General features: G+C 36.5%; 4 protein-coding genes across 11 annotated transcripts; 2 read left to right on the top strand and 2 right to left on the bottom strand.

The window, feature by feature from the left end:
- Positions 1-17,648: 17,648 nt before the first annotated feature.
- On the top strand, positions 17,649-19,794 carry LOC132786325 (odorant receptor 98a-like). 3 transcript variants are annotated; one of them, XM_060792827.1, is made up of 3 exons: positions 17,649-18,398; positions 19,279-19,636; positions 19,696-19,794. In XM_060792827.1, exons 1-3 carry the CDS (start codon positions 17,716-17,718, stop codon positions 19,759-19,761), a joined length of 1,107 nt encoding a protein of 368 aa, XP_060648810.1. In that variant the 5' UTR covers positions 17,649-17,715; the 3' UTR covers positions 19,762-19,794. The 3 variants fall into 3 exon arrangements, with proteins under 3 accessions (XP_060648810.1, XP_060648812.1, XP_060648811.1); XM_060792829.1 differs by lacking the exon at positions 17,649-18,398 and adding an exon at positions 18,865-18,945; XM_060792828.1 differs by lacking the exon at positions 17,649-18,398 and adding an exon at positions 18,922-19,077.
- A 7,248-nt stretch (positions 19,795-27,042) lies between these two features.
- LOC132787161 (headcase protein) lies at positions 27,043-134,688 on the top strand. Its single transcript, XM_060794077.1, is given in 7 exon segments — positions 27,043-28,635; positions 28,638-28,822; positions 66,984-67,080; positions 118,675-118,863; positions 119,902-119,990; positions 120,100-120,199; positions 120,788-134,688. Coding segments are annotated over 7 exon segments (1,881 nt in total). The 5' UTR covers positions 27,043-27,588; the 3' UTR covers positions 120,962-134,688.
- Positions 62,272-63,907, bottom strand: LOC132785506 (uncharacterized). Of its 6 annotated transcripts, none has more exons than XM_060791633.1 (5): positions 63,765-63,907; positions 63,617-63,708; positions 63,424-63,559; positions 63,276-63,360; positions 62,864-63,024 (listed from the first exon to the last, which is right to left on the bottom strand). In XM_060791633.1, exons 1-5 carry the CDS (start codon positions 63,883-63,885, stop codon positions 62,988-62,990), a joined length of 471 nt encoding a protein of 156 aa, XP_060647616.1. In that variant the 5' UTR covers positions 63,886-63,907; the 3' UTR covers positions 62,864-62,987. The 6 variants fall into 6 exon arrangements, with proteins under 6 accessions (XP_060647614.1, XP_060647616.1, XP_060647617.1 ...); XM_060791634.1 differs by having other exon boundaries at positions 62,864-63,009; XM_060791631.1 differs by lacking the exon at positions 63,276-63,360 and having other exon boundaries at positions 62,272-63,009.
- LOC132784942 (odorant receptor 85c-like) lies at positions 101,955-103,586 on the bottom strand. The gene is made up of 3 exons (XM_060790867.1): positions 102,444-103,586; positions 102,232-102,387; positions 101,955-102,182 (listed from the first exon to the last, which is right to left on the bottom strand). Exons 1-3 carry the CDS (start codon positions 103,419-103,421, stop codon positions 102,126-102,128), a joined length of 1,191 nt encoding a protein of 396 aa, XP_060646850.1. The 5' UTR covers positions 103,422-103,586; the 3' UTR covers positions 101,955-102,125.
- Positions 134,689-136,561: the final 1,873 nt, after the last annotated feature.

Raw genomic sequence — 136,561 nt, 5'->3', positions numbered from 1 at the left:
CTTACAGCATAAAATGCAAATCAAAATGACAAAAGCAATTAAATTTAACCCATTTCCAATACGACAAAAAAATTTATATATATTTTTTGCGTAAAAATTTTACTTTTTGTGGTTATTTCATGTGGAAAATGTACTGCATCATGTCGCAAAGGGTCAAACGGTTGCCAACAGTTGCAGCGCAACAACAACTTACAAGTAAGCAGGGGAGATATGAGTGTAGTCGACTGAGAAGATACTCATTACTCATACAATAAAAGATTTCCAACTTTCAGCATTATTTTAATATGTGAGTTAAGGAAATTCTTAAACTTAATTCTAGAAAAAAATTGTATTAAAAATAAAGCTTTAAGGATAAAGGAAGCAGGTGACAAATGAGTGTATTCGACTAGCAACATACGTATTAAAAACAAACCTAATTTCGAATAACTTTTAAGATTAATTTAATACCTAAATTATGCAAATTTTGATATTTATTTCTAATCAAAATGAATCTAAAATCGAGTTTGGATATGAAAGTTTACAATATGAACTTTATATTTGTATATAACTTTTTTTTTTCTCCAGCATATGTACAAAAACAAGATAAAGATTAAATGAATTTAGTCATACCTTTTGCATAATTGTTAAAAAAATTTAATTTTGTATGCATAAGACAGTAATAAAATGTTTAAAAAATTATGTAAATTGCAGAATACTTTAATTACAATCCTTTTCTCATTTCTGATACATTTTATATATGATGAAAAAAAAAATATAAAAAGGAAGAATATAAAAATATTGATAAAAAAAAATAATAATAACTAGTCTTTTTTGGTAAAATGATTTTAATAATCTTAAATACAGACAATTTTTTTAATATATTTTTTTATTTTTGTTAAATTTTTGTTTTTTTCTTAACAGACTTAAAAACCAAATATCGACAATAAAAATAAAAATGTTTTAATATTAAAAATGAATAAAGTAAACTATAAATACAGTATTTTAATTATCACTGTCAATCACATAAGCACATGCAACTCTGCTTATCCCACTTTACAGGGTATACGAAAAGGATAAGGGGCGCTTTTAATTATTGGCGCTTGCATGTGTCTCAATTTAAATTAGCTACCAGTGTCTGAGCCAACCAAACACGAAATTAAAATTCAATTTAAAAATGCCACGAAAAATAGCAAAAAAAAAAAAGAGGAAGACAACAAAAATAGAATACAAAGCGCCAGGCCAGCCTACAAACAAAAAATCGTACAACAAAAGTCGACTAATTTACTTTGGGCCCCGAGGGTGGCAAAAAAAACAAAACACTTCAAAGGGTTGCCCACTGCTTTGCCAGTTACGGAAATTAGTTTTAGAATTTATTATATGCGAGCAGAAAAAATATAAAAAAAAATAGGAATAAATAATAAAAATAAAGCCAGCGACGTCGCATTTAACGTGCTTTTCAATTGCCATAAATATGATTTATGATCATCGCATTTAATAAGCATAATTATTTCAGTTTTCTTTTCTTTCAGACTACAGTTCTTTTGACAATTTGCTACTAGACTCAGCATCTGCAACTGTTTTTGCTGCTGCTGCTGCTTGCATCTGTCGCGTCACAATTAACACATGATGCTGCCCATGGTTGTTGCATGCAACACCCCAGAAGAAGAAGTTTTTGGAGTCGGTCGCGATCCTCAGTGACATTGAAATGTGCAATTGGCATGCCGAGAACGAGAGCGAGAACGAAAGCTGACGTCTGCCCCCGCTTGTTGAAACCTTGAAACGTTTGCTGACTGACTGAATGACTGACTGCAAAACACAGAGAAGAGAGGCGAGGGGGGCAAGTTGACTGTCCCGGTCGCGGGATCAACATAAAAGCGGCAAAAGTAAACAGCAGAACGAGCTGAAGATGGAAGAGAATTGGAGATGTGAAGATGTGGAGTTGGGGCTGCAGTTGGGATGGATGTTGGATGGATGTTGCTAGCCAGAACAAACATTGTTAGTGCTAAATGCGCCTCAACAACGTTTTCGTTTCGTTTTCTGCCATGCCATGGCCATGGCCACAAAGCCTGAAACAATATTTACACGTCGTGCACGAAGTTGCAACTTGAATGTGGCAATGCCTTTTGGCTTTCGCTGTTGCCGTTTTGCTGTCTTGCCATTTGGTGTCGACAGATATGCGAAGGCATTAAAGTATAAAAATAAGAAGCATGCCCCAGCCGTGAGAGAGCTGCAACAACCGGCACAACCGCAAACACTCGTTGTGTTGCACTTGCCTGGCCTTGAAACTCCCTCATGCCACATCGCACAGCGCACGCTGTGGGAATGAGCCAACTTTGGGCATTAACTGCCCAACATTTTTGGCAACACACACACTCTCACAATTTTTCGACTGCATTTCATTAGATTTTGTGCTGGCCACAAAACGAGTCTCAGACTTTGGCCATTATTTATTAATGTTTATGCCACAGCGAGACAATGCAACAGCATTCGAACTTGCGTTGCCATGTCAAGTTCAAGGGTTCAGACAATGGGTTGCAAGAGAACCTGCCAAAGATCGTTGGCAACATTTGATTTACCACTCGCTGCGGCAAGCATAAAAAGCAGAGGAAAGAAGAAAAAGAGAGGAGGAGAGGAAGAGAGCTGTAGCTTAGTTTAGTTTTCGTAATCTCCATTGTCGGCTTTACATTGCTCGCTGATACGTGTGACCTTAATCTGTATTGACATGTCTCAGAAATTAGATAATAAAGTTGTTGTCCAACTACTAAACCGAAAATCACAAAAAAACTGAACCCAACCCAAGCCAGGCCCCCGCAATTGATGGGCTTGCCTTACATATTATTTTTTTTGTTTTTTTTTTTTATAAGCGGGACACTCTGAAGCTGCTGCTTTAGCTGCTCCTATGACAACAATAACAAGGCGGAGAGGGAGAGAAAGAGAGCCGAGCACATCTCATAGATAACTCGTTTACATTGAAACAAGCCAGCCAAGCATAATTTAATCCAATTAACCTATAGATTTATGAACCAGTACTCAACTTGTCTCAACTGATACTGATGCCTCTTAGCTCTCATCTCTCATCTCCCATAAACCCTTTTTATGGCCAGTGCGTGCAGCGTCTGTAATATGGGAAACAACTCGAAGAATTCTCTTCTTTTTTTTTGTTGTTTTTTTATTTTAATCATCAAATTTACGGCAAATAATCAACAGCTTAAAGCTGACAGTAACAGCAACTGCAAGTTGCAGAAAATGCATTTCAAGTGCACTTCACTTGATGACAAATGTCATGAAGGTAAGGCAGAAACAAAACGAAGCGAAATGCAATGAAAAGAAATGAAAGATAAACCACAAACGACACAAGTTATTACATAGTATAAAATGTGTGTACACACACATACCCGTATAATAATACCACACAGACACATCCAGGCAGATACTTATAATGTACATACAATATATTCATATCTATATACGAGTGCAAATAGGCGCAGCAAGAGCCTAACCAAGAGACCGAATGAGTTGACCAGGTTTATGCGTCAGCGCATAACAAGATATTGCAAATAAAAAGACTGATTAAATGTAGTGGTAACATATACATATATACATGTTTGTCCATTTTTAAAGATCGAAAGAAATACAAGAGTTTAATTACGTTTGATATATCATACAAATATACGACAAGAGTACTTTGAACTGCAATGGTATAAAAAAATGGAAGATTAGTATATGCAGATAACAAATTAGGAAATATTTAAGTAAATGACATAAATTTTGAAATTTTCATTCAAAATTGTTCTCAAAGAATGTGGAAAATATTTAAGAATATGACAAATAAATTGAAATTTTCATTCAAATGAATGTGGAATACAAATACATAATACACTTTTATGATATCGAAATAACTAATTTGTGATTACAATGCATATTTTAATAATTAAGAAAAATAAAAAATACAAAGTATGTAATATGCGTGAGTTAAGATCCGTAATGTGGAAATGTTAAAATACCCAGCCTTATTGCACCATAAAATAACGTAAACTATTTAAGCTTGCAAACTTTTATCGTTCCGATTAGACGTTGAAACTTCAAGCAATAATTCTAAATCAGACAATTAAAACCATCAATTGTACTTATAGATTTTTTAAATATATTTAAAATGTAATTAAATTATATATTTATTTAAACTATTTACTAAATTATATGTATTGAAAAAGCCAATTGCATATTTTGAAGAATAATATTTGAACAAATAAAACAAAGTACGTAAAAGTAAAAATTAGAGATAAGTAATTGTAGTATTTTCTTGAGTCTTTATTTAAATTATATTTATCAATTGAAATCGTTGCCTAAATTATAGATACCAAATGTTGTCCAATCAAATTTTTGGGAAGTAAGCTAAGAGTATGTAAGCTCCATTCAATTATTTACAGAACTAATCGAAATCGAATATTTTATATGCAATAATATGGTATTGAAACGTAATCGTAACTAAATTTGAGGTAATGCATCCTTGTGTCTTATCGCAATTCGTGCACGCATAAACGTTGCACACACACGCACACACAGAGAAAGAGTGTTGCACATGTATGCATAATTAGCAAGAACGGCACAGAATTGATAGCTTTGCGGGTTGCGGGCTGAACGCAGACTGTGGGGCGGCTGCACAATTTAACGAGCTGCGACTGCAACAGCAATAGCAACAACGACAGCGGCGACGCTCATGTCAAAGGCTTTCAACGCAACATGCCCCCATGCAGCCCCGAGGAAGAGGAGGCACAAAGAAGAGTCGAGCAGCAGGGCAAAGCAGGCAAACAGCCAACAGCCCAGAAACCCCACACACGCATTTGAAGAATTATGAGGCGTCGGCAACGCACATTTCACTGAAGGAGCTGCCGCTGACGACTTCGACTGCGACTGCAACTTCGACGATGACTGCGGCACCTCAACGGCCTCTTCGGCCTCCTCGGACCGAGTGAAGGCCCCCGCTTGGACTCTTAAGCAGACGCAGCGCATGCAACGTAGCGTTTCAATTTATGCGAAGTGATTCGTCATGCGGTTAACTTTAGAATCTGCACACAAGCACACACACATCTACTTATATGTATGGATGTGTTGGTGCCACGTTTCAGTCTGTTGCAGCTGTGTGGCAGCATTTGCATTTGCATATAACGCCTGGCGGGCGCAGAGCAAAAACTGGCGGGGTGGGGAGGGGGGCAAAAGCATTGAAACCTAGACAACGTCGTCGTCGACAACTTCACAGTCAGAGTCAAGTCCAAGGCGATGTGCTTGGGCCTTTGGGGCCTGCCATTGAATGAGGCAGACGAGCAGCGAACAGAGAACCGAGAACTGAGAACCGAGTAAAGAGTAAAGAGTTTCCTCAATTGACAAGCAACGTTGAGAGTTGACACAGCCATTTCTTTGAACACGATGTTGGGCTTGGCTCTCGCTTTTTTGTTGCAACAATTGCAGCAATTACAAAAGCCAACCAGCGCTTGGCCATGAAAAAGTTTAAACACCTAATGCCAACCGGGCTGGGCAATGTGTGTGACTGATTGATTAGGCCAGGCCTAAACAGACAAAGGGACACTCCGACAGACAGACAGACAGACGAGGGATGGATAGACAGGTTTCAGGCGTTGACATACGCACAATTTGTCAAACTGCCTTTGGCTAGATAAATTGTTGTTGCCACTTGCGCATTGCAGTCCGGCTTTTAGCCTCGGCTAATGAAGTACTCATTGTTTTGGCTGTTTTCAATTAGCGATTATGGCCAATTCCATCGGGAGCTGCTTGTTATCAAATTCATAGCAGCATTTTAGGAGGATGTTGATTATGAGTGTTTCACAATTATTCTGGGAATTATGAGTTCATGTTTTTGCTTGCTAAGTCTATAAATAAATAGCAACAAAAATAATGCAGAATTATTGCAAATTGATTAATTTACCAAAAGTATAGCACAATAATAAACTTGGTTTTGGAACATTTAAGTTATGACTCTAAAAATAATCTGCAAATGAATTAAATGCAAAAAGTTTTAGAGCAAAAATAATCTGGCTTCTAGAACAATTGAGTGTTGAGCTTAAAATAAATTGTTTGCAGAAAAGAATTCTTAAAAAAATAGAATTTTAAATAAAACAATAATAAAAAAAAAGCCAAACACTTTCAGAGCAAAAATAATATGATTCTAGAACAATGAAGTTTTGAGTTTAAAGTAACATTACTTGAAAAAAAAAGTTTAAATAATTAAATGACTTTAGAAGAAAATATAATGATACCCCAAAAAACAAACTTCACCATTAATTGCAAACCCATATCGCAGCAAAAACAATTTAGAACAATGGTGTTTTGTGTGCTGAGTCTAAAAATAACCAAGAAAAACTGAGAATGGATCAATTTGAAACAATTTTTAAAGCAAAAATAATATTGGTTCTAGAAAATTTCTAAAGCAACAAAAATAAAATTAAAAACTTCAGCACTTTGGTTCTAGAACATTTGAATTTTTAATTGAAAATAATAATAATTATTATTAGATAAACCTTTTTTTCAAAATGTTAAAAACGAAAAATAACTCAACACGTTTACTATCGAAATTAATAATTAAATTTCAATACCAAATTCAATTTCATTCATTAAATTTACACACGTGGCTGAGCAACTGTTTTCGTTACAAATTTTCTCATAAAAAATATTAATTCCTTTTAATGCTTACAAAACGTCGATCGTTAAAAACGTGAAATTGTCATAATCTGAGGATTAGTCATACACAAAAACCAGTAAAGTTTTGTGGTCCAGATTTATTACTTAATAATTCGTTATATTTTTACTTTCACAATAATAACTACAGCTGACTTAAGCAGAGCTGATGGCGAGCTGTTGCTCAAAATAATAGTTCAAAATAGAAAAAAAGGTCGAGCACGCAAAAAAAGATCAAGCTACGCACAAATTGATATTTGTTGGCGGCACTTTGATTCTTCTCTTTTATTTTTTGTAAGCTTCACAAAATCTACGACTATAAAAAATTAATAAATTCACATAAAATGCCCACAAAATAGGCTCAGCACATAAGATTTCCGATATAGATGATGGTGGGAGAGAGACGAAGATGCAGACGAAGAAGAAGAAGTGATCTCAGTCGGAGGCTTGACTCCCAAAGCGGTCCATTTTAATTTGTTAATTTACCACAATGTATGCCCCGTTGATTCGCCTAGTTTTTAATAGGCAGGCAGCTGGGCAGCTGAACAGCAAAAGCAGCAGCAGCAGCAAAAGTCTCAGCGCCTTCTGCTCTCCATCTCTTCAGCTTCAATAAAAAAACAGAATTTTCTCATGCTTAATGCCCCCAGCAAAATGTGTATACGACGCTTGTGACGCTTTCTTCGGCGGATTTTGATTTCGATTGTGTTTTATTGTTGTTTCCAAGTACACTTCAAGCAGCGGGCATATGCGTTCAAATATATGTAATGTAACGAAAATATTTGTATAAAATTAAATGTCTATACATAATTTAAATTTATATTCAATTAGATGTAAATTATTTTAATATCACTTAAATGTAAATAGTTTTAATATATATTTAAATGTAGAATATTATATTATATTACAATGTTATATTTAATTATAATGATCGCTGCTACAATGATTAAAGATACAATTGAATTTTTACACAAGTTCATGAAAAACAAAAGAAATATATATGCACATTTTTTTATTCTACATACATTTTTTTTATATACATAGTATAATTAGTGATATATATTTAATGTAATGATGTAGTGTTTTATAAACATATTATATACAGCTATAAAGGAAAAAAATCTACAGTAGATTCTGTCAAGGTAAAGGTTAAGGTTGATCTAATTTAAAAAAAATAAGATTTTTAGAATTATTTATTTTATAAAAGATAAACACACTTAACTATGAATCTGCAGCATTAAAATTTTGTATTATTTTATTTTAAATTTATATCTTTTTATTTATCTTTCAACATAATTTTCACTTCAACTACTTAAATTTTTATATCTTTTTGTTTATGTTTCAATATAATTTTCACAACAACATAGAGATTAATTTCTTCCAGTTAAAAACTTGATTTCTAACTTGTAGAAGATACAAATTTTTAAACATATACTAAAAATTCATTTTTAATAATAATTATGCTAAAATATTGAAGTATTAATATAATGCAGAGTATAACTGATTCATGATTGTGCTATAAAATGTTAGCTATTGCAGCTTCATGTGCCGTTTAGCATGTGGAATGATTTATGCCCAAATATTCGTTTCGTTTGTTTTGTGTTGCTCGTACTTCAAAATGAATGCCAAATGCGTAGTTACGCATATATTGAGCGATGATCCACACACGCACACACACTTCACATACACACACACACACATGTGAATACCCTGTAGCGCCTGTCAATACAAAGATTCAATCGTAGACTGCCATTGGTTGTTGTTTTGTTTTGGTGGGAGACACAGTCAGCTAGATGCCCCGAAAGACGAGCGACAACAGCTTTTTATTTATTTTTAATGAATAACAATGTTGTTTCGACTCCACTCTAATGAAATAGACAGAGAGCTGGCTCTTGTTGTTGTTGTTGCTACTGGGCGGTTCCTGGAATTTGAGCGGATGTGTTGATTTATGTTTATTTGTGGGTCACACGGGGAGGCGGAGAAGGCAGAGATGATCGACGTAGGATGGGCAAGATGTGCCCATTGCGTAAGTATCTGCCGTCACATTGTGCGCTTATTGTTATGAAATCCAGAATTAAAGCAAATTAATCTAATTGGTTCGCCAAAAAAAACGCAAGAGGAAAAGGGGTAAAAATTGCACAATCCTGTGGGAAACTTACAGTCCCATGACAGGTTTCACTTATTGTACTTGTCTAGAAGAGTGTGCTAGCTTAGTGGCGAAGTAATGCAAAATCTGTCTGTCCGCTAGTTTAAACATCAATATCTCAGCAACTATTATAGTTTGAGCTACCAAACTTGATAACAAAACTTATCACTAATCTATGCAACCTATGTTTGCAGTTTAAATTGATCACATAATTAGCATAGATATTAAAGTCAATTCTGACTATCTGTCTGACCGCAGGTTTGGGCATTATTATCTCAGCTATTATAATAATAAGAGCTAATAAATTTGATGACAACACTCTAAGCAAGCATTCGAAGGAAATGTTTAATGTATGGAATTATCATAGTTAATAAAACTAAATCTGTCTGCCTGTCCGTCCGCTAGTTTAGCCATCAATATCTCAGCAACTATTCTAGTTTGGGCTACCAAACTCGACAACAACATTCTTCATTAGTTTATGCAACCTATGTTTGCAGTTTAAATTGATCACATAATTAGTATAGATAGTAAAGTCAAGTATTACTATCTGTCTGATCGCAGGTTTAGGCATTATTATCTCAGCTATTATATTAATAAGAGCTACCAAATTTGATGACAACACTCTAAGCAAGTATTCAATGGAAATGTTTAAGGTATGCAATTATCATAGTTAATAAAACTAAATCTGTCTGTCCGTCCGCCTGTTTAGCCATCAATATCTTAGTTAATAGAAAAGTGAGATCTAAGAAAATTTTAGACAACATTCTTAACAAGTATACGAGTCTTGTGTTTAGAGTTCAGGATTGTCACATGCAATAAAGCTATTTTATGTTTAGAGCTTAGAACGATCACTTGCCATAAAGCCTTATCTGTCTGTCCGTCTGACCGACAGTTGAAAGAAGAATACCTCAGCTACTATAATAATTGGAGCTACGAAATTTGCGCAGGACACGCTTAAGAGGTAAACGCAGCTAATGCTTGAAATTTAGAACTTTCAAGAACTGAACACAGGCGATAAAAGCAAATCCTTCTGTCTGTCTGACCGACACCAATATCTTAGCTTCTATAATATTTAGTGCCTCCACTAAGCACCTTTGTTTCGCTTATAGAAATTTTACCACTCCTCTACAGTATTTAAATGTCGAGTTCGCTTAGCTGTCGCTTTCCAATTTGCCTCCACCTTTTTTATTTTCTTGCACAGTGGCACCTAGCAGTCATGGTCTAATTGCATTTGGCCCTGCGCATGCAACAAGGGTTAAATGGACATGGAAAATTTGATGAGCAGCCGCTGCCCCAGGGCAATATCGCGACGTCTTCTGCAAAACTCGGCCAATGGGCAATGGGAAATGTCCAGAGTTGGGGAGTTGGAGTTGGGGAGTTGAAGCTAAAGCCAACGAGGCGCATTAATCCAATTCCAGCGGATGTAACGGTCCATGGTTGACAAACAATTGCAATGTTGCATGTAGTTGTAGTCGATTTTTGTTGTTCTTTTCTTTTTTTTTTTGTGGCAAGCAGTCGCACAAAAATTGCATGACAATGTGAACAGTTTTTTGTTTCGTTTTTTTTGCATGCCAATTGGAAGATCGGGAATTGGGAACAACGCAGTGTATAAATTCAGGGAGAAAGAGAGAAAAAGTTATATCAAGTTGGAAATTGTGGTCGAGAGCCAGGCAATTAATCTGTTAAGCCGCTGTGACGCCGCATAGTCCGATATATTGTATATTGTATATAGTGAATACGAATTCCCATTAATATCTACATAATAATGGCGTACAGCATTTTCAATTGAAATGAAAATTGGCAAAGAATAAACGACCGCAGATACGATGTGGACATGTGGCTGCCTCACACGATGGGTGGAGCTCCCAAAAATTGTATATATGTACCCGTTATTATATAGTATATATCATCCGGTGTCTATGTGGGGGTTGCCACAATATCGTACATAAAAGGCGCTTGTGTGCGAAGCACTTTCCTTTTCATTTGCCGCAAAAACAAAGGAATTGCGAACGAAAAGCGACTGACGTGGCACAAAGTAGATTAGATAAAACACAGACATAGATAGAGAGAGACAAGGAAACATGAAGAACAAAGTGAGTTACTTATTTACAGCTATTCGATATGTGGCATTATATTATTTTACAAAGCATTAGAAACTTGCTTTAATGTGCGGGCAATAAATTGAATAAATAAATACTTGAAGTTATCAATAATATAAAAAAGATACAGATTATAATTGAAATCAGTAAAAATTCTGTTAAAAATTTAATAATTTTAGATACATGAATTATAATAATTAATTTTTAAAAATATGAATGAATTAATATTATATCCTGAACTTATGGCAGTAATTCATGCAAGTGTTAATGATAAATAAATAATAAATATACTACGATTAAAGGAAACTTAATAAAAAAGAACTAAGAACTAACATATAAGAAACATTCACAAAATAATATTAATAAAAAATTAATCAATTCTATTTATGTGTTTATCATCTTACGAAGCTAATTCATTTCAGATACTATTGATTATTGGTTTCATTTCAAGTTAGAAAGCTACAGTCGAGTGTCCTCGACTTTGAGATATCCCCTACCCATTTTCAATGAAATCATAATCCACAAACATATCAAAAATATACCTCAAATATTATATATCGATATTGCACTACATTCAAAATATACCATAGAGTACAAAATATACCAGATTGTCAGCCAACGCAACTAAGAAACGATTTCAGTTGGTATAATTAAGTAAATATGCATTTAAAGCATTCAAAGTAAAACTTAAATAATTGTTACACAGAACATGAAGTATTAACAAATTTATATAAAAATAATAAGGAAGATATAAGTATAAAGAAGAACTATTTAAAATAATATTTGTGTATCCAAACTTTACTTCGAAAGCAGTGTATTTAGTTCATTCGTCATATTCGTAAAGTCGTGCCCAAAAAGTATTACTCGTTATAGGAAACCACATACGTATTTCCAAACTGAATTCGTTCCACATATAATTGAAATAATTGCAGTCCATTGTTGCACATTATTGAGCCCTTTAAACGTCCGATTCTCCATTTCCATCTCACCCCCGCCACTCTTGTCTACCAAGCAATGAATCATCTGCATTATTCCGATTCAATGCGGTGGCCACCACAACTAGATTAAGACGACTCAGCGAGCGACCGCAAAATAACCAATTTTATTTCTATTGACCAAGCCAATAAAACTGGCAAAGAACTTTGCAAGAAAGAACTTTGATGACTCAACCGAAGGCGGCCGCAAAATAAATAGATGTAGATACAAAATGTATCTACGCATAGAAGATTCTATACTAAGCTATTTTCTTTTTGCGCAGTAAGAACAAATAGCAGGCAGAATCACAATTGCGAATGTAATTTCGTTTTTCCTTTTGGCACGGAAAAGCGAAAACCCGATACGGCGATAGGAAAAACCGCACAGGGCCATTAACAACATGAAACACCTTGTCCCACACATAAAACACACACACAACGAGATACGGCAACGCGACCTCGGCCAAAGTCTTGGCCAGAAGAAGTTGCGGGGGGGAAGAGAAGAGAAGAGAGGCGTAACTCCGCGACGAAGCCAAATAACTGGCAGGAAATCCAAAGCAGCGGAAAATAACAACGAACGAGAGAGGCAGCCTAAAAGAACTGCCAAAGAAAAACGACAGCAAAATGTTTTTCCATGCCAACACATACACACACTCACACACACACACACACAGTGGAGTATCTGCTGCTTTGTATCTGTATCTATAGCCTGGCAGTTTGCAGAGTGAAGTGACATTAAAACTCCGCCGCAGTGGAGACGAGTTTCCCTTTTACTTTGACTTTGTGGCACTGACGTAATGCGGCAACTCCAACTGCCAACGTGCCCCTTTCCCCCCTTCCCACCCACTTTCGCCCCTCTGTTACTCCCTTCATTATGCTGTGTTTCGTTTCGGTTTGTTTTTTCTCTTTTTGCTGTTCAAGGTTTCAAGGCCCAGTAGCATAGAAAATTCACGATCAAGAACGTTGGAAAGTTCTTGTTGTTGGTGTTGCAGCATGTGGCAAGCACAACTGCAGCCCCCAAGCAATATTTGGTCGAGAGAGCGACACGCGTATTGCGAATTTTGTGTGTGGCACACACAGCGAGGGGCATGCAACGTGTGCAGGCGGTGACCATGGTCGAGTCGAGTCGAGTCGAGGCGGAGTTGTCAGTCAGAGCAGCATTTTGGTGGTGGATTCCACCAAAAAAACAGCAAAACATAAAAAGAAATACAACAGCACACATTAAATAAAAGAGCCACTGCGTCGGCGCTGTGAGAGAAACGAGCAACGAGCACCTCCCGCTTGTTGCCACAAAAGGGGGCAGGCTGGCAGCCCTTTGTGTGGCAAGTAGTAGAGTAGAGTATGTTTTATGTTTTATGCGCACAACGTTCTCGATTGTCGGTTGGCTTTGGGTTTGGGCTTGGGTTTTTGGGCTTAACTCTGACTCTGACTTTAGGTTTGAGTTTGAGTTTGAGTTTGAAGTTGGGTTCTGGTTTGGGGTTTGAAGTTGGCTGAAGTTCCTGTTTAACTTTTTGTTGTGTTGCTGCTGCTGCCGCTTCTCTTCTCGGCTGCTGTGTGGGCTGAGTTTGTGTGAGGTGTAGACCGAGAGACCGGGTGTTTGTTGCCTGGCCACTGCGACCGTTTTGCCGATTGAGGTTTATTTATGGCCCACGGCTTTTTGGGTACAAATTTTCGATACCACGTGTTTACTGGCAACTGCCTGCGTATTTGGTATCTGGCATTTTTGGGAGCTGCGGAAAGCATTGGCATAGATAATGCCATAAAACAGGATCGAGGAGTTTGGGGTGATGCTACCATACAAAAGCATCAACAAAACAACAATTGAATTGTAAATAAAACCATTTGGTGGAGTCTACTTAAAAAAGAAGAAAACTTGCCGAGTTTTAACATTTTGGGGAACTTTGAGAAGCACAAAGCTTAATATGCATATTATTTTTACCGAATTTACATAGATTTTCAATTTTTGTATATCTAAATAAGCAATGCGTATATCCTTATGAGATGATATGAAGCTTGGTGCGTTAAATTACTAAATATTTCATATGTATTGTTAACAAACTAAACTAAAGTCAAAAGTTTAATCGTTTTAGGAATCATTAATCAACAAAACAAAAAAATAACTATAATTTCTACGTCTTAGTACAATCTTAAATGTTAAAAAAATATTCTATTGAAATATAATAATAATAATTCAATACAAATATTATAATTTTTCCTCTAAAAGTATCATACAATTTATACAAATCTATTATGGATTGCTAAAACTAGAAAATCACTTATTATATTTAAACAGATATTTTACAAAGATAATTCATTTTTATATTTTGAAATTTTAATTTCCATTTTAATAAATAATATTTTAATGGATCTAAGTAATACAATAAAAATAATGAGGTAAAATTAAATAAGGTAAATAACTGTATAATGTACTAAGAAAATATAAATTTTATTGCAGTCTATTCATTACGATAAAGTCAAAAGTTAATACGAAAACATTTAAAAGATATAAAATTTCAAATATACATGTATTACCCGAAAATGTACAAATGATAATTTCAGTCATTGAATGTTTGTGGATGTTGGTAGATAGCGAAAATAATAAAAAAAATGAAATTTGGTTTCATTCAATTTCTGTATCCGTTCGTACATAGAAATGTGTTGTCACAAAGCCCGAAGCTCAGAACACGTTTTTGGCATTACATAAGAAGCAGAAGCAGAAGCAGAAGAAGGCACGGGACAGGATTATGGGTCGAAAACAGGAAAGCAGACAAAACAAAAACCGGAAGAACAGGAAAAAGTGGGCGAAATGTCAAAAACGTGGACAGAAGAGCGAAGAGAGCGAGTCAAAAAGGTAAAAGAAGAGGCAGCATTAGCAGCACAGCCAGTTCTACGACGCCGCTGCCCACTCAATAACAACAGCAGCAAAAAAAAAGGAGAGAAAAAAAGAACAGCAGCATTATTCGTTTTCCTTCTCCATACATCACACACTGCCTCCCTCACTCACACACTCGCTGCAGAGCCATAGAAATGGCGATAAAACAGAAAATGTGCAAACTAATACAAATGCAGCACCATCGTAATAGAGAGTGCAAGTATGCAAGTGTATGCGAGTGAGTGTCTGTGTTTATACATATATACAATGGTGGTAGTGAGAGTATATACAACATGCGAAAACGAACAGCACACGAAGTGGCTTTCAAGGTCTGGAGAGCAGCAGCAGCCAGCAGGTTCTGGAAGGCAGCAGCAGCAGCGACGTCGCTGTCGATGTCGACGTCAAACGACCCAACGCCAACGCAGCAGCGTCGCTGCCGCTGCTGTCGTCGCATTCCATTCCTGTTGCAGTTGCCCTTGGACTTGCACTTGAAAAACGTCTGACGCCGACAGCAGCGGCAGCGCAGCTAACAGCGAAGTTGGTTGGAGTTGGAATTATGTTGCATGCCAAGTCCTAACATTTGCAATGCGCGCGCGCATGCCTCAAACCCAACTGCAGCACTCACACACACACACACACAACCACAACAGTGAAGCAGCGACGCAGCAGAAGCGCTGCGCTCAAACTTCGTTCAATTTTCAGCATGCTGCAAATTTCGTTTTCATGCAGCAATTTCAATTTCATGTTATAAAATCGCAAACACACACACACACGCCTACTGATTACATATGTATGTGTGTGTGAGGCAGACATACAACAATATGTTTGTGTGTGTGTATGTGTTCTTATATACTTTTAGCTGTTGCCACACTTCTTTTTTCGGCGTTTGCCTCTTTTCCGCTTTGCTTCGCTTTTGGCTCTAACCCTGACGGCAAAATTATGTTGAAGGTCAGCATGTTAGTGAAAATTGCATTATTATTACACACATATAAAGCATGTAAGTATGTACATATGTATATGTACATCGTTACATAATACCTACATATATGTAAGTATTACTCATCCACTCTCACTCTCTCTCTCACTCCTTTACTTTATCCACTTTTCGCTGCTGCGACACGATAAAAGCGTTTATGCTTATCCCTTTTCATTCAGTTGACAATAACATAATGCTGCCTTGATATTGAAAATCCCTTGTGAATATCATATTTTATTTCTATTCCCAACGTTGCCAACAGTCCAACAATGCTCAATTTAAGTGAATATATACATATATGTATTAAAGATGATATCTTAATTTTTAAAATATGGCTCTGCACAGTTTTGAAATTTTAATAATACAGAGTTCTATAAAAAAAAAATTATTGATAAATATTAAATCATATTGCATACAAACATCTATCTACATTAATCTAATTCACTTTGATTCATTCTAAAACTGAAAGAAATTCATTCTATATAAATTTTCCTTACTTCCAATAATCGTTTATCAAATATGAATGCTAAACAATTAAGCAAATTGAGTCGCCTACTTGGCAGAGAAATAAAAAAAAGTGGAAAGAAAAAAGTCTATAATTATAGATTAATTATTCAGTGAACGACTCTGACAATGTGTTTCTATAGACGAAAAGGTCTCTAATTGATTGAAATATGCATATTCATCCAAATCGATAAGCATATCTACGATATCAATATATAATAACACACAATCTACAAACATATTTAAACTGAAAAGGTTTTACCAATGATAAAAACTATTCTGTGCAATATAATTTCTAGGTTTTAACATATTATAGATAATAAAATATTATTGAAATGTTCATATTAAATAAAAATGTTCATAGATGATGTACATATGATATTGTAACGCCATTTTCTTTTGGATCAATGGGAAATCTTTACCTGATGATTTGCTGCATCTGATTTTCGTCTTGTTTGCTACCTGCGTCCACTGTCCACTTACAAGTCCAGCAAGACATGTGGGCGGAGTTATTTATAAAGATACCTTATATGGTATGATATATTCGATTCTATAATTTCTAATTTAGACTTATTTATTTGTCTTTTGGGACACCCTGTTTATGGTATGTATGTTTAACCTTGTGTATATAGATGTACATATTTTCGAGGCAATAAAAAAATACCCCGGAAAAAGTGCGTGCGCCTCGAAATCTTTGTGCTCGCCTTCGCCTGCATCTCATTCTACGTTTGTTTGGCTCTCGCTCTCTTTCCCTCAATTCGATGTCGATGGAGGCGCAAAGGACAAATGAAATTTCAGCTCAAAGTTTGCCATCTCTTTCACTTTCACTTTGTCCTATTCACATGCCCTGAGTACATACTCGTTTATTCATTTATGTACTTACAAAGCAAGGAATAGAAATTCATATAATACGTATAGATAGGAATGTTTATAGATACAGTTATCTTCAGTTCTAGTAAAGAAATATGACAGGTTGTAATATGAAGTCACTAAATTATAAAATTAATATTATTGAACTATTTCCAATTACTTCAACAAAAATAACACACAAAAAGTAATACAAGTATGATATATATATTAAGAAAAACGTTATAACTGACCTTCAATAAATTGACATGTTGGCAATCAGGAGACTGTAAAAACAAAAAGTTTCAAACTATTCGAAAAAATTGCAAATCATACAACAAAATCAATAGCATTTTTTCCACAATTAAATATACAATACTCTCTAATCACATATGGTTCAAAGTACAAGACCCACAATTATAAAGTTTATAAAGTTCTTTTTCTTAAACTGAGAAGCTATAAATAACAGCATTTCGGTTAGAAAAAAATCAGTTTATATATTTTTATCAAGCCAACAGTAAAGAAAAAGAATTTCTAAGATGGAGCTCGACAAAGAAAGAAAAGATGAAAAAGTTGTAGAATTTTTGGGATCTCAATTAGCTTACAAGTATGTGGAATTCGGATTAGCAATAATGGGACTTCGACCGCTGCCCGATCAAAATCCAAACTATCGAATGTTATTCGATCTTTGGAGCTTCACGGTGCTGACAGTTCTAGAAGTCTATCTACCGATTGCATTCGTCGTGGCCTTTGTGAAGAACATCGATAACATAACGCCCGATGAACTTCTCGCAACTCTCGCAATGTTTTTCAATCTTCCCGCATGTGGAATAAAAGTTATAATACTTTTAATGAATCGATGGCGTTTCGATAAAGCCAAGGATATGCTCGAGATAATGTATAAACGATGCACAAAATATGAAGAACGTGTGCAGATCAATCAATTGGTTCAACGCTGCGATACTTTTTCTATTTTGTATACTGTGGCATATCTAATGACACCGACATTGATGTTGATTAGTTCGGTATTATCAGGTCGAGCTCCATTTAATATCTACATTCCGAATCTCGATTGGCGAGAGAGTAAACGCAATTTATGGATCGCTTCCTTTATTGAGTTTGTTCTCCTCTCAATTGGTATATCCTGTTGCATTTTGGTCGATTGTTTGCCCTCGATATTTGGTTTAACTGTGCGAGGACATATGAAATTGTTAATTGAACGAGTCGAAACTCTAAGAACCGATCCGACAAGCAACGAGGACGATAACTATGAGGCGCTTGTGCTTTGCATTATTGACCACCGTTTAATTATCGAGTAAGTATAAAAAGTAAGAAAGCTACAGTCGAGTGTTCTCGAATGTGAGATACCCGCTACCCATTTTGAATAAAAGCAAAATATTGAGGTATTATTCTCAAAATATACCAAAATAATATACCACAAAAATACTAAAAACAAGTAAGAAAGCTACAGTGGAGTATGCTATGACTGTGAGACACCCGCAAAACATTTTAAAGAAAATTTAAATAATGCGGAATTATTCTCAAAATATACTGAAATAATATACCACAAAAAATACTAAAAATAAGTAAGAAAGCTACAGTCGGGCGTGCTGACTGCAACCCATTTTGAATAAATATAATTGTATATATAATATACAAATCTACCACATGTCATATCTGGTATATTGATATAGTACCACATTCAAAATATACCATAGACTGTAAATTATACCAGACTGTCAGCTAAAGCAACTAAAACCTTAACTAAGTAGGCGTTTTTGCCCATACAAAAATATTTTTTGAAGAACTTCCACAATTTTTATCTGATCGCAACCAAATCAGGAATCACAAAGACTATAATTGTTAGTGTATATATCAAAATTCGAATCTAGCTTTAAAATTACACTTGTTACTCGATTTTTGTCGATTTGCGGGGGAGGAAGTGGACGTGTCAAAAATTTGAAACAAACTTGATCTGCGTGCCAACATAACAAGTAATGTCGACAAATGTCGTATAGTCTCTGAGATCTAGGTGTTTATACGAACAGACAGACAGACGGCCATGGCTAAATTGCTTCTGCTGTTGACGTTGATGCCTCCTTATGTCTGTTTCATACATTTCCTGCTAGCACAAAGTTATAATACACTTCTATAAAAAAGTCTTCAATAATTTGGATAATATTAATTTCTTTTAGATACTGCGCTAACATGCGACCTATTATTTCCCGTTCGCTCTTTGTCCAATTCACTGCAATGGGATTTGTTTTGGCCTGCACTTTAATTCACATTCTATTCTTTGCCAACTTTTTGACGGCTCTTGCGGCCATATGGTACTTAGCCACTTGTGTCCTGCAATCCTTTCCCATTTGCTTCACCTGCGATCATATTCTGGCGGATTGCGAAAAGCTCTCGATGGCCATATTCCATTCAAATTGGATCGGTGCCGATCATCGATATACTTCGGCCCTCAGGCATTTCATGCACAATGCTCAGCAACCAATTCGATTTATGGGCGGCGGAGTTTTGCCCATTTGTCAAGCGACCTACAGCCAAGTGAGTTGAGTCTTTAATCCTGGAAGATTACATTTATTTATTAAATTATCTTTTTTTAGATGGTGAAAATGGCGTTCTCTCTTATCACTTTCATAAATCAAATGAATATATTTGATTTAGATTGAACATACAAATACTTTATTTCAAATCACACAATTTAAAATATATTTAGGCACCAAGCACTTATGTATAAAATGAAATATTTAATAAAAATATAAAGATTTTGAGAAATACAAATTTCAATAAAATTAAAATATTAATTTAATCAAGAAAAATAAAATTATTTAAAAATAAATTGTTATGTATTTGAATCATATTAAAATATTTTAAAATCACCTTATCTTAATCAAGAAAAAATTAATCTTTTATAATATTTTTGGATAAGCTTTTTCCCCCATTTATCTCAGAATAAAATATTTTAGAATTTCTTGTTTTAAAAATTTAAAAGGAATACATTTTATTTGTATACTAAAAGATCCCTATATTAAATGGAAATTCGACTGTAAAATAAATGTTTTAAGACCGAGATCTTGCACCAAATAATATTTTAATTATATAATAATTTTGGAGAACCTTTTTTCACGTTTATCTTAAACTGAAATATTTTAGAATTTCTTATATTTAAATTTAAAAAAAAGAATCATTTTTATTTTTGTACTAAAAAATCCCTATATTAAATGGAAATTCGACAGTAAAATAAATGTTTTAAGATCGAGATCTTGAGCCAAATAATATTTTATTTATATAATAATTTTGGAGAACATTTTTCACGTTTATCTTAAACTGAAAAATTTTAGAATTTCTTGTCTTAAAATTTAAAAAAAGAATAATTTTTATTTTTGTTTTAAAAGATCCCTATATTAAATGGAAATTCGACAGTAAAATAAATGTTTTAGGATTGATAACGTGCACCAAATAGATTGTATGTATAAAATAGTGATAGAATACGTAATGATTGACTGATACATTTTAAAGCCAAGTCTTTGACTAGTTCTCGTATGGAATGTGACGCATGCAAATAGGAATTCGATTATACACTGCGGATCTACTCCATATGTTAGTATATAGGCCATATACTCAATGCGAGTGCTGACTTCATTTCACTTATGTACATATATAAAATACTCGAATTCGTTAGACTGACATTGAGAGATAGCGAAAACTGACGCCATTGTTGCCATTGGTGGGATGAGAGGAGGACAGGACAAAAGGTCCCCAAACCAAAAACATCAAATAAAACCCTAGAACTCATCCATATTCCATTTGGTCAAAATGAAGTTTGAGTTGAAGTTATATATTTGGCAACGAAATTACGACACCCTTGGGTCTCTCAGCTGTGCCACAAAGACCCGCATACACACGCTTATGTAAGAGTATACAAGTATTATCCCTATATATAAAGAACATACGTATATATATATGCTATATAAATGACAGTATGGGAACCGTTATATGGCAGTGGTTGTCATGCCAGCATGAAAATTTCAAACCCTATTTTGGGTTTCAAAGTTGCTTCCGATTGGATAAACGTAGGAGTATGGGTAATTACAAATAATACCCCGACTCTCGCTCTCTGGGATGCGTGGTGAATTCCACATCGCATTTTTCGACGGGGGTAGGGAAGGGTATGGGCAAGAGGTGGCATCGCATCTGTTGTTAGTGAGTGTGTACCACTGACACACCCTCAGGAGCTGAGCAAAAGCTTTTGCTAGGCATATTTCGCTGCAGTGACTCAATTTTCTCTAAGCCCAAAAAAGTTATACAGTATAATGTCGATAATTGCACACACAGCTTTTGCAAGAAAAATGATGCCATTATCTGCAAACTACGATGTGTATGGATTTCAAAGAACTTACATATGAATATTTAAAACTAAACATGTTTCACATAAAAAACTGATGCTTTTAAAACTATGCACTTAACCAAAATATGATACTATGTGCAATGCACTTAAGTTAAAAGATTTAGAGCAAATATTTATTAAAATTTTTGAATATATAACTGAATATTTTTAATAAAAATAAATTAATCTGATGATTTAAAAATGATGTAATAATTCGAAATATACATTTATATCTTAAAAAATTATGCAATTATCTGCAATGTGCAATTAAAATGTTAATTTAAAATAAAAAAAAAATATATACTTCATAAATTATATTATTATGCGGAATATGCACTTACTTTAAAAGATGTAGTGTAAATAACTATTTCAAAATTACTTGTAAAAATGTTGAATGTTAAAAAAATGATGCAGTAATCTCAAATGTGCACTTAAATGCAATGTACATATTTCAGTTTAAAAAAATGAGCTAAAATGTATATTCACTAGTCATTTTCTTTTACAAATCAAATATTCTAATGTTTCAAAAATTCAAATAATTTTAAGTAAGCCAATTTATCGACATAATACTGTACTCAAATTTTAAAATGTTCCTTATGTTTGCCAAACTTAGAATATCTGTCTTTGGAGATCTTTGCGATTTCCTTAAGGTGCAGGACAAAAAGATAAACAAATTTAGTGGCCACGCTTTCGCACGCAAAACAGGAAGTCTTCGGGGTTTTTGGTTTTTGGGTGCCACATGCCCCATGACGTGTCAAACTGACTGTTTGTGGCACATGTTTTTCTTTTTTTTTTTTTGTCTTACTTTTAGTCCAGTCCACAAAATCTCGACGTTTATTTATGGCAAGCAACTCTCCCCGTTGCCACCGCGGGCCATCTACAGCCTTTGCTTGCCATTAATTATGAAAATTAAAGTTGATGCGTGTCGTCGTCGTCGCTAAAATATGGCAACATGCCCCAGGGCCGCAAAACGTTGCGTCTTCCCCTTTTGCGACTTCAGCAACCATTTTTTTCATACTTATTTCTTTCTTCTTGCACTGCTTCTTCTTCAATTTCTTTGGTCATTAAAATTAGGTCAGTGCAAGGCACACAATGCAAGCAGAAAAAAAACTAAGTTAAAGAAGAAGAGTTCCCTCTGAAAACTAGTCGCAATTCCTTTTCTTCTCATCCCGCTGACGCTTCTTTGTTCGCTCTTTCTTTCATTGCGATCCTTTCAACTAGCAAAACAACAAAACACAAACACATACACATGCACATGCAAAGACAGCAAGCACACGCTCACTGACACATTTACACCGATGTCGAGAGAACCTATTACGCAATGGCTGAACGATCTGCCTACCTGACTTAATTATTATATCAGAACACAGCGTCTTCCTTCACCTTCCCCTCGACTGCTTTCGATCGCAGGTAGAACAACAACAAAAGGTGGCCACAAACTACGCAGTTTGACTTTGCCAGTTGGACCTTGACTTTCTGCCGAGTCCTTCGCCATGGAGTCCTATAAGAAATACACACACACACACATTCATGCTTACCTGTGTTAAGAATGTGAACAACGAAATCACACAATGCGCCTTATATATTGCGCTTCTTTTTTTTCGCACTCTCATTTGTGCCACACGCATTTTATATACAAAATGTATACATATGTAATATATACGTACATAATAATTGAACTTAATATTTATCAGCCACTATTATTATATTCACATAATATATTTAAATAAAGCTTAGGCCAGAGCGAATTGAGAGAAAACAATGCAGAATGAACACAACGATATCTATTCGCATGCTTTTCGCCCACATTAGCACTATCGATATTTACAAAGTCGCATTGACAATAATCGATATGTTTTTAACTGCAAAAACGTCACTATGTGTAAATGCAAAAACGTATTTCATATGTATATACATCTATATTTCTACATACATATGTACATACATACAAATTTCAATAGACACATGCATAAGTACATATGTATATGTACATGTTAACGCCATCCAACACGTGCCCTTATTTTGGAATTTTCTGTTTGCATTTGCATGTTCATTGTTTTTTTTTTTGCAACACGATTTTAATACAGAACTCTCCCATAAGAGAAACAGCATCAAGAGACACACTTGCTGGTATATGAACATACATATGTATGTACATACATACGTACGTATTACATACATATGGTTGTATGTATGTGCATACGGGTGTCAAATACATACATACATAGAAGCATACATACATATATATTTGAAAATAAAAATATATGTATGTACATACATACATACGTACATAAACGCATAAGAACAGTCGATGATGCGAAGAGTAGAACAGAGAGAACAACGATAACAATAAAAACACCAAAAGCAGTAGCGCTAACTTGTCCTTTTTGAAAACAGAACTGTTTTGTAGATGCTATTAGAAAAATGAAAGTAATATTAGCAAATAAAATCTAATAATATTATTTTCATTGGTAATTATGTACATATGTATCATTATATGAATTTATTAAGGCAATCATCAGTACTTAAAAAAATACTGAAAGAAAACAATTTGTTCATTAATTTAATTTAAATAACTTCAACTCGTAATAAAATTCGATTATTTTTTTGTGCGCATATTTTTTCAATGTATCAATATCTCAATGTCTCAGTTGCTTGCGTCTTTTTTGCAGTTCGTGTGCCATTGTGTTTGACTGCCTGCATACATACACATACATACATACATAAATATGTACGTAAGATATGTATGCACACCTACACAAATATGAATGTACATATGTATGTATGTATGTAGATCTATCGATACACCATTTTCAAGTGCACAAGTATTTGTATTTTGTATATACATACATACATAATAAAAGCAGTAAACGAGATGTCGATTATCAAAAAAAAAATTGAATAACTTTATATAAATACTAGAAATTGCATTTGTATTTGCCTAACACAAAAATGTAGTGCATATTTAGTGGTACATGTACATATTATGTACTTATGTACAGTATGTCAAGAAACTCTTTACACACTGAAAAAAAAACATATTTTTTGACTTTGCATGCAAAAATAAAGCCTTTAGTTATTATTTTTCAATATTTTTTTAATGCAGATCTATTATTTAGTAAATTTCAAATTAGTATGTACAAAAATAAAAACAATACAACGAAAGGGAAAATTTTAAATCAACAAAATATGAGTTTACACATTTTTGACACTGTCAAGAAAGTGTTTACACACTTTAGTTTTCGATTCTGTTTTGTTCTATTTTTCGAAAAAACTGTACTTTATTGTTATCTATGCTTCTTCACTATTCGCTATTTTTGCATTCCTTTTCATTCAATTGCAAAATCTGGCTACGTACTTGTCAAAAAGCTGATTTTTTAATTATTTGACATGCCTGGAGCTAGTTTGACTTTTGACGTTACCCAATTGACTTATTATAGTCACCAAATTGGAAAATTTGTAGCTTTAGCTAGTGGAGCTTATTGGGGTATCGCAAAAAATAATTTATAATGCTCCAAATCGAGCCGAAAATGAAGAAAGACTCCAAGCAAAGTGTGGAAATGGTCGAAAAATGGATATTGACGAGCGGGCAGACCGCCTTATTATGGGCAAGGTCCGTCAAAACCCCCAAATTTTGATCAGAACCCATGCCAAGGAGTTGGGAGAAGAGTGTAGCACGGTCGATTCGCATGAAACCATCCGCCAACTAATTCTGTGGAGCAAATACTATTTTCCCAATTTTACTGTCAGAATGATGTTGCGCTGATGTAAGGCTGTTAACGACTTGTGCCATACTCTAGTTGGTCCATCATTGTAGTATAGCATTTTTTTTGGTTTGGACATAGAATACGACGTCATCCCAATAGTTGTCCGGCGTGATGGTCATGTTAAAAGCCAAAATTTAAGCGTTTTCAACATTTACTTTCGAAAGCAGCGGCTTCTTACGCGCAACCGTTTCAACGGTTGAAGAGTATTTGTTTCACAGAATTAGTTGGCGGATGGTTTCATGCGAATCGACCGTGCCACACTCTTCTCCCAACTCCTTGGCATGGGTTCTGATCAAAATTTGGGGGTTTTGACGGACCTTGCCCATAATAAGGCGGTCTGCCCGCTCGTCAATATCCATTTTTCGACCATTTCCACACTTTGCTTGGAGTCTTTCTTCATTTTCGGCTCGATTTGGAGCATTATAAATTATTTTTTGCGATACCCCAATAAGCTCCACTAGCTAAAGCTACAAATTTTCCAATTTGGTGACTATAATAAGTCAATTGGGTAACGTCAAAAGTCAAACTAGCTCCAGGCATGTCAAATAATTAAAAAATCAGCTTTTTGACAAGTACGTAGCCAGATTTTGCAATTGAATGAAAAGGAATGCAAAAATAGCGAATAGTGAAGAAGCATAGATAACAATAAAGTACAGTTTTTTCGAAAAATAGAACAAAACAGAATCGAAAACTAAAGTGTGTAAACACTTTCTTGACAGTGTCAAAAATGTGTAAACTCATATTTTGTTGATTTAAAATTTTCCCTTTCGTTGTATTGTTTTTATTTTTGTACATACTAATTTGAAATTTACTAAATAATAGATCTGCATTAAAAAAATATTGAAAAATAATAACTAAAGGCTTTATTTTTGCATGCAAAGTCAAAAAATATGTTTTTTTTTCAGTGTGTAAAGAGTTTCTTGACATACTGTATGTATTGTGTGTTATGTATTGGTTACTGTTGTTTTGTACGACTTGACAACCCTGCTTAGCGTGCTCTGTTGATTGTTTTGCCGGCTTTTTTGCCGCACACATGCACACCAGAGGCACACACAAACGACCCGCTCACACTCGTTGTCATGCAAGTTGTCTTCGAAGCGCTGTCGAACTTCTCAGTGCCCAAACGCAGCACAACATGTTGGAGGGGAAATGACAGCGACTGCGTTTTGTGTTTGAACCGCATCGAAAGTGAATTTGCTAGAATATTTGCTGTCGCTTGCTATTGCCGCTGCTTCTTTCTGTCTCCTTCTCACACATTTTCTTTTTGCTGTGGTGTCTGCTCCACCAAACCAACCCCCAAACCAAACACCATTTTCACCCTTCTTCCTGACGCAAAGGAGTTTTTAGCGCCAAAAACCCAACCAACGAATTTTCCTCAAATGAAAAACAAGCATTTTCCGTCGAGTACTGCTGGTGGTGGTGGTGGAAAGTGAAATCCAGCCAACCAAACCACCCCAACACCCACCCACCCTTAATAATGCGCAACAACAACAAAGAAAAATCCAAACGAAAAACTTCCAACTTCGCTGCCGGCAGCAAAGTTTTTTTTCTTCGCTGTCAAACGCGGTTCGACAGCGAACATCTGCCGACAGCAGTAGCAGAGGGCAGCACAACATGATTCCATCCACCCACCAACAACAACAACAACTGTATGACTGTATGTTCGCTCTGCCGGCGGCAGCGTGTGTGCATGTATGCGCGCGTGTGTGTGTGTGTGTTTTGAGTTTCAGTTTCAGTTGGCGTTCTGTTCGTCGTCGTGTGTACCGTTTGTTCGTTCGTCCATTCGCTCATTCGCTCGTAGCGTTTAGTTGGAATTTCGCTTTTGATCTGGTTGGTTGTGTTTTTTGCATCGCTCTTCGCCCGATTGCAAAGCGAACGAAACATGCAAAAGAAGCGCAGAACATAGAAAAAAAACGCAATCGCCGCTAAACGTTTTACATACAATTCAGCAAATACAAAAAAAAAACAAAAATATTCCTGCTCAACAAAAATACAAAACCAAACAAATTTTTCGCTCATTTACGAGTGTGTGTGAGTGACAGTGTCTGTGTGTGTCAAGATGTAAAAAATTAACTTGATGACAATTTTTTTTATTGATACTAGAAACGTGCGTTGTAAACTCAGCTCAGGTACTAAAATTTAGTAATATCAAATCAAAAAACAAAAAAAAAAGAACAATCAATATACAAACAGATAAATAAATAGACTGCAATTTTATACAACAATTTTATACAAACGCAAAATGCAAGTCACGTGTGTGTGAGTGAGATAGCAACAACAAAAAAAATACACTGCTAGGAAAAAAAGCGCACGTGCAACAAAAAATAAAAACATATTTTTTTATGGCGCCGCGTCGCAATTCGCAGCAGCAACAAAAATCAGACTTTACATCAGCGGTAACTGGAAGTGCAACAAACATGGCGCCCATGCAACAAATGTTGAACGTGGGCGTGCAACTCACACGCTGCTGTTATCCCAACGGTGAATGTGGCAAATTGGATGCGCTGATCGCACTGGACGAACAAGGGCTTTCGGAATGTGTCCGCGTGCTGTGCAACAATGAGAATTGCAACGTGGGGCAGTATATGCATCGGGATTGCTTCGATTTGTGGGAGGCGGGCGTGTTGCAACAACTGAAGAGCAGCGGCAGAGCGCGCAGCTGGTCGGAGCGTCAACGCGTGCAACAGCTGTGGACGAAGAAGGGCTACGAGTTGGTCGCCAAGAGTTGCAACTGCAAGTGTGGCAGGGGGCAGCTGCGCAAGGATCTCGACTGGCTGCCACACGGTGGCAACAACAACAACAACAGTGGTAACAGTGGCTGCTTCATCAGCGAGGACGATGACAAGAAAAAGGCCAAAAAGAAGCGCAATCGCAACAGCAACAACAACAACAATAGTGGCAACAACAACACCAATGGAGGCAGTGGCAAGTCTGTTGTGGCATCTGTTGTTGGTGGCAACTTGACGCCCAATCCCAATGTGGGCGTCATTGGCTCCGGCTTGCCACACAACAACAACAACAGCAACTCTAATAATAATATCGGTGGCAACAACAACAACAACATTTTGCAGCCCAGCGTTGTGGCCACTTTGAGCAACATTCTCATGAGCAGCAACAACTGCAACACCAACAACAACAACATCAACAATCACAACAACGTTTTGGGCCTCGATTTGCGGAATCGCGCTGGAAGTTTGTCTTCCAGCGGTTCTAGCTCCCCATCGGCCTCGCAATCCAGCGCCGACATTTCGCTGTCGCCCGTGCAACAGCAGCAGCAACAACAGCAGCATCAGCAGCAACAGTTGCACTTGCAACAACAACAATTGCAGCTGCCTGCAACCATCAATAACAACAACAGCTTTCCCAGCTTGTTGCTTCAGCACAACGGCTTTTGAACCTGGCCAAGAGCATCTTGCCTCAACAACAGCAACAGCAGCAACAACAACCGCAACAGTTGCCACAGCTGCCCGCTTTGGCCAACATCAGCAACTTTAAGCCTCTGGCCAGCTACGATCAACAGCAGCTTCTACAGCAGCAGAAGAACAAAGAAGTCGAACTCTATTCGGAGCGTGTTCGGTAAGTTGAAGTCTCCATTATATTTCGACTTTAAAAAGGGTTTACTAAGTTTCTCAGACTTTGATACGAAAGTGAAAAAATCATCTAAATTAATATTATTTACATATATTAAATTTACAAGTAAATTATTTAATAGTAAACTATTATTATTATTATTATTACATAAAACTTAATATAAATTTACAAGAAAAATTATTCTTGATTATTTATGATCTTAAGTGGGAAACGAAAATAGTGATGCCTCACTCTCTTCATTATATTTTCGACCCTTTACTTCAAAAAAGGGTTTACTAAGTTCCTCAGACTGTTCACTTTGAAACGAATATAAAAAATGGTGTTTTAGATTATATTACTTACATCCTATATTCAAGTTACAAATGAGTTTACAGTACTACTTATAGTTCACTATAACCTTAAACTTAATATAAATTTACAAAAAAAAAAAAATTATTTGAATTTGTGATAGCAAATATTCTTGATTATTTATCATTTATATTTTATTTATTTTTTATTGTAAGCCACACACTTCAAATTTAGATTCTTTATATATTTTTTTTTCTCTTTTATTTACAAACTGACTGTTTATAATGAATATCAAACAATTCTATATCATTTCATACGTTCTCCCGCAACGAAAAGAATGATATTTTTTTTTTTTATATAAATTAACACATTTTTCATTGATTGTGGAAATTTAAGTACCAACGTTGAAGAAAATCAAAATCAAAATATGATATTTACTTTGTAATTTTTATAATACAAAATTTTTAATGATTAAAGTCCTTAGATTCAAATGTTATCTAGGTTTTATATATATTAAAAAATTCTCCCCTGAAAAAAGAGCGTTCAAATTGGATTCCTTTTGGTTTCACACTTTAAATAATCTCTATCGCTCTCTATCAATATATCTCTCTCAATCAGCGTGTTGAATATATGTCGCTTTTAGATTTGTCTGTCGGAGGCTGTCTGTGAAATTTCCCAACATCTGGCCAAAGTCAATAATTCAATATTTGCACATTTATTAAAAAAAAAACGACACTTTCGTTTACACTATACAACAAATATTAGCAATATCTACAAAAAAAAGAAACAAATTGTTGTCTTTTGGGAAATTCGAATCGAAACTAACGAGTAAAAAAAAAACAAAAATGTTTATCCAAAATTTAAATTCATCTCAAGCAAATTAAATCCATGAATTGTAATTTATATTCCAATAACTGATTTTTATATCTTACTAAAATTGTTATTTATTCTTTATTTAAAAAAAAAGACATATATTGTATTTTCTCTTTTGTTGGCCGTTAAAAAATTCGAATAGATGAATCAAATACATTTCAATTAAAATTCCAACATTTTTTCATTTCATTATCTGATTTGATTGTCAAAAATTCCAAATGATGTTTTATATTTTCGTATTTATTTATTTCATTTTTTTTTTGTTGCTTAGTGTTACTTAAACAATTGTTTGTTGTTGACTTTACGCCATCTCACTTCGCTTATATAACCTTGATATTTCCTTTATGTCCAAAAAATAAACGACAACACGATTCTGATTCTTTCCCTCTCGCTCGCTCTTTCTCCGGCTGAACAGCTGCAAAAATTAAATACTGATAAATTAATTCAATATTTGCGAGTGTATTATTCACATTTCGCTTGTAAATAATATATATGTGTGCATACATGTGTGTTTATTTTTAGTATGTATTAATACAAATTAAGATTTCTGTTTTGCGGGTGTTTAAATTTATATTTTAAGGAAGTTCAATTGCATTATGCAAATGAACCAGACGAACTGACTCCAAGCACAACGCGTGCTTTCTCGTTCTTGCTGTCGCATTCGCTCTCTCACTCGCTCTTGCTCGTTCGCTATCTTTTGGCGATCTTTCGATGCAGCAGCGACTTCAACGTTGACGCTGACGTCGCTGCCGCATTCATTCTGCTCGCGTTTATTTTTTTGCCATTCTGCTTGTTATTTCCTTTTTGGTCGCACATTTATTATTTAGTACATGTGTGTGTTGTGTGTGTTTGTACTTGTATTACGAGTTTCACTTTTATCGAATTCAGTTTTTTTTTTCTTTACTTTTTGCTCTCTTTCGTTTTGCTTGCTTTATCTGCTGTTGTGTGTTTTTATCCACGACTTTGGGTCAAGGTTCCTCTGCTCCTTCTCCTGTCCTCCGCCCCGTTGCAATTTTGCTGGTGAAGATTGAAGATTTGCTCTGACACATGGGTAGCTTTCTTTTCCTTTTTCATTACGCTGACGCATAAGAAGTGATCAACACATGTACAGCAAGTACATGAATGTATACGAATATATTTTTTTTGTTATGCCCAATTTTAATATTTCCGTTTCCAAAGCAAACGCGCGTCGTCGAGCACATTAAAATTTATTCCAGCTCGATAAAAACACACACACACAAACACATACTTACAATCGACAAGCAACGAGATGTGGAAGAAGCAGCGGCAATAACAGCAAAGCAACAAAAAGCAGAGAAGCAAAAAAAAAGAAGGAAAAAAACAACAACAGAATTAGATCGTGTTTGTATTTTTGGTTGTGGCCCGCTTTGCTTTTATTTCTTGTTGATTTCTATTGCTTCTCCCATTTGCTTTTTTGCAAGATCTGCCGGGTTTGCCTCTTTTTCCCCCTCTCCTCTTTTGAACTTGAGCCTGTGCCGAATATTTAGCCGAGATTACGTTTTCCTTTCTTTTCATTGCTGCTGCTTTCAAGTGTTGTTTTTTTTGTACGCGCAGCAACCCTCGATAAATATGAAGAACAAGAAGAACAACAGCAAACTTCTAATTCCTTCTAAGACTGCTTCGGCTTCTCTTTTTGCGTGTGTGTTTTGTGCTTTTGCTTTTGTCCAGTTTTTCAAGGCCGTGATATTTGTTTTTATTTTGTGCTCGCATTTGTTGTTGTTCAGCTTTGGTGCGTTTCTTCTTTCTGCTCTTCTTTCTCACATCTGATTTGATCTGTGAGCGAACAATTTGCTTGTACTCTTGCTCTCTCTCTCTCTCTCTCTACCTTGCATATTCGCTTATTGTGCATTCTCTTATCATAAATAAGAAGAAAAAAGAATAAACCGGCTGATTTGTGTTTTATTTTCGTGTTACGTTTTTAATTCATAAACGAAATTTTTATCTCGTTTTATGTGCGTTGTTTGTTGTTATTTTTATTTTTTGCTTTGCTATTTTTAGCGCCACACGCGGCCGAAATTCTTGTTTTGTACTTTTGCTTTTACTTTTTCTTTTCTTGTTTTGTTTTGATGATAAACAAACGTTATTTTCTTTTGTTTGTTTTTAAAGCATTTCTCCAATCTCACTTTCAATTTAATATTTATTAAATTCGGTGCAAAATGCCTAAGCGCCTCACACCACACACACGCACGCACATTCAATATCCCCTTCTCTCTTGCACACACATGTAACATGTTTGCCGGCATTTTCTTTATGTATTCATCGTTCAATGTCAAGGTTAAGACTCATTTTGTGTATGTGTGTGTGTGTATTTATTTTTGTTGGGCACTGTTTGGGCGTTTGTTTTTATGATTTTTATTTTACGCTGCTCTTTCGCTGCTGCTGCTGCCTAAAGCAAAACTTTTTTGCAGAAAGCTCTTCCTGTTTGGAGTACATCAGCAACCAAAACAACAACAGTGCGGCGTTAAGATTTCTCTCTCTCGTGCTGTTTTTGTTTTGTCTGCAAATGATTTATGCCCCCCACTGTCGTGATTAGTCATGCTCTGTGTGTTCGTTGTCCCCTCTCCCTCTAACTTCCCTTTGGCGTAACAAATCACTCCAAAACGAATGAAATGCAAATGACAGTCCATCTTGCTCACACCCACGTGTTAGCCGCCATCTTCTAACCCGTTATCGCTCTCTCTCTCTCTGTCTTTCGTTCTATCTTCTATCCTGGCCAAAGCGCAAAATATTCGATGGCGCATTTCATTTGCGAGCTTTGGCGATTGCTAAAAGGAAGCAATAACAAAAATAATCAAAATTAAAGGAAGACGCGCACAACTGCAAATAAATTGTGTAAGGCACGCAGTCGAGAATAGCTGCATTTTTAGCAAGCAACAATAACAACACAATTAAAAGTAGCAACAAAATGCGAATTAGAAAAAACAATTACGATGTGTCTACGGTTTTGTTTTTATCGTTGCCTTTGGTGTGAAAATCGAGACCGAGCGCAAGTGTGTGCACACTGGCTAGTAAAGATGGCGCGACTGCAAAATACCACGTGTTATCGATAGTTCGATAGATGCAAAAATCTTAACGTATGAATCGTGCTGTTATGAAGATTGATTTTTTTTTTCTTTTATTAAATTTCCAAATAGTGTTAACTTGAAAATGTTGATAAATGTTGATGATTTTATTTGTTATTGTTTCTTCTATTTAAGAGTTTCTTTCAAGAATTTTATATATAATACTGAACTTAAGTAGAATATACCCTTTAGCCCAAACTTGTTTACTGGCAATTTCGCACAATTTTACAGCATTCGCACGACTTTTGTTGTTGTGGTGTCGAGTTGTTGTTATATGTTATGGAGGCTGCTGAGGCGTGCTGTCGACATATTAGACTCGCCAAATCCAGGCATGAACGCCACAAGTTTGTAGAATTCATTTAGTATTAATAATGTGTAGTAAAAATTATGAAATGTTGCCGCGAGTCGTCGCATCACATCGCACATCGCGTCATTCGCAAAACAAAAACACCAGATGTCATTCGAAATTTCTTGGGGGTGTTATTCAAATACAAATGGACTCGTATATTCACATAGAATTCACTAATTGAGCACGTACCAATAGTGTCGCCTCGTCTAGACGTCAAGCATAAAATCTGCAATGTATGTACGTTAAATGTATAATTTTTTATTAGGGCGGAAGCAAATTGCCATTACATCAGTTGCTTTGGCTGTTGTTTTTATTATTATTAATAATATTTCTATGCTGGTGGGAGTTATTTTAAGTGTGAAGAATTGAAATCGGTTCTATGTTGAATGTGTCATAAATATTTTATGTAAGCTTAGAGTTTTCCATGAAAAAAAAAACAATAAAAATATGTATGCGAGTCGAAAAGGGGCCAAAAGATCAGCGAAGCATGAACAACAAAAAACCGGGTAAACACACATCTAGGGGCGGTCAAAAGGTTATATAGGGGATCGAGGTTCAAGTAATGTGATTAACAAACCTTGCAGTTAAATTGAGGAAACATTAAACACAAAAATTTGTATGTATTTAGTCAAGTGGGCTTCTCTTTCTCTTCAGCATTTCATCCTCTGGATAAAGTGTTAACCTTCGAATACTCACGAGCCATTTGCAAATTATACCATGAACTCATGCACACACACTTATGAGTACTCCTTGAGTGGTGGAGATTCAAAAATGAAGAAGAATGAAAGAAGAAGTTGCAACTGCATGTCTGCGAAGTGGGGAAGTGGGAGAGTCTTTTGTTCTGTAGCGGAATCAAGTATGCATTGCATTGAGGTGCAGGGCTCGCTCTTCTTCTTCCCCACACCTGACCGCAAAAGCTATTAATGAAATCTTTGCCAAAAACACACGCACAACAAACACATGCAAATGCAGTGAAGCCCACACACTCGTGTGTGCAAATACATTTAGTCTTATGTATAACATAAGGCACCCAATCGGACTGATCCGAGAAACAGTAATTGAAGTTAATTTTTCGTGTTATATAAAATATCGATAAAAAAAAGTATAATAGAAGCAAACTTTTCGAAAAATTAAAATGGATATTTTTGTCGTACACATTTAATTTATTTTATAAATTAGAAAAAATTCTTTTCCGATTTTAATTTTTTTAAATACTGTTGAATTTGTTGTTTAAAATTTAAATGTGAATTTTTTTAATTTGCAAAAAAAAAAACATTTTATTTTCTTAATATTGCATTTAAATGTAAACATCATATATGAATAAATGCACCCACATGGAAGAAATTGTCATGAGAACAGTTTATAAAACTGTATAAAATATGAATAAAAAAATTAAAATCCAAGTAAAATTTTGTTGGTAATACATATATAATATATATTTTTTTTATAGTACACATTTAATTTACTTTATACAATTTTGCCAGCAAACCTTCTTTTCCGACTTCAAATATTTTTAAATTCTACCGAATTTGTATTTGTTATAAATTAAATTACATTTTCTAAAAAAATTCTTTGCCATCTATAACTAATTGATTTATAAAAAAAAACATTTAATTTTCTTAAAATTGCATTGAAATGTAAACATCATACATTCATAAATGCACCCACATGGAAAATATCACTGCCTATGGAAAGGAACCTTTCATGTGCTACACGTTTGCAGAACTCCTGCTGGGTGCTTATCAGCATATCTCTATCTGACTGTCTGCATGTTAACTTTGCCTGCGCCTACGTCACACTCACACATACACACGCAGAGTGCAGAGCCTATCGAACGGCGCATGTCTGACGTCGTCGTCGACGTCGTCGTCGTCAGTTGCCTGCAGCCCCAACTCTACAGCTCGCTTCATCTCCCTCACTCTCAACGTGCACTAGTCGCATTTTCATTGCCAACAGACAATGCCAGGGCAAACTTCAATACACACACACAAACACACGTGACACCTACACCCACCAGCAGCTGCATCAACAACACCACACACACATACACAGAGAGAGAGAGAGATATGTGTGTGTATGTGAATGCAGGCTTTGGCAACTTGAAAGGCTTCACTTGGCTCAGCATTTTGTGCTTCCTGCCTGCCCCAGCATGATGTTGTGTGTTGGCCATAAGCCAGCACGTCTCCTTTGCTCTGTGGTGGGTGTGTGTGTGTGTGTGTGTTGTATGTTTATCTGTCTGCTCATTGTGTGAGCATGTGTGTGTGTGCTTTTAGGCTTTTGTGCGAGCCAAACGAGGCGAGGCCCAGTCTCAGACCCAGACTCGAACCCGGGACAGAATCAGGCTCGCAGTCGACCTCTGTTGTCGCAGTCGTCGCCGCTGCTGCAAGCTGAAATTGCAATCAATATTGCGGCCCCATTGTTGTTGTAGTTGTTGTTGTCGAGCAGCTGCCAGACACAAAAACGCAACGTGAAATAAAAAAAAAACGTACAGAAAAAAAACCTGGCAACAGTAAAAACCAGGCTCGTAAATGAAAGCAACGTTGGCTCCGAGAAAGAATGAAAAATGCCATATATACTACTCCACATGTATTGGCACTCACATATATGTACATATGTATGTGTGTGTGTGTATTCGTATGCATCGCATTCGCTTTTTTTGTGCAGAGAGAATAAACTCATGGCTGCAACATTGCCCCTTGCGGCCTCCCAACAATATCACAATGCAACGCTGCTGCCTCCTCTCTGAATACATCATGCCAAAAATCCCTCACTTTTAGTTTTGCGTTGTGTTTGTTTGTGCCCTATTTGATATCCATTAAAACGATTCAGTTTGCCACTTTCCCAGCCTGCAACTGCAATGCAATCTCAATGCATATGCCACATGTGTCTATTGCTGTGCATTTGATTTGCAATTTGTGTCGCTTTTTGTCCTTTTTTTTTTTTGTCCAAGCATCATTCTATGTGCGTCCATTCCTCGTATTTGTTTATTAGTTTGGCCACAGTTGCAATTTTCATTTACCAAATGCCAAAATATGTGCAGTGTGAGTTGGGGAAATCCTTTCAGTATTGGAAGTGTAAGTACACTCTCATAAATCAGTTGGTAGAGTACGTTGAATGGCTAACTGGCATTTTGGCTAATTAAGATCAACCGAGCCGAACTAAAAGTGGTAATCGCAATCAATGGGTTGCAAATTCCTAAGCTGGAAGTTTCAGATGCTTTAAATACTGTAGTAAGATTGTAGCAGAATAAGTTTTATTATAGTTTTTAAAATATACAAATATAAAGTTGTAAAACTGACTGACTGATCTATTTACTGAACTGTCAACGAACAATACAAATGGAAAAAGCTAAAAGGTTGCAAATTTTTAGAAATTTTATCGTGCAATAAGGCTGGGTTTTAAAGTCCTTTAAGGAACTATTTGTCATTAAGTATTAAGTGGTGAAGCAAGATTGCAATACAGTATAAATGGTATAAGTAAGGATGCCTTAATTTTATCAAGTAATAAGTCTGGAATTTTCAAAATTTCGTCTTTAAGCGTCTTAAATCGCTTTTAAAGTGAGTAACTGTAAAAACAGAATAGAAATGGAAATTATGAGACTGGAATTTTAAAAGATTTTGACTAGAAATTAAATAATTCAATTTCTCAACATTTCCATTATAAATATGAAAAGTAGAAGTGCTAAGTTTTAATAGAGATAAACAAGAAAACATCTTTTGAATATCCCTAAAACAGCAGTGAACTTTTCGCTGTAAGATCAACAGGAAAGAAAATTGGCAAATTTGTGGAGAAAAGGGATTTCGATTGTTTAATTAGCTTTTCTCATTTGCACACAGACAGCACATTTCATTCGTCGGCACATTTGCTTAATAATACCGCAATTGATGTGCAGTTGTAATTGTTGTAATTCTTGGATGCAGTCGTAAAAACATAAACATGCTTTATTTTTTCGTACGCTTTCAGGCGATTAACAAATTTGGTAGCCTTTCGCCTTTCCCCTTGGCCGTCATCATCATTATCATTCGTTGGATGATCAACGGCAAACACACACACAATACTGACTGACTGACTGACTGTCTGACACGCCCTTTGCCGCCGTTTTTAGGGGGCAGACATTAAAATGCGTTTGGCGTTGCAACAACAGCAACAGCAACGCAACTGCATCGGCAACGGAAACATGAATGTATTTATTTATTTTGCTGCTTCATCGTAAAAATAATTTGCTTTTATTGCCATAAAAACTGAGCTCTCCTCGTTCAAGCTGCAGTCATTGTTATGCCTGCTAATGTTGCATGCAACCAAAAAAAAAAAGATGGAAAAAAAAGTACAGATGAAACGAAAACAACTTCAACTGAAACTGGGCGATCGCAATGCATTTTATGTCGTCGTCATGCTGTTTTTGGGGTCTGACTTTAATTTGGGGTCCGCAGCAAATTCGCAAATCAACGCGCCACATGCTCGATTTTCGGATTCCCAACGCCAAAAAAAACGCGACTCGACGCGCCAAACTCATTAACCAAAAGAAATGAAAATTGGCGCTGCAACACGCCTGAAGTCACAGAGTCACAAGAGCTCCTTTCTTTTAGCAAGTGTGCAATGCCATTGACATTTACTTTCCTCTCTCTGTTTTTGGCTTTTTTTTGCTTGGCACTTATTCAATTAAACAAGAGAAGCATATGTCCCTCTGTCTACTCGATCAAAATCATGAAGCGTCAAATTGTTATGAGCAGCAAAGAAAGAAGAAGTGGAATGTGGCAAGATACAAATGGCAACGGTTATCGCACAAGAAGCGCAATCAGTCGTGACAACAGCAAACAGCAAACAACGAACAACGAAGAAGAGACAAACAAGCAGCAAACAGCAATCTAAGCACTTGCTGACTGCAACTAAATAGATATTATATAAGCATAAAGAATATGTTTGCCGCCAGCTACAAAAGCAGAGAGAAGACAGACTGACAGAGAGAGAGAGAGAGAACTAAACAAGCTAATAATCATAAAACCAAATGACTTTGAACGCGTCGAAACTGTTTGTTGTCTGTCCGTTTGTGCCACAAGCAACAGGACACGCGCAATGTGGCATCCTTCAAGCAATGGGCGACAAAAAAATCATCAACATTATCATCATCATCATCTTGGTGTCGAGAGTGTCGATTAAAATTTAAGCTTCATTTGCTCTTTGTTGTGGGCGTGTGATTCGTGCTTGGCTTTTGTGGGTGTGGCAGCAGTATGCTTCATTGACTGAATGGCTGACTGAGTGAGTGAAGCAACTCGCTCAAGCGGCGCAGCAGCTCTCTGATTGAGTAGGTGTCAATAATCGTAGGGGTTTGACTGCCACAAACAACATCTATATGTAAATGCAAAAGAAATGAGATTGTTATGAAGTGTTAAGGCCAATAAAAGTAGCAAATGTTGAACTTATCATTTATTTTATTTGATAATCATTTTTTATTTTGTTGTTTATACATATTTTATAACCATAGGGTAACTTTGTGTCTACAGGAAAAGTATGTAACAGGCTTCTCTACTGTATATAAATTCTTGATCTGTGTCAATGGGCAAGAAGATATATCCATGTCCGTGTATCAGTTTGAATACCTAGATCTGAGAGACTATAAATTTGTCACGCCCACTTTGGACTCCGGCTGCCTAAGTCGGTTTTTAGTTCCTTTGATTGGCAGTTTGGTATATTTTGTACTCTATGGTATATTTTGAATATATTAGTATATACCATATACATCATTCGGTATATTTTTGTTAGTTAATTGCTTTGATTAACTGATTGTTATATTTTCTACTCTATGGTATACATATATTGTATATAATAGAATATACCATATGAAGCATTCGGTCTATTTTTGTTAGTTGTTAATTGCGTTGACTGACAGTTTGGTATATTACGTACTCTATGGCATATTTTGAATATAAATGTTAGTTGATTTGATTGACAGTTTGGTATATTTTGTGCTCTATGGTATATTTTGAATATAATAGTATATACCAGATGTAGTATTTGGTATATTTTTGTATTTTTCAATATACTAATTTTATTTTAATAATAATACCGCACTGTTATGCCTTTCTAAATTGGTAGTGGGTACCTCAAAATTGTACTTGCTACTAAATATTTTCAACTTACGATAAACTCTTATCATTTGCCTATCAATTCTATCTTCTAATTCCACTAATTTTGTTTACTTTTCTTCAATGATAAACATTTAAATGATATTGAACTGTTATCCATATCGTAACTAAAACTAAGTTGTGCCCTTTGTTGAACCCTTTTGAAACAGCAAGTTCAAGTCTCAATTAAGTGCAAAGAGTGCTCAATCAACTCCTACAAAAAAAGCAAACTGAGAGGAAAAAAAAAGCGACTTTCTCACGCCATAATTTGCTACATAGTAGTTGCTACAACCCAATCACCGATATAATTAATAATAATAACAACAACTACAATAAAAGTCAGGCCAATGAGCTCTGGCAATGATCGTTTGCTTTTGCTGCTTCGTTGGCTTCGATGTTGTTGAATGCCTGGCGGCGTTGTTGAAAGGCGGCGTTGAAATAAAATTGCAACGTATCTATTGCAACTGCAACAACAACAGCAACTGCAACAACAATTGCAACTGCAAACAGTAACAGTTGCAAGATAGCTGTTACAAAAACAAATAACGCTTCGCCAAGTTTATTGAACTTGTGTGTGAGGCAGGCGCCAGCAACAATTAAAAATAAATGTAAAATGCTTAAAAAATTTGAACGCCGCGAGAAGCGCAACAGCTTCAGAGTTGGCCCCTCACTAAATTGTCAGTTGATTCAATTAAAAAAAAATGAAAACTGAAAAAAAAACTATCACACAGCCCAGCGACGACAAAGTTAATGAAAGATATGAGCAGATCTTTAGTCGATCGGGGCAACCCCCCAACCCCATATAAGACACGTACATATGTTTCTGTTTTCTGTTTTTGAAAAGGCAACTTTCACTTTCGGGCTTTCGAGTCGTCGTCGTCATCGTTGCTTCTTGCTGCCTCCTTGCCCCATCGAACCGATGACAACAGGCACCTCAAAAACTAAACAGACAAAAAAAAAAACACAGCGTACAAAAAATGATAATAAAAATGCAACATTTATTGCGATCGTTCAGCTTCGCTTCGACTTGGAGTTGAGCTACACTTTCGTTTTTGGAACGTCGATAAAGTTTTATTTTATTTAACAGCAGCCGGAGAAGCGAGGAGCGAAAAAAAGGCGCATAAAAATTGCATTTGCCTGAGATTTAAATCAATGGAACATAAATTGAGAAATGGCTAAAGTGAAAGAAAGTCCCAATAAAATCAACTTTTAACAAAATCAGAATGCTCTAGGCGAACACTGAACGACTTTGCGATACTCTAAAATGTGTTTCAAAAGCAGTAATTAATATTTTCACTTTGTCAAAAAAGATGTTGACTGACTGATAAATATTTATGTATTATTTATAGCACAATTTCAGTGACCTGAAATTGAGGCAGCCGCCAGTTGTTGTCTGTAATAATTGCTGTGCCAATGAGAATACGACGACAAAAATTGCTTTGCATAAATGTTGAAAAGCGGTCGCGTAAATAAATAAAAAGTTTTGCCTTTTGGCCATTTTGGCAAATGTCCTGCAATAATTTTTACAGCCGCTGACAGCAGCAGCAACAACAACAAGAATGACATTCAGCGAGTTGAACAAAAAAAACGAAACGAACCGAAATGATGTTGCACATGGCCATGTTGCATGACTTTGTAAACTTGAAAGTCAGTTCGAAGTTCGGTGCAAGTCGTTTTTTTGTTTCTGTCCGCTCGTCCGCATCTTGTTTATGCACGCGATAAAATTGCTGTTAACAAAAAGAAAAATTCACTCTGTAAAAATAACAACAACAACAACGAGAAAAAAAAGCCTTGAAAAGCCGTTGCCACGTTTGCGGTCGCCGTTGTTGGCATTGTAACTGGGCCTTAATCTTAAGGTAGCATCTGCTGACGGCTGACGCTATTTTTTCCCCTTTGCTCCCATGTCACTGTTGCTGCTTCTGCTGTCCAGCAGCTTCTTCAATGGCATCTCATTGTGGATCGTCTTGGCCCTGCCCCAAAACGGGGGGAGGGGCGCAGAGTCTTATCAGCTTATAAGTAGCAAAAGGCCTAGGCCATAAATATTGCAAGCAAAAGAATAAGCAGCAAGTATTATGAATGATATAGGGACAACATTTATAAAAATTACTCCAACCAACAGCAGATTATAATGCTGGGCATTCAAAAGAATTAAAAGACAAAGGCTGAAGTGAAAAGAAAAGTTGAACAAATGTTTATTCTTTATGTGCAAAGTTAAATGACCAAAGATTGGAATAAATCTTGGGAATTAGGAATGTATTTATGAATTAAATTGAAGTCTCAACTAAATTCGACTTCAAATTATAATATTCTCTAATTGCAATTCATTGAACTTGAGCTCTACTTCTAGATAATCAAAATCACTTACTTATATAAAAGCAAATTGTAAAATTAAAAGTTGTAAATGGTTTTACTATTTATTGTTTATTCGTGGAAAGTATTAAAAAGTTACAAAATCAGAAATGAAATAATGAAATGACAAACTAAGATAAAAATAATTCAGATTTAGGCATGAATTATATTCAAGAAATTAGTTTTGTATGTATATTTATTTATATCCTTGAATTGCTTTATTTTAATGGAACTTAAACAGGTCTAAATATATAAAAGTATTCTGAATTACATAGGCAAAACATTTATATAATTAACTAGACAGAAAAGTGAATAAAATGTTCATTCTTTCTATGTAAAATTAAATGACTAAGGGAATTTAAAATTATTTATATTCAAGACATTTTAGATAAATATAAAAATTAGTCTTTATTTGTAGCCTAAACAACAGCTTTATTTTATTGCAATTAATTGAACCTAAGCTGTACCCGCATAAAGTCGAGCAAACATATTTATCTTAGGAAAAGCGCAGCTACTTTTACAAATCCATCTAAATATATTTTCTCACCTTTCTTCTCATTGCAGGTAAGTCAAGTGGTTGCTAAAGCGTCTCAAGTGCGATGAGGGAGGCAATAAATCGCAGCAAATGGCGTTGGAAACTTTTGCTTTATGTGTGTGAGTCTTACGAGTGAAAATAGAGGGGAGAATTGTGGGCGGGGGGATGGTGGGAATGAGTGAAGATGATCTCAGTACGATTTGTTGACGCTTTAAGTTAAACGCTCCCCGCGGCATCATAAAGCAGGCAGCTAGCTAGCTGGCTGGCTGGCTGGCTAGCAAGGAGGAGCACTGAACATTTAAGCGCAATTTAATGGTTCAATGACATAATGAATATGCAACATGCTGCTGCAACATGCGCACCAGACAAAGAGGAGAGACAGAAAGAGAGAGAGAGAGTGAGTTGCTGCTAATTAGCTGCATTCATAATTTTTGTGCACATTATTTACATGCTAAGTAGAGGCAGCTGTAAGGACACTGCGAGCGAGCAGACATTGAGAGAATGGGGCAGAAAAACCGCAAAAAAGACTGAGAACACGACAACGTTGCTCCATCTCCTCAATTTTTGTATTGTCGTTGTCATGGCATTGGCTCCTTTTGCAACAAAAGGCTGAGCCGCGTCTCGCGGCAACCTTATTTACAGTTATGCGCCGCATTTGCAAGCTGTAAGTTGGAACTCTTACAAGTTGCCACAAAAAAAGAAAAAGAAAACACAACGGGGGGAAGACAAAAAGTGCAACACAAAAGAGTTGAGAAACAAATGCAAAGTCGACTTTGCGAATACACTTCTTCCAACTAAATTAACATTATTTTGAAACTAAGCAAAAGTACCGAAATGTTAGTGTATTGAGCAGCAGAAGAAAAAGTCAAAGTCTCGGGGCAATGCAAGTGAAAAGTTTTTAATTGAAAAATTTAAAGTTTATTTTTAGTTTTTTGTTATTGAACAGCGGCAGCAAATGGAGCAAGTTGCAGTGGCAGCAACAAAGTTGCCACCAAGTTTTTTTTTGGCATCTTTAAGTTTGAGGTTAGGTTAAGTGGCGACCCCGAAAAAGTTGAACGAGAGCTTAAAAATTGCTACAGAAATTATGCGATGCGACGCGACGGCAGCGCAGCGGGTTGCAGCTCGTTTGTTGCAACAACTAGCCTCCGCTCTGTTGCTGCCACTTTACTTAAGCGGCTTAGCATGCGCCAAAAGATTGTGAAGCTCTGGCAGGCAGAGGCAGGCTCGTAAATAATGAAGCGTTCGCTTCCACTCCTTCAAGATGTAGAAGAAGAAGAAGAGGAAGGTAGCAAACACTTTGAAACTATGTGTAAGTCTTTACCTGGTTAAGTTTTCGCTGTGACTTACAATGATGTTCTTTGCACAGAGGGCTTAAAGCGGGGACGCAGTCGAGTAATAAAATTCGCACATTAAATCGATAAAATATTTAAACGTTGCTCCGCCGCGGCGCTATCAATTTTCATTTTCATGTTTGTTATCCTGGCGCCAGACAGACGAGAACCGAACCGAACCGAACTGAGTATTGAGTGGCCCCTAGACATCATACTGTTTGTGATTTATACATAGACGACTCCCTGCAAAACAGCTGATGACTGCCTTGGGGGGAGGCTTGTGTTCTTTGGGGTCAGACGCGCTAATTACGCGATCAACTCTCCGCTGCCACGCCCCCATTCGCTTAGGTGCGCCTTCAAACATGACAATGACTAGACATTTTCATTCATTCAGCATTTCATTCAACTTTATGGCTGTCTGGCTATAATATGTTACTTTTATTTTTCAATTCCTCAACTCGTTTGCGTCCTTCATCCTTTTTGCTCTGTCTCATCGTCTAGTTATTTCTCTCTCTCCGTTTTTTATGGTTTGTTTTGTCAACTTTTAGCTCGCATTGTTTGGCCAACGTCTGACCGAGCTCTGACATAATCCAGACTGTGGAGAGGGGAAAAGAGAAACTCGCTTTTTACGAATATTTCAAAGTTTTTCCTTTTTTCATTTTTGTGTGTTGTCGTGTCCGTGTCCGTGTCCTGCAGCGAGGAGCAAGCTGCCTTTGCAATTAAGCATCCTAACTGCAATTTGCATAATTGCTCAAGCTGCAGCTTGCAACTAATTTTTAGAGTCTGGTCTGTGTGGAGAATGCTTTATGTGGAATGCTTTTTATGAGCAAGCACATTTTTTATTAATCTTCAAAATTGTATCTTTAATCAATACTTTTTAAAGGTATTAAATAGTAGTTGGAAGATTGTAAAGATTATTATAGTAGTAAAGAAAGAATGAGAGAAATGGGAAGAACAAAGTGTAAGAATAATTCGAGTGTGACCATCTTTCAGTAGGTAATTGTTGCCAAATAAGAATCTTACTAATGCTGATTATGATAACTTTTTACTTTATTTTATAAATATAATTATAAGCATCTATTTCATCTAGTTGCGTCTATTAAAAGCAAGAGAGAAAACATTTAAGTGTGACCATCTTTCAGTTTGTAATTGTTCCCAAAATAAATATTTTAATAATAATAATGAATCGGATAACTATTTGCTTTAATAGCTTATATTTCTGATTATTATTTTAAAGCGTGGCATCGAGTTTGTCATGCGATATTGTCAAAATCGATTATTGACAGGCTTTGGCAAAATGTGTCTCATTGTTTATTGTTTAATAATAATATTCAAAATGAAGTTTTGTTAGTCACAATGCGCGACAGTCGCCAACGAAAATATGAGACATACTCAAACACACGCACATATATATATATATATATATATTTACAGCGCATTTGATTGTGGCCATAAAAAAGCATTGTTTGCCAGTTGTCAATTGCCATTTTGCCAAATGGTTTTTCTCTCATTTTTTTTTTTAAATTTGATTCATTTTTTGTTCGTATTTTGATTTTAACTGCCGTTCATTATGTTGTCTGTGCGCTGTCTCACTGTCAAATTAACTTTTGAGTTGAAGTTACCAAATTTGTAAATGCGCCGCGAGACAAGCTTTTAGGCCACAGCGACAGAGGGACTTTAGCTGCATGTGCCACACCATGAGATGGCAAATTTAATTTGAGTTTTGAATATGATACTTTTTTATTTCTTAATAGAGGTTTATGCGAGTTTAATTGCCGTGCACAAAAAGGTTTTTATTATATTTTAATTGCCTGTCAGCACACGCCCGCTGCACACACAAAACGGGAGCAGCTCTTTTAAGTAAATAATATATGATTATAGTTTATCAATTTTGAAAAAAAAAAAACTGGTTGTGCAATTTTTCTATTCTATATATTACTCATACGCCTCATTCTCCGAACTCAACTTGGTCAAAAAACGAGACAAGTCGCTTAACAATTTTTGTGTGTGCGGCTGCTGCAACAAACTATTGCACAAAAAAACGTGCCACGCATGTCAGTCACAACAACACAGCACAACACACAGACAGAGCCGCAGACATTCGAACGCCCATTTGATTATACACGCCACACGTCGTCGTTTGTTGCACTTTAAGGTAAATGCACTTTGCGTTGCATTCGCATTCGCATTGCGTTATGTCTTTCGGTGTTGTGTTGTGTGTCTGCCTCAGCTTCAGACGCTGCCAAACAGTTGGGCAAACAAATTGTTAGCCTCAGCTGCCGGGCAAAAGTTTTATTTGAAATATTTTCGCATTATGCGACAAAATTTATGACTTTTAATTAACCATCCAAGCACAACTTTCAATTTTGTGTTAATATTTGCATATTGATTAAAGTTATGATTGTGAATCAATAGCAAAAGCAACATCAAAAGAGTCGGCAAAAATACTCTGCAATTATAGCCAAAAAAAAATAATTGCAGACAGTCAGTGGTCTATTCAACTGTCAATTTCTAGTTAGCTAAAAAAAATTCAAAAAATATTTGAAAAATAAATAATAGATAAGAAAAAGCAAAGGCTACAAAAGCAAAAAAATAAATAAATGAGACACACACGGATGGAAAAAGCGAAGCCTTGAAGTGCACACAGAACGTGCCTGGCATTTCATGGGCCGCATGAATGAAAACAAAGCATTGATGTATATAGCTCCCTTCATCCGTCTCTCTCGCTCCCTTTATGACACCCCCACCTACCTATGGCATATGGCAAATATTTAAAAATTAAAAACCAAATGCAGACACGAACGCAAAGTGGAGCTTTTGCCCCTGACAATCAGACAGCCAGTTGGTTTCTTCTCTGTCCCTCTGTCTGTCTGTCTGTCTGACAGCTTGTCTATCTGTCTGTGTGTTGGCATTTCCTAGAGTTCTTAAGCCCCCCTCGCTTACCGTTGTTGTTGCTGTAACCTTGTGCTTTGTTTCAGCGGCCATTAAACCACACATACATATAATAGTACTTGTGTGTTTGCTGAACATATAAAGCTGCCCTCCCCAATGCTTCTACGATTTCACTGTCAATATTGCGCATACGCCATGTATTCAGTTGTATTTTTGTTTTATTATATTTATATTTATATTATTTTTGTAAGCAGCCGTTGGCGTTGATTTTCGCAGCCACATGCAACGCAATGCAGCTCTCAGTTACAGATACTGAATAAACGCATAGAACGAGGGTGGTTTAAGGAGTAGAGGAAAGCCGTGAGTGAAGTGTAGAAATGTTGTAGGAAAAGTGGAGTCGTAAAATAGTTAAGGTTGTAGAAATGACAACTGTTAGTTAAGACAAAAATATTGTGAATTGTTATGAACGATTATATATATTTTGAAATAGTAAAATAAATTTCAACTTCTCTTCCACATAAGTTACTATGAATTGGTTTGTGTCTCTACCATTGGTTTGGTTTTTGACTGTTCCTAAGTAAAATCTTCAAATCTATAAATAAACTATGAAATTGTGAGGTTATTAAATTGACAGTTTTATGTATTTGATTTATATTTTAACAAATTTTATTTTAATTTTTGTTTTTAGATCTTACAACTTTGCAATTTCTAAGAACTTTAAAAGAGTTGTATATATCTCTTTTTATATTTATATCGAATATAATGAAATTTGATTGATTCTACAAACTCTATGAACAACATTCGCTGAGTGCATCTAAACTCACAAGCCTATTCATACTCGTACTCACACTCAAACACAAACTCAGTCTAGTCGCACACAGTTGTGTGGCACTATTCAATGAATCTGTCCTTGGCAAAGTGCATTGTCGGCGCGTCGTTCATTCGCCTGCTGACGTCGAAGTCGCAGTCGAAGTCGACAGTTGCCTTAGTAGTATATAGTTGCTGGCAAGCTTTTAGTTGAAGTTTTATTTTTAAGTTTTTCGTTGTTTTTTTCCTCGGTTTTTTGCGTAATTTATTGACTTGGAGCGGTTATTTATTGACTGGGCGGCTGTTTAACTAAAAAAACTTCAATTGCGCACGCACTTTCTAAAAAAATAACAGACGCAACAAGAAAAAAAAAGTTCAGCACAAATTAAAAAAAAAAAAATACGAATAAATATGAAGTAAAAGGAAAAAAAAAAACGTTTAGCAAATATTGACGAAACACAAATTTAAACAAAGCAGCGCGAAACAAGACACATGCATTGTGTTGTTCCAGGGCTGTGAAAACGAAAGTGTTGTTGTTGTTATTGCTGTTGTTGTTGCTGTGGCTGATACGCAAACACGCGCCAAGTGGGTCACTTGAGAAGATCAGCTGTCAGAGAGCTGCATATATACAATATATATATTCATATGTCTCTGTTGAGAAGCACTGCAAATTTCAGGCTCAAGGCTTTCCATGATTTAAACGCCTTCAATTTTTCATATTTCTTTCTTTCGTTTTTTTATCAGCAAACATGCAGCTGCAATTGTGAACATGGGAAGTGGGGGAAGAATAGCACTTGAGTAAATAAAAAAAAATAAAAGCGACACATTCGTGTCTTATCACAAGTCTCAACTTTGCCTCACTCATTTACATGGGTTTTGAAAAGAAAGACGCGCCTTTCATTCGCTCGCTTGGCCCCCTGACATATGCGTACTTATTGTTCTCTGTAAATCGTAATCGCCACTTATAGTAATATGGACAATCTATCAATGACATTATGCGATTTGAGTTCGGTATCAATGCCTTTGCTTTGTTGTTAACAAATTACGAGAGAGGCCTTCGCCAATTGACATTTGCAAATTGAATGAATGTAATTTCAAATCGCATATCTTATTGGAATACGATACTAAGTGCCTCATAGAGACTAGACGAAATAATGTTGTGACTAGTTGATCGCTGTCGAACTTAAACAAGTTTTGCTATTTGCTTCTTTTGCAATTTCCAATTTAATCTTATCGCCAACTAAAGTGATAATTGTTTCAGTTGTGTACAAATCGTTTTGTAAATTTCATTTGCTTTCAAGTGTTGATAAATTTCTTTTAAAGCCATTTTTCCACGTAATCTTATCTGCCAGCGAATGATATTACGATATTAATAGCACTTAAAACATTAAACTACTTTTGCTTTTAAGCTAAATGACTTTTTTGGCGCCACAATGTAAGCTGCAAATTGCTAAGCTTTAATGAGCTTTTATTTTGCATATCGAAGTGACATATTTGAATTTTATTTCATTTTTTACACCTTAATCTTATATGAAAGCGAATGATGTTAGGCTATTAATAGCATTTCAAAATATGAGCTCAATTTGCTTTTCAATTTAATGAGTTTTTAGCTGTTACAATTTAACCAGCAACTTTCTAAGCTTTAATGAGCTTTTGCAGCTTTTAGTTTGCATATTCATCTCGTTTGCAAATATTAACTAAATTTTTAGCTTAAGTTATATGGACATTTAATTAGTTACGTTTAGCTGAGCTTAGTGAATGCCAAATCGTTTTTTATATTTTGGCGCTTAATCTGCAAAAAGGTTTTCGCAATAAGCTTGGAAAAGATTAGATCGCCGCACCTGCTGCTGTCTGCTTTTTGCTTGCAATTTGAATGACGTTTATTTATATATTTTATTTTTCTGCTGATAATTTTTGTTGCCACGCCCAGCTATGTTTAACCTTTAGTGGCCACCCACTGGCCACAACTAAAAAAGAAAAAACAACAACAAAGCGCCAAATTTCACATGATTTATAAAAAAAGGGAAACAAAATGAGCAAACATTTTTTAATTATTATTCTCACGGCGCAAGTTTTTTGTTTTGTTTTTTTTGTGCTGCTTTTGTGCATTTGTTTTTGCAATTTCAGTTTCGTTTTCGATTGCAATTTGTTTGGTTTCCTACTTTGGGCGACGTTTTTTTTTTTCGTTTCATTCGTCTTTATATTATTTTGTTTGCTTTTTGTTGTTTATTGCTTTGCCGTCGTCCGACGATTTTTGTCAGTTGATCTTTGACACATTTTGGGGTGCGGCACACGTTCGTCTCTCCCTGCCCCAAAATGTTGCTGTGTGCTACAGTAGGTGACTTTTTAGCTGTCGCTTCACAGTTGTTGCTGTCGCTTTTGATCGCTTATCGCCAACACAACAAACACTGAGACACAGAGACAGTGAGACAGAGACACAGACACATTTTGCCTTCTGCTGCGACATGTGCACGTAGAGCGAAAATGTTGCTTGATATTGACGGCATGTTCCTTGTTGTGCCCGATTAATTGCATATTAATTTTCGGTACCGATCTTGGCACGTTTCTTACGCCAATTGGGTGAAACGTTAACCAAAAAAAAAAGCAGAGAAGAAAAAAAACAGCAAGAAAAAAAACTTAAACCTCAAATAATCATAACAATAAAGCGTATTTAAAATTGTGTGCGCGTGTTTCGCCTTTGACGTGGCTGTTTTTTATAATCATTTGCCTACATACACACACACACACACACATGTATATATTTCTCTATATATATATCTATGTTAATCGCACCATATTGTAGCGTGAGAACAAACTTCGCCTCGGGGCGCACTTGCAATGTGCAAAGTGGATAGTTTTTTTTCTTCTCTTGTTGTTTTTTCAATTTTTATTTATTTTTTTAATTAATCTCTAAAGCACCTGGCAGCAACAAATTGCTCAACTGTTTGAAAAGGAAAGCGGCGATGCGATGCGTCGCTTTCAGTTTCAAATGTGTGCAACACGCTCTAAAGGCTGCACGTTTTCGTGCCACGTCCACTGGCACAACGACAACGACCGTTTCAAAAGGAGGCAGCAGCAAAATGGTTTGTGCAACATCATCTTCATTAGCCGCGCGCTTCCCTTTCTCCCTCTTTCTCTCGCGCACTCATTGTTGCCGCCGTCGTGATCGTCGTCGTCGTCAGCAACATGTTGCTGCTGGCTGCTGGTTGTGGCGCCCCATTTCGCCTTGCCGCATTTTGTTGCCAACGGCGGCAGCCGTCGCACGTCTTAACAAATTTTCAACGTTGCAAATAAATTTATTTTTGCTACTGTTACAAGTTACTTAAACACTTGTTGTTGTTGCTGTTGCTTTTGCACAATTTGCGTTTGTTGAACCTTTTGTTGTTGCAGAAATTAACTTGTAATGTATTGTAGAAAGCGCACTGAACCACTGAACAAGTGGGCAAGTGGGCGTGTCGCGCCTCCAACTTTTGCTACATTTTCAGTTAAAGTTGCCGTTGCTGATTTGTTGTTGTTGTTGTTGTTGCTGCTGATGTTGCTACTTTTCTTGCGTTCAATTTGTGTAATTATATTCAAATTTAAAACTATGTAAATTTCTTACAAAATTATTTGCATTTAAATTGCGCTAGTTACAACAAAAGAGACAGCAACAACAACAATAACAATTATTGTAGATTACTTGGCAAAAAAATTTAGCTTGAGCTTTTTGTCTGTTGTTGTTGTTACTGTTGTGGGGGAGGGCGCTTGAAAAAGCTTGAAATGAAATGAAATTGAACTTGTTGCCCACACTCGACACCCCAACACCCACACACACACACTCATAAACACACACACAGATGGCAATCGAAAGCGCCAGGCAAAGTGGAATTGGAATTGTTGACATCATACATTTATTGTTGTTTATGGCTTGGCAATGCATTTAGCTAGAATTTCAATGCACTTTTAAGTCAACTTGTTAACAGTAAAAAGCCACAACGACAACAAACTACAATTAAATATAGCTTGTATTTGCATTTGTTTAGCACATTTGTCTCTAAATTGTTTGCTTTAACTGATGATTCATTTACAATTTCATTTCATTTTTCTTGTAACTTAAATATCAATAAAGAAATTAATGAATTTATATATTGATCACAAGTTTTTCAATCGTCTGAGCTGCACCTATATACATGTAAATTTCAAGCATTTTAACTTATTTATGATACATTTGCATAATGGAATTACAAAAGATTATTATTAACTTTATAATAATGCATTAGCGTTGATCGATGATGTCGATCTGTCGATTTGTATAGAGGAAATGCCAGCGATTCTCAACGGAATAGAAATAAATATAAACGATTTTTTATTATACTTTTTGTGTTATCAACTTCCGCTTCTATATATTATTTACATACTTTGATTGTTTACTTTTTCGTTCAAGTATTAGTCATGTTAACACTCAATGTGTTGCTTTTCTAACTATTATACTATTATTTCTATTTCAATCGCACAAATTTATTTTCTTGTTTCTACAAACGCGCCTTTGTTGGGGTCTCTATAATATTTTATCTTATTTCAGTTAGCTTTGCTTTCCAACAACGACAACAGCAATGACTGCTGCCTTATCGTTCGATACATTTTTGTTCTACATAATATATTTTTTTTATAAAAGCGTACAAATCTTAATTAAATGCGCCTTGTTGTACAGCAACACAGAGCGAGAGAGAGAGAGAGAGAAAGCAAGTCAGCAGCGATTCGACGAGTTCTTTTCTTATGTCATGATGACGACAATTCCGATACCGATTTCGATTTCGAGCTTCAAGACTTGTTGAGTGCACATTATTGAACTCTGCCATAAATACAGCTGAACCTAGTTAAGAAGAGAAAGGTTTTCTACAGGGAAAAAGCATGTTTAATACGGTTCGTCGTAGTCAGTTTTTACTGTGCTGCTGGCGTAATTAGTACTTAGTTCATATCTCGAGAAATGACCATAAGAAATTTTCGCTTGAATATGAGGGGCAGCTGTTTTCACTCAATTTTTGTTGTTTGCGGATTTTTTAAGTGCTGCGACTACAAGTTACTTGTAAAACAAGAAGATTTTAACACTTAAATACCCTCGAAATTTTGGAGTGAGGGGTATAATGGAAGTAGTGAAGTGTGACAGATTTCAAAATAATTTAAAACAACTTTATTTAACAATAATAACCCTAAAACACAAAGATGTAATGCTTAGAATATCATTTAAAACTTTATATTATATAAATAAAAATAATTATGAAAAGTACAAATAATAAATATAATGATAATACCAATAATAATAAACAGTAATGTTGTCCAATGAAGAAAGAAAGAGAAGAAACTTTTTAAATGCAAAAATAATTATGCTCTTTATTTTTAAAAAGAAAAAATAAAAATCGAATGGTCAAAATATAATCTTTGATTAAATGATCAACAAAATAAATATAATTCTCAACTAAACATAATTTTTAAAATCGATAATGTAATATGCGATATGTTTCTAGTAAAACTAAAAGCTCTAAAAAATATAAATAATCATATTCTACATGCAAGCCAAATTCTAAGAACTAAAACTATATTTAAAATACTAATAATAACAATTTTAAAATTTGTTGTCTTACAAAAATAATTCAGAAAAACAGAAGCTTAAAAATAATGCGTATCTCATTTACATAATGGGTATTCTTTAGTCTAGTCTTTACATTTATTTTAATTTAGCCCTTTCCTGTTTCTAGTTGTTTTTTTCTATGAGGGTCTGGAATTAATTGTGCCGCTTATCTGCGTTGCTGTTGCCACATGAAAAATGCCCTTTACTGTCATAATTTTAACAACAATTACCTGCAACTGAAGCAACAACTTGAGCTTGGTTAACTGGCCAACTGGCTTCTGGCTGGCTGGCTACCTGCGGCGTTGTATCTTTTCGTCGGTATCTTAATAAGAAATCTCTTGGTAGCATATAAATATCGCTTAACATGTTGTTTGCCACTAGGGCTAGGGTTGGGGTTAGGGAATAGGGCTAGGGCTTTGTCCCAATCCCAGCACTTGCCACATTTTCATATGAATTTAATTTAATTTTTTTCTCGACTTCTACTTGATTGTTGTTGCCTATCTCATTTGCATGTTTTTCACTTAACAAACGCGCGTTTTCACTCCAATTCACAAGCAGCAAACCGCAACTGCGGGTGGCCCAAAAATGTGTGGCGCCCAATCTGAGTTTCAGTTTTATATTTTTTGTCGACCAGTCTTTTTCGCCTGGCCCTGGCATTTGATATGACCAAAAAAAAAAGTGTTGGCGGCGCTTGACATTTGATGTGTTTTTGTTGCCGCTGCCGCTGCTGCTGAGGGTGCAACTACAACAAACTGGCGACAACTTCAGTTGGTCTTGCGTGGGCAAAAGAGTCAACCAGCTAGTCAGCCAGCATATGTTTGTGTTGTGCTTTGAGCTGGTTTTGGTCTAATTATGCTGACGTGCTGCTGGTCAGACGGTTGCTCGATTGAATGACTTGTTGTATTTCGTAGTCGGCCTAATGAATATGAATTGCCACCTGAGAGAGCAACGCACACAGATCGCCTTTGCCTTATCAAAATGCATATGTTTTGTCGGCCATGCTAATTTATGGAATTCTTGCAAACGTTGCTCTCTTCTTGCACTGCTCAGTCAGCGTTAACTAATTTCGCCCCTCCCCACCCCATCTCTCTAAAGAATTTTCACGCCAACGCCCCATTATAGCCATTGACAGTGTTGTGAGTCAGCCAAAATGAGAGAGAGAGAAAAAGAAACAAACGTTTCGGGGTGTTTGCTTTTGTGGCTTGACTTTTGTTTTATTGTCTAATTTGCAGCTCAACTGTGCGTTGACTGACTGACTGACTGACTGACCACAGACAGACAGCAGCTAAAATGAAAATTACACAATTATTATTGGGCAAGGCGAGGCAGCAAAAGCAACAACAACAGCTTCGACAATTGCGCTAACTGCTGCTCGAAGTTCGACGAGCGTGCCATAAAAGCCTTGAATTAATTAAAAATCTAAGCCTATGCCGACGGTCATAAATAACTAGACAGCAGCAGCAGCAAAAGCAAAAGCAACAGCAGCAGTACCTAAAAATAATAGTATTAAATTAAAGAAAACAAATCAAAATAATAAGCGTGTCAAATTGACACACGCAATACCCTATAAAAGACGACAAGAAAAAACTATTTTAGTTCATCTTTGAAATTTAATTTAATAACAGTCATTTAAATTTATTAAATATATCTTTAATTCAATTTGAATTTTATTTCAACATGTAAATTGAATTTAATATAACTTGTCATTCAAATAAATGTATTAAATACTTTATTAAATTTTGTACTGCAGTTGACTTTTAATTTAATAAAATTTCATTTCGTTGTAACACTCAAATTGAATTTAATATATGAACTTGTCTTTTAAATAAATGCATACAATTTGTACTGCAGTTGACTTTTGCCTAATTCAATTTTAATTTTATTTCCCTATTGATTTGCATTTATTTAATATTGAGTTACATTTTTTACTGCAGTTGACTTTAAACCAATTTAACTTCAAATTTATTTCCTCATTAAAATCAATTTAATATTAAGTCAAATATTTACAGCAGTTGATTTTTGCCTAATTTCATTTCCGAAATGATTTAAATTTATTTAATATTTTTTTACTGTTCTTGACTTTTAAGTAATTCAGTCTTAGTTTTAATTCCCTACTAATTTAAATTCATTCTTTACTACAGTTGACTTTTAAGTAATTCAATTTTAATTGTATGCCTTTATGAAATATTGTTTGAAATTTGTGCTGCACTTTCTACCTTCTGCTAATTAAATTTCAATTCAAAATGCATTCAATATACCCCACATAAAAGTATTTCATTGCTGGGTGCGCTTGTAATGAACACAACTAGACATGTTTTGTGTGCGCTGAAATGATTGCAATTAAAATTTCAGTTTGCTATATCTATTTATCTATCTATCAATGTATCTATGTATCTTTTGGCGCTGTGTAGTCCAATGACACGTCTTGAAAGATATTTGGTTGGTTGGTTGGAGGCAAATGAAAAATGTTTCATCGAGTTCTTGCTCTTGTTGTTGTTGTTGTTGCTATTTGCTCTGCAGTTTGCTCTGTTGTGGCTGTGGCGGCGGCGGTGGCGGCAAGTTTAATTGAATATATAAATCACGCGTGTTCTGTGCTGTGTGTGTGTGCATTCATAGACAGATCACAGACATTTTTGCCGAAGTTACCCCAGCAGAGCGAGTTGCCGATAGATTTCTGCGGCATGCTTCGAAAACTTTTTTTTGGGCCTGTCATGTCATGTGTCAGTTGTTAGTTGGGGGCGACTAAAATGCGAGAGAGAGAGGGAGAGAGAGAGAGAGCGCGCGGTGAGCGCCTTTGTTTAGCATCTCAAATAAATTGCTACAAAAATATTGGCAATTGGAATTAATGGCCAAGAAAAAACTGTACTCAAGTTTTGTTGCCTAATTATCATCTCGGTTTGCTTTTTTTTTGGGCCAACGCCCAGCCAGCGGCAAATCTGTATTGAGTTCAGTTTACTTGTTTCTTGGTCAAGTTATCCAAAGAAAAAGAGTGCCGCACACTGACAGCTCAATTTGTTATGTCATAATAGATACAGATACAAAGATACAATTGCGCATCTTTGACTTGACTTTTTGCGGCGTGTTTTGCTTTTCGCTGTTTGCTCACACAGATCGTGCAAGATCTTTTTGGTTAAAGATGCTGCTGCCAGGTTTACGCATGAGAGTTGCGTTCATGTCGGGTTAGACTAAGTACTTAATTTGTGAGTTGTTGGCCTGTTTAAATATTTAACGGCAATTCCACGAAATGCTTTTGAACTTCGCCTAAACAGGCTCAAAAGAGAGAGAGTAAGAGAGGAGAAGGAATAAACTAATTAAATGTGAGCTCAGCTTTGGCAACATGTTTGGCATTAATTAAATCAAAATCAAACGATTAGATGTCTGTCTGTCTGTTTATATGTCTGGGCCTCGACTAACACGTGTAAATGAGCGTCTGTCTGGCCATCGATATGTGTGTGTGCTTGGGTTCGGGGTTTGTGTTGGGCCAACAAACAAAACTGGCGGCAAACACAAGCCAGACAAACAAAACAAAACAAAACACAACAAAACAGGCAAAAGTCGTTAAGCTCTTTGCACTGCAATCGCAAATATTTGCGCAAATCTTTGCAGCTCCCACAGGGACACAAAACGAGCTATCAATAATTTAACGCACACACACACATGCAAGGCAGTAAAAATATTAATTAAAAAAATATGTAAAAACTGCAGCATTTTAATTGCAGTGCGTGTGGCATGAGAAATGAAGAAAAAGGGATCAAGTCGCTAAAGTTGTGGCAATAGACAAGTCTGTTTGGCATATGTCTCTCGTTTCTTCGTATCTATGACGTTGTCTCGTTTCTGTTATGCCTGAACTTGCAACCGCAACACGCGAGCTGCGGTTTTTGTGGCAACTTTGGCAGTTGCAGTCGCTGCGTTGTGTTGTGTTGTGTGGTGTTGTGTCTATAACAACATAACACTACTAACATCAAATTGCATATTTGTCCAAACTAATGAGACTTTTCACAGCTTGGCGCGCCAGTTTCTTCGCCACTCTGTCTGTCTTCTGTCTGCTTTCGGGGGGCAACACAGCGTGAAGTTGTCCACAGACACCGAGTTGCATACACGAGTCTAGTAGAATGCATTATGGGAATTTTGTGGCATTTTCATTAACAAGTTTCGTGTGTGTGTGTGCTCCACACTGTTGTGTCTCAGTTTTTGTTTTAGTTTTTTTTTGCGGCAATTTTAATTTGTTTGCGATTAACACGCAAAGCGTACTAAATTTCAAGGCATATGTCTCACACATGACTCACACAGATCTCTGACGATGAGAGTTCGTTTGTGTGTGCTACTATTATTATGTGGCAACTTATCGCGCGATTGTATCATATTACTTGACTTAGTTAAATAGCTGCTAATCTCTTTGGTTTTTTTTATGACAATTACTTGCGTTTAAAGTGCGCGCCAATTACGATCGATCGAAATGGAAAAGCGATCGAATTGAGTTGACATTGACATTATAATTGAAAGTTAAAAATAATGTGCGAACAGCTTGGGGTAGAGATAAGCAAAATGGGGTTTGGTTCGGAGTAAAGATAGAGATATGGTATAACGATTGCTGATAAGTAGTAAAAAGATATAAATTTAGAATTGCATAAAAAGTTATTTAACACATTTTCCTAATTATAATCTAATGTGAATTTAATCTAATGTAAATTGATAGAAAATGGAACTATTTATTTAATTAGATGGAATTACAAAAAAAAAAAATGGAAATGGAGAACTGTAAGATAACCGATACATATTTTTAATAAAATCCAACTGCAAAGTTAAAATATACCAAAATAATATACCGGAAAATACAAAAATATACCGAATGAAGTATTTGGTATATCCATGTGCTAATATTTTCATAATACCATAAACAGTACAAAACAGTGAAAAAAAAAAACAAGTATGAAATGGAAATGGAGAACTGTAAGATAACCGAGACCTATTTTTAATATAATCCAACTCCAAAGTTAAAATATACCAAAATAATATACCGAGTGCTATATTTGGTATATCAATGTGCCAATATTTTCATAATACCACAACCAGTACAAAATATACCAGATTATTTTCTTAAAATAATTGAATATTAGATAAAGTAATAGGATTTTAAAGCAATAAAAATACACAAAATTTACTATGAGAAAATATTCATATATGCAAAAAGCTAGGAACATAATTAAGTATCTAATAAACAATTCTAAACTATTATAAATACACCCAATTTAATAAGAGAGAACATTAGAATTTATGACAAAAAGTAGCTAAAGAGCTAATAAAGTTTAATATACAGCTGACTAGACAATGTTATAGATACGCACACAATATTATTGCAGACTTTAGCCTTTTTTGCATCTCTTCGGCAAGTTTTTGTGTGCACTTTTTTGTGTTTTCTTGGGAATGTCTATGAGTAGCAGCTGACGCAGAAATTTATTTTATCGCTTCAGTCATGGACGAAGCGAAGAATAAAGTAAATCCAAATGAATTTGTTGGTATTAAATACAATGCGCTGAGAGTGCCCCGCCTGGGTGCTTTGCAATTAATTAACGGCAATGAGAGATGTGTTTGTGTTTGTGCTGTGGCCATTGCTTTGCTTTTGTAGCTAGCCTTTATGGCACAACTAATGTGTGCTGCCTTTGCTTTTGTTTCTTTATGTTGCAGCAGCAGCTGAGCAGTAGAAGCAGCCGATGCTGTCTCGACTGGCCAATGTCTGGGCTAATTTTCTATTTATTTGACCACACAAAACACAGAACGTGTGTGTTGTGTGTGTGTGTGTGGATGCGTCTTGGGCTCAGCTCGCGTCTGACACAATCGCCTTAATTTATGAGTTTCTTGCACTTTTTGCAGCAACTGAAACTGAAAATGAAATTGAGCGCAAACTGAAGCCAGACTCTGACTCTTTAAACGTAAGTTAAAGTTTGAATTCGTGTGTTGCAAACCGCACCCAGAACTAGTTTAAATTGACTTCGCTCATCAACTTGGAATTGACTCTAATGACATTCACGTTTCTGTTTCTGTTGCACATTTCGAATGCCAATTGCCTGAGGCACACGCCTCAGTTTAGCTACTGGGCTTAAGCGAAAAACAAAAAAAAGAACTCCTTGAATGCATTATTTGTGGGCAACTTCTTGTGCGTGTTTTAACAACAACAATAACAACAAAGAGACGTTGAACTGATCTCATCTGGTGGCTTGTGCCCTGGCCTTTTGTGTAATGACTATTTTGCTATGATTTATGTGTCTCTATTGTGCTGCAAGTGCAAGTCTATTACTTTATGTTGTTTACTCGATTGAATTTTACTTTAAATACCCATTTGATTGTGGGTCGCAGTGCAGTCATTGTTGTTGGCTGTCAGCGCATTTTAATTAGCTCGTGCTCCATAAAAAAATGCACTATTATTATTATTGCTATTATCATATGTTAATACTAATTAATCAATCTGGCTTTGTACTTGAAGCAAGACACGATTGCGGCAAGGTTTAAGACTTATTTTCATAACTATCTATCTATCTATTTTCCAACACATTTCTCTGGTTTTGCAAAACCAGACACTTCTACGTAAATCACAGACTGTGTTGGCACAATTTACACAATTTGCGCAATTAATTGCGCTTAAATTATGAAATGACCACAAATTTTCGTTGGCTTAGCTTAGCTGCAATGCAATTTGATATCAGCTGAAGATTGCACCGCTCAGATATGGCTAAAACCGGGTTGCCGTTTGTTGTCTTGTCTATATTGGGGCACGGCAACAACAAACTACAGCAACAACCATTAATAAGCGTAGATCAGCAGCAGCACATTTTGGTTTCACATTACAACTAACAACTTGTTGTTGTTGTTGGTGCGCTGCCGGGTGAAAATTGTTTAAAACATTTAATGCCATTAATCAATTTGCAGTCGACAAACGCGACGCGCAACGTTTTCGTGCTCGATGCGCTGAACTGAACTGAACTGAGCTGAGCTGCGATGCCATTTTTGCGGTCAGTTTGTGGGAGCAACACTCGGCCAAAAAAGTGGTTGACCATTTTCCACTCCAAGCCAGTAAAGACTCGCTAAAGTGAACTGCATGAAATGACAAGAATTTAATGTAAGAGAAATGTGTAAAATTCTATGAACACTTCACAAATGAATGTGAATTGATAATAGAAAAGAAAAGTACATGAAAATCTCCCTTTTTCATTTAAATAGGCATAAAATATGATTAATTTTTTAGCGGAAAAGTATTTTTCAATATTCTTTTGTACATTCCCTTTAGTATTATTTATTATTTAGTTCAATTTATAGTCCAAACAATCGAATCACAATTCTCATAATATTCTTTTGCTCTCTACGCAAAAATTTGATATAAGTGAATGCTTAAATCAACTATTAATTGCATTACTTAAAAGTTTCTTCATCAACAAGTCATCACTGTACTTGCCTATGCAATAAATCTCATCAATTTTATTTGCCACAGCTGTTGTCTCTGAAATGCAATAGTTGAATGTGAGGGAAATTTATAAATATTTATTATATTTTGCTATTTATTTCTGTATATCATTTCACAAATTTATTTATTTTATTTCAAACTATTCTGTTTTCAATTTTCACATTATTTTCATTTGCTCTCTCTCTCTAAAATGCAAGAATTTAATGTATGGAAAATGTATCAACATTCTTTTGCTAACCTTATATTTACTTCTTTATTTATTTTTATATTTTTACTTCGTTTTATAGTGTCCTCATCAACAAGTCTTCACTGTGCTTTGGCTGTGCAATCGAATTACATTTCCCATCATTTTTATTTGCCCAAACATTTGCGCTCTAAAAGCCGCTCCCCTCAACTCAACAGCGACGATAGACGACAAAAAACACAAATTCGATTTAGTTGTAATAAATAAACTACACTTGCAAATTCGTAACTTGCTGCGCTCATAAATAAATTACTCACAATTTGAATATCATTTCCTCAACCTCAACAACGCCCCCTTCCTCCCGTCTTTGCAAACTGAAATGAAAGTGAAAAGTAAAATAGTAGTTTTGTATTTGTTATGAAGGGAAATGCATAATATTTGGTGTTTGTGGCTTCAACTTTGGCATTTGCGAGTGCGCAATTGTGAATACTCCTTTCCCTCCTCCACTTTGTTGTTTCCTTGTCGTCGTCTACTGCTTTCAAATTTGCAATGATTCATATTTGTTTGTGTGTGTGTGTGTGTTGTGTTGGTTTATCTAGCGGCACTTGAGGCAACTTGGCAACTTGCAATTGGCAGGTAGCCGTGGCCTGTGTTCGTTTGGGGTTTATAGGCCGACGTCGTCGTCGTCGTCGTCCTACTGTGTGTTGTGTATATCATTTGAAAAGTTCACGCCCGAGGCTTTGACTCTGCTTAAGAGGGGGGCGTGGCAGCGGCTGTCTGGTGGTAGCCCAAGTGCCAAATTTAATCAATAACTAGCAATGGAAATGGAAATGGAATTGCAATTGCAAACAACAGTCATCTAACAATCGCAGCGTCGTCTCTTTTCCTTTTTTCCATTTTTTTGGTGCTCGTAAACAATTGAAAATTGAAAATTGCTGCTGCTGCTGCTGCTGCGACCACCAGACACACAAAATTGATGTGAAAAACGTGAGGTGCACAGAGTAAAGCACACTCTGAGAGAGCACGAAAATTGTGTACGTCTATTTTGGTATTTCGATATTTATTTTATATGTATTTCAAATTTATTGCAAGGTGTGGTCAACCATAGCAACAACAACAAAAGCCACAACAACGAAACTCGACTGCAACAACGATTGCAATTAAATTATCAAAAATTCAAATCTTATGGCCAATTTTGAAGCACTGAGCGTTGCAAATATAAATCAGCAAATGGCATTTGTCGCCTTTAGTTATTATCCGTATTCGCATATCATTTGACATTTAATGGAACTCGAATTGGACAAATCATTAATTGCTGTGATCTATTGGCCCACGGAAGAGGCATACAAATTGTGCGAAAAACGAAAAAAAAAAAAAAAAACTCAGCATAGAAACGCAATTTAAATCACGATTTGTGTGTGGTGGCGCTCTTGGCAACAACAAATGTGGAATAAATATGCACAAAAGTTTATTTTAAAATATGCTTATGTTAACGCAAAACTTGTTTCGTCAGCTGACAACGGCTTGACTTTGACTTGACGACGATTGAAATTGAGTCCAAAAAAGATCCATAAAATGCGGAATCAAAGTTCGTTCGCATTTTTAGCTACCATTTAAAGCTTTTTATTTTATTTTCGATTCACATATTAATAAACATAATTTAACTCGTTTTGTCGCACGTTTGTTGCATAAATTGATGTGTTATTGATCACAAGGGAAACAAAAAGACACATTTTGTCAACACATTTCATACGCCCCGTTGTACGAGTCTTTTCTGCAGCTGTGCAGCAGCTGCTTCTTTTTCAATTTTTTTGCTTGCATTGTTTTGTGTTGTAATCGCAGTGCTTGCACCAAATTGAAGCATTTCACATTTTTAATTTGTACGTGATAGGGCAAATACGCTTGCACTAGTTGCTGCCAACTCGATTTCATCGTCTGGGGGTCGAGTTCCATTTTCGCTTCATCGTCGTCGTTGCTTTGTTTGTGCACACAGAAATTATGCTGCAGCAATTGCCATTGCTTGTTTTTGTGTTGTTGCTGTTGCTGTTGCCCCTTCATGTTGCATGCTAACGTTGGCAGACAAATCGTCTCTATTTTCTGTCTTTCTGTCTGTCTGCCAGCACTTAGCACGTGATTGAAAATTGCATCGGAATGAAGTGATTTGCAGCTGAAGCAGCAGCAAACCAATGGATAAAACATTGAAGCAACAGCAACTGCTCTTGTTCTTATTCTTTTGCAATTCATTTGGCATTATTTTTAGCTCAGCTTTGCATTTAATTTGATTGAGAGAGTTGCCTGCTTTTATTTTGCCTGCCAACACAAAAACAAAAACGAGAAAAAATCCCAGTTATTTTGTAGCAGTTACTCTTTGTCTTTGGCATTAAAAGCAAATTTACAAATTAGTGTGAAATTATGGCCAAAAGTACACACAATAAGAAACAACAGCAATTTGGGCAACAAGCAAACTCACTGGAAATAAAAGCCGCTAAAAAATAATATGCAAAGACAACAGAGATGCGCGTAACAACGACTTTAAATTACACTTGAAAGAATTTACAAACCGATTTTTGCTATTGCTCATAATCAAGTGACTTTTCCCAAAGACATTGCCGACGAAATAGATAGACAACAAGCCAAAAATAAGAACTGAAAACTATGATGAAAACAAATTGAGATATTAAATATTTACTATAACAAATTAAGGCTCACCAAGACCTACAGATGAAACGCACAGTTGATAGAAACAATAATCGCATCTGATAATCCAAACTATAATGTAAATCGCGGCAAAAATAATGTGCAACAAGTTTGTGATCAGATAGAAAAGTAAAAGATTTGTTATTTTCTGAAAAGAGAATTCTTACTGAATTTAAAATGATAAAGGAAATGTTTTCACTCTTACGAAAATGTTGCCAACGAGGAGCATTACGCTGCCAATGAGATGCAGCATGAAGCCCAGTCTTAAGAGCAACCAACACCAATTTGTGGGACTTGCTGCAAAGTTCTATATTGCTTATGATTCAAGAATATATATCGAAGCTCAACTTTACCTTGTCCCAAGCACATTCCAAGAAAGGTGAATAAGATTTCAACTATGAAAATGAAAACACAGGCAAGACGCAGCGGAATGAAGCAGCAGCAATGTGTAACAAATCGGTTGATGAACAACATCTTGTGTTGTGTGTATCGATTCGAAAACTAATGCGAAACTCATAGCCAAGTTGTGATGCCTCGAGCTCGAAAAAGCTAGAGTGTATGTGTTAAGTACACACAAACTCAAACTCAAACACACATAGGCACAACAAATTGTTGTGGCAAACGCAAGGTCAAAGTCAGCCGCTCGGAACCGTCAAAACCAAACAAAACAGAAAAAAAGGCCAGAAAAGCCTTGTATATTGTGTGTTATATGTTTAATATTCTAATTCAGCTTTTGTTCTCAGAAGTTGTGTGTGAGCAGTAGACTAGGTAGAGTGAGGGAGGAAGGGAGGAGGGGGAAGTAGGCAACTCCAATTTGACAAGACGAAGAGTTACCGCCTATAAATTACATACGAGCTCAGCTGGAGCTAACTCACTGCTTTTTGCGGGTGCTTGGCATTTAAATGGAGTAGACCGGAGTATGAGTATTGTGAGTCTTCTCCATATCTCTTGAATAAAATAACAATTCAAACAGCTTTTAATTAGCAGTCGCACAGCCAGCCAGCCCGCACAGAGTCGACGAGTAAATGAGAATCGACAGACGATTCAACAACTCAGTAGTCGTTGGCAATCGGCAACGCACGTGTTTTGGAAGGTCCCCAAAATATATATAATCTGAGAACAGACATTAAAATTCATTAGCCGTATTCTGCATATAATTCTCAATTCATTAATAATCAATAATAAACATTATCGAACACATACAATTTTACTTATTAGACCAGCTGCAAATAAACAAGACTATAAAACAATTATTTTCAAATATCAAAAAGTCATAAAACCTTTGCTACAGTTTCACACGCTCTCCACACAAAAAAAAACAACAAAAATGAGGCGTGTTTTGTCCTATTGACCCGGCCAACAAATAAGGGCATTAAAGATCACTTTGCTTTGGGCCAAGTTTTGTTCTCAAATGCCAAACTGAAATCAGTTTATATTGTTCAATTTGTTGAGCTTAAAGAACATCTCTCGGCATTACTTAATTGTGAAATTGCTTAATAATATATACAATTACAATTTTCGTTTCATTTGCCTGATAACTGAATCGTATGACTAATGTGAAGGGAGAGAGATAGCAAGAAAGAGAGATCGAAAGGGGTGAAGGTGGTGGCAGGCACGTAGACATACGGTCTGCTGTTTATTTCATACTTGCTATATATTTTTGCACGCTTTTGTTTTTGTTATATAATCGGGGTAAATAAAAATGCAATACATATTATAACATTTTGAGTCACTCGCACAAAAGAGTCAACAAAAGTTGCAAATATTTGTTTGGGAAAGCTGCTAGACTTACAGCTACCCTGCTTGGAAAACTTAAAAAAATTCTAAGTAAATGGAAAAGAATGTTTCTTAGAAATCATAGAATTTTTGATATACTTTGCTTTGATAGTATAGCAAGTTATTCTTTAAACCTAAGGTAGTGAAGTTACAATATAGCATATCATATTTAATACTTTTTGGTATATTTTGAAAGTAATAATATAAACATATTTTGTACTTTGTTGGTATATTTTGAAAGTAACACTATACATATATTTTATTCTTTTCGGTATATTTTGAATGCAACAGTATATAAATATACCAAATTAACATTCGGGATAATTTTCAATCGTTTTTGCTATTCTAAAAATAATACCTAACTGCTTTGTTTTGATCTTATTAATCTTTAAAGGTTGTCGAATGTCGAGCTAAGCAATCTTTCGCTGACTAAGAAAGTGATCAGAAGTTTATGGTTATTTCTACTATTGTTAGCAGCACTTAAAGTTCAGTTGGCTGTTTAAAAATAGGCGCTGCTTTTAGTGTGGTGTACTTAAATTTGGTGTTATTGCGCTAATTTATTCGATAAGCGGTCAGTGGGAGGCGTAGCATGCCACTTGAAGTCTTTCTCTCTCTTTCACTCTTTCACTTTCGAAGCTCAGCTTGTGGCAAACTGAAGAGATAACACATGTAGTTGTTGCTGTTTAAACAATTAAAGCAAGCGAAAAAAAAGCAATAACTTTTAATCTATTCAATGTCAAGGTCAGATGAGACACCAACAAAAAAATAAAAGAAAAAAAATGAATAAAATAAAATGCCAACAAAAAATTCGTTTGTTTTGCTGTCGACGTTTCTTTTTCTTTCTTCTTTTTTTGTTGTTGTTGTTACTGTTCCTCTCTCTTTTCTTCACGCTCTGCGTTGTATTTGTTTTATATTGAGAATTGTTGATAACTTTATTTGCTTTGGCATTATATACAGCAAAAAAAAATGACAACAACGAAATTCTTCAACAGCCCGTGACAAAGCACAAAGACAGAGACAGAGAAAAAAAAACCAGCTTTAAGTATTATATTTTTGCTTTTATTTGTTTTAATTTTACATTTATGTTACCCCCACTTTTAGCGCGACTTTGTTTGTTTTTGTTTTGCTTGCGATTATTTAATTTCTTTCTTTTGGGGCAAATATAAAAGTAAAACATTCCAAATGACGTCAGTGGAACATTGCTTAAGCGTTGGTAATCTAGTGTGAAATTCTGATAAGTATTTCCCTTGGATTAGGTCATTATTTCGCTCTCCCTCTCTCTCTCACTCTCTTAAACCTTAAGTCAAATGTCACGTAATATTGACAGCAATTGTAGAGTATATATTCGATGATAACTATATACGAGCAGTTCCATTGGTTTTAGTCAACTACGTGTGCTTTTGTGGCAAAAAAGGAAATCTTTATCTGGCCGAGACGTCACTTTGTGTGTGTGTGCAACATTCAACGTTCAACGCTGGCAACAACGTGCAATGCAATTTCCGCTCCGCTGTCAGTCGATATGAAAAATTCTATGGCAGGAAAAATGCTGTCATAATAAATGCAATACATATTTATTTATACTGTATCAGAAGCATATTTTGCATACACTCACACAGGACGTGATGTTTGGCTATGAATTTCTATTGATAGTGAATATTAAAGTGAAGAGAGTCTGTCAGTCAATCTCGAAGCGTCAGAGAGGATATTATGTGCACACAAAATAATCAGCTTTTTATACATTTTTGCAACTATTTTTCACATTTTTCAAATTGCCATTTCTTCTTATCTACTTTCAGCTCGACATCTGGTTGCAATGGCATCTTCTCACGTCGCCTGGATTTCTCATCATTCAATTTGCTGCCAAAGACGCGTTTGAATTCTTATCAAGTTAAGGTGAGTTATGCGACTTTCAAATTACATTTATCATACGTCGACGTCTCTGTAATTGAGTAGAAGTAGTTAACTTTATGAGGGCTATTTTCATTAATCAGCAAAACAACACAGAAAACGAATGCTGACTTTTGCTATTTTATAGTACAACAATCTGCTGCTCATTCATTTGCTATTCATTTTTAATACTCAAACTCGTACTCATACTTGTACCCGTGAGTGCAGCATTCATTCACAAAATGAGTTCTTGGAAGTTTTTACACATACGATAAACTCGGCGAAAGAAAAAGAAACTGCCTGCCTAGGCAACTTGGCAATTGGATACGCTCTTGGGGCAGGCCATGTACTCTTGACTTGTCTATTACAAGAGGAGGGACGGGGGGAAATAAGAAGTAGAGGAAATTGTTGATGTTGTTTTTCTAGCAGCATTGTTTGCATAGCGCAACAGTTCAGATTATTTCCAGCTGTTGTTGTTGGTGCCCAAGAAAATGGCAATATTCCTAGAAAAAAACAACATAGAAACAACCTATGCAAGAAAATTGTTAGCAACGCTAGCAAAAAGTATTATTATTTATTTATAATTTGTGTACTGCTTAGGTGACAACTTTTTATGGATGGTGGGGGGAAGTACAAACGGTTTTGTAGACTCGTTTGTGAAGGGGAATTTCGTAAACAATAAAAGTAAAGTTCAGTTTCGAGAGTATTTGAAGTTCGTTGCGGTTTTTCGCTCAATGTCTTGAATTACTGTTTACACTTATGTGACTTATGCAAATGTCAACAATTTTCGTGAAGCTGCGCATTTGTTTTCTGATACTTGTGCTGCTATTGAACTGTACTGATCTCTCAGATATATATAAAGAGAGACCACACAGAAGTTTGCACAAGTGGCAATTAGCAAAGAACGAGAGAGAGAGAGAAAACATAAATGACAAAAAGACAAAACTCATGCATGCAGATAGAATACAGAACAAGCCCTTGGAGTTTACTTTGAATATTTCATGTGGCACAACAATAACAGCAATTGCATTTCAGATAAAGCCGACAGATGAAGATGGAGTAGGGAGTTGGGGGAAATGGGGAGCTTCGCATAACAATAGCAAAATATTTGTGGCTACCTGTCGCACTGAACTGAACTGTATCTGTATCTGTATCTGTATCTTGCAGTTGTATCTGCATCTTTTGGCTGGCTTTCGAATCCCTGGCCAACTTATGTGTTGTCTGCACGCATCTCTCAGCTCTTAGCTTGAAGCTCCCAGCTGCTTTTGTCTGGATGCTTTTAAAAACTTTACAATTCAATTTTTGTTTCGTTCTCTCTCGATTTTGGCAGTCTGCCCTGCTGCTGCTGCTTGCTGCTCTTGGCATGCATTTCGAATTGCATTTTGTATTGAATTTATAAATATTTAATGCCATTCAAAATGCCATGCAATCGCCCAGACCAGAGACCAGACCGAACTCAACCGAAGCGTTGGCGTATTAAATTTGTATAAACCTGCCATGACTAACTGTCTAGGATTTAACCCAAAAGAATAAGCACTAAAGGCGTTGGCTTGGCAACAACAACTTACTAGTCGAGCATACCATGTTTAGTTTTCTTTTCATCTGCAATTTCAAGGGCTTTAAAAGTTTCCTTTTTGCTGCAGAGCACAGACAATCCAAAGTTTTTGGTCCAAACTTAAGCTAGACGACAAGTTGGTTTAGAGCAGCAAAAATACCCATTCAACTTTTATGAAAAACTTTTGAAATAACACAAAAAATGAGCAAAAAGCAAATTGATTGCTGAACTGATTGCAATAGCATATCCTTAGCCCTTAGCCTTAACCCTTGTTTGCCCAAAGGATTAGCTATAATCAAACCGGTTCGACTGGCTCCGACTCATAATAATAATTAACACAAGTCAACTTGTTAATCATTGAGCGATTCCCAAAAGGGTTGCTCTTCTCTTAAGCCGCATCACTGATTTTTTTAATCAGACCATATCATTGACTGTCTCGGCAGTTGAGGAAAAACCCCTCTCAGCTTTTCCATCAGCTGTCAACATTTCATTCAGTATTTTTTTTTTAGAACCCAACTGCTGCGCGAGTTTTAATCAGCTATAATTATAATTAACAAAGCGTTAGCAATTGCCCACAGGAACAGAATATTCTTGTTCCTGTAAATTTTTCGGGTAGTTTTTCTGTGTGTTTTCATTGCGACTTAAGTCAACTTGTTTCATCATTTATTACGCGTCGCCTTTTGATGCCACATCTGCTAATTGTTAACGGACTGCGAAATACTTTATTATTATTTCCCCCTTTTTATTCGGGGTGTTGTCCTGAGTACAGATGATTCAGTTTGTAAATTCGTTTAGCCAGTTAATAATAAAATTGTGTGTTCAACGTGTTTCGATATTTATTAATAATTAGCATACGATTAAATCAGTTTTTCACAAATATTTTCTTTACTAAACTAAATGAACTGTTTTATATAGCATTTTATAGTCGCAAACTGTTTGTTCTGACTCATTTCGCAAATTGTGCTCAGTATGCCAATCAATCTTTGTCTTCTGAAAAGAAAAAAAAAACGAGAACTTTAAATAAGAAAATAAGTTTTATAAATGATTGATGAGCAGCGTTCATCTGACTGTGGCGCACATGTGTCGTGAATTGGAGCTAAAATTTCGCATATATAACATGAATATATATCAGAGATACACGATTCACAAACATTTCCACAAACATTCGCTGGTCATTTAATCAATTATTATTTCCCATTTTCCACACAATATATTTTTTTCAAAATTTATTTGTTTGGCTTTAAAAATAACTTTTTGAAAAGACTTTTTCGAAAAAAGTTTTTGGCCTTGTGCAGATGTTGCAATTCCTGAGCAGATTTCCGGAAACTTAGCAGACATCAGAGAATGGGGGCGTGGTTGTGTAAAAGGGGCTGAACAGTTATTTTTTTGTTCCGATGATCTTTTGGACAGTGGGCGACGTTGTCGAGTGTATTTTGCACACGTTAGTTGACACTCTCTCTTGGAGTGCTGACACTTTAGAGATTGATTGTGCCCAAATGTCAGCGGCAGCAAAATGTGGCAAGTCGAGTATATACCGAGTGTGTGTGTGTGTGGCACACACACATGAAATGCGTCTCGTAGGCGCCAGTCCGAGAATAATTTATGCAATTTTGAGTCTCGAAAAGGCAACGAAAAATTGCAGAGCCAAAGATATTTATGCATGCTCTTGCATATGTGATAGATGTGGCAATGTGTGTGTGTATGAGTGTGTGCGTGCTTGGTGTGTGATACTTCAGCTGCAGTTTTGCAGTTGCACGTTATTCTTTATGACCATATCATTCATTTGCAACTTTTTGGGCTGACATTTGGCTACGCTTCGCTGATTTGAATGTTGTGCCGTGCCGCATGTCAAATATTCGGCGACTTGTCGCTGCCACATGTTGTGAGGTGTCAACGGTGTCTTTTTTTCGTGGCAACCATAAAGTCGGTCTTTGTAAAAGGGTTTTTTATTATTTAGTCTGCATTTAAAAGGGGCGTATTCAGCAAATTGTGTGAGGTGTAAACATGGCATTAAACATTCTTCTTAAATCACATTAAAATTGTTCAATTTGATTTTTAATTTGTTTTGAAATTATAATAATTACATTCTAACTGAAGCCATTTTATAGAATAATTAGAAAAATAGTTAAGTGCTGGAGCAAATTATGCTAAAATTTTAAGGAGAAACTATGCGACTGAATCCCTGAGATTTTCTAACATATATTTCATTTGATCCTTAATATGTGTAGTACCGAAGTCTTATTTGATTTGGTACCAAAATCTGCTATAATGTATGTACAATATTTTCATTCCTACTTAAATACAATTTACTTTTTAGCTACTACATAAAACGAGTATAAAAAAGTAACTAAAATTTCCTGGCAAATCGGGTATATGTTCAAATTGTATAACATAATCTAGGTTCGATTGTATTATGCGATTCTCAATGTTCTTGCTTACTCTAAGAAAATTTAAGGGAAAATAAAGCAAAATTCATTGCTAAATCGTGCTGAAATTCAGATGACAAATTATGTGACAAAATGTTCAATATTTTCTCATTTAATTTCATCAGCTTCAATTACAATAAGGTGGTTTAAGTGTAACATTAAAATCTAAGCTTATCAAAGACAATTTTCCTGCAAGCTAGGCAATAAAATCATTACAAAAATAAAGCCAGATTTCCTCGCCAAATCAGGCTGAAATACGAATGCGAAACCCGCATAAATTATGGCAATAGCTTAAACCGAATTTAAAGTGCAGTATTTTATGCAAAAGTTCTAGAGACGCCCACGCAGCAGACAGACTTGGAGACAGACAGACAGACAGACTGAGTGATAGCCAGATAGGTTGGTAGACAGGTAAATGGCTGTGGGCCATGTTTGCCAGTTAGTGTTGAGTCTGTTGAGTGGCATCTGGAGTCTAGAGAGTGGAGTAAAAAGACAGAGTCTCTGTGCTCTGCTTTTGGTCTGGCAGCTGGAAATGATGTGCGTCTGGTTGGCTCGACTGCCTTTAACATGACATTTATTGTAACTGTCGTTTTTGCGTCTCCGCGCGTTTCCCCTTCGATTGCCCCACACACAAAAGCAGCAACATTGTCACATGTTGAATGTTGTATAGTAGCTTCAGTTATTGTTGTTACTGTTGTTGCTGTTTGCTGTTGTCATTTAAGCATTTGATGTGCATTGTGGTAGACATGCCCTGCAGCAGACGGGCGCCGCCATCAGCATTGATATAGAACTTGCTTGCAGTCATTGTCATGGCAACATGTTGCCAACATCATTTGCCGACAGCAGGCAGACGGACAGACAGACAGACACAACAAACATACACACTCAGCTCAGCTCTCTTTCGCTCTCTTATCATTGTCATTTATTTCAATTTTTGCATCTTTCGCCTTTCCGGGCGCAAATTGCAGGCAATAATACAAGCCAGAAATTTGCTCAAGTGCGCTTGCAAAATGAATAATTATGCGTGTGTTTTGTAAAGTTAACTCACCCACACCCACACACGTCTCTCCCTCCCCTTGGTAGTTCAGACTTTGCGTCTTGTTTCTTGCGCGCTTAATTAAAATTAGCCCAAAGCGAAACACACACTCAACGCATTTGTTTGTTGGGTCAATGCACGGCTTATGTCCTTTTTGGGGCAAGCCAACAATTTTGAATGGCATTTTGAGGCAAAAATTTCATTTCAATCTTTGGCCCTCGCTCGCATCACAAAATGTTTTCCCATCGTTAGGCGCTTGGGATAATGTCAGAAATTTCATGATGATAACACGAGAGTGAGAGTGAAGGACTTTGAGATTAGATGCGAAACGAGCGACATTGAAATGTTGTTGAACTCGTCCGCTTCGTCGCATCCTCTCACAAAATGTTAAATTATTAGCCACAGGCTGCTGCCTGCATTTCATATGGGGATATTGACAGTCGAAGTTGCGACTTTTGGTATCGCTAATTGTAACCACAAATGCGATGTGATCTGTTGTGTTGTGCTGTGCGCATTAAACAAATTAAAAATGTATTGACTTTTAATGTTAACGAGTACTCAATACACTCATTCGCACACACTCGCACTCACACGACGGGTACTTGTTTAACCTAAAAAACAAGCAAGCGAAATAAAATAAATCGAAACAATAACAAGAATAAATACACTTGAAAGTCAACCCACACACTAAGCGTGAAGCGCAATTTGCATTGCCAGCATTAACAATTAAGCATTTGTTTACAATCCTCAACAGTAAAAACAACAACGAAAACGAAACCGAAACCGAGCAATAAAATCAACGCGAATTTATTGTTTTTTATTATATTTTTATTTTTTACATTTTTTTTTAATACCTTGCAGTTTCTAATCAAAAAGGGGTGACATAATAAATGCAGTTTATATTTTTCTCTGTTATAATTAATATTTTTTTTTTAATTTTTTTTATTTAAAACTTTATTAATTCTTTAAATTTGTTTTATTTTATGTTATAATTTAAATTTGTTTTGTTTATTTAATTTTTATGTTATTTAAATTTATTTTTTTTTTTATGTTATTTAAATTTATTTATTTTTTTTTATGTTATTTAAATTTGTTTTATTTTTTTTTATTTTTATGTTATTTAAATTTGTTTTATTGTTTTTAATTTTTATTTATTTATTTTTTTTTATTTTTTATTTATTTTTTTTTATTTAAAATTTTTTTTTTACAATTTTGTATTACGCTATTTTAGTTTTTATTATTCTTTATTTATTTTTTTAATTATATATATTTTTTTTTCGTAATACTTTGCACATTTAAATAAATAATAAATAAAATAAGTAGCATACTAATTTCAACTCATAGAATTTACACATTTATTTTTTAATTATAATATGCAGTACACAGGAATAAAATGCGTTACAGGGTGTTTGCTTAGTCGTGCATAACTGTTTTGTACTTTATTTAATTGCCGCTGCTGTTGTGTGCCTTCTCAATGGCAACTGATCTGTCTAGAGCTGGGCACGTAAACTCGTCGAATCCACACCCACAAACAATACATAAATTTAAAGCCTCGTCTGGCAATTTTTATGATTTAATTTCAATTTAATGTCTACAAGTGCGAGAGCTAGCTGAGCACAATATGTGTTCCCTCAATATGTGTGGTAATAATGCTCGCCTAAAAAACAAACGCGAGGCTTTGTTAAACTTTGCTGATTTCGTCTCAAAATAAAATGTATAAAAAAGTGCAATAAAGATTAAAAGCAATTGCCATTTCAAGATTGTTCTTATAAAAGAAATTACTGTTTCGCTTTTGTAATTAAACAAAACTGAAAGTAAAACAATTTAAAAGTATTTGCAAAAAAAAGGGCTATAAAGTTTATTTTTATTAAAATCGGTGCATTGTGCGAATATTTCTTCCAATTTTTGTAAATTTCACTGTTCGCAAAAGTTAATTGAAAAATGTTTAAGGTTCGGCCTGACAGACATATTTATGTTGCATTGTTGTTGCTGTTGTGGCATGCAACGGCAGCTGCTGCTTGCTTGTTTTGTTGTGCATCGCAGTGAACCGCAACGGTTTGCAATTTTTCAAGTTAACGCTTCATTTGGTTGCAAGTGAAATTGCCTTCGCTGTTCGCTGCGTGACGCACTGAGAGAGTGAGTGAGTAGCAAAAGGGTGAAAATGATGGAACTTATTTTCGCAATTGTTTTACACTTTTTAACATATATAATACATAAATTTTTAAAATAAATATTCCATTTATTTGCTGGCAACTCAAGCGACGACAAGTCAACAAACTTTTGTGCAACAAACAATTGTTTTACTCGGCTGCTGCAATTGAAGCTCATCTCAGACTCAGACTCAGACTGAGACTGAGACTCAGTTTTGTATGACAGCTGACTGACATAATGTTCGCTCATGTTGAGGATGCCCCGCTTCAAGTGTCAACTGTTTGACAGCGCTCCCCAGTGTTCAAGACGATGATGATGACGATGACGATGATGATGATCAGCTTGTCAGTTGTTGTGCTGCTAATGACCCAGAGTTTGTAGTTGTATATTCTTTATTTGAGAGTTTCGTTTGCATTATTTATTGAATATTATTAGTTTAATTGTTTGCCATAATTCTGTAATGACAGCTTTGAGATTTATGTGTGATTGCAACTTGAGTTTGTCGAACATTTTAATTAAAACATTTGCCGCTGATGTCGACGATGACGATGACATAATCTCTGTGCAGTCATTAGCCACCCTCAAAAACTCGACTCAAGAGACACCTAAAGACAACAACATTGTTGTTGTTGCTCGCCATTGTCTCGCCCCCAGAGAAACTACTCTTGAGATACGCACACACACATGTATCTCATAGATACTGTATCTATGTGTAGTAGTCGTTGAGTAAGTATTTAGGCTGGCGCTGCGGACAATAAATCTGATTAATGCGCAAATAATTTTCGATTCAAGGCAAGTTTCATTCGCTGTGGCACATTTAAGTAGCACATTTTAGTTTTATGTTGCTGCTGTTGCTGTTCACTTGACTTTGATTTATTTCCAGCTTGCAACATTTTCTTTTTCTTTAGTTTTTATTTTTAATTATATGTATGTACTTTGCATGTACATATGTTGACAACATCTGGCCATCGATTGTAAATTTTCATATTTTATTATCATACATTTTTTCGCATATTCTTTTGTTGTTTATTGTTTGACTCGAAGACACGCTCGAAATCATTTCTTAATGAAAATAAATTGCTTAATTTGTAGAGTTTACATAAAATTGAAATAGTCTATACATTATTTTTGGTGAACTCTTTTATAATAAGGCCACTTTGTGTGCATAAACAAAACTATGAAAATATCTCTTAGAGCGTGTTGTGTGTTGAGTGCAACATAGACTCGTAAAAAATGCCAGACTACATTGCGAGTCCTTAGCGACGGCAGCTGTGTGTAACGGCAATGAATATCGTATACTATATATACGATATATGTAGGTACAACGCAATTTTCCAATTTATTTTTTGTAGTTTTCTTTTGGAGCTCATTTCCAGCTGCCACTGCTGCTGTTTTGTGGTTGTTGCCACAGGAAGTCCAAGTTGTTGTCCGCCAGTCATCCACTCAGTCAAAGGCACTCGGCAAAGTCATTCAGCCGGCAGGAAGAAGTCTTCCAGGCACTGCCTGCCAGTCATTGAAAACTGCGCCAAACGCCTGCTGCACATTATTAACTTTGCTCAGTTGCTGTTGCTGTTGTTGTTGCTGTTGCTGTTGCTGTTAGTTCTGAGGTCATTGAGCTGCAGACAGCCAAAGCAGCAGCAGGACTCTGTATGTTATATGGCCAAAAAAGCCGCAGAATGAGCCACTTTAATTACGGCCAATCATTTATCATAAAAGCGAAAATGCCATTTGCAAAATGTGAGAGTCATAAATATGCAGCAAGGATGTGAGAGACAGCTTGCAAAAACACTGCTGCAAGAATGAAATTCAAAGTCAAGAGCTTACATCAAAGATTCTAAAGACTGCAGTTGGTCTTAGTGAAAAATATATTTAATACATATTGAAAGTCAAAGTACAAAGTTGATAACATATTAAACAGAAATTCTAAGTCAAGTATTTTAATGATTTATAGCTGAATATATATATAAGAAAAATTCAAAGTCAAGTATTTTTTAAATTATATTTAAAGGAAAATTTTAATCAATTGTTAACTTTACTGCAAAGATCTTAAAGACTAACGAATCTTTAGCACAGAATATATTTGTATAGAAGTTCGAAGATTCATAACTTAAATTATATTTAAATGAAAATCCAAATCAATGCCAACATTAGATACCCTGGGGTTTCTTTTTGCTTAAATGTTGCAAACAAGTTAAAGATTGCTGTTTCTCTTAGCTGAAAATAAGTTTAAACGAAATTCAAAGTCAAGTATTTCCTTTACTGAAAACTGTCTATAGAATGACGTTTATCTTAGCTTAAAGTATATTTCATAAAAATTCAAAGTCAAGTATTAAATTTACTACATAATAGAAATTCAAAGTCAAGTTTTCCATGCTTTGCTCAAGTTTCCCTTTCAAGCTCTTGAGCTCAATACTTTTATGTATTTGTTAGAAATTAAAAGTCAAGCATATTGAAAGCTGCTCGTTATCCTGCTTCCAGTCTGTTTCACTAATTTTATATGTTGCTGCCACTCAAGTCTAGCATATGGATGGAAAGAGGGGAAAACGCATGCTGATTTAATGGCAAAAGGTAGCCATAAAAATCAATAGTTATTTGATGTGTCTGTCGACACGTCTGACTATTAAGTTTGGCTTGTAATAAGCTCATATTGTTAACGTTATTTTAATGCTACACAAGTAACTCGCTGTCGAGTAAAACTCAACTTGTTTATTCAAGTGCATTCTCGTCTCTCTAGCAGCAAACACACACAATGTGCATCTAATGGACTGTAGCAGAGCTTCTAATCAACACGAGCCATCATCATCATCCCGATCAACTTTTGGCTTCGTGTCTTCCTTATGTGTCGCATAATCCAACGATAATAGAAAACTGCTTTGATCCAATGCAATGTCTTTTATGGACAATTTGTATGCGTCGTCCTCTTGGCCCGCTTTTCTCGTCTCTCGTTCTCGTCTCTCATTTCTTTTTCTCGTCCTGTCTGCCATCGATGCTCGAAATTACCAATTTCTGGCCATAAAATGAAAGAGCGAACAAGTTGGGCGCCATTATCCTCGAGAAAACTCTAACGCTTTAAGCTCATTTTATTAGCAACATTATGAGGTTTGAGCTTAAGCTGCTGAAACTACTTTTTGCATACTTGATTCAGTTTTCAATTTTCAATTTAGTAAAAAATGTTGCGTGTATTTTCGCTGCCTTTTTGACCGTCTACAAAGTTGCCAATTAGGCGCAAAAGTTTTGCATAAATGTTTAACGATTCCAACTTCTTTTTGACCACTTTGGTCAGCCAGTGACCTCGGCAAACAAATCGATTTAGATGCTGCTGCTGCTGCTGCACCTGCCACCAAAATGAAAACAAAAGTAAATGTACATACAAAACAAAAAAAGAAAGCCAATCAATTTGATGACAAAAGTCAAAAAGAAGCGAAAAAGGGCCACATTGAAATTCTGTTTAGAGAAATTTAAATAAAAAATTGTCGAAGGAAAAACAAATATTGTTTGGGAGTAGCAAATGAAACGTGCGACTTTTATTGCAGGCGGCAGGCAGCAGGCAGCTATTTTATTGTTGTTGCAGCAAGTTCAGACACCTTTATATTAAATTGTGTCTGTGCAAACGAAATGCCATAAAATGGCAATTTAAAGCTCAACGACGATGTCAGCACCCGAAAAACGAAAACGAACGCAGAGCCCAAGGATTCCCAAACGCTTTTTTCCCACGCTTAAGCGAAGAAGAAGAAACGTTTGTCCTTCGTTTAAATAATATATAAATGCGTCAGACTTGGGGCCAAAGTCTGCGTGCCGCACATTTGCCAAATGCCTCCCGGCGGAGAGACACCAGCCAAAGGCAGAGGGGCAGAGTCAGAGAGAGAGAGAGAGGTGGCAAGGTCAAAGCACCCGACAAATACTCGAGCAAAGACGAATAGGCTGCTTCAGCTTCCCCAGTTTATTAACATTTTACGCAACCCAAAAAATGTCCCAACGCAGCAGCAACAGCAAACATAAACATAAAAGAGGAGTCAAAGTCAATGCCAAGCGACGAGCATCGTCGTTTCATATCGTTTCCCAGGGCCTACGCAAAAGGCCAAGTGCAAGGACAGCGGCGGCGCCTACTCGATGAGTGGATGATGAGGATGCGGGTGTGGGTGTGGATGAGGAGGAGTCTCTCTAGTGTCTCGTGTGTTGTGGCCATGGCCGTGACAATGAGCAGCGACATGGCCATGGCCATGGCCATGAGAAAGCCGGCTGGCAAAAAGAGCTTTTTCTGCGCCTATCTATCCCTACAGCCAGCGCCTGCGCAGAGTCCTTGCTCTCTCTCTCTCTCGGTGTGGTCGGCTCGGGTTTAATGTCCTTTGCAGCCGCAGCGTGTTATAGATACATTTTTGCTGCATTGAAGTTTTCGCTTTTTCCACGTGCTTCGCTTTGCCTCGCTTCGGTATCGAGAAAGTTGTCGACATCAAAATTTCTGCTCCTACTCTTCGCATGACTAATGTGGCAGGCTAATGACGTGCCACTGCCACTGCCGCTTGCCGCCTTCGTCGCTTCCCCTTGAGTCTGTCTGCCTGTCTCTGTGTCTTGATCCTGTCTATTTTTGTAAACTTTTGCCTTTTATATAGCATACTTTATGGCGCTTAACATGTGTTTACGCTACGTTCAAAAGAGTGAGTGTTGTTGATATGTGTGTGTGTTTTTGATGTGTGTGTGGAGGAAATACCCATGCGCTGGCTTTGACTGTGGGACTTTTGGCTGACGCTGTTTGCTACTTTGCTTTGCCTGTTAATTTACATGGGGGTCATTATCTAGCATTTGTCTTGCCGCATTGTGTTGCAACAACGCTTTGCGCTGCATCAGCAGCGAACAAATGGCGAGCACACTTTTTACACACACACGCCGCCCACTCTTCCGACCACGCCTCCACCCATTTCTTTTTTACCGCGCTTCATTCGTGGCTTTGTCTGCGCTTGTAATGATTAATGTCAAGTCTTTTTCTGTTTTTTGTTGTTCCTCTGATCTGCTAGTTTTTTGCTGCTGCAGTTTTTTCTTTCGCTTTGCGCGTCGCGTCATCAGCATTTTAATTTTGTTTAATGAAAAATTGCGAGCTGCGTTTTTTCTTTTATTTACATATATGTGCGCATATTTTTTTATCGTCTTTTGCATCGAAATTAAAAGCGAGCTTAACTCGACCCCGAGAGTCATTTAATTGCCATAAGGAAAGTGAGAGTTTATGCTGGTGATGATGATGATGATGATGGAGTTGGAGATGCAGTTGCATAGATACTCTACCATTTCCCCTTCCATTTCCTTCATTTGCAAAATGATTAATGATTCAGTGACGTCATGTGGAATACGCTTGTGGCATGTAAAAATGAGAAAAAACTTTTGTGTTTTGTCGCGCTTTTCCACGAAAAATTAATGAACAAACAACAACTGACGGCAGTCCAATTTTATTTACCATTTCCATTAGCATTTTATGCATTTAAAAAATTGCCAAAAAAAAATGAGAGAAAGATAAAAGAAATTTTGTTATAAATTGACTCATTTTCATTATTAATAACATAAAAGCAAAAAGCAAAACGAAAAAAATGTATTTTAATGCGCATTGTTAGCGCTTTGTTCGAAATGTTAATGATTTTGTTAATAATTTTGATGGTGACTTTTATGGTCATTAATTCAAATGAAGCCAGCGTCGCCTGCCTGCAACAGGTCAACGCAGGGTGAGGCAGCTGTAAATATCAGTTGTGGACGACGTCAATTAATCATTTGGTCAGTTTATATGCGATTTACATGCATTTTCTTCTTCAGCATTTGCTTGCTTGCCTGATGTGTCTTTAATGATAGATGGTTTGCTTGTGTTGTTGAGTGAAGGAAGGAAGGAAGAAAGAGAGTGGGGGAAAAAGCTGCGTCAAACGCTTTATTTACGCTTCAGCACTTCCTCAGCTGCGGCATCCGGATCCTCAACTTGACAGTGTCTTCCACTTGAGCGACGTCGTCGTCAGCGTCGTCGTCTGGGATGCTTTGATGCATTAATTTCTTACCTTGTCTGCTTGTTGCAAACGCATTCATCATGAATGAAAAGCAACCGAAAAGGCGTCAGACTGTAAACTATGAAATGCAGTCGAACCAGCTAAGCACAGCACAGATACAGCAAACAGTTAGCTGGCAAACACAACAATGCCACAATGTTGTTGGCTGACAGTGAGTGCAAATTATTTGCCCGCAAAGTATTTGGCTGCCCTTTGGCAGTTGTGTATATATTTTTTATCCTTGATGTGCTAGCACAACAACACTCGACAGTCACTTAAATTGCCATTTCAACAGCTCATTTCGCATGCCAAATGCTTGAAAGTATTGTTGTTGTTGTTGTTGTTGTCTGCCTGCTTGCCACACCCACCGCCCACAGCCCATCAAAGCTTTCACTGAGTTTGCCTTGCGGGTTCGTTGTCTGCTTACAAGCTTCTTTAATATGTATGTGTGTGTGTGTATTCCGCACGTGCAAATCCAAAAGGTAGTTCAACTGCCATTTATCATACGCACCGTTGTACCGAAGTGTGTGAGCCAACACAAAAAAAATTTGAGTTGAAGCGTTTGCTGCACATGTTAAATGCGACTGATCAAAATGCACAACAGGCCACACATTCAACGCTTCTGCTTCGTCGGCCAATGACGTCAAAAGTAGAGTGAGGGGCAAGCATAGAAAGAGAGAGAGGGAAAAGAGACTGAAGAGTTGCGACCACATGCTGTCTGTATGTTGTTGTTGTTGCTGCCTGCCATTCTTATCTGCAACAATTTAGTGGCACTTCCTTGCGCCATGTCGCCGGTCAGCAAAACGTCAAGAGCGGCAAGAACAACTTGCAACAGCAACTAGCAACTGCTCGTTGTAGGTTCATTGCTCGTTAAGTTATTGTCACCTTTATGGCCGCTGAGACCGGAGTCCAAAAGTGTCTGCACAGGACATGGCAGTAGACTTTGGCTTCTAAGTGGTTTCTTTATGCTCCTTGCTTGCCAACTTGTTAGTTTTCTCCTTTCCTTTTTTTTTTTGCGCTCTGACACAAAATTTGCACCTCACTCACTAAATTGTCCAAGCCAAAGCTTCTATTGTATGTCTTCTTTTTTTTGTTGTTGTTGGGGGCGTCTCGACGTCTCTTGAGTTGTGTGTTTGCTGTGCTTCGTGTTGCAGATGTCGCGACGTTGATAACAATTGCTTCGATTTGCGGCAGCAAAAAAAAAAAAGAGTATAAGAAGAGTTTCGTTCGTTTGTTGTCACTTCCGCTCAATGATTTATTTAGAGAAAATACAAAATATAAACGAGCACTTAACTTGCTGGCTTAATAAAGCATTAAATCAGGCGCTGCTTAAACAAAGTTTAACTCAATTTTGTGGCAACTTTGTCTAATTAACTTATTTACTTTGTCTAATTAAAGTTTGCTCTCGTTTTTCAACTGCTTTTTCTTACGGTTTTCTGTCTCTAAAATATTTTCAGCTTATTTTTTTAGCTTCTTTCATTCCCTCTCTAAGATAAGTTCTGCTTTTTTTATTCACTTTTCTCTCTTTAGTATATTTGCTGCTTCACTTTTGCTATTTATTATGCTGCTGCTCAACCGTAGAATCAATTTTAATACATCGATTTATGTGTGCACTAATAATTTGTTGCATTTGCAACGCACGGCGCGGCACGTACCACAAGTGCTTCAATAATAAATGGCTCTCTCTCTCTCTCTCTCTCTGTGTGTGTCACGCTGGCTTTGTTCGGATTACCATTTGAGGCATGCCACTTGAGCTGATCCTGCTGCTGCTTAATAAATTGCACCTGTGCATGCCATGATGCATGATGAAGTGGCAGCAGCAACTTCAGCGTTGTCGTCAAATTAATTAAAGTAGTAGTTGCACTTTAAGGATGCCCTCAGCTTTCGCTTTTTTTCGTCTTTTTTTTCGCTTACTCCTTTGAACAGCAGGAAGCTGACTGGCTGGCGTCGTGCCACACACACACACACATTCACACACAACATTTCCGATTGCCAGACATGCATTTTTATGCGCCGTTTGCGCCCGAAGCTTTGCTTCTCATACACATGTCTATGGCATTTTTTATGTTGAACTTTTTATTTGCACCTCATAAAACGCGCAAATGCGATGCGCCGCCGCGTTGTATGCAGCACTAAACACAATGTCTGACGGGGCATGTGGGGTGTGTATGTGTGTCTGCCACAAATGTGATATTTATGACGCCGGTGTCTCGGACAAAAGAACTGTGTATCCGTGTTCTGTAATGGAAAAATGCTGCTCTTCTCATTTATATATTTTTTTTGCTCGATTTTCGCTTGACTTTCACTGCAGCTGCTCCAATTTATGTGCAGCTGACCTGAGACTTGAGTGTAATTAAAATTTAATTTCTATATACAATTTAATTGATATTAATTTCATGGATTTCATTCTTTCGTTGCAGGTATGTTTTGACAATGCCACATAAATCTACGTTTACCTTTGGGTCTGGGTGAGTTGCAAAGAGCGCAAAACTTTAACGATAAACTGACTGAGAGAAACTAAAACTAAAAAACTTTATAGACACCGGTGCACTAAACACAAGTTTGGCGGCAAAAGTTTTTCCTGCTTTTGCTGGCCACACATAAACATCTTCTGATTAAAAGTTTTTAAATTAATTACTTGGAAGGATTATTTCAACAAAAAATATTATGAATTTATAAATAATAAATGCAGTTTGGCAGAGTTGGCTATAAGAAATAAATTTAATAAAATTAGCAAACAAAAGGATCATAAATTTAGGAGACTAATTTGGCATTTTGGCTATGTAAAAGGATTTTAGCTCGATTTAATGTCTCTGGAATGACTTGATTTCCGTAGGGAGTTATTTTTTAGCTGCACTTCTTGTGGCACGTCGTGAACATTGAAATATTTTATAGACCAAATTGTGTCACTGCTGCGGGCATTTTATTTACAACGCATAAATGCGCTTAATAAACGCGTTGCGCGTTGCACGTTGCAAGTTGTGCGTTGCACGTTGGTGTTGCACCTTCCATGGAGTTGTAAAAAGTCGAAATAGTTTCGGCCAAAGTTCCGCTGCATTAAACAGCTGCCCCAAAGCAACAGCGAACAGCAACTTTATTAGTTTGCGACCTTAACGAATTTCTCAGCACATTGCACATACGACGCGTTGGCTGCAACAACACCAAGCATCGAGTTGAGTTGAGTTCAGTTCGTTCGTGTGCTCGTCACAGTTTATGGCCACACATTTTATTAGGAAAGCAACACCAACAGTAAAAACAACAAAAATGGCTAAATTTGTATTTTTTTTTGTTTTTTTATTGCACATATTTTTTATTGCCGCTTTTATGCGCACTCTCAATTGAGTTGCCGCTTGAGGTGGCAGCTTCAAAACTTCCCTCTTCTGAAGCACACTGCCAAAGGTGAACAAACTGCGATTCTCTTGCGTTGATTGTGATCAATTGACGGCTCAGTGTCGACATCTATTTTGCGTCTCTATTTGATGGAATTGAGTTCTTTCTTGTGTTCTTCGCTCGCTCTATTGTTCGACTTATCTGCGGTTGTCTCGCAGCACGACTTTTCCTTTAAGTCCTTTATTCAAATGTCACATCACATCTGCGCAAAATGATCCTTGAAGGAACTACTGCGCATTTCCCAATTTCGTATTGCGACGCAGTTGGCAACTGCGCAGGTTTCCATCGCTTGATTGCCCAATCATCCAACCTTTAAGGCTTGGCAATTAATTGCCACATGGCATCGTCGCCATTCGGCAAGTCAACGCAAAAAGTCACGTCAAAACGGCTGTCAACAGACAAAAGCGGAGAACAATCAAAATGCAAAACGAAGTCCTTTCCATTTGCTTAACCCCTTTGTGTCCAGGGACAGCCTCGGGAATGTTGTTGTCAAGCAGGATTCGAGTTCTGAAACTTGTTGAAATTTTATGAGCAACACGAGCGCGCCTCAAGTGACGCAACAGTGACAAGACTGCGGGCTAAAGATATTATAAAAAACAAACAGGAAAATGTTACGAAAAAATAGCTGAAACTAGTTCGTAATACGGTAAGAACTCTAAACAATAGAAGACATCTTGGCGAAGACTTAATCGTAAATGAAAATTATATCAAAGTGAAGCGCATTGAAGAAAACTTGATAGAGACTTGATCTTAAAAGAAAATTATATCAAAGTGTAGCTCATTGCTTTTCCAGTCTAGAGAATTTCAATGCGGAAATTCCGCTTAGACATTCCGATTTATTTTTATTAAATTGTTGTCGCTTAAAGTTGTTAAAAAGGCTTCACTTGGATTATATTATTTTCATTACTTTGTTCAACTTCTTTTTATTAAATTTAATATTACTGCTAGAGAAATGCACAAAAATAACTCAATTTATTATTTGCTTTCCTTATTTTTATCTCTTTTTAAATTAACATTCAATTATTTTATTGCTGCCAGAGAAATATGCACAAAATATGTCGAATTTATTTTTCTCGTTTTCATCTCTTTGTTTCATTCCTTTTTACATTTTTTTAAAAATTAAAATGCAATTTTTTCATTGTTGCCATGCACAAAAATCCCAAAAAACAAATATGCCGAATTTATTTGTATTATTTTCATGTTGCATGTTGCACAGAGCTTAAGGGTTGTGCAAGTGACTGCTGCCAAGGATGTCTGCGAGTCACGTGCAACCCTTGATGCGGCTGTGGATGCTGCTGTTGATGTTGCTGATGTGGCAAGTGCAAGTTGCAGTTGGTTGCACGCGTTCTGTGTGTGTGTCTGCTAATTTATGCAACACATTTTAATTGCCTCTCAATGCAGAATGTGCAGCACGCCGTTGCATAATTGCATACGCTATTATTTTGTTTTCTGTTTTCTCTGTTGTTTTTTTTTTCTGGCGCATGTCCTTGCAACTAAATTGGAAATACATTTATACTATATAAGTCTATGCAATTATTTGCATAATCCGCATTTTTAGTTACAGACGTTGCAACGTCGCTCTGGGATTAGCCACAGTGTTGCATGCCCCCTTTTTGTGCCTCACTACACACACACACACAGTCTGGACTTGGCAATTTAAATAAATTCAACGACAGTTTATGAAAATTATGAATTTAAATGTGCCGCTGATAAATCGTGAAACGAAAATGTCTTGGAAAATTTTTTTATTTTCCACAGAAAAATTTCTCAACAGCTCTCTTTGTTGTGTCCCTTGACAGAAGTTACTTTCCCTGCCACAAAAAAAGGACCTTTTCGCTCCTGAAGAGTCCTTCAGATGTCGCTGATAAAGTGCATTTGGTGCTTTTGATGCAAATGACTCGAGTCTCTGGAATGTGGCCAAAAAGAAGAGAAGAAGCTTTAAAATATGTTCAGCTCAAAGGGCTGACGGTGACTTACGCGTAATTGCTCGACGCTAAAAAATGCAATTAAAAACATATTACACACATTGCAGGACACTCGTTTGTTGCCTCTTTTTATGTGTCCTGCATATTAAGTGGTGCTTCAGCTTAACGCTGCAGACATTCTGTGACTTTAATTATGCACAAATTATTTTGGCTTAAAGCATACCAAAACAAGTGAGAGAGTTACAGACGAGTGTGCTCGACTATGGGATACCCGTTAAGAATTTTCAATAAAACTTTGTCCTAAAAGTATTCCAAATAAATGTATAGCAAAAATACTAAAATACACCGAATAGTATATATGGTATTTAAGGTCTATCTCTTGCAGATACAAGTGAGAGTTACTGATGGGTGTGCTTGACTATGGGATACCCGTCAAGCATTTTCAACAAAACTTTGTACTTAAAGTGTACCAAATAAATGTATAGCAAAAATACTAAAACATACCGAATAGTATGTATGGTATTTTAGCTCTATCTCTTGCAGTGTTTTATACAAGTGAGAGAGTTACTGATGGGTGTGCTTGACTATGGGATACCCGTCAAGCATTTTCAATAAAACTTTGTCCTAAAAGTATACCAAATAAATGTATCGCAAAAATACTAAAACATACCGAGTAGTATGTGTGGTATTTAACGTCTATCTCTTGAAGTGTTTTATATAAACAGACAGAGTTTATAGAGTCGAAGATGCCAAACAACAAACAAACAACACAAACTTATAATACCCTTTTAACCTATTTGTAGCGGGTATCAAAATTTGCGTCAATTATGCATTTAATATGCAGCGAACGCATTTGCTTTTGCCATCTATAAAAGCGATTTATGCGCCAAAAAGGATACAATTTCAATTAATTTTAAGCTCTCCCACCTTCAAGTTATTTTTCCTTTCTTTCAGTCTGTGCGTCTGCTGGAAATTTGATTTCATTTGGCACGCGCAGCTCCAAAAAAAAGGGTTGCGACTAAGATATGGCGCCATTAAGGCTCATAACTTGTGTTTATGCCCGCTTTAAACTGTATTGTGTGGGCCATATAAATCGGATTAAGTCCATTAGGTGGTTTGGGGGCGAAGCAACTGAAGTCACAGCTGAGACTCTGTGAAAGTCCACTTCAGAAATTGGTCGCGCAGAAAGTCACTTGAGAACTCACTCAATTGAGTGAAGACTAAAGAAAAAAGTATTGAGAAACAAATGCGAAGTGCAAGTTCATGTTATTAAGATATTATTTTTGCAGTGAAGTAGTCGCAAAGCTGTTTAAAAGATTATATTTTTGAAAATTTCGGATAAGAGGATAACGTTTAAATTATTTCATTACTCTTGCGTTTTTCTTATTTTTATAATTTAAGATCTCATTAGGAACATCAATTGTCTTGAGAATGTACAAAAATCAATCAAGTTTTTCCCTTTTTTTAAATTTCTCAAATTTCGAATGAGAATAATGCTAAAAATAATTTTGTCTTAATACTTCTGCGTTTTTCTTTAAGATAAATCTGATTATATACTTCTTTTATATAATTGCTTTCTTTTAGCGTTCTTTAAAAAAATGGAATTGTGTCGATAAAAAGATATTAATGAGATGCAATTTATTTTATTTAAAACTGAAAAAACGCATACCATTTTAAATATTTGTTTATTCCTAAACAGTTTTTAGTTTATTATCAAAAAATGCATTAAATTATAAATTTATATTCCTGAGCTCACTTGGAAAAATCATTTGTACTGAGAATTTACAAAGTTAACTCAATATTTTATCTTCAATGAGAGACTATTTAAATTCCTTAACTTATCTAAAGAGGATGCTTAACATTTGAATGTTGCTTAATAAATCTACGTTTTTCGTTTGAAAAATTGAACTATAAGTTCATATTATATAATTCTGTCACCCTCATTAGTAAAATAAATTGTCTCAAAGTTTGACTAATATTTTCCCTTTAATGAGACACGATCTCAATCTTGGGAATGCCAGATGCTAATCGCATATCAATTTAATTAATAATCATTAAGAATTTGTGCCTTATATATACAACATTTAATTACAGCAGTGCTTCAATCTTTTCTGTCTTTTACCTGCTCAGCGTCTTAAGTTTCCAGTGCGAGGAGCAGCTTCTGAGATTTCAATTCAGCTCAGTTCAGTTGCTGCTTCTTCCTTCTTGTTATTGCTGCTTATTATTTTTTGTATTTTTGAGAAATTCTTTTCAATGAAACCTAACAAAAGCGAAAAACCTTATCGCTACCGAATTATAAAAATTATTTCTCGCTGCCTGAAAAAGAGACAACACAAAAAAGATTTGCCGCATCGCAAGTTTTTTTTTTTATTTTTGACTGAGCTACCTGAAAGGGCGAAATTAGAACCTGAAAAATATATGGGAAAGAAGAAGAAGTAAACCAGAATATTCAGAACGTTCATTGTTAAGGCTTGAGGATCGATCCTTGCTGCCAGGCACTTTGAAGAGGGTCGACTCTCAGCGTGCGTGTGTGTGTATGTGTGTGTTGCAGTGGCACGTTGACGTTGCGGCTGCGCATTGTCGTTGTCTCAGCTTACTGAACAGCCACAACAACAACAACAACCAGAGCATTGACAATGACAATAAGAGGCGACCGCAGTTCGCTTATCAGATTACATAATGTGACATAATTAATTTCGAAACGCGTCGCCTGCGGCTTTCTCCCAGACTCCTCTCCACAACAGCTACAACAACAACAAAAATGTTAAAAATAACTCTGTCTATTTTTTTTAAGGGCTCCTCTCTGGTTAGTTAAAGGGCCCATGTTTGCAGCTAGTTAATCAAATTTGGGTCATCATTCACCTCACCACGCGTGTTCAACGCGTTTTCCAGCTAAAAACAAATCTCTTGAGCCACCTTTAAGCCACGTCTATTTAAATGTTTTCTGTTTGTGTGTGGCTATCGCAACGCTGGAAATCGAAATCAAGAGAAAAAAGGGCTTCTCGCTAAATACGTTGAAATCCAATTTTCAACAAACATATATTTTATATGCGTACGCAAAGAATTTGTGTAAATATACAATATATTTTTTTAGGTTTTTGTTTTTCTTTTTTTTTTGGTATCAGTCCGCACATAAATCAAGCAATTGCCTGCATAAATATTTCGTCTCTTTCTCACAGAGTCTGTTCACAATATGTTCTTTTTGGCTTGTTGTAATAATTTTATTTATCACAGAAATTGTATCGTCTGCTCAGTTTTCTGTTTTCTGTGTTTTTGTAGTCGCGCTGTCACGCATAAGACATAAGACAATGAGACATTAACCCAAAAACAAGAATTCGGGCAGTGTAATTTGTTAAAATGTTTCAAGAGAGACACAATGTAAGAATGCGCTAGTTGAGCGCAGAGACTATTATCGATACCCTGGAAAAACATGATATCATCAAGGGAATAAATAAAAATTATATCTTCCCCTCCATAAATGGTTAACAAACCCAATTTGGTCAGATCAAGCGATGATAAAGCAATTTCTGCGACTTACACAACTTAATTACACCTTGCTCCTAGCCGGTTACAGGGTATGCATTAAAACAAACTGCGCTATTTGCAAAAATGTGGCATGCGAGCGACGCATTAGGGAAATGCACACTACGAAGTTGTTGTTGCTTTTATTTCAGTAGAAATTTACATGCAAATTTTGTAGAGCGCTTTTGTTGTTATTTTTTATTGTTTTTACGATTGGACGACGGCATCCGTTGCAAAAAAATACAAATTATATACACACAAGTATATCAGCGGCGATTTGCATAAAATTATTGAATAAAAATAAACGACATTACGTCATAACATTGCAACAACAATAACAACTAACAAAATTCGTATTTATAGTATTTCTTTCCCTTTTGTTTATAATCAATTTCACAATTGCTGCTTTTTATATCAACTCAATTAAAAAATGAAAATTGCAAAATGTTGCCCCTTTGGGAGGGTGGGAATAGCTGATAAAACACTCACACACACACACACTCACAGATAGCATTACAAATACAAACACAAACATGAGCAATCAGAGCCATTGTTTCAAGGATTTCGACACCATAAAAAGCCATACAATATTTAAGTCATAAAAATGCGAAAAAATCGTTATTTTTTAAGCGCAAGTTAATCAGCTGAGGCAGAGTGGGAAGGAGAGAGAGAGAGGGGGGGAGCAGAGCACGATAAGAGCATTTGTGTACATTAGACACACAATATTTATTACTGACAGAGGCAAATGCCATGTAATGCCTTCCTCCATATATCGTATAAACAAATATATATACACATATATAGTAAGTAAATCGTATGTAAAGCGAAAATTGTTGTTGCCTCATAGTCTCATTTCTATGCTACAGGACGTGACTTATGCGATATATATTTATTTCTTTAGTGGACGAGACGTCGTAGTTGGTCGTCAGGTTTTCAGTTCAGTTCAGAAAACAAGTCCATAAACCTTGTCTGGGTCGCATATATTTCCCCCCCTCCCCCCACACACACATGAATGAAAACTGAAACCGTAATAAACATTTAGTTTCGCATTTTATGCATTTTTCATGCGCATTTTTTTCAGTTGCTTTTAATACTTGACACGCAAATTGTTGAGAAAGAGTCGAGTAATGTGACGATAAAATTTCGAGAATTTTTATTTATTATATTTATATGAATTTTTAACCAATTAGACATTTTAAAAGCTAATAAATTTAGTCAACAATAAGAAACAAAGTTTAGAAGTAATTTTATTTATTATTTTTATAATAATTTATCTCTAATCCTTATATCTAAGAAACCTTAAGAGCTGCAGTTATTAAATTTGGTGACAACATTCTTCTCGAATTTTCGCGTTATATGGTGTTCCATAGTTGAGTACTTTACTCTTTTTCTACTCAATTACGAAGTATTATGAGTGACAGACTGCTGCCACATACTGCGTCGCCACTAGTTGCCACAAACTTTTGTTAATTGAATCGTAAAAATGCTCAGCATAATTATTGTCGCTTCCATTGTAAAAACTTTTTACTAAAAAGTTATTGTTATTGTTTAACGGCCAAGTCGTAACATCCACTTAAATAATTGCATTCCTCTAATATTATTATTATTATTATTATATATTCCGATATGCGTTGGCATTTCCATTTTCTCCTTCCAAGCAAATCCCAAGTAAACAAAAGCCAAAATGCAAACAACCAAACGACGCCTCCTCCAGCTCCTCCTCCTCCTCCTCCCAAAAGTCAAGAGGGCAAATGTGTGTGGAGGAGGTGGAAGGCCGCTTGAGTTCATCGCTCCAAATCAATGCTACCTATCTAGGTAATACCTATGTCAGTGGCCATTGGCCATATGCCACCACAGCAACAACAACAACGACAGCAACAACTGCAGCAGCAGCAGCAACCGTTGCACGCATCTTGTCAACAATTTTTGCGCAATTTTGGACGCAATGCAAATTGTAAAATGCTAAATAAAATTGCGCTCACGAGGGCGGTACGAGAAAAATTGTTACGACCACCGACTAAAAATAAACTCGCATATAACGCTAATTGGACGTAAAAAATAAAGATTAAAGACTCTGCAGCAGCAGCAAGAGCAGCATGAATGATGGCCAGCAATTTAACACTATAATAACTTGTTATTGGGCACTTAATTTTGGTTTATGTTTTGTGGACATAAAGTGTACAAAGTGGGGGGAGCATAAAAGCAACGAGTAGTCAAGGTAAAAGAGGGTGTTATTAAATAGCAATGATATGTGTCATATAGAAAGTATAACAAAAAATCAATTTCATAAATTGTAAAATAATTTGTTGAATTATTAAATACAATTTAAATAATTTTAATAATTTAAAATATAAAAATATATTTATATAAGTTGCTTTGTTTTAAGATTTATTAAACCAAATTTAAAAATGATAAAGCAAAATTAAAATATATATAATTATAATTTTTTCTGTTTTTCAATTTCCATAAATAAGAATAGTTTTCACAGCTTTTTTTAGGGTTTACTTTTTGTCAGACTCAATTTTATTATCAGCACTCTCTGTTGCAAACTGTTTGAGCTACCCTCGTTGCCTGCTGCTGTTAGTTTGTTTGGCATGCAGCTGATGATGATGAGGAGGGCAGCAGCAGCTATTGACACTTGGCCGTATTGCCATGAAGCGCATTCCGAGTGCATTCACTCCGCTGTGTGTTGTACGCACTGATCTTTGCCATTCACACGACGACGCGCGACGTCATCATTTGCACAACAGTGCTGTCCATTTACATAGGGCAACCTTGTTTGTGTTTGTGTATCATCGCAGTACTAGCCATGATTTACTTAATTGAATACGTGTCAATCACACATTATTACAAATCAAGCAAATGTGATTAATGATTGACAATAAATATTCCAATTTTTGTTGCCCCTCTCTCTGTATTTGCATCACATTTGTGTGCCGGCTTAAATGAATGACTTTGATCATTTGAATGGCATTGTTAATGCTAAGAGCATCATCGATCCATATGCAAAACAGGTTTTGGCACAAAAACAAATCATTGCATTAATTATGTCAGTTTAATGTGCAAACTCGTTTACTCGCGCTCTGATGCGATAATGAGAGACACACACACAGACACAGGTCATTAATTAGTCTAAATACAGTTCATTAACATAAGCTGTTGGATAATCTATAGAATAACGATTACACTATGATACTTAGGCAACTGCATTGAAGTAAATAAAAATAATACACGACTGATGTATTAATTTGTGTACGCTTTCAATTAGAAAATATGACTATCATTATTTATTTAACTATAATATATGATAAATGGTTTGTGATTTTAATATCAATTCAATAATTTTTTTGCTACTAGTCATTATATTTCTAAATACCGTCCGAACTGTTTCTAAGTTTGTGGACTCGAGTGCATTGCTTTCTTTCTCATTTCCAATACTGCAGCTGGGTGCTGTCTCTATCTGTGTGTAAGTGTATGTGTGTGTGTGTGTGCGTGTGCCAGATTCTCGATTCGCAATCTTTTCAATCACACTCTCGAAAACGATGCCAAACATCCGCCGTGTTAAGCAAAAATAAATGCGTTTAACTTTTTTCTTTCTTTTCCGTTTTTTATTTATGCTTGTTTGGCTTTTGTCGTTCTTAGTGTGCTGTACATTATTTAAGCAAATTAAAACAATGTAAATTAATGTCAACATGCGACATTTAACATTAGAAGTCAAGCAGCTGCATGTTGCACATCACATTGCAACAAAAAACATAAACAGCAATAGGCAACAAGTGCAACTATCAGCTAAAAACATCAAAAGCATTGCACATGCAACAAAAAAAGAGACTTGTTGCAATTAGTCAAATTTGCCTGCAAGCAACAAAAGCAACAGCAACAGCAATACAGGAGCAATAGCAACAACAACAACGAATGATGAATTTCATTATGTGATTTGCTAATGTGACGCTGCAGCCGCTGCTGTAACGGCCAAGAGCGCAGCGGCAACGCTCTGCCAACGTCGTTTAAATGAGGGCCGCCCACGTTAGCGACGTCGACGTCGAACATTGAGCAACGCGAGTGCAATGCACGACGTCGCTGTCGCTGCTGCTGCTACTGCTGCTGCCAACAACTAAAAACTGCAAACAAAATGTGCAGTGCAATGCAAGAGACAGACAAAAAAAAAAAAAGAAACAACAAATGTGTGCGCTGGCAATTGTAGTTTTTGTAAAACAAAATGAAATTGTTACGCGCATTACATGACTGCGCTGTCGACGTTGTTGTTGTCGCGACTTTGCTGTTTGATAATAGCAAAAAACAACAAAAAGCCGGCGACGTCGCTGTCTCTGTCGCTGTCGACGTTGTCGTTGTCGAACAACGCCACGGCCCAATGACAAAAAGTGTGCGATAGGTCGGTGTTGTACTTTTTTTCTGTTTTTCGTTTTGTACTTTTTGTTTTGTGTCGTTTTGTTTTCGTCTACGTTTTAGCATAAAAGAGTAATGTAAAAAGCTTTCGGGTAAACTGTCGATAGACATGTGATACCGATGAAGTTAAGTTGCTATGCACAAGGCGATACATTTTTAAGCGATAACGATAAACTAGAATTTCTATGCGCAATGCGATGAATTTGTAATCGCAATTGAGCCTTTATCGATACTCAGTTCTTATTTGCATAGTGTATTTACAGTTTCGTTGTCGTTTGCTTTGTTTCAACTGCTGCTAATTGTTTGCCGCTGCTGCTGTTGCAGTTGCAGCTTGCAATTTGCATGTGTCGCGAGTTTATTGACCGCGGCGTGGGCAGCAGCAAAACTATTTATAGATAAGAAAATGTGGCAAGAGTGCCAAGAAACGTTGCGCAAGCGGCGAGCGCGTGACGGATGGAATACTCAAATTGCCAAACAGAGATGGCAACGAAAAGAAAGAGAAAGAGTGAAACGTAACTATCAAGATGGCATTTCTTTAATACTACTATATTGTTGTTGACCGGCAACAAGTTGTGGCAGATGCTTGTTGCTATGCCAAAGCCGCCACCGGATGTTGCGCTTGCCCCTTGCTTGCAATCGTAGCGCAAATGAAGCAAACATTTTTGCTGTTAACAACTTAATGCGCTCCGCTCGATGGCGTCGTCGTCGTCGTCGTTGCCCCGCTGATTATGCGCCTCAATCAACAGCAGAAACATAGCAAAGGCAACAACAACAGCAACAACAACGTCGTCGACTGCACTTCATAATTTTTGCTATCTGAGCTGCTGTCGCGCTCGCTTTTTATTTCACTTTTAATGCAATTAACTTGGCACTTGTCTGACAATCTGTCTAACTGCTTGACTCTCTGTCTAACTGTCTGTCTGTCCCTCTCTCTCCTTCTCTGTCTACATCAGTCTTGCTCTCGCCAGACATTGCCGTCTTTGTCATTGTCGCCGTTGGCTCGTTTTTAACCTGTAAAGAGCGTTGTGGGTTTTGTTTGCTTTATGGCCAGCTAATGCTGTTTTTATCTGTTTTTCTTGGCCAAGATTTATTTTATTGTTATTGGAAAAGCCGCACAGCAAATACACACTCGGAAAGTTTCAATAAAAGTTGCCAGCAAAACTTACATATGAATGTCTATTGTTGTTTCTCTCTCTCTCTCTCCATCTCTGTTTCTCGCTCTCGTCTCTGCTCTTATTAATACACCATTAAAGCGTGATTAATGTTGTTTATTTCGCTTGAAGTTATTAGCTAAATGTGTTAATTATGAGTGGCCGATTAGTTGGCTGCCAAAGATGAGAAAGAAAAGAAGCTAAACTCGTTGTTGAAGAACGAATTAAGTGCTCTATAATTGAACCACGTTTACTGATTGAATTAGATTCTAAAGAGCACTATAATTGTGCTTCTACAATATTATTTATTACAACTTGCAAGCAATTGAGTCACTCCTCCACTATTAATGCATAAAATACACACAGTGTCCTTCAATTTTTTTTTTGTTGTTGTTTGCATAAATATTGCAAATTGTTTTAACCATTTTCCAAGCGATATTTCACACCAAACATTAAGCAAAAAATACAAAAAAAAACTCTAAAATCAATTAAAAATGTGTTTGCCAATAGTCTGAAGTGGGCGGGAGGAGTGGCACACTATGACTCGGTGGGAGTGCGAAGGGTAAAGTGCTGGATTGGCTCATGGTAATGACCGCGCCAGCAACGTAGCCTGGTGTCCATGACAAAAATGCATAAATAACAAAAACGACAAAAACGACAAAAAGCGCAAACAAGTCGACGGCGAGACGACTTCAAACAAACAAAACGACTTTGAGCAAACAAACGAGCGAACGACGAGCGCCCAAAAAACGTGTCAAAAAATCATTTAAAATAACTAATTTTATATGCAAAAATAAACAGCCAAAAAATAAAAATAGCTGCAACAATGCGAAAACTGAAAACTATAATTGAAAAACTTTTATGTTTGCGCTTTAAATATGCATTTTTGATATTAGAAATTGTTTATTTATTTATGATTTGCTAATGCACACAAAAGTTGAAAGGTATTTTGCTAATCAAATTAATTTGAGCTGTTCATTAGCCTACAGTCATACTATAAATATTTTAAAAATTCAAATTCAAACAATACTTTAAATTGTTTTAAATGCTAAAAATATTGATTTACAGTCATGCTATAAATATTTAAAAATTTCAAATTCAAAAGTATTTTTTTAAATGTTAAAAAGACTATTATACAATCATAGCAAAAATATTTATAAAATTGAAAAGAAAAAAAGTAGTTTTATATTAAAAAAAATTCTATTTTAATAACCAAGTTAAAAAAAAATGTTTAATTTTATGGCAACTGGAAATCAGAATGATGAGATCTCTGGAAGATTTAGAGTAGAAATTTTGGGAAACTAAAAAAAATGGAGCACGATTCGTATGCAAGCTGGTTCAAAAACTACAGCCTCCCAGCTCTTACAGTTTTAGGCTGTGAGTTGATAGTTAGGTCTGAGATCAATAAAGAGGCGGTTAGACTGTAAATTTTGGGAAATCCAAAAGTACGCCCAAATTCAACGTTGTGTAAAACTTGCAGCCTCCTAGCTCTTACCGCTTGAGTTGTGCATTGATAAATCCGTCATTGTGTCCCTAAGTAACTCAATCAGGACAAACACTTTAGTATGCAGAAATATCTGCCAGAATAAAAAATTGCAGCCTCCTAGATCTTAACATTTGGTAAATCAGTCAGAAAAGTTGTAAATTAATTACTATAACTGGTACTGTATTCTATAAGTGGGTTTAATTTTTTGTTCAAATTCATTCACATTTTATTGCCTCAAAGTGAACGTTAAATTTTCTCGCAGTGTAACGTTTAGAGTGGAAAGCGAAACTATTAAATTGTATTTGAATGGAATTGCATAGCTAACAAATTCCAAGTGATATCACGACTATCTGAACAACATGTGTGTGACAACACCTAGAAGTTCAAGTCAACGTCAGAGCCAGGGCAAGCAACGATTGCCTTCGGTGTGCTGTTCTTGAAAACTTGCAAATGTCAGGCTGAAAATAATTGCTTAACTATTTGCTCGATATGTGAAGGGGTAGAGTAGAGGGCGGTAAGGGGGAATTGTGGCAACATCTATTAGTGCTGCATAATTACAGGCGCTGTGCAAAATGACGACGATGACAAATGACAAACAACGTCAAGTTTTCGGTTCGTAATTCGACCTTAATGAGGCGCCTTTAATTTAATTTAATTACCACCTGTCTAGCTGTGTTTCTCCTTCTATCTGTATTCAATTAACACCTCTCTGTCAGTGTTTGTGTGTGCAGGTAAATAAATGCAAGCTTCGGCTGCTGTCGAGTCTCATTTTGCTGTGTTTTATGTCTTTTGTTGTGTTGTGCATAATTTGTTTGCCACTCGCGTCACGCACATAAATTAGTAACTGCTCGGTTGACCCTCGCACCCACAACAACAGCTTTGAAGAGAGTGAGAAGCAGTGGGTCAATGTCGACAAATGTCGCTCATCGCTGATTTAGACATTCCGCCATTTATGTGATGCCAATAAACGTGTTTCACTCTGTTGCAACTTTATTAGCCAAGCAGCCACCAGTTGTTGGTGTTGTTGTTGTTGCTGCTGTTGCCCCCAGACTAGAACACACAATTGGCCCCATAGCTTAACTCAATCTATTAGCCAGATCACAACCAGTCGAACTTCAGGCCAGCTGCTGGCGAACTGTCTTTGCAGTTTTTGTGGCTATCTTCTGCACCATCGAGCATCGCATCGAGTAACGACCGTTTTGGCCATGTTGCGATGTGTGTTGTGTGTGCTGTGGCCAATATAAGCTTTAAGCATTTGTCAAATTGATTGCGAAATAAATTGTTGTTTTATTCGCCTGTGACTGTTGCAATTGCGCCTCGTTGGCCAAATTAAAGACGTCGCCCCATTGTGTTGCATTCATTGTCTGTCCGTCCAGAAAGATGATGCATGCATCTTCCGTCTTGCGCTCACGCTTATCTGCATATAATTTAATGCTAAATTATAGACTCTGCTCACCAAGAAAGGAGAGTTTCTCCATTTGCATTTGTGTGTGTTGTACGTGGCACAGGCGATAGGCATCTCTATGTCATTATAAATAATCGCTTAATTTGTTGCAAGCGATTTACGCGGTATTTTCGTTGTGTATCTTTAACTTTTATTCGCTTAATTTGAGGCTTTTCATTTGAAGTTTAATGTATAAAAATTTAAGCATTAAATCTTAATGCTTATTATTATTGGCTTTAGATGGATGTTGAAATGAAGATAGATTGATATATCGTATTAGTTAAATATGTAAATATAGTTAATAATAGAAAAAAGTAAGTGGGGAAATATAATAAAGAGAAATATATTTAATTGTGGTTAAGTTAATATGGTTATAGAAGGAATTTTATAACTTATATACTCCCATAGAATAAAGATTATATTCTTATAGAAAAGATAGTATTGTTTAAGTATGTACAAACATATTTCATTTTACTTAAGTGAATATTCATCAAGCAAGAATTTGAATGATTAATACATTTCACAATGAAGATTAGATAAAGAAAGATAGTTTTTTTTAGGTACTTCAGTTCAAGTCAATTCTCACATTTAATGCGCTTAATTGAGCTTTCACTCGAGCAATAAATCAATTAACTAATCGGAATTGTGTCTACCTTTTATTTTTATTGCAGGTATGTAGACCCTGTACAATTTCCTCGTACTCACTCCATAGTTGAGCTTGTGAATGACTCATTAACCGCAAACGAATGGCAATCGTGAGTACTCGACGCGCACAAAACCGCAAATGCTATCAAAACTTTAATATATGTGCGACTATATATATGTATATATATCTATCTCTACATATATGTATTACCTTGATATATTCATAGCTCGTTGCTGTTTCTGTTGTTGTTGTTGTTGTTGTTGTTGTTGTTACCCCCACATTGACTTTTGTCTTGTGTCTGGCATCGCATCGCATCTGTGGCAATTTGCATAATAAGCGCACAGCTGTTAATTAATAACGGTAACGGGTCAGCTGGCCAATAATAAACAGCAGCAAAACAGAGACAACAAAACAACAACAACAACGAACTACACCTTCGGCACAAGATCAAAAGCTGCTGATTATAAACGAGCAATAATTCGAACATATCAAGATGCCAAAAAGCGTATCACAAATTTAAGGCTTACAACTACTTTTGTTTTTTATGATAGCTACGAAGCGATATATATTGGGGAACCTAGGTAGGTGGAGCGTTGCAAGTATGAGTGTGTATGTGTGTGTCTGTGTGTGAATGATCAATTTGTTGAACGATCTTTTTGAAGTGGGCGTTTGCTTTACATACATAAGTAAATGTATTAGCTGAGCCGAGAGCATTTCCGCTATTCTGTTTGCAGCATTTTACATAACATTGGGATCACTCGCTACCCCAAAAGGGTCGAAGAGTTTTATGGCAGACCAAGTGTACTATAAATCTGTCCGTCTTTCTGTCTGTCCAGCCAAATAAATCTCTGTAACTCGAAGACTAAGCAAGCTAGATCCATGAAGTTTTGGAAATATATTCAGTTACGTAATACCTTAATTTTGGTAGAAGAGTTTTATAGCCAAGCGCTATAAACTTTTCCGGCTTTCTGTCTGTCCTCTCAAATAAAGCGCTGTAACTCAGAGGTTAAACAAGTTAGAGCTATATAATTTATTGTCAATATTCAGCTTGGTAATACTCAGATTTTGGTTATTGTGGCGCCACCCTAAAAAGTAAAAATTCAATTAAAAATCGTTTATAGCACCTTCTATTTTTGTTCGTCATATAATCGATGCAGTATTTAACTGTCGAGCACTCTCACTAAACATTTGTAGCTTGCTTGCCTGAAGGCACTGTTAAATCAATTAAGAAATCATAGACACGGTCACGCCCCCCGCCCCCGCCGCCTAGCTGCGTCAATTGACGACGCCGACGTTGCAATTTTCGAGTTTGCGGCGCCACCAACGCGCAGCCGGAGAGCGAGTTGCAACCGAAAAAAAAAATACAAAAACAACTTTGTATTTTGCAATTGCACGCTGCACTTACAGACAATACAAGCAACAATACATGCAACATTTGGTTGCAACTTGCACTCGTATCTCTCGTATTGTTGTGTTGTGTGTTGTAAGTATGTATAAAGTAGTCTGCAGCTCGCAATGCGATGGGGAGTGCCAGCTGTTGTTGTTGTTGCTGTTGTTGCAGCAGCTTTAGCTGGTAAAATTGATTTGTTGTGGCAATAAAAGCGAACGTTCAATCAAGCATGCCACAATCTGTCTAACAGATCTACAAGCTGCACACACTCTCTCTTTCTCGCTCTCTTTCCCTGGCTGCCAGTCAAACGAGATGCTGCACGTAGATAAGAAAAGCAGGCAGCAAAAATCTGTTGCCCAACATTGTTGCAACAGGATTTTGCACTTAAAATTCTACATAAACAAATTTTTTGCCCAAAAAGCTAATAAATAGTTAAAGAAAATTTTTCGCTGTTGCTGCCTGCCACATAACATATTTATGCTTGTGCATTAATGCGAGAAAAAAGTGCATCCAAATTGAAGGCGTGTGTCTCGCTCGCTCTTTAGTACGTGCCAAACGGCACAGCAAAAGTCGCCAACTAAATGAGCGCCATTTGCTGCCTCTGCTGCAGTTGCAGTCGCCGTCGCAGTTAGCGTCGAAGTCGCAGTCGCAGTTGACGTCGGCTGTTGTCGTTTGGCCGCCATCGCAATCTAATGTCAGATAGTTTTGCGGTCGCTAACCCGCCGCGCTGCTGCGTCTATTGCATGTGTGTGCGTGTGTGAATGTGTGTAGAAAATGTGAAAAATAGAAATAGCACAACGCAACACACACATACGCAAACATTTTGCAATTAGTTTGTGCGCTGTTGATGAATGCAAATTAAGAAAACGAAATGAAAGAAAGATCGAGAAGAGCAGCGAATAACGAATTGCAAATGCACTGCAGGCATTTAAGCAATTGCATTGCAAAGAAAAGTAAAATACATTATTGAATTCATGAAAATTAATAAACTTTTAATTAAAATCAGAATTAATGGAATTATAAAGCTATCCACTTTTAATAGCCAAGCGACTTTTGATGTGAGGGAATAGATAAGCTTTCTGTAAAGAATAAAAAAGAAGCCGCGTAATCTAGCATTTTCCGCCAAGTCGCAACCTGAAGATTGTGGCAAGAATGTTGCCCATGTATGTGCGAGTGTATGTGTGTGTGGATCGTAAAACGCCAACAATTGTTGACATCTGCCACACGCTGTCCAGCTGCTGCTACTTTTGTAGCTGGTGCTGTTGTTTCCTCTGCTTTGACTGTCAATCAAACTTCAGCGTCGTCGTCCACAATTATCCATTCTAATGACAACGCAATGTGCAATGTTTGTTTATAAGCAGCAACAGCAACAACAACGAAAAGATGGCTGCCACATGTTTTAGTTTGACAGAATGCCAACAAAATTGCGTGGCAACCAACAACAACACACATAACATATGTATGTCTGTCTGTATGCAGAAGTCTCCAAAGACAGGCTAAAGCACTTAAATACATACTACATACTAAAAATGTGATTCCAAAAAAAATAAGACGAAAAATACTAGAAAAAAAATACAACAACAGCCCAAAAAGATGTCAGGCCACAAATTTTGTGATTGCCTAATGTGCTTGGGCTAGTTGCTGTTGTTATCGTTGTTGTTGTTGGCGTTGTTGTTGTTACTTGGTAATTATTACGACTGCGGGCGAGTTGGCATTCTACAAAAGCTCTGCATATGTGTGTCTGCACTAGTGTGTGTGGGCTACAATGTTGCTGTGAAAATACTTAAAATGCCAACAGAGCGCCATAAAAAATGGCAACAGCAAAACAGTGCACAACAAAAGCAACAACAACGAGCAGAACAACTGTTGTTGCTTGAAGCACTTTCAGTTTCTCAGCAGCTCTAAATTTTTATTACTTTCGTTGTTGTTGCCGTCGTCGTGCTGCGTTGAATTCTCTCTCTGCCTACACTAACCTATGACAATAATTAGCAAAGCAAACAGCAAAATAGCAACAACAAGTAAGCAAAACGAAAACAACTAAGAAAGCTGCAGTCGAGAGTGCACGACTGCGAAATACCCGCTAACAAACTATAGGGAGAGCAGATAAAGATTCTTAAAAGTAGTATTTAACTGGTTTTTAACAAATTAGAAATATTCAAGCATATCAAATATTAATTTATTTTGATACTTAACTTAATTAAATGAAATTGGAAGTTAGAAAAGGTATTAAACATATTAAATTTGTATTAAAATAAAAACAAACTTAATAGACTCTTTTTCACTTTATTTTGAAGTGTATTTTATGAACTTGAATTTATAATTTCGATGGATTTTTATTGACATTTGCCGCAAGATTTATTGCTTAATGCAAATGAAGTATTTAGTTACTTTAAAAAGCATTTGCAAATAAAATATGACTAAAAGTATGAAATACAAAAAATAAATTACATAGAAATTGAAATACAATGCCAGGTTTTTTGTTTGTTCTTTGGTATATAGTCAAGTTTACTTGGCATACATGGTACGCAGCAGAGCAAAGAATTTGTAGGACAATTGCAGCAACTGTAAGAAGTTCATAATAATAATAATACAATAACTTTTCAGAACTTACCTCAGTCATTGTGCCTCTGGTGATCTGCATGAAAACAGTTGCTTTGAGAAAAGCTGGTTTTTGGGAGCGAGCAATGATAAAGACCAAAGTCTTGCGATATCTGACATCAGCGAAGTTCCAATCTTGTTTATAGGCAGCCAAAGCAATGCCAGAGCTCTAAAAGAATTTAAATGGAATAAACAAAGTATATTAGTAATAGCTTTTGAACTCACTGCATCGGCAATCAGTTGTCCGTGATGGCAAATCAAATACACTTGACACAGAGAGGAGACCAAGAACAAGAGCAACTTGATCATCAGATCAGGCGGCACTCCGATTGTCATTTGAAAGCCCACAAAGCAGATGACAAACGAAGAGATGAGAAAGTTGAGCAACAGCGGCACACCAAAGATCTCATTTAGTTCCGCTGACAAGCTCAAAAGACGCTCATGATATTGCACAACTTGTGCCAGGAAACGCGAATCTTGCGACCAATCTCCAGTGAGCTGCTTAAACTCTATAATCCTGCCCAGATAATCGTAGTGCATGATGATCAAAGTGGCCACAGCGCAGAGCAAGAGATCCGTTGAAACTTGTCCAGCTGCCGAAGTGTAGCCAGCAAAGTTCTGCGAGAAGAGCAGCAGATAATAGGACCAATTTCCTTCCCAGTGCCAAGGGATATACATCATATAGGGAAGAGTGAGTCCGACGATGCGTGTCTTGAGCCACAATTCGTAGACCAAGTACTGCGCAATGTTGAACAGATTATAAGTCCAGATGAGCACAGAGTAAAGTAGCGAGAAGGTCAAACTCAGGCGAGAGCAACTCTCCAGATATCTATCCAATTGATACTCTGACTGAGTCTCCTTCGTGCGTGGAAAGAGCTCCTCCAATTGATGCATTATGCCACTCAGCGATTCTTTCTTCCACCAAACAAATGCCATTTTGTTCATCCCGACGAGCACGAAGCCAATGTAGGACATTACCATGATGGCTTCCACGATGTGTTCGCCAGTGGCAAAGGAAATCAGCACATAGACAGTCTCACCCAAAAGCACCAAACTTAGATTTATAATGTTCGACCAGAAGACAAAACTAATCCATATGCTGGGCGCACTTTTGCGTGAAACTCTTGTATAAGGTTCAATTCCAACTGCCGTGTAGAAGAAGTTGGCGTACTTCAGGAAACTATCCATTTTGGCCATCGGCATTGTGCGTCCTTTGTTTTGTTAATACTTTTTTGAAGTTCAAATGCGCTTTACACGCACTTTATATAGCCACACACGATTTTCGTCGCAATCAATTATGTATTTAAATTGTGGTCACAAATGCAGAGTTGACTGCTTACAAAATCGTTTAATAACTGTTTTTAGTCTAATTGTTGGTTCTTATTGATAATTATTGTTTACATTGTGGTTGCGTTCATTTTAAATTGATTTAAAGGGTTAATCAATAATAAGTCTCTTTTTATATTAAGTGAAATTTCGCTTTGTAACACCCTTTTAAGCTTTGGCTACCGGGTATGAAATTTGTTATCTGCTGTTGCTGTTGTTGCTAACGAATCGAATGCGACGCAATTAGCGCAAAGCTTTTGCACCTCTCCCTCTCTTACATTAGTTTTACCTCAATCTCTCTCTTTGTCCCTCTTTCTCACTCTCGCTTTCGTTGAGCGTATTTCAAGGGCAGCCAAAAAGTAGACAATACTTTTGCCAACATTTCACAAATTACATTGAAATTAATTAGGCACAATTTGAATTTTTATATTAAGTATCTTCAATTAAGTGATTTAACTGACCGTAAAAAAATGTTATTGTAGACCCTTCACTACAAAAAAAATGTATGAAGTCTATTCAGTTTTTTTACGGTATGTATTAAAACTATTGATTTCCTCTAAGAACATTTTGATATTTCATGTTTGCACACAATTTTGTGATTTCATTTAACTATTCACTACCATTTTGTAAAAGAACATTACATTACTACATTGGTTTATTATGTTCAAATATTTAATTTTCTTAGAATGGATAGTTTAAATATGTTTACGTTAATTGATTTAATGTTTAATTTGCATTCTTTGATAATTTTTCCATTTGAATTTATTCGATTATTCCACATTCAATTATTAAATGTTCTATTTGACATTATTTTGTGAATTCATTTAGTTTGCATTTGTATTAAATTTTCAAATATTTAATTTCGTTTTAGATAATTTTATGATTTCGTTTAATTTCAATCAATATTGCTTTAATTTAAAATATGAAATTTTATAGCAAATTAAATTGACTATCAAAATTGTTGCACTTTTTATGCGCCTAACCAAAAATTAATGCGATTGTTAAGCTAAATGTGAATGGCATTTATTGAATTGCCCAAAGTATGTTAGCGTTCATTGACTTGTTAGCCAAGCTTCCAGCCAAAGCTGCCAGTTGGCAACATTTGCACGTTGGCTGTGTAAACGGTTTGTTTGACTTAACAATGCAGAGGCAAATTTGCTCACACTCACACTCACACAGCTAACAGCTTACTTTTATAGCTGCCAATTGGCTAGACAATTTCTATTAAAGGCAGTCGATCAAATTGTTGCTCCCTGCCACCAGAGTTTGGTGCTGCAGCTATCTTCGTCACGGGTTGTGCAACTGGCCCCCGGGGGGTCAACACCAGCCAATTGTGGCAAGTAAAATGCTGCATAACACCCACAACACATATTATGGCCAATAACTTTGCGGTTCACTTTTAAGGCTGTTAACGTTTCGTATGCGTAATATTTTCAGTTTTTTTTTGTGTTCGTTTTGGAGCCCACATGTTGCGCCAATTAATAATTGTGCAGCTATCAGATAAGCGAGCGAGCGCGCTTATTGCAGCTGCTTATCGCGCGTGCCACTGTGCCTCATTCTGTTGCACGCCCCAAACAAACGTGGCATTAACAATGCGGCTACAACTCAATTAAATGCTGCAACTCCAAATGCAACTGCAACTGCAACTGTTGCTGCTGGTCATGATCGTGTTTTTATCGATTGCTGCCAATCGTCGCCCATTTCCTTGACTCTCGAAAAGTTGCCAACAAATTTGTCACGCTTCCACAGACTTTACTTCCCCCTCTCTCTTTCCCTTTGGGGCATCGCCCACCACGCGACTCCATTGGTGGCGATGTGGCGTGCCACAAACTGCAGTTTGCAAATTTCGTTTTCATTATTTTTCTCTGGCTCTGGCTGCTGCCTGTTTCACTTGGCTCATAAAAAAGTGCCTAAAAATAACATTCGCACAACTTGGCAAGACAGCAGCGAGGCAACAACAGAAAAACTCGCGCAGTCTGCTGCAAAACTTCCACTTCAATCGTCTTGTGATTGAGAGTGTGAGGAGTGAGTTCTCAGTGATTGAGTGAGCTGAGTGTGTGAGTATGTTCATGTTCATGTTTGCTGCCTTTGATTCATTCACAAGCGAATGTCGCCATACCCAGCACAGTGGCATACTGACCCAGTAGTCAGTTGTTGAATGCAATAAAATCAATTAATACTTGCATTAGTTAATAACTTTGAAATATGTTTAATTTGATGTTAAAGCTTTTAGAAATTTTTTCAACGTTGAAGTGGACGAAAATATTATTAGCAGTATGTGAAATGATTTGAGAAGTCACAAAATTTAATTTTATTACCATTCAAATTAGAGTTTTTTGATGATAAGCATTAATTTTACGTCTCTGATAAAAATTACCATTAAGTTGTAAAACGAAAGCACATTAAAAGCTTTATTTGAGCTTGATTTATTCATTGAGCAAAATAATATTTACAACTGCAAATACTTACTGAAAACTAATCCATTTTTGTTTCAATACAATTGTCGTAAATGTGTTTTAATCTAAGAAACTTTATCAATAAGTTCATATGCATTAATTATGTTGTACAATGAAAGCTTAGGAATCCAAGGATTAATCAATGCCAAACATATTCTTTGTTTCTTAAAACCCTGTCAAATCTTTATATGTGCAAGATCCTTTTCATTAAGAGGTTAACCTCTTCAGAAACGTTAGTTATAAAATGATGCTCTTTAATTAAGTTTCAAAATAAAAGTACATTAATCAAAAGTTCTACTTTTTTTTCGAAAACCAAACGGTTCTCTAAAAAACTTATGAAATGTGTAAATGTAACATACTTAATATCTTTGAAAATAAAATCTTAATGAGTATATCTCACGCACATCATGCTCTCCCTAGCTCCTTTAGATGCTGCTGTTGATGATGATAACGTTGGCTGGGCGCAAAAGGGGCTTCGACTTCGTTGCGCCAACTGACGGACGAAGCTCATTTCTGGCAACGATTATGCTGATATTTGAAGTGCCTTTGATGCGCATTTCGCTTTTTGGCCATTACAAAAATGTATTTTAAAACTGAGAACCCCGAACTCGAACTGCCATCGTCCGACGCCCGCCTATTGATTTTTACGAGGCAAAGGTAAAGTTCGTTGAACTTGCAGCCAAAAAAAAACTCTACAGAGAACCCTTGGACAACTTACCTGACAGGCAGAGGCAAAGGCAAAAAAGGCAGTGCAAATTTGTGTGACCATTAATTTTGGGCAGAAACGACAGCTTCAAGTTAACACCAATTAGTCGCATCCTCTTGACTGTTTTATGCGAGCAAACACACAAACATTTGCATTTCATGACTGCCATTTATTTGATTTGCCTGCGTTATTTTTTTTCACTTTTCTCTCGTTTGGAAATCAATGCAACTAACTTGCAAAAGGCAACGACGAGCAAAGTCATTGACCAGCAAATGAAATTAAAGCTTGACCTGTGTCTTGTCAATTGTGTGTGTGTGTGTGTCTATTGACGTTTTCCTAGCTGCTTAACTTATTTGACATGGGTCAATTGTGCCACAACTCAGCTGAGTCGAAAGAAATGGAAATGGAAAACAATTTCTCCCAACTTCGTGTCTGGCATGTCTTCTTTTGCTGTTTTGCTGTTGTCCTGGGGGCCAGCCCATTATGCTGGCTTATTTGTTTTAATATTCGCTGCTCGTCAGCTAGTTTTTGGCCACGTTCTTTGCATATCCCTCGCGGCTGGCTGCGAGAGCGAGCTTATCGTTAACAGCACATTAAAGGATTTCAGCTTGTAGCCGACGGCTCTTTCGAGCATTTGGCTTATTGACTTTTGTTGTTATAGTTGTCATTGTCATTGTCATTGTCATTTGACGCCTTATCGTGCCCATTGTCGTCTACACAGCTTTGCTTTAAGCCTGGTTAGCCAGGCGTACACGAAAACCCATTCAAATGACAGTATATTTATATACTGTATATACACTTGGTATACGCATATTTCCTGCTCTGTCTGTGTCGCTTAGTCACGTGCATTTTCACGGCCTTTTCACACTTCCTGCCACAAATTTTATGTGTTGTCTGTCGCTGTCTCAAGGCCAACAAAATCGATGAGAGACTTGACTTTAATGTGTCTTGTTTGTCTGTTGTCTGTTTCGTTTTTTGGGCAATATTCTGTGTGTCTGCCTGTTTGATTAAACCAATCCATCAACTTGACAGTCGCCTTCGCAATTCAATCAAAATTTGCCAAGGCATGCACAAAAACAATTGAGGCAAGAGCGATGCTACCTTTTGCCACTTGAGTGCAGCAGCTTCACTCACTTCACACGATGTCGGGCTGTCCTGGACACGCCCCAATTGTGTTTTTGGCATTGTCTAACGCATTGTCGCTGACAGCATCAGCATCTCAACGGTGCCAGGACGATGTCGATGTCGACGTCGACACTTGTCTCGTCCTAGAATATTTTAATGTGCTCCTCGAGCGAGCGTCGTTTGTGTTAATGTCACTTGGTAAACTTGGCAAACTTTCGTCGTAGCATCCTTGAATATCCTTGCCTGCCTGCCTTGCCAGTCGTTGTCCTGCTCGTTATCTAGCGACGGCAAACGGCAACGACAGGCGGCGGCAGCATTGATTTAATGACGTTGACGCGACTCCTTTGACTCCTCTTCTCTCTTTCGCTCTTGCTTTATGCTTTATTTATTGATTTAAGTTTGCAATTTCTTTGCCATATCCCTTCGCTTTTTTCACTCTGCACTTAACATTTTGCTGCGTCGCATCGCTTTCTCTGTTTTATTTGTGCAGCGTTTGCAAAATTTATGCGCTGCCTTTGCTATCAGCCTCTGACTCTTCTCCATCTCTGCGGCTTTGTCTAAGCATCTTTTAAATAAATAACCAAAAACGAACAACAACAAAAAAAAAGAAATAATACAAAAGGGAAAAAATCAAATAAAGCGCCTCGCGAATGGTGCAATGAACCTGACAAAACATCTTCAACTCCCTCGTTGCATTTCGTTTCTTTTTTTTTCGGTCATGCGTTACTTTTATTGTATTGCTTTTTATTGGTTTTTGATTTGTTTCTTTTTCTCATTTTTACCTTTTCATACTCTAGCAGCGGATATGTTAATGTAGTCATTAAATTTGTAGCGAAACGACGCTGCTCATCAAGTATTTATGACGAATTGTCCGCATAAATCTAACTGCTATGCAAATTAAGTTCTACAAGTTGAATGATACAAATATTAAGTATACGTTCTTAAACTTTGATTTCAGATTTATCAAATTTTTATTATGAATTCGATTGTTCAGAAAATCTAAATAACTTTCTCTTTATTGAAAATGTAAATTTGATTTTAATTATTTACTGCTTAAGAGTATTAAGACTTCGTCTTGTTGTCGAGTTTCTTTCGTTGCTTTTTTCTGCTGCTTTTTTTTCCTTTTGTTGATGTCTTCTACATTACCAATAAGGCGCTTAGGTTGAAATGTAATGCGAGCGCAGATCCTTGATGGCAAAATTAATTATCGACGAGTGTCTCGCCCTCCCTCCTTCTCTGCACTCTCTCTCTCTCTCTCCGACATACAACTTTAGCCATCTGAACATTTTCTTGTGTTGTGTTGGCAAAAGTTCAGCAAAATCGCAGTCATGTTACGCCCTTTGCTTGTTGCTTGTTGTCTGCTGCTTGCTTTGAAGTTTTCGCATTTTATTTGTTTCTTACGACTGCATTCTACGAGTGTATGTGTGTGTGCGTGCGTGCGTGCTTGTGTGTATAATGAAATTATCTACAATGATAACTCAGGCAGAGCAATAAGCAACATGCAGGTTTTGCGCTTTGCTTTCGCTTCGCTTTTCACAGCCACACTTGAGAAGCGCCACTCACAGAGCAGGTTCAAAATTCGTCCTTCAACAGTTTGTGGCTGAGCAGCCACAAGTTGTCTGTCTGTGTGTGTGTGTGTGTATGTGGTGCCCACGAACTGCAATTTAATTACTCCTGTGGCTGCCTCTTTCGGTATGTTTGTGTATGTGAAAGTGCTTACCTAACCCACAACAACAACCAGCGACAACAAGAACAACAATCAAATTTGGCCATTTACCCAGAACAAGCTGCATTACAATTCGCCAGGGCAAACAAAATACCTGTGTGTACAGTGCAGCTTCACTAAGCTGTACTCCAACTTCTTACAAATATTTTCAGCTTTTTAAAGACAGTTTTCAAATACATAAATGAAGAGTTAAATCATATTTTTCTTATTTATTTTTATGTAATTTATATTTTTTATTTTATTAAATGTATCATTAACTTAATAACTTTTGTATTATAATAATTTCAAGTAATTAAAAATGTATTAATCAGAGTCTTCACTGTAGTCCTTTGTGCATATGTGTGGCATTCCAAGTCTGGTCTGGTCATGCTGACCTTTCAGACGCCGCCTCGTCTACATAAAACATGTAATATTCATTAGTTTGATTACCTTTCACTTACTCTTACTCTCCTCTCTCTTTCTCTCCACTCGAACTTTACCTAAGAGAAATGATGAATTTCAATTTTATTACTGCCTTTTTTTTGGGTTTCACTTAAAGTGCTGTTTGTTGAACTTTAAACTGCATAAAAGAAAACAACAGGCAAACTTTACTTGACCAGATAAAACAACGGAGCGAAAAAGTTGTCAACAAAAGAACCAAGCTGAACTCAACGGAGGTCCTGGGGCGCTGGCCTCGAGCGTTTCCATGTGCTTTAAATCATTTTCATTTTTAGCAGCCACCAAGAGCAACAGAAGCAGCAGCAGCTGTTATCCTTGGTCATTGTCCTGGCGCGCTGATTGCGCTGGCTGGACACTTATCGCACCTTGTTTAGTCAGTTAAACTGTCAGCTCACTCTGCCAAGTTTCTACTTGCCTCAACCCAACGGGGACTTGATTAATTGCAATTTGTGTGGCAGTTGCTGAAAGTTGCAAGAGTGTCGCTAATTATTAATGTAAATGTTTTCACTTTAAATGGACCTTCACGCGGCGGTGGGCGTGGCTGTCTGGACACGCTTTTGAATAGTCGCTAAACATGCGGTTAATAAGAAACAGCAAAACACAAACAGAAAAGAAAAAAAGCTGAATAAATATACTGCATATATGAGAAGGGAGGCGTGGTTGTCTGGCAACTGTCATTATACGGCGACTCATATGAAATCCTTAATTAGAAATGCTAATAAGGACTGGCACACGGCAAAGCTACTTAACCACATTGCGTATACGCCACCGCGAGCGTCTGACACCTTTAAGCTGCAGCAGAGCATTGTGCGATTAGTGGCCTCGATGAGTGCTTCTCACATGTGAAGAGCTCGCTTTCTTGCTATGTGTATGTGTATGTGTTTGTGTATGTGTATGTGCTTATAGCTAGTTAGCTGAGAGCAGCGCTGCTTTGACTTTTATTGGCCTTTAAAATGTCTTGGAGTGCACTGGCTTCGCTTTTTGTGTGTTTGCCTTTGCCAGGGGAGAGCTTTTTTAATGTCGTGTTTATTTTGACATTTTCATTATGTGCGTGCTTGTGTTGTCTGTATCTGTGTCTCTGTCTGCGTCTGCGTCTAGATTTTCCCGCATCTTTTGCACCCATTGTTCTATGCTTTTAATTATACATTTTTCGCCCCTTCGCTCAAAATGATATTGTGGCTTGTGTGCAAAAAGTTAGCATACTGCCGAAAATTGTTTAAATGCAATTCGCATTCACAATTTCCAGGCAAAAGTTGAACTTGCAGCTTGAACTTTTCTTCTGTGTTCTCTCTGCTTTCCTTTTTGAAAGTTGGCTTTTCTTAATCAAAGTTTTGCCATGAAGTTGCAAGTTTGCTTGCTCAAGTGCAACTCTCAATGCCCATTTCGGAATGGACTATTGTTATGCTTCGAGGTTAGAATTTTCACAGCATTTTCCCTTTTTTTTTGTGTGTTCTGTTGTGGCACTGTAATTAAAATGCAGACAGCCATTTGCCGTTTTGCCATTTTGAGTTTTGCTTTGCTTTCCGCTTGGCTTTTTTGCAATTATAAAGATATGCTCAAACTGAGTCCTGAGTCGTCGAGCTGATAACGCCAAAGTATGAGAGCGTGGCAGCAGGAAAAAAATGTAATTTGGTTCAACTGCTGCGGACCCAAGGGACTAGCCGACGGGCAACGCGCAACGCGAGACCAATTAGTTTGACTTGAAAGAAAGCAAAACGAAGTGCAACATTTGCAGTTGCACTCGAATGCCTTTGGCTGCCCTTATCGCAACAGGCTTGGAAATGAGCGAGTGATAAAAGCAAATAAAGAGTGCAGGGCCTATTACTGACTGTTTTATCAGCTGCTTATTAGTTGGTGTGTGGTGTAAAGTTCATTGATCCGCAACGGCGATAAGCGACGGCCAGAGCAGAGCAGAGCACAGGCCCCTATATAAAAATAGACTAGTTTATCACGCATACGCACCGTTCGCCCATTCGCAGCTGATAAGCGAACAAGCAGCAAGAACAATAATACTTCGTTGTCTCAATATACGAGTGCATATATACACATATGTATGTCCAATAGCTAAATCGACTGGGGTCTTAACTTAAGTGGAAGAAATTACACACAAGGCGAAGTTTGCACTGTGTCTGTATGTCTGTCTATCAGCCAAATAGCTTACAGTTCGTTTATGCCAGGGCTTAAGCTCCAATCAAGGCAATGTACTGTGACTTCATAAAATGCATGCCACACGCTTTCGTGCGGAATGCGAAAAGAGCATGAAAATAAAAATGGTAAAAATCGTTGCCAAAATGTCGCTCGACAAATAGAAAAATAATTAAACAATTAACTTTTATAGTCGCCAAGCAATTTGCACCGCTTTTTCTCTGTCTCAGCTGCTGCAGCATGGCGAAATTGGCCATAATAAAACTATTAGTGCCGCCAAATGCATTTAAATTGCTTGCTTAACTCAGGGGGCGTGGCACACACGCTCTCTTTTTTGGAGCATGTATTTTGCATCTGCTTCTTTTTTTTGGTAGAATAATAATTGCCAAAGGGAATATAAGTTGGGTTTTTAAAAAATACAAAATGGTTGCCCGTTGGGGCATCGTGCAGTTCAATAAACTTAAAGCACATTTTCGTAGCATACTTACGGGCGCAAGCGAAAAATATATTTCCAGAGAAAGATTGCATTTGTTGTATTTGGCTGTTGGCAGCGGCAGCGGCTTTTAGCCATTGCCAATAAAAGGCCATTATGCTATAGAACATTGAACGCAACGATAAATAAGCAGACTGTCCCAGCTCCTCTACATCTTGAAAGGGCAAATACAATTTATTTGCAAATTGATATTTAAGGGTCAGGCGAAAGCAAAGCCAAAGGCAAGCAGCTTAGCTAATGGCAAATGCAAAAATGCCATTGAAAATTGAATGAAGAGAGTAGCTAGCAACAACAACAACAACTACAAAAAAAGCGAATTAAAATTGACTCGACTGAAAGTGAAGGTTTTTGTGGATGCTAAAGCCAATGCCAATGCCAGACATGGCCAGAAAAGGACACTTCAAAAAAAGGGAAGAGAGATCAATGTTCAATTCTACATTTAACTGGCCAAACATCTTTCAAGCGATGTTTGTTAACTGAAGCATGTAATAATATTTCGTGCATAGAATTTGGCGCAAGTTCAGTGAACGATGTCGTAGCACGTGGCAACACAGAATTCGCTAATGAAGTTATAACAAACGCGTATCGCAGACGTAAAAAATGGAAAATATGCACGAATTTGTGTGCTGGCTGATTTTCATTTTTCGCATATTTTTATTTCGTTCTCTTCTGTTGTCGTGTTTAGTTTAGTTTTCCTTTGGCAATTGTGTCGCGCATTTGAATTAAGTGCAAATGACACGAGATTGCCAAAATGCAGGTGGGGCACAACATGCTAGAACAAAACGACAAAACGACACGCTTTTAAGCCACTTTCGAGTAGCGCTTAACCTTCTTCCTCTCCTCCCCTCTCTCTCTCTGCTTGCTTTTTGTCTTTAGAGAGCTGTGGCTGTCTGTCTGGCATTGGTCTGGTATCTGTTTTGGCTCGTTGGTTCGTTGGTTGCTTTTGGCTTGGCACTCCTTTTGCGTGTTTTTCATTGTCTGGCTGCTGGTTTTTTTGAATTTATTGAAATGTTTGTTTGTCTGCAGCGCTATTGCATTGTTGTTTAGCTCCAGCTCCTATGTGCCACACCGTCGTCACAGCTGCGTCTCTGTGTGTGCAGCCCTTTTCACTTGCCCCTCTCCGCGCTTCCTTTGTATCATTCTATTGTACTTACTGCTGGCAAAAGCAGCGCTCCTGCTGCGTTTGTTGTCGCAAAATATTATTACTCCATTTCATTTATAAGAGTGCGCTCCGCCCACACGCCCCACGCCCATATTGAAGAGTTTCACTCCCCCTCAAAGTGCTCAGCTCCATGTTATTTGTACAAGCTACCGACTATGCTTCATTCCGCTTTTATACTCAGCACATAACATTTGTCCAATGTGAGTATATTACTTTTGAGCTACTGTGGGAAAGTCTTACTAATAGAAATATAAACGGAAATCGAGTCATAAATTATTTCAAGTGTAATCTAACGATTTTTCTTAATAAAAAATTATTTTTATGTTATATTTTATATTTAAGTTGTATTTCCTATTCATGTCGTATACATAATTTATTTTATTTTCGATACATTTTTATCGTGGATAATTATTTGTAATTTATACTTCTTTGGAAATGTTTTCTGAAGTATGTTTTAATGCAAATTTTATACTTTGCTAAAATCCTATTTATGTTGTATGCATTTGATTTATTAAAGTCTACACTTTCCGAATATGTTTTCTGTTTCAAGTTTTGCTGCATTTTCCGCTTTCATTATTTTCTATTCAGTAAATTTCAGGTTTATAGAAATAAATTTGACACAGAATTTATATTGCATATGTACATAAGCATTTTCTGATTTTCTGAAATGGTGCTGTTTAATAAATTTGGTTGGTGTTTTATTTTAGTTTACATTTTCAATTCACATAATTTCAATTCATTCACATTCATTACTGCTTTATTTTATTTTACATTTTATAGTTAGCTTAGAACATCTGTCTTTGTTCTTAATGAGGAATTTTATACCAATTTTTCTACAGGGTATTTCTTGATTGAGTAGTCTACACAGTTGAGTTCTTAGTTATGCTCTTGTATTTCATTTTAACTGTTAGCTTTAGTTCTAACTCCTCAACTCCTCCTCTGGCTGTTGTTGTTTTGCGGGCTTAGGTTGATTTTAAAGCTTATTGTTGTGCTGCAGTTAGCGCTGTCCCAGGCTTGAGGGGATTCTCCAGTGCGGTCACAACCAGCAGCAGCAGCCAGAGCAGAAGTGGACGCTAACGCGTCGCCTTGGCTGGACTGAAGTTTGCTGTGCTGTGCTGTGTTGGCATGTTTGCAATTCCATTTCATTGTCAGTGTCATATGCCGCCGTCCGCTTGTTCTTGCTCTTGTCATTGGCTTTGAATGCTGCCAGTTAATCTGCCACTGCCACAGCCACTGCCACACGGATACAGTGGCACGTCTTGGATGCCACCGCGCACAGCTGGCTAAAAGTTGTTGGCAAACTCTTGCTTCGCTGCACGTTATGCTCAACTGCCGCCTGGTTGTGCGACAGCATTAAAAGTCATTTGATGTGGCTCTCGGTGCCACCACACACTTGGGCGAATTAAGCAGCCTGGCCACGCCCCCAAAAAACTACGACAACATAACAAGCGGCAAAGCAAGCCCACCTCGAGTGGCAGTTTGTAATTCATTTTGTTGCAAACTTTCTTCTTTATTGTCTTTATTGTCACCCACTCAAAACTCCTTTGCAGCTCCGCCTCCTACTCAGTTTTTGCTTTTGTTTTTCGTTTTTTTCTGCTGCCAGTTGGCAATAAAATTTTTCAATTTCCAGAAATGACAATCGTCAATTGAGGCTGATAGTTTTAGTTTTTCCGGGTTTCACATTGAAGGAGGAGGCGACTTTTGGCAGGCTTAATAAAATCGTTTGACATCAAATGGCTTCAAAGCGAAAAGCGATCGCAAAGACGACGCCCACAGTGAAAAGTCGCTAAAAAGAAATAACGTGAAAAACATCGCCGTAGGCTTCAACTTCCATTTCAATTGTGGATTAATGAGGCGTTACAACGACAACAACAGTCAGTCGCATAAATTATGGCACACAGCACAACTTAAATATTTAATAACAGCTAGTGAAATGTTGTACACCTAACATCAAGCAAGCAAGCTGAAAGGGAGTCTCGCATGTTTGTTTACTGTCTGCACAAACACAAACAAAACACGCACACACACGCAGATTCTTGGATATATGTATCTGATGGATAAGCATGAGTGTGTGTGTGTGTGTGTGTGTGTGTGTGTATGCAAAGTTCAGAGTCGTTTCTTTTGAGCTGACGCAAATAAGTTAAAAAGCACAAAAAACACGACTTATTGCTTTTTAATAATACGCAAAGAAAGTCAAGAAAAAGGGTAGAAAAAGACAAAGAAATAAAATAACAAAAGCTAATTAAATACGAAAATTGCAAATCGATTTAAAACTCGACTTCATCTGCCATAATAACAAAGAATGTAATAAACTAAAAGTCTAAGCCAACTTATAATACAAATATACTCAAATTTTTAATCAAAGTCATAAAATACAACAAAATCTCAAAGTAAAATATTTTAACTCAAAATTAATAAAAATAGAATTCAAAAGCTAATTAGTAGATTCGAATTTTCGTAAATAAATAAAAGAAATTTAATTTAAAAACTGTTGCACATATCAAAAATTCAATTAATTTTGTAAATGCTTTTGAGTTTCAATTTGATGCAGCGATTTATTAATTACGCTAAACACACATTGAACAACTGCCGATAAATTCAAATAAATTTCTATGAGCAAATATAAATATTCATCATGAGTGCTATTCACATAGAGAACGAATCTCTATTCACATTTAGTCTGAATTGAGGCGGCGCCAGCGAGGAAATGCTCGACTTGAGCTCAAGTATATTTATGGCCATCAAATGGTCACAACAGCAACAGTTTTAATGGATTCACGCAACTTTTGAGACACTTCCTCCTCCCTTTCCTTTGAGGAGTTTCCCCCCTCTCCGATTCCCTGCCATTGAAATGCAATTTAATTTAATGTGTTTATGAAAATCGTAGCACTTGGAATCGAATTGAATTGCTTCTCAATCGTCCATTGTCTTGCTTATAGTGAGAGGGATGTTATCAGCTAAGCACAACTAGCTGATACTCTAAGCACATTTCAATGGAATTGTGCTACCCTTTAATGCCACTTGTTACCACAGGGTATATGGTCATGCCTCGCCTTTGATTTGTGCCCGGATTACGAGTGGTTTTTGACTTTTTCTGCTTCTTGTGGCCAACAACTCCCTGGCTTTACCACACTGAGACTCTTAATAGCGTGTTGATATTTATGGTCAAAGGGAAATGCTGACAATACTGATTTATGCGCTCAATGCTGCTTTGGGCCAAGGAAATGACAACTGAATGGCTTCATTAGCGCCAGTTGTTGTTGCCGAATAACTTTTTCGAGTTAATGCAAGAGTTTATTGCACTTCGACTTTTGACTTTTTGCCAGCGCTGAAAACAAAAAAGTTTCTTGCACTTGACACAAACACAGCGCATTGAAAGCCAAAGTCAAAAATTCCACAAGCTGTTTTTCGTCAAAACAACACGCGACATTCATAAATTATGTTGTGGCATTTGCTTGTGGCAGGTTATGTTGCAAAGCAAAGCGATGCCGCGTGCGGTGGCACGTTCAATGACCGTTGGTCAGGCAAATTAGCAAATTGTCACGTAGCAAAACAAAAAAAGGCTAAAGAAATGTATAATTATTTTTTTTATTGTTGTCCCCGTTGTCAGTTGTCAGCTGCCACCAGTTGTTGCATGCCCCAGTGCTGGTAACCCGAGACACGCTTAGGCAACACAATCAACTCGATTGCCACTAAAACGCTTTCGTTTCTCTTTCTTTTGTTTAATGAGAATGAGAAGAATATCGCTTACTTACCCAGCACTTTTCTCTCTCGCCCCTCTGCTAAAGCAAACATTGATTAATCGAGTTTAATGGCAACTCGACACAGTTGATTTTATTGTTGCCAAAAGATTTATGAGACAACCAACCTATGTAGCCACCGAGAGGTGGAATTTTCGGGGGTTGAGAGTTTGCTGTTACCCCACAGCAAATATTAATTTGCTGATTGTTTTGTTTGGCCAAAAGTTCTGGGCAAATGTTTGCACAGCATTAGAACAATAACATTTTCGGCACATTATGCAAAATGTAGCAAAACTTTTGAGTTGAGAGACTCTTCTGCTTGGCCTAAGGGTGCTCTAACATCTCAACTGCTTAGCGACTTATTAAAAGTGCATTAAACTCTGTCTCAAGCAGACAGAGCAGAAAGCGTGTTGTCATGTTGAAGTCCCATTGCAGCAATTGATTACAACTACGTGTCCTTTCGCATTTCTCGTTATCATTATTACTAAATAATGCAGCATGTCTGTGTCGTTATTTGTTCTTATCCATCTTCCCATCGAAGTACTCTCTCTCTCTTTCTCTTTCACTGTGCGGTCAGCAGGGCAAACGGCAATTACCTGTGCAAGCTTTGATTAGTGTCTGCTTGCCATATTTTGTGCATCCTTCAACACCTTTTGGCAGCTTTTTGGCTATTGACTTTGGGACCACACAGCTCTTGACGGCTTTATTAGAAGCCGCGGCTCGCCATATTGATTATCGATTGGGGAATTCTAGCAACGTTTCTCACTCACTCTCTCTCTCTCTCTTATTCGCTCGTTGTGGCTTTCAATTTGGCCAACGCTGTTGGCCATTTGGCTTGCCAAGCGAGCACAACACAAACACAGCGTCTGGTTGACTGGCTGCTCTGGCTCTGAGCACGTTTGGATTTTATGGTTCATTTGTTGGCGCTTAGACGCCGTCCTGCCACACACACTGCACACTTACCTTGCCACATGCAACATATTGAATATTTAGCCCTCCCAGCTCTGGGCCATTGTTATAGTTTCAGCTTAGAAACGAGACAGACACACACACACACACACACGAAATTTGATTATATTTTAGCTTTAAACTGCAAGCATATGTATCTAATTTTCTTTTATTTTGCTATTCCTTTGCAGATTGAGGACGAGGGCAATCATGGCAACGACGAAACACGCCTCTTCATACTCTCCTCGCTGGCCCAGTCGCAGATGAGTCGCGTTGCATGCATTTTGTGCGAGGAGCCGTTGCTTGTATTCGATCGCTATCCGCTGGTCGATGGCTCCTTCTTTCTCAGTCCCAAGCAGCATTCCAGCGGCTGCATTGAGGTAAGTCTCTCTCTTCACTCACTCGTAGTTCATCATTAATAAACGTCAACTGACACCCACGTGCAACAGGCAACAGCGAGGCAATGAGGCAACTGCACAGCGGCTGCTTTCACTCCGCCCACTCAGAACTTTCGAGCCTGCAATTAGCCAAGATGTTGGCCCCAAAAAAAAAGAAGAGTGCAACGGGCGAAAGAGAGCCAAAAAGAGAGAGAGAGAGGCATAAGTCACAGTTTGCACAAATTATGGCAACAGTTGTGGTGGCATGTCAAGGCGCACCTCTAAGTCGCCTTTGTAGCATTTGCAATTTATGACCCATTTAAGTCAGCATAATTACGGCAGCGCCTAATAAACTGCCACACAGTCCCAAAGGTGCAACAGCAGTTGCAGCAATGCGCTCTGCCACAAAGACCCACGTGCAATGCGGCAACCTACGCTTCAACCAAGAGTCAGCAAGAGGCAGCTGGCATTTCCATTCCCTGTTGTGTGTATGCCTGTCATGCCTGGTCGAGTCGACTCGACTCGAGTTGCTCTCTGTCCTGGGCTCTGGCTCTGGGTCTGATGTGGTCTGGCGCCTTCTCTCGCCCCTTTCGCTTGTTTGCGCTTTAATTTAAACCTGGATTTATAATTCATTGCCAACTGCAAATGCTGCTGCTGTGTGTCTGGAACTTGGGTCTCTCTCTCTGCCATGGCCATTGCCATTGCCACTGTCTCGTGGGCGTTTGCTATGCATTTTGCATTTTATTTGAAATTATTATGTCGCGTCGCAAAGCCCTTTTTATGCCAAAAGAACGACAGAGAGGAGTTCAGTTCGAATGCAGAGAAAGAGGAAAGCAACAGCAGCAGCAGCAGCAGGCAAAACGATATGCGAATGCGAGTAGAAAGTTGCTTCAAATCATTTTTCATTGTTGTGACAATGAATTATGCGACTGCCTGGTTTACCAACTGACTGTCTGAATGCCTTCCTCCCATATTTCCTCTTTATACATACATATATTTAATGCAAGTCTCGCTCTCCACCATTTTGTTACTCCATTGCAGGTCAAATACGAGGGACGCATGCTCTACTTGACCTGTGTGTGCATGAGTTGCCTCGACGGCACCTCCAGCAGTCGTGTCATCAGCTGCCGGTAAGTCTCTTCTTCTTCCACACACCAGAAGCACCCTTTTCATGGCTTCCACGTCGTCATCCCTTGGCAATATTTTAACAATTTTGCATTTGCACACTCTCACACACAGATTCTGCAGCGAGCCCTGGGATGGCTCCAGCCTGGTGCTGGGCACCATGTATGCCTATGACATCTTTGCAGCCATGCCCTGCTGTGCCGATCGTTTCAAGGTGAGTGTCATTTAAAGAGAGCTTTAAAGCACATTAAAAGCATTGCATATAAAATGGAAAAAATCATAGGTATTGAAATTATTTCTAACATTCAACCACAATGCTTAGCTTAATCAGCTAATCATGTTATTTATACATGAAAACTTAACAAGAGTTAACAATAATTGAAGAGCTTTTAAGCACATTAAAAGCGTTACTATATGCCAAAAGAAAGTAATTCACTTAGGTGTATTAAAGTGATACGCATAATCCATCCAATAATAAAATTCAGTTATCAATTATATTTTATTGTGAAAAGCTTCACAAGTATCTAACAATTAAAAAGCTTTAAAAGCACATTTAAGGCTACTCAAATTAGAGACTCTAAATGTGCAGTAAAGCTCAGCAAAATAAAGAGGATGCAGATTTCAATAGTTATCTAAATCTTAAACTTGCTGAAAGCTTTTTTGAAAATGTTTACTATGCAGTTACATGAATAATTGTCAAGTGAATAGAAACACATTTAGTTAATATTTGTTTGGTAGGTTGTTTGCCTAGTTCACCTCTTTACAGCTGTAACTTATATATTTCTTTTGGTTCTCGTTGCAGTGCAATAACTGCTTCAAGATGCTGATGCATCCACAGAAGCGTCTGAGCTTCTACAGCGATTACTCGCACGGCGTCACCTGCCCCTATTGCAACACACAGGACACACACTTTGTGAAGCCGCTGAACTTCTGCTACACCAAGAGCAATGCGACGCGGTTGCAGGCGATCGCATAACATGAGGCCCCGTTGGAGTCTCCAACGGTGCAAGGCGCAACAGCAACCACAGCAAATGCCGCCAGTGCCAATGGTGCTTCAACGGACCCCAAGCAGCCGCTCTACAATGCGGCCATCGATTATTCGGCCCCGCTACAGCAGCAAATCAATCCCGATCTTATTGGCGCCCATCCACATGCCCAGCAACATCAGCAGGTAAGGCAGCAGCAGCAGCCACCACAGCAGCCGCAGCAGCAACAGCAACCAACAACACAGCAGCAACCAGCTATTGCTGCTGTCAATCAACCGGCAACAGCAACAGCAGCAGTTGCGGCAACCACGCAACGTGCAAATGAGGCTGCTTATTTGGTGTCAGCAGCAGCTGCACGTGCTGCCAGCTACCAGCAACAACAGCAGCAGCAACAACAACAGCAGAAGCTGACCTTCACAAACAGCCTAATGGCCATGGCGGATGTAATGAGCAAGTTTCAACAGCAACAGCAGCATCACCAACAACAACAGCAGCAGCAACAACAACAACAGCAGCAACAGCCACATAAACCATTGGGCCACTTGAATCTTGGCCATGATGCCAACGGCCTTTTATTGACCAACATGAACGGCAACAACAACAACAGCAACAACGGTGTTAGCAGCAGTATTAGTAACTTATTAATTAGCAATAATTCACACAACAACAGCAAAGTGAGCAACGCCTGGTCACAGCCCATGGCCCAGGCGGAGGCCATCTCGGCATTGTGGGGCTGTGCCAGCAATGCCTCGACAACCGGCTCGACCAGCGGCTGCTCATCGGGCAGCGGCTCGCAGCCATCACTGAGTCCGACGAGCAGCCACAGCAAGGAGTTGCTCTGGGCCCAGACGTCGCCGAATTGCGCCCAACTCAGGGAGAATTTCTATGCGGCCAAAGAGCTGTTGCCGCATGCTGCATCGCCCACCGCATCGTTGACCAGCTCATCGGGCGCCTCCTCCACGGGCGGTTGGGGCACCACCTCGAATGTTGCTGTTAATGCCCATTATGCCAAGCTGAGTGCTGCCCAAAATATATGGGAGTTGCCGCCAGCTAACAGCAGCAACCACAACAGTCACAATGCAGCTCAACTCGCACCCGATATGTTCAGCGATCTCTTGTGCAATCTGCACATCGGCCAGGATGGCAATCAGCACAGCAACAACATCAACAACATTAGCAGCAACAACATCAACAACATGAAAGCTGATGCTAACTCTGATGTTAGCTCCAACTCATCCTCCTCGGCTGGCGAGCTGGAGGTGGCCAACATTTGGCGCCACAGCGCAGCACACAATGTGCGCCAAGTATTGTTCGAGGAACCAACTGGAGTTGCTCCCTGCATGCAGCTCTTTAATGATTATCTAAACATGAACTAAGCGAAACACACACACACACAACAGATGAAAAGAAAAAGCGAATGTTACTCTAGCAAAATTTAACAGAGAATAGTAACAACTTACCGTAACAGTAGCAGTAACATTATCACTAGCAGTAACAGTAACAGTAATAGAAGCTGTTAAATTAACAGGTAGAAGCAACCGCCAGCAGGCACAGGCGTCTTGCTGAATTTCCAACTATGTACTTTTAGAAATTTACACAAAAAACAAAACAAAACGAGAGACGAGAAAAATGAAAAGCTCGCCTGTGTGTGTATTTTTATTTAATACAATGAAAAAGCGATTTTACACAAACGAAGTAAAAGCAAAATGATACAAACACTTCATCTAAAAACAATTTTCTTGTTACTTTTGTTGAGTTTAATCATTTTTACATTTACATATTACACTAAAATCATATTACAAAACAAAAAAAAAATCAAACAAAAAAGGAAAAAACCCTAAATGAAAGCAATTTTTTAGTTTTATTTTATAAATGCAAATTTTTATATAAGGACCAACCAAAAAAGGAAAAACAAAACCAACACAGGAAAAAAATGCGATTCACATCACGCGCATTAATCTTCGCATAGTTTTTGAGGGGTTTCTTTTTTAAATATTGTATAATTTAGCAAAGAGAAAAACTAATTGCAAGCAAAGCATTTTATGTTCGTTGAATGAAATGAAAATTGCTGTGCTGCTCAATAACAACTACAACAACAACCACAAAAAATATTAATAATAATGATATAGAAATATACGCACGAATATATGTGCGTATACTTAAACGATATACGAGTATAATAATCGAATGAACGGGAAGAGAATGAAAAACAAAATTTTGCTACATTTTATAAAACATAAATTTACATACTAAATTAATCGATAAGTTTGCACATCTTTACCTAAACGATTGGTAATTATTTCTAGTTTTTAGTAAGCGAATTGGAAAAACAAAACACGCCCCCAACTCCCCCTAAGAAAAACATCAACAACAACGACAACAACAAAATCACTTTCTCAAAGCCCTTTCCAAAGTAAAAACAAAACGAGTTCGATATAAAATTTCATACAAATTCAGATCGATAACAATTATCGATGACAATTAGCGGTACATGCAAAAAAATATATAATATGTAACAGTTCCCAGCGTCCACCCGTCAGCCATTGCAAAGGTATTTTAAAATACATCCATTGCCCGCCCATCCTATGATATAAGTTTTAACCAAACAATAAACAGCTTCAGCAACAACAACAACAAAAATTTTCGGCGCAGCGTGATCATTAATTAGTAAGTTTTTTAAGTAAGATAGTGAACCCAAATTATAGGAGTGTTCTAGTTCGTAGGCATTTCATTTTCTATTGGCTAGGTTATCGAATCATTTCCCTTGTACTATGTACGAGTAATATTTAGGTCTCCCTCTATACCCATCACCCATCTCCCCCTACCCCTACCCCTATCTCCGTCTATGTGTATCTATCTTTAAACTAACTATGTGTCTATATATCTATTGTAGTATTGTAGTAAGGCAAGGCAACTTAGCAGAACAGCCGTATGTGATGGATCTCTGTAAAGTGTTTTGATTTGTGTGCTTTGCACTCACTCACTCACGACGCTATCGATAGGTTTAATAGGATTAAGCAAGTTTTCTAAATTTTATATACGAGTATTTACGAGGTATGCAAACATCCCACGATTTAAAGAGCGGTTCAATGTTTCCTGTTTTGTCTTTATTTTTTGTGCATCAAAAAAGTCACCAATCTCCCACCCCCCTTTTCCCTGCCCCCCAAACACATCATTATTATGTATAAGTTTTATTATCCCTCCCATTGATTCACTTTGTTCTCAACTCAAAATTGTGTAAAATTACCTAAAGATTAAAATCTTTACTTTTAATGCAATTAAAAGAAAAACCAAATTTGATATATGACCCAACTGTGACAGAAAGTTTTTACCGACCAAAACTTGTAAAACTATGGAGCAGCAGACACTGTGTTTAATCTCTCTGTGCATAGCGTTCGCAACGAACAGATCTTAAGATCAACTATCTGTGAACTTTGGAACAGCAAAAACTATCCCTAATTTCTGTGCATAGCGTTTGAAACGAACAGATCTTAAGATCATCTAACTATCTGTGAAATTCGGAACAGTGAAAACTGTCCCTACTTTCTGTGCATAGCGTTCGCAACGAACAGATCCTAAGGTCATCTAACTATCTGTGAAATTCGGTACAGCAGAAACTGTCTTTAAGCTCATATGTCTGTGCATAGCGTTCGCAACGAACCGATCCTAAGATCAACTATTTCCATAAGTTTCGTCAAACTGTCTGTGAAATGCAACGTTTTCCTACGATTCCAATTGAGAATCCCCAAAGTAGGCTGAAGCGTTGCACTCCCCTAAAATTTCAACTGTGAATGTTTAACATAAACAAAAATTTTTCAAAAATTTAAAAATCAATCCTCTCGACCCTGTGTTAAACATTTTGAGAAAATGTCTAAACTGACCCCCAAAAATCCCTCAAACCAAAATTGCCTCGATAAAAACAGCCAAAACTGTGAAAAACTAAAATCCCTTTGATAAAAATATGTGTTAAACATTTCAAATGCATTGTCAATTTGTGAGTTGCCGTTCGTCAGGAACGAAATTTTTCTAAAAAATTCAAAACCCAACCTACAAATAACTGTGAATGCGTTTAGAATAAGTAAGTTTTCGGTTTGTTCATTTCGAATATCCTTTTTTTCTGTAATGTGATACAATTTTGATATTTCTCCCCCAACTTGTGAAACCTACGCAGCGTAAATAATTTTGAAAAAATTACAAAACATTTAAGAGCAGTGTGATAAAGTTGATATTATATATAAAGTACCCCGTTGAATAATCCCCCCTAGCCCCCTCCCCATTGGTGACTTTTGGCATGGTTGGTCTTGAAATACCTTTAAAGTTGATTCAGCTGGCGTCTGGGATAAGGCTACTAATAAATTACATTGCATGTGCCGCGTTTTCCAATACTTGAAATATAGGCATCTAGATTTGCCGCCATTTAACATACCAAATAATACAAGTAATTATACGATGATGCGTACATTTTCAGAAAAGTAGAAAGCAGAATGATGATGATGATGTAAGTCGGAATGGGAAAATCGAAGTGATAGTAACTTTTATATTCACGATTTCAACGAGAGAAGCTCGTTTGCATACTTACCTATATAGAATTATGCTTAAGTTACAAGTAAAACAAAAACAAAACATACAATCTATACCCTAAACCTATTTCTAAAGAAAAAAACCCAAACCCCATCAACAAAACTTTTTGGCATTTAATTGAGAGAGTCGTATATGAGGCAAAACTCTGCTTTTGTATATGATTTTCGTCTAAATTTAAGATTTCAATTACGTATATAGTTCATACAAGAAAAAAACACAATTATATATAGAAATTAATGAAGATTATTTATAGGCAAACAACAACACACATACACCTACACACCTACACACACACACATACCTATAACTACAACATACATAGTTGTTTAGATATTTAATTGGCATTATAGAACGATGCAACAACCCTATATGCAAGGTCGAAGGCAGCAGCGCACCACCAACTACCGTTTAAGTCAGCCCGTGTTTTTAGTTTAGACGCCCAATTTTTATTTAGTTTTGAATTTTATTTTTGTTTTAGTTAAATGTGCAAGTAAAAGTAAAAGTGTTAAACTATATAACTCTTAACTCTAATTGACATCTTGTTAAACGTATGCATTGAGTGCAAAAGTTGAAACAGTTGGACAGTTGAAAGAAACAAACAAACATACATACATCAAACTAATGCCCACCTCAGCCACCAAGAAAACGTAAATTAAAATAAACTAAACGAATTAAACGAAATAATAATAATAAACCCAAACTAAACGAAAACTCTTAATTAAACTAAAATAATAGTCAGACTTTCAGTTCTACCCAACGCAAAATAGCAATACATAAACAATTTAACTAACTAAATGAAAACATTTAAATGTAATTTATATTACCTCCTTAGCAAAAATCAATAACAAATGTTTTAATAATTAACAATAACAGTATAATACGTAAATTTAATAACCATAATAATAAACACAAAAGAATACTTAAAACTTAAATGCAAAACAAATGAAGACAGTTTCTGTTTAGTCTTATTTAAAAAATTTAAAAAAACATTTATAAAACCCAAAATATAACTACATAAATGAAAGCAGATATACTTTTATTATTATTATTATTTTATTTCACAACATGAAAACAAAAGAAAAAAAGAACAAATTATTTGCACGCTCTTCCCAGTCAAATTCTCATCTTCAATATTTCGATTTCAATATTCTACATCGTGTGAATGGATCCAACAGCAAAATGCTTAAACTTACACCAAAATTCTTTAAAATCAATTTTTGAAAGCTCCCAACGCTTGCACTAGATCAAGTTTCAATCATTTTGAGGACTTTCACGTAGCATCCACGAGCTCTCTCAGATCATCTGATGACGAAATGTACAAATTGGTAAAGTTTAGGCACTTTGAACTGGATGGAAGAAAAACCAGCACAAACTTTCTTTAATCCAGGAAAATCGTAGCAAATGTTTGTTTTTATTTTTTAACACTTATCTGAATGCACACCTCATTAAAATCAAACTTTAGTATGATTTCCTAAAAAACATATAAATGCACATGCCCAAGAATCATCTTTGAAATACAAAATTTAGCACACTTTTTTGGTTTAAGCATTATTTGTTTAATGTGTAATATAATACTTTGTACCTTTTTCTTCTCCTCTTTTAAATCTTTATCTTTATGCAATTTGCAAAATGAAAAGAAAATCAGCACCACACGCCCCTCTTTTTTATTTGTGTTACTTCATCCAACGCGCCCACAAATTTCCCATCTTGTCTACTTTTTAATGTAATTTAGTTGAATATTTTAGTTGATTTTTTTATTATTATTATTACTATATATCAATGAAAACTAAATAAATTTAATTATACTTGAATAAAAAATAAACATACATATATAAAAATAAACAACAACAAAATCACAAAAACAATTATACTACATAACTTTTTTGCTATTATTATTACAATTAATAAATATACAATTTTTGTTGATTTTTCAAATGATTAAAATATTTGTTTGTATTATTTCAAAGTTTGGTTTTTTCCGATTTGAGCTCTTTGGTTTGTATTCAATCTCTTTTTTTATTTATTGTTATTTAGTTGGAAACTGCATATAACGAAGTATAAATCGTATAACAAAATGAAATCGTCGGACGATAAACTGCCGAGTTTAGCATACTTGCGTCATTTACTTTACCGAAATGTATTGCTTTTAGCATTTATAGTAGTAGAAAGTCCCTCTGCCAGACGCGTTTACCTCAGTTAGTCGCATCTTTAGATACAAACATACATACATAGTAATTTGTACAACGTAGGAACATGTTAATCGCCACATAAATACATAACTAAATAGTTTAGTAATTGCATTCGCGCCCCCAAGCGTATGCAACAGATTATTTTACAACCACATTCATGAGACGATGATGTGTGTGGCACACTTGATGGAACTTATTCTTTTTTTGTCTTTATTTTTTAGCAAAACTTGCTTACTGAGTTACCTGTGTACACCCCCGCCTAGTATCCTACCTCCCCTTCCCCCCAAAATGCTCCCAAATGCACTAAATCAATTTCTTAGTTGAATTTTGAGTTGAACGCGCCGAGCGTCATCTTTGTCTTTGTCAATGTTGTAGTCGAATTTTTGTTCACGTTTGTTCTCGTTATGTTAAAAATTTCTTGCCAAAGTACAAAACACAAAAAAAAAAACAAAAACTAAATAAAAAAATCGATAATTAACAACTAAATCAATTCCTTGTAATTCCTAATTGAAGATGTGTACGTACCCTTTGAGTTACCTGAGCATTGATGGTAAAGTTGCCCTCGATTCGAAGCGAGTTCGTATTATTTCGGTTTCAGTTTGAGATTTAATAATTTTGATTTTGAAAAGCTACAAGTACATTAATTAATTAATTAATTAGCGATATATATGCTTATAGTTGTGTGTACTTTTAAATGGGCTGCACTTCTTAGCGTTTAAGATAGAATCGTGTGTAAATGAAAGACGAAAGACAAGAAGATGCATATGATATTTAACGAAAATGAAAAAAAAACCCATTTGAGTTGCCATATTCACGTAGGCGTCTCCCAAATGTGGCGCAAAAGGTTTTGCTAGAAACGAATTATTTTGTTCGATTATGAATTATTATGATTATGGTGAAGGTATCGTAAAAATACACATTCAATTTTTGTATTAAGCATATATGTATTTATATTTATACTACATTAGGAACTCAAAACACACATCGGCTAACTTTAAGCACTTCAAACTACAACCGATAGCTGGTCAGCATGGGTAGAAGAACCGCTGGTAAAGTGGACCAACAATCGGTTAAACATGCATGAAAAATCATAAACCAAAACAAAACAAAACAAAAGAATCACATTATACATAGAACATTATACATTATATAGGCGCATATATACTAGACTCTACTCGACTCGACTCGTGTGTAGTATTTATGTTATTAGCATAGGCTTGATACAGCTGCAAAAAGCAAGCAAGTAAAAGCAAATGAAAATGAAAGTGTTGAGCAAGCAATACGAGCGAGGGCCCAAAGGCCCCTGGAGTCGTGGCCTGGTCTCGCCGAAACGTAAAACATAAAAAATCCCTTGATTTAGCCTAGCCCATAATGCATAAGGAACTTACTCGTATCGTATACTTACAATTACACATACATACGTACTCGTAATTATCATTTAAAAAGCGCGGCGCTCTCGAGTGCTGCATATGAATCTGAATATGAATTGTCGAACAATCGTTGCCATTTATTTCTCTCTATAAGTCTTACTGTAGAAGTGTGTCTATGTGTTGTACTTAGGTTTACTTAGCAATACCCTATGTTTATTATTATTATTATGCTTTACGCTTGACCTCTACTCATCTACTCAATACTCTCGTGTGTAGTCGTAAAGTCAACGATTTTTCAATAACAATCCCCACAAAGAAACAAACTCCTCGATGTTGTGTTTTTGTTCTACAATTAATTATATAGTACGATGCATAGTCGTTAGTGATTTAAGCCAGCATTTAATCAACCCAATCCAAGTTAGTATTAGGTTGCAATCAGCATAAGAATTAAGCTAACGTATAGGACTGATGGTCAGCAACAACAACTTTCGATTCGATTATTCGATTGTGTGTGTCTGTGTGTAACGAATTTGTGATGTGCGCCGCAAAGTATGCAGCATAAAATGATGGTAAACGGTATAGGAGTAACGAACTAGAGATCTGTAGATCGGTAAACAGTGTATGCTAAAAAAGACTGAATGACTGAAAAGTATAATCACTCGAATAACGTAAGCAAGCAGCCAAGGTGATGATTGATTTATAGAACATACAAAACAATAAGTGTATCTATATAATCGATTTATGAAATGAAAAACAAAAGCAAAACCAAAAAACAAAACATCCAAGCAATTCAGGTATTTGAACTACAAAAGCAAAACGATTTAATTCAATGGACTTCCAAGCATTTAAGCAAAACAAAACATAAACAAAAGCAAAATAGAGACTAATAAGACACCAAAGTCAAGTAACGTACTGCAAATAAAAAATTTCTACCTCATTGTTAATAACTAATTTAAAGAAAAACAAAAAAACAAAGAAACAAAAAATGTTGCAGCGCCCAAATACCTCAAAATGCAGAAAAGAATAATTAAAGAAAATGTGTAACATTTATCCACCGATAAGTGTAAAATGTTTAATAAGAAAATCAACCGACATACTCGAAACATCACTTCATGTCATCAGTCATCAGTCATAGGTCCATCAGTCATCATCGTCAGACAAGAACACACAGTCATATCACACACACAGACATACGTGACATACACACTCTCACTGCCACAGTCAACATGTTGCATTTGTATTCAACGCATATTCTTAAGCATAAATATAATTTTTTTTCTATTGACATCGTTGAAACACATATGAGACGATCGTTACGTAAGAGAACAACACCAAACAAAACAATTGAATTGAAATTCAATCGAATATTCATATTCATTAAAAGTACACAACACTCACATGATAAGCCCATAAGCAATTTGAATATTTTTCAATTATTTTAAGGACAGCCACAAAATATTTCATACTCATTGGCACTACAAATAAGCAAAAAAAAAAAATTCATTAAAAAAAACACAAAAAAATATAAACAACGTAATCATTCTTCATGAACATAATTTGATTTGCATTTTCTTATTTAAGAAAAAAACTATTTTTCCTTTTTAAAAGAGCTCCCCGATATGTGATATTAAATTGGTAAAAAGGCAAACTGATAAAAAAACTGAAACGAAATTTTCAAAAATTTATTGTGAAATTGAAATTGTGAAAAGCACAAAGCATTGGCATTGGCAAACTTTAAATCATACTTACTCATTACTGTGAGCATTGGCTTAGCTTAAGTTGGAAACAAATACTTAACATTATGTATATGTATTGTGGAATATTTTTCAAAACAATTTTCGGATTCGAACTGTGAGCATGAGAAATGATATGTGGTATTTTGAGTGAACCTTTCCCAGGGGCACGCCCAAGAAACTAATTGATAAATTGGCAAGTAATATACATAAAGCAAATAATATAAATTCAATGTCTATTTTGAATAATTTTGTTTAAGCTTAAATTAGGTTTAGCTGTTCAGAGTTTTGAACATTTGAGTCTGCATCATTGGCAAATAAATACAATCAATCATTGCATTAAACATCATTAAAACTCATAACTGTGACAAAATTTTTACACACACCCAAAAGGAACCTTATAAATTTGCTCACAGAGCAATTCAAAATTCTTGGCAAATAATTTTGTGGCTGCTTGAAAAATAATATATGATAAGTAAACAATTTGGTTAACAAATGAAACCAAATTTCAATCATCTTAAGCTTTCTGTGTCAACTTAATTATTGCTTCGATTCTACATTAGAAAACCATACGAAAAAATCATAAAAATTAAAGCATTTCAAAATAAAATTATCTATCTAATGAGTTAGAAGTAAGCTCTAGAGTTTTAGACTAAGCACGCTTCTAGGACACTCGAATTGGGTGAGAGAAATCGTAATCGTAATTGTAATAATAATCTATGAATATTTATAATAATATGCAAAAATTACACACACAATTACAAATTAATGGAATACATACCTCAAATTAGAATTTTTCTAGTTTAATTCTTACAAAATATACATATAAATGTTAAAAAAAACAAAACAAAACAAAAATATCAAACATACTACCAAAAACAAAAACAAAAAAATACTTGAATGCAATTTATGGAAATTTTAATAGTAAAATTCAAGAGCCATTTATTAAACAAGATATACAATTAAAATAACATACAAGTTCATGCATGCAAACCAAACTAAATGGGTTTTTAACGTTTCCAAACTAAATATGAGTAACATAAATAATAACAATAATAATAAGTACTACATCATCCAAAATATTCTTATAAATACACTCATGTAATGCTGCCAAAATCAAAGCTGCCACAAAATAACTCAACTCAACTAAAGGTAAAAGTAAAGTAAAGTAAAGTAAAGTATGTAAAAGTAAAAAGTCAACTCATCACTCATCAAAACTCAAGAATTATTGTAGTGAAATTTTAGCAGTAGTTGCCCGAATCTGAACACCGAAAGAAGCTCCTAACTATCTCGATCTCAATTCAGTCACTCAGCAGATAAACGAGTATTTAGGATGGATTATCTTTAAAAAAAACACAACAAAAAAATACGAAATACGTGAAAGTAATATGGCTATTAAGTACTTATTATTGCATTATTACGCATTATATGGAAAATATGGAATATCTATTATATATTATATGGCATATATATTGTATATGAAGTTTTCATTGTACTAACTTATATATAATCTATTTGAAAGTCATCATTATTATTAAACTTTGTAGTATGTTTCGTTATAAATACACACACACACACATACACACTCACTTATTCACTCACACACACACACTTTAGTAACATACAAACACACACACAAACACTCACTGATACACTCCTATATTTGAGGGGATTTGTAGCTTGAAGGCCCTTCCAAAATCAGTAGAGCCCACCCAAGTCTGCGATCCGCTGAGCAAATGGCGAAAGGATTTTCAACGCAACGGCGTAGACGCGTCTACTCACATAGAAGAATTTCTGCTGCTCAGGTATGGGCGTGTCCTACGTCCGTTCCGATCGAAAATCCTTATCGCAATCGGGGCGTAATGTGCCAGTTTTAAGTTTAGTTTTAGTTTAGTTTAGTTTTCTAACTCTCTTGCTCTCTTGCTCTCTTTCTCTCTCACTCTCTTTTTATCTCTTTCTCTCTCTCTCATGTCGGAGGAGTTGGTAATATGCAGAGAAAGAAGAAGAAGAAGAACAGTAGAAACGCCATAGTGGAATTTTGTTTAAGTTTCTTGTTTCGTTTCTATTATTGAAAATGAAAATTTATGCAAATCATATGATTATGATAATATTTAAACAAAAGTACACTTTACCTTATTTAGATGCAATGAAACTTTAATTCCTTGAATTAGTCAAATTTGATTTTGGACCTGAACAAAAAACACAAAAAAATAAAAAAACAAAAAAAACGAAACCAAAAAAAAAAAACATAAATAATTAAAAAATACCAAGCATAAAAGTTAATGTAAAACCAAAGAAAATAAAACTAAAATAGACAAATGTGCAACAAGATTGTGTAAGGACATGCGAAAAGGATAATGCATTGAATACAATTATATAAAGCGATCCTGCGATCTTTGACACAATCCTTGAAGCACTCCATTTTTGGTTTTGTGTTGAAAACAAAATGCAAATACAAATATCTATTGTATCTGTTTGATTTCCTTGTTAAAACTAAAGCAAATATACAAAACGAATATTTTACAAAATGAGATGAAAGATGGTAACAAAAAAAAAAATGAAGGCGAGAAATTACAAATTAAAAAAACATTCAAAGATACAAAAAACATGAACCTCAGCACTCCTGCATCCTACACAAATGTAACAAACAAAACAAAACAAAACAAAAGAAAACGAAACGAAATGAAGAAAATAAAATAAACTAAAAACTAAATGAAAACCCTAGCGAAATCAAACATAATAAATATAACACCGATGAAGGCTAAGCGAATAAGCAACAAACAAAAATATACAAAGCAAAAGCAAAAGCAAAAACAAAATGAACTAAAAAATGCGCCCCTCCCCCTTTTCGAAAGTACAAATTGTTTTTATTGTGAAAAGATTTTTTAAATAAAAAAAAACAAAAAGTAAAATGCGTATGCAAAGTTGAAGATGAAACGGAAAATGAGAATTGAATGCGATTAGCCAGAAGAAAGCAATTAAAGACAAAGACCCATAGAATTAAACCCGATCAAAATTCATCAATTATACTGCTTTAATATTTCATATAAACGTAAACCCAATATCTTTCAGTTCATATGATATTTTTGCTCAGCTTAGTCAAAAATTCAAAATGATTTATCCAACAGACAAAAATATACTAAGCATAACAATACATTGTAGTTGCAGTAAAATAAAACAAGCAAAAAAAATACAAAATATATAAATCTTATAAGATCTAAGCTAATCAAAAAGGAAATTACATAAACCAAGGCTTTTGATACAAATTAAACAAGCATAAAATAACTAATCCAAATCATAATAATAATATTGATAAATGAGAAACAATAATTTTGCAAAACTCTTTCTATGCTTACACAAAACTATTTACAAAAAAAAAACACACAAAAAAATCACACATAATACACAAAACACTTGAAACATTTTATTGGCGAAACAACTTAATTATTTATGTCTTTAAAAATATAACAAACAAAAAAATATAAAAATAAAAAAAATTAAATGGTTTATGCATACACTATATATTGTAATCCCATTTAGCACTTAAATTATATATATATAATATGCGTATTTGTCTTTATTAATAACAATAATATTATACAAAAAAAAAAACAACATTTACTATATATTATATAATAAAACGATTAACACTTCTAATTATATATGAAAATATATATATATTTTATATGATGCAATAACGAAACTATTGCAACAAATCATTGAAACATTTGTAAAGCGGCAGACTTAAAAATAAAACAAAAAAACAAAAAAAAAACACAAATACGAAAAGAACAAAATCTTTCAATAAAGTGCGACCATTGTCGTTTATAATCATCAAAACAAAACTAAAAGCAATTCAAGTTGTTTCTGTGTTGTGGGTGGAAAGGGAAAGGGGGAAAGGGAAAAAGGGTTGCGATTAAGGGTTGGATTGCTGCGCATTTATTGCAAAGCCTTTGCTTTGGTGGACACTCTCGATTGACTGACGATTTGAGCCGATAAGCCAAAGTGGCAGCTAGTTGGTTTGGCTACTAAGAGCATTCAATTAGTCAGTGCACCTGAATGTTTGTGGTCGGCTAATTAATTGTGGCCATAAAGCGAGTCTCTGGCAGCAACTGCGAAATTGCCAACGCAAAATGTACAAATTCAATTGCAACTAATGCACTTCATCGCCAGCTAAGCAGCTTCGCAGCTGCAGCTCCAACTCGAATCTTCAGCTCGAGGAAGCTGTCCAGAAGTGGCAGCTGGAGCCCAGCGCACTTAGCTGCAGACATTGGACCTAGACGTGTCTGCGTGTGAAGTTGAAGCTGTTTAGCGTCAGGACGAGTGGGTGGCACCCAAACTATGCACACACATTCAGCTCTAAGGTTATGCTGTGTACACAGCGAGTCAAGGAGCGGAAATCAAACAAGACGCACCAAAATGCGAGGAGAACTTGCCTCCCGGCTGTTGACTGCAGCTGTGGCTCTAGCTGTTGCTGTTGCTGTTGGTGTTGCTGTGACGTTGTTGTACGTGGTACGTGGTACGTGGCGTGTCTGCAATTGTCTGCGTGGCCGGCATGGCAAATATTTAACGCAAACAATGCGCTTAAATCAAAAGCAAGCCATGTCTGCGGCATAACTACGCGACAAGCAATCCGGCAATCCAGCAATCCAGCAATCCAGTATTCCATCATTGCCAGCTAAATCTATTTAAAACCTTCTTCAGCTGACATTGCAGTTTACTTTTAATGCACTCTCTCTCTCTCTCCCTCTGCTTGACATACACAAATCAGCATCTATTTGAATGGCCTTTGAACTGCGTTGGCGATTGGGTCGAGTTTAGAGCACGCAGCTAAGAAGCACACTCTTGGGAAATCCCCCACACAGTTCGCTGAACTGTGGCGAGACCCATAAAGTGCCGCCTGGAATGGAGTTTATCTCTTAAAAATGCCAAAGTTTTGCACACCAAATGAAAATGGTCAGCTAAAAAGTGTCACAGAAACAAAGAACTTCAAAAGCCAAAAGTATGCTCAAGTATATCTAAAGCAATACGTCTGGGCATGCATAATTAGAAAACTTTTCGAGATACGTGTAAGTCATATTTGTTGTCCAAACAACTATGGACCAAAGATTTATGCAGAGGAGAAAGTGAAAGTGGGGTGTGAGAATTAGAGAGTTGGAGAGAGGTCGTGAAAAAACCTTTTGGGCTGCAAATTAAACATGACAATGTGTCGTTATCTTTATAAATCAAAGGGAATTACAAGATGACCAACCAACCACCCCTTTCCCCTAATTCGCTGCATGCCACAAAATGCCCAAGAATGTTGCAAAGCCCCTGCGGCAAGTCGCCAATGGACAAAGGCCACACACACACAAATACACATATTTTTAATGATTTATTTGCAATTTAAGCAAGATTTCGTGCTTCAAATCCTTTACCTAATGGCTCCACAGTGCTTTCCATTCAATTCCCTCAGCTGCTGCCAAGATGGCTTTATTCACCCCCTCCCTCCGCCCCTCCTCGCACGCTGCTGGTGTGCTAATATGCAAATCAAATTTATTGCATTCGCAGTGCCTTCGTCCTGGGTCGCCACGAATCCTTTTTATCTGTGCTGTCGCCCAGGCGGACGCATAAATCTTGTATAAGTTTACTCCTTGCAGGCGGCAAGCAGTCAATATGCTAAATCAGCACCATAGACGCGTCGTGTCTACTCCACTCTTTTCATCTCGTCGTGTCTT

This window comes from Drosophila nasuta, chromosome 2R, assembly GCF_023558535.2.
Source record: "Drosophila nasuta strain 15112-1781.00 chromosome 2R, ASM2355853v1, whole genome shotgun sequence".
NCBI lineage: Eukaryota > Metazoa > Arthropoda > Insecta > Diptera > Drosophilidae > Drosophila > Drosophila nasuta.
This window is presented reverse-complemented; position numbering and strand designations above follow the sequence as displayed.

Bases quoted from the DNA above. Each gene is read 5' to 3' on its own strand.
- LOC132786325 (XM_060792827.1), top strand. From the start codon at position 17,716: ATGGGACTTCGACCGCTGCCCGATCAAAATCCAAACTATCGAATGTTA. The intron at 18,399-19,278 runs GTAAGTATAAAA...AATTTCTTTTAG, and splicing joins GACCACCGTTTAATTATCGA to ATACTGCGCTAACATGCGAC. The intron at 19,637-19,695 runs GTGAGTTGAGTC...ATCTTTTTTTAG, and splicing joins GTCAAGCGACCTACAGCCAA to ATGGTGAAAATGGCGTTCTC.
- LOC132785506 (XM_060791631.1), bottom strand. From the start codon at position 63,885: ATGTTGTTCATCAACCGATTTGTTACACATTGCTGCTGCTTCATTCCG. The intron at 63,560-63,616 runs GTAAGAGTGAAA...TTCTCTTTTCAG, and splicing joins TCCTCGTTGGCAACATTTTC to AAAATAACAAATCTTTTACT. The intron at 63,010-63,423 runs GTGAGCCTTAAT...AAATAAAAGCAG, and splicing joins CGTTTCATCTGTAGGTCTTG to GCAACTCTCTCAATCAAATT.
- LOC132784942 (XM_060790867.1), bottom strand. From the start codon at position 103,421: ATGCCGATGGCCAAAATGGATAGTTTCCTGAAGTACGCCAACTTCTTC. The intron at 102,388-102,443 runs GTGAGTTCAAAA...AAATTCTTTTAG, and splicing joins GACAACTGATTGCCGATGCA to AGCTCTGGCATTGCTTTGGC. The intron at 102,183-102,231 runs GTAAGTTCTGAA...AACTTCTTACAG, and splicing joins CCAGAGGCACAATGACTGAG to TTGCTGCAATTGTCCTACAA.